General features: G+C 41.3%; 1 protein-coding gene across 1 annotated transcript; it reads right to left on the bottom strand.

Moving 5' to 3' along the window:
• Window positions 1-25493: 25493 nt before the first annotated feature.
• Window positions 25494-125890, bottom strand: CCDC102B (coiled-coil domain containing 102B). The gene is made up of 8 exons (XM_016211996.2): window positions 125754-125890; window positions 100622-101234; window positions 97923-98116; window positions 92463-92571; window positions 82555-82764; window positions 56393-56563; window positions 44400-44503; window positions 25494-27589 (listed from the first exon to the last, which is right to left on the bottom strand). Exons 1-8 carry the CDS (start codon window positions 125822-125824, stop codon window positions 27586-27588), a joined length of 1476 nt encoding a protein of 491 aa, XP_016067482.2. The 5' UTR covers window positions 125825-125890; the 3' UTR covers window positions 25494-27585.
• Between the last annotated feature and the right edge of the window lie 18289 nt (window positions 125891-144179).

The following is a 144179-nucleotide window of genomic DNA, read 5'->3' as shown; positions in this document are numbered from 1 at the left end:
TGATGATGGTAATGATGATGATGATGGTGATGATGGTGATGGTGATGATGGTGATGATGATGATGATGGTGATGATGGTGGTGATGGTGGTGATGATGATGATGGTGATGATGGTGGTGATGGTGGTGATGATGATTATGATGGTGATGATGGTGATGATGATGGTGATGATGATGATGATGGTGATGATGGTGATGATGATGATGATGATGATGATGGTGATGGTGATGATGGTGATGATGGTGGTGATGGTGGTGATGATGGTGATGATGGTGATGATGGTGGTGATGATGATGATGGTGATGATGGTGGTGATGGTGGTGATGATGGTGATGATGATGATGGTGATGATGGTGATGATGGTGATGATGGTGATGATGATGATGATGGTGATGATGGTGATGATGATGATGATGGTGATGATGGTGGTGATGATGATGATGGTGATGATGGTGGTGATGGTGGTGATGATGGTGATGATGATGATGATGGTGATGATGGTGATGATGGTGGTGATGATGATGATGGTGATGATGGTGGTGATGGTGGTGATGATGGTGATGATGATGATGGTGATGATGGTGATGATGGTGATGATGGTGATGATGATGATGATGGTGATGATGGTGATGGTGGTGATGGTGATGATGATGATGATGGTGATGATGGTGGTGATGGTGGTGATGATGATGATGGTGATGATGGTGGTGATGGTGGTGATGATGATTATGATGGTGATGATGGTGATGATGATGGTGATGATGATGATGATGGTGATGATGGTGATGATGGTGATGATGATGATGATGATGATGATGGTGATGGTGATGATGGTGATGATGCCCATGCTGCTGACTTCTGGGCTGGCGAGGCTGCTTGTTCCTCTGGCAGTTTGATCCTGGGGTACAACCTGCGCGAAGCACCTCCAGCCACGAATAATGCACGGCACTAAAGAGGTGTAAAATATTAATTTTTCCATCAGTTTCTCATTTGATGACGTGAGCATGTGCAATTGCTACCTGGTCTGTATGGAAAAGATCTTTATTTCCTAGTCACCAACCGCCAGGCTTAGTTTAAACTGGATACGCACAGGTTGTCGTCAGTCACGAGAACAGTGTTCCCTCCCCTGGAGGGCCACCTCTCCGCAGAGAAGGGCTGAGGCCGCACGAGGCTGTGGTGTCTCTGGGCCCCCGTGCGGTGTCTCTGGGCCCCCGTGCGGTGTCTCTGGGCCCCTGTGCGCGGGCCTGAGACTCACACTTTTCCAAACCCGCCCTGCGGCGCCTCAGCAGGAATTTCACCCCAGGAACAGACTTGAGCCCCTGCTTTGGGCTCTTTCCGAGTGAGGCGTAGTTATCTTCCAGTGTCTCTTTTGTAAATTAAAAATAGTTTCAGCTCATCTATAAAACTCCAGAAATTTCCACTTAGTGGTAAGGGTGAGTGAGACAACTGAGGGAGAAGTACTTACAATAAAAACAAAAACCTCTCTCATGGAGGCAAATAATCCAAACTTTCTGAGATGCCAACGGTTGCAGAAAAGACTCTATTTGGAAAAAGAAAAAAGAAAAAAGAAAATCTGCATCATTTTAATTCTCACGTGGTGCATTATATTATTGAGTCTTTTACAAAGTGTTTCGCCGAGGTTACTTTAATCTGTAGTCTAGATTTCAGCAGTATTTCCATAGTTCTTGGATGTGGGGTCCCTTTCTTCCTTCTTAGCCCTAAAAATGGAGTTGTCAGAACAGCCAGGAGCAGAGCATCCTTCAAAGATAAAACCACGCCTTCGAATCCCCTTGATTACAACTCTCTTCGTGTTTGACAAGAAGGGAATTTGGGGGGCTCCCTTGCTCTTTGAGATACGATTGATATTCAGATGTCCATTTGAAACAAAATAAGAGACTTTCTTTAAGACTCCCTCAAAGTTTAAAGATCATGGCTACCTTTTTCGGTGTTTGGACTACAAAATGTGTTCTCTCTACAGATACACAAATAGCTTTTGTTTTAAGTGCTCCAAGAACTGGACATAATGATGTAAATCAGGCACCTCCCAGACTCTTCACTGTAGAAATCAGCCGTGTTCTCCATTGGGCTAAATCAGGATTCAGAGTCATCATCCAATTCAACTCTCCAGCCGCACAGCTACACAACTCTCATAGCACAACCACTTCCAGAAACCCCAGGCTGGGGACAAATGGAACAGTATCAACTGTAGAAAACGTAAACAAATGGCGATACAGTCATTTACAGGAACGCTATGCAGCAAAATCAGTGAAGGAAGTACAGCTACATCCAGCACTGATCAATCTCAAAGGAATAAGTACAGTTTTGTTCACGCTTATATGAAGCTCAGAGCACACAAATGAGTGGTTAGGGAAACATACTTAAGTGATAAAAATACAAGCACAAGCGAGCGAGTGATCTGTAAAGATGTGGGAGAGCGATAGTACCCAGGAGCTGTATTGGGGGGGGGGGGGGGCAGGCTATGATTTGGAATGGAAACTATATCAAATGCTTTGCTTGGGTCATGTGATAACTGTGTTCTCTGTACTAATTCATTAAGCTGCACCTTTTCTAATTTCTTTTCATCTACTTACGGTATTTGCCCAATTAAAAATTTAATAGTGACAAAAGGTTACCTTCACATAAAAATTCTATTACATGCGAAGCAAAAGAAAGATAAGAATGTTGATCGAAATTTATAGTATTTTTATTAAAAAGCTCATAGATTCAGAAAACAGATTGATGGTTACAAGAGGTAGGCAGTGAAGGGTGGGAGAAATTGATGAACTTTTTTTTAGTTAAAATAAATTGAATAAAAATTAAAGTCTAGGCCCTGCCCTAGATAGATGATGGATGGGTGGGTGGATGGATGATGGATGATGGATGGATAAATGATGGATGATGGATGGGTGATGGGTAGATGATGGATGATGGCTGGATGAATGGAAGGATAGATAGATAGGTAGACAGATAAGATAGCATAGCAATACTGAGATAAAATTTTCAGCTATACTTAATTTTAAAAAACAGAAAAGCAATCTAATGCTCTTTCTCCAACTCTGGCTGACCCCGAAAATGGATTTGAAGAGACAAAATTATAGATAAAGAATTGACAGAAAACAGAATCACTATCATGTACATATGAAATTCATGTTCAGACTGGAATCATGGGCACTAGTAGAAATGGTTTTTATAAGATAAGCATCTCTTATTATAGTTTAAACCCCAAGTCAAAGAAGCTTAAATTTAGACAAATTTTGACCAATATTTGTAAAAGCTTATTGATTTCACACCAGGTTTCTAGGTGCTAAGCTGGAATTCCTCAAGCATTTTTTATATTTGTTTTCAAATGCTTTTTTCATAACTATAACTTTTAGCAGGCAATATTACTTAGAGATCATATGATTGGTGAATGAAGAACACTGTAGTGCCTGGCTGGCATGGTTCAGTGGTTGAGCATTGCCCTAGGATCCAGGAGATTGCAGTTCGATTCCTGGTCAGGGAACAGGCCTGGGTTGTGGGCTTGATCCCCAGTAGGGGGCGTGCAGGAGGCAGCCGATCAACGACTCTCTCTCATCATTGATGTTTCTCTCTCTCCCTCTCCCTTCCTCTCTCTGAAACCAATAAAGACATAAAAAAAAGGAACACTGTAGCAAACATTTCCAAATAGACAAGTACTTTATAGATCAAATTTATTGTGGGGGTTCTTGGTTCATTTGAATTAGGTCTCTTTTTGGATTGGTATTTATATAGCATATGTTATGAGATATTATTGATACCAAAATAGCACACCATTTTAAAGGGGAAATGTAGCATCAGTGATTTGTGACAATGTAGACATTGAATATTTTAAAAGTTAAGGATTACGTTCTGTGTAGTTAAGCAGTAGGACGCATTTTTCCTGGCTGTGTCTGGTTCGTGTCACCGCCATTTGATTGAAAGCCACTTGAATGGCAGGATTTGTGAGAGACAGTGACGCAAACGCAGTCTTGATGCTTAGGCATTTTGCGTTGTCCTCTGGCTTGTATATTTTACTCATGATTCTTTTAGGTAGGAGTTTTGAGTAAGAAGCTAAGTGAATTAAAGAATCTAAATTCAAAATATTAATTCATTTTGAAGGTATATAATTATATCGTTGGTATAGAAAAAAAAATGTTAATGACTAAAGAAGCCAATTTGGTCTGTTTGCCTATGGACACACTGTCAAGAGAAAAAGGAACCCTGCAAACATTCTGAGAAAGGTTCTTATGGGACACCCGCCTTTCCAGTGTCCTTCACAAACGTAAGAAGCAAGAAATGATCAGGAATAAATGATCATGTTTTCCCCTATATTTAAGGAAGATTTTTCCAAAAATGAAAGTGGCATTTCTATTTTCCCTCGAAAAAGCGATCCCCATGTCTTTATTAGCACAAAAATTAAGAGATTAAAAACACAGAGGGAGACATTTCATGTATCATGTTGACTGCCTAACAGAACAGCAGATCCTGAAAGTTAATCGTATTAGGGGAGAAAGAGACTCTGTCGAGAGCCATTCTGAGGTGTTTCAGCGGAGAGGAAAGGCTTCCTTACCTGGGACAGCACCCTGAGGATGGAGCCGCCTCACCATCTGCTCAGCAGCCCAGGAGCAGAAAGACTGTCGCTATGAGGGGTGCTTACCTCAGTCTAGAGAAGGTGAGTAGTGGCTGACTAGAAAAATCGGCAACAACAACCCAGCAAAGAAACAAGCAAACCCAAGGCATGAAAGGGGTTCCCTGTTTTTCCCATTCTTCCACATTTCAATCATGACAACTGGTGCTGAGTAGATAATAAATGTGTAAAGCTTGTACCTAAGAGAAGAGTTGAACACAGCGGAGAGGAGCTGAGATGGTGTTCATATTTATCCTACTGTGTTCTATCAATTCTTCCATAGTTTCCTACAGCCCTTCACTCTTAATCCATGATGGGTGTCCCTATGAGAAGAGGAGACAGGCTCTCTTAATAAAGAATTAAAAAAAAATCATTCGAAAATAACCACAGCACCCTTAAACCTATGGCCATGGGAGCGCCACCAGCGCAAGTCAAAGCCACACTGGTGTGCATTGTCCTCGGCGGCAGCTGGCCCCCGCCCGTGGCTTGTCCAGACGCACAGACATAAGCGCGAATGTGCGTCTCTATTAAATACCAGCTGGTGCGCCTTCCCATTTCTTTGCATCTTTTCTGTTTGAGATTCACCATGTGCTCCCTCTTGCTACATTCATCTCTGATGAAAGATCTTCAACTGAAGCAAAAAAAGAGAACCTTGTTTGCGTGTGGGTTCGGGTGGAAGAATGTGTCTGTGTTTATATAATAAAGGTCAGGTGGCCTTTGTTACAGGCTTTCCCCTGGAGGCTTACTTTAGGCTTGAGTTGCGGTCCCCCCCGGTGAACCTGTGCTTGAATGCCACTTGCTCTCGTGGTCGGCCCGGCCTCGCCTCGCACAGTCTACTCCACTCTCAGCTTATGCGTTTTGACACCCCATCCGCTGTTAAAAGCCTTCCCAGAGCTCGAGTGAGAACCAGCCTGTCTGGTAGCCGGAAGTTTTGAATCATGTGTCTCCCCTTCAACCTTTTGAATATTTGTCCCCCGTTCTCACAAGGGCAGTCAGCCCTCGGCAGCCAGGCGTGAGAAAGGACCCTTGGGACCCGCACACCCTGCCCATCTCGCTGGTTAACAGCAGTTACCAGCCCTCCTTGGATTTTGTGTAGAAGCATAAAACCCGGAGGTCTGGAAGGAGACAGGCGGCTGGTTACACAGGGTTACATTTACCCTGATATTTCATATTTATGGCATAATGGAAGTTTTTTCTCAACAATGTTAGATATTTATTAGCTACCAAAAAAGCATTCATTTCATAATTTACTTCTGAGCTTGGATTGTAGATCTTTGTTTAGGTTGTTGATGCATCTGAATGGCAAGCTGAAGTCTTTGATTTTTTCTTTTTTTGGGGCTATTTCCTTTTATTGTATCAAAATATAAGGGATGCTTAATGTTTTCAATATTCACAAATTTTATTTATTTCTTTGTTTACTTTTAAATTGTAAGGCACAGTAATCAGCTGTTCAATTTCATAATAAGTTGTGCTTTGAGATTTTTTTTATAGTATACATTAAAATTTAATTTTTTCTTATTACTCTTTTATCTTTGTCCATTGACTTGATTATTGCATCGAGCACTGAGCCATTATTGCAATATTTTTTTTTTTTTGCAAAAACTTGGATAAGATTTCAATAAGTTGATTATAAAAATGATGCATGTTAACTTATTTCTCATTTAAATTTTTTTAAATGCTGAAGATACCCTTATTCAATTTTCGATGAATAAAATCAGAGTTTATCTCTTTATGAATTTTATGTTTTAACCAAATAAAAGGTTACATGAGCTTTCTCAGATTTTAGATATTTCATTATATGGACATTAATAAAAATAAATCAAGAATCAAATGTACCTTTCAAAAGATAAAGTACTTTTATTATTTTATTTATTTACAGTGCGTTTTTTTTTTTCTGATTACAGAATGTAACTTCAGAAATGCAAATGGCATAAGTAAAAATCATCCTGACTAGTACCCCTCACTGTTAACCTCTATCAATCTTCTGGGATACTGTTTAATTGTATACAACACGTGTGTATCTCTGTCTCTCTCTATATTATGTAATTCAGAACCCTTCTGATTGTTCTAGAAATTCTTAATGTTTACAGTATTCACAAGTTTTCTTTATTTCTTTGTTTACTTTTAAATTTTAAGACACATTAATCAGCTATTCAGTATAATTATGGGGGTAAGAGCAGAATTTAATCAAGAAAACCTAAGACTAGAGATTTTGGACTCATCAACCATCAATCATGTGTCTACAGAAGATCATTTATTTTCTTTCAATTTCATTCTTGGCATATTCATTTTTATTTAAAAAATTGATTTTTGTTGTCTGTATATTTAGTGGCTCGATGAACACAAACATATACACACACAGTGATGCTGGCCATCAGTAGTTGAAACCACCTGAATGCGTCCCTTGATGATGTCCGTTGAATGGTGGGTTTGAAGGGACACTGGCACCTCTAGCATCGCAGAAGTCGGGAGGAGAGACCTGGCATGAAACTGCAGCAGGTACTGGAACCTCTCTTCCTCAGTTCAGGAATCATGGCGATTTCATCAGAGCGCAGACCTTGTCTCAGTGGGTCTGGGGTGGAATTGTTCTTCTAAGGAGCTCTCATGTACTACAGATGCTGCTGATCTGAGGACCGCATGTTAGGACTGGTGCTGGAGCAGGAGGCCCTTTTGGGTGGACCCAGGCTGGCCTGCATGCTCCACTCTTCTTCAGCTCACAGATAATCGAAGGGAAGGATCCACAGCCATAGTTTTCTAGATGCACCATGAAAACACAGGTAGATGTAAAAGTACAGTGATATTTCCTCATTTTATTACAAACCATATACAATGTAGTAAGTTGATACAGGTGACATAGTATAAAACATGAAAGTTAGATCTAGGCTTTATGGCTTACAAGCTAATTCTGCTGAATTTTCAGAAAGATGCTGTTGAGCTCACAGTAGGTCTAGCAAACACCCCCTAGGTAGTTTTCCTTTATCTGGGAGTACTTTATGGTGCATAGAGAGAACACGGCTGACATCACCAGCCTTTCTCCTGGGAGTAACTAGGGATACTTTGCACCCTCCATCCTAATGGCACTTGTAGGCACTTGAGCTTATCAGAATGTAACCTTTGAGCGTATCACAGTCCAGTATAACTTCCGTGGATTTATATGGCAGACGCTCAGTTTTGGCAAGACTTAAATCCAGTTATTCATGGCACTTTTCATCTGAAAACCAAAAACGATCTCTTGAGTTAAGCACTAAGAGGCCAATTATAGGGAAGTGGCCTCCTAATTTTCGGAATAGACATCGGTCGGGGGACTCCTGTTAGCTCAAGATCTTAGGGTGTTCTTGTTACCATCCAGTGTGGAACAAAGTGTGTACAGGTCATTCTGCTGGAGGTTCTGTGTGGCGCCTTTTCACATGGATGACCCCACTTAATATCCACAGCAGACACATGGATTTGGCTTTTTCTTTCTTTCTTTTTTATAGGAGCCCAGAGTCAGTGAGATTGTTACTTGTCCAAACAGCATGCCAGGAACTGAGAGCTCAAGCTTGATTCTCTGACTAAATGTTTCATATCACACATGCTGCTGCTTCCGTAAATGCAGAGTTCATTCATTCATTCATTCATTCATTCATTCATTCATTTGCTTGCTTGCTGTATATTTGCTTATTTATTTGTTGGCGTGTATTAAGCTTTGCTGGCTTTCCCCGTGATACAACTGAATAGCCTTTGATGATATGGAGTTTTACTAGGGTAATAGTGTGGTAATTGGGCTCATTTAGAGGGAAATTGAAGTCTGTGGATCCCAAAAGGAAGCCCATCCCCAAATATGCACATATTACAGATATATTGTGTCTAATTAGCATTGCAGGCTGCTTGGTTAAAAGTTTTCAAATGATCCTGTTGAGAGATTCCACCCAGGACTAAGCCACCCAGAATGGGTACGTGGGGAGACGTCATCGGGCAGCTTGTCAGGGTTCTCTGGGCACCCAGCTGTCAGGCAATGTGGCGAGAAGACCGGGGAGCTGTCCTCAGAAGGGCACAGCTGTGTCCCGTCCGCCGCGTCCTGGGCAGCACGGTGGGACCAGCCGTGCCCGTTCCTGCCAGTTTCCTCCGTGGCGTCCAGTGCAGCCGGGCGGAGAGGGCCCGTGAGGCCTTCACCAAGGGGCGCTGTGCCCGGCGCAGAATCGACGGTGGCAAAGTGCCTCCGGCGAAGTGTAGGAGCGGAGCTTAGGCTGGGTGCTCGGAAACGGCCCCGCAATCCGTAAGGGGCAGGGTCCCTTCCGATGCGGCCACCAGCTGCCTCCACAAGGCAACGTGCGGGACCTTGGAAGACGATGGGGAATGCTTGAGGGCAGGAAGTTTTCAAGTCGATTTTGGAGGAACAGAAATACTTATATTTATTAGCTGCACAATAATGACACAGGATAACAATCTTAAAGGAATGGCCATCTCGGTGTCCTAATGAAATTGTAGGAGCAAATAATATAAGACAAAATTCCAAGGTAAAGTTCTTAATCAAGAAAATGTTACCAAGCAAACAAAATTATCCCTATGCGTAGGTTACTTCAAGCTTTTTATGTGTAATTAATTTTGTGTCAGGAGTAGTTAAAACCTTAATTACTGGGAGGCTAATTATCTGCTTTGCCAGTGTTCCAAGACCCTTGTTCTCATAGATTTCCTCCTTTCAGCCACTTTCTGCTGCTTCCCATAGTCATTGTGGGGGTGCGGGAGCCTGGGGAGCACAGTACAGGAGCAAAAACACAGAAGCAAAAGCAGGTAAAACTCAGATTCTTCCACTTTGATATCTACTGCGACCTTTCACGCAATCTCTAGCAATGAAGATGACTGACAGACTGAATTTTAGATATTTTGTGACTATTACTTTGAAATGAGTTGAAGAGATAATTCCTTTAGACCAATTTAGAAAAGAACGTTGTATAATAAAATATGCAAAATATATTCCACATTCTTCGTCAGTGGAGCTAGGGATCCAGCTCAAACGCTGCTACCTGCGGTCTGTGTCTGCAGCAGGAATCCAGGCATCTGTTGTTTACAGCCGAGATATTTTTACTCAGTATTAACAAAGTTGGTACTTCTTAAAAAATAAGTTGGTGCATGTTGTGAGCATTTTATTTTATATTTGCCATATAGTTTTTCTGCTTCTCAATAGCAAAACCCAGCAGCAACAACAAAAAAACCCTGTCAAAATGATTTCCAAAAAAATCTTCATTCCTTTTTCTTACTGCAAAGAAGCACTTGCCTAGGCAATAAAAACTTTCCATTTTTAGAATTAATTCCAATGAGCAAGTAAACACATTTGGGCACAGAAGTTAAAAAAGTAATAGTATGTCAGTAAGTAAGCCCTGTGTTTAAATGAAGGACTACAGGATCCTCTAAGGTAATAATCAATGGTATCTGTCCGTACAGGATACAGAACTCTCCTTCGTGATGCTAGCAGTGCTAAGAGGCCTGCAGAGGGCCATGTGGTTGATAGCGACTCCTGGCATGTGACAACCTTTCCTCCTCGAAAGAATAGTTTTACTTATCTAAAAATATGCTTTTGACCCAGTGATCCCACTTCTAGGGTTATATCCTAAGAATCCTGAGACACTAATTGGAAAGAATATACACACCTCTATGTTCATAGCAGCTCAATTGACAATAGCTAAGATCTGGAAACAGCCCAAGTGCCCATCAGTAGCTGAGTGGATAAAAAAGCTGTGGGACATTCACACCATGGATACTACGCAGCTGTAAAGAAGGATCTCGTACCCTTTGGGACAGTATGGATGGACCTGGAGAAAATTATGCTAAGCGAAATAAGCCAGGCAGAGAAAGACAAACATCACATGATCTCACTTATATGTGGAATCTAAAGAACTTAATAAACTGATGAACAAAATAGATTCAGTGACATGGAAGCATGAATCAGACAGATGAATCTCAGAGGGAAGGTCAGGGTGGATGGGTGGGTGGGGAGAGATTAACCAAAGAATCTATATGCATATATGCATAACCCGTGGACACAGACACTAGTGTGGTGAAGGCCTGGGGAGGGGTGTGGGTACGGGGTGGAAGTGGTCACTGGGGATAAAAGGGGACATCTGTAATATTTTGAACAATAAAAAAATGCACAAAACCAACAAACAAAAAATATGCTATCTGCTTTATTGAGATATAGTTGACATATAACATTGTGTGTGTTTAAGGTGTACAACGTGATGATTTGGTACATGTATATACTGTGAAGTGATCAGCACAATGACATTGGTTACCACATCCTGATGGACTTATTGGCTGTCACGAAGCCATGGCACTATGGCTCGAGCCGTCCATTGTGTTCCAGTGGCTGTAAAACAAGTCACTCCCAAATTTATGCCATAAAACCACCTTTCATTTTGCTCAGCTTCCATTGGTTGGAAATTCCAGGAGGGCATAGAAGGGTGGATCGTCTCTGCCTCACGATGTCCCTGCCTGGTCTTATTGGAAGCCATGGAGGCTATGGTGTGGCCTCTTCTGAAAGCTCCTCCTTCACATATTTTGTATTGGGCAGTTGATGCTGGGGAGACACACAGCTGGAAGCTGGCCTGTTTGGGCATCTGTCTTTATTTGGTGTCCTCTCCTGATCTCTTCAACAAGAGGCTTCGGGGGAGCCAGATATCTTGTATAGGGGCTCGAATGCTGCAAAAGAGAGAGTGAATTGAGAGGAAACTATCACATTTTCTAACCTGGCCTTACCCGCCATATGAAATCCCTTCCAATGCTTCCTCTGTAGAAGTGAGGCACCCAGAACAGCCCGCATTCATTCTTATATTCTGTTAATAAATCAGTTCTGTGAATAAATCATTAATAAGGCAATGTTTTCTCAGGAAAGTTATTAGAACCTTGGATGGCTTTGAACTAGCTCTCAAAGTCCTGCTGCCAATGGAAAAAAACTTAATGCCAATCGAAAGTGGACTGATCTGCACCATGAACTTTCTGTTCACGCGTGGGCGAGGTGTGGGGATGCTCTGAGAGTTACGAAATTGTGTTTCTTTGTTCCAGTGCTCCTGAGAAGTACAAATAGTCCATCTCATCCAGTGTTCAATCTGCTTGAGATCCTTCATTTTTTTGTAAAATTGGTCTGTCAAACCTAGGCATACTGTGGCCAAAAGTCACATAGGTGAAAGCAAGGACAGTGCCCAAATTTGACTTCTCCTCAGAGGGAAATGAAGAGCTACTGTGGCAGGGTTTTGAGCAGAGCAGTGACTTCACACAATGTTTTTTTAAAAGTGTGGAATGCATGAATCATTTGCCATTCTATTTTTTCTATTCTGTGTTTTTCAAATACAATTTTAAAAGGCCATCACCTAATTTGATTATTGGTTTATAGCATGTTCTGTGATGTTGGATTTTCTAAGTCTTGAAGAGATGAGCCTTTTGTTTTGTTTTGTGTTACCCAGGATATTGTGTCTCCATCAGAATCGAGCTCTACTGCGTATAGAATAGAGGCAGAATGGGGAAAGGGTCTCTTACACAGTTTTCAGTTTTGTTTCATTTTCAATGAGAAGTGAGATGACTCGTAAGGTCAATTATTAAGAGAGAGAAAAGGCGCTGGAGTCCCATTTAAGTGAAGTTGCCATCCCACAACATGCTTGAAATTTGCACAGGCCATTTAATTTCTCTTGGTCTTTGTTTTCTTATTGATAAACCTTAAATGGTGAGGGACAAATGGTTCCTAAGATTCCTTCCAGCTAGAACAGCCCAAAGTGCCTGACTGTGCTGAAAATGGTCGTCGTTGGTACCCACTGTGACGTGTCTCCCCTAAACCCCAGGTTAAGGTCTGCCCTGAAATTCTCTGGCTTCTTGGCAGTTGTCTTTCCTCGTAATCCTGCTTATCAGGGCCGGGGCACCTCAGCGATGACGCCTGAAGATATCCAGGCCTTTTTTTATTCCTCCCCAGAAGATTGCTTCCTATCGTGGGGAATGGGGCACGGAGTTGTTAGACTGGTATCATCCTCTCTCTGAATTAAGAAAGCGCTGTTCACATGTCTGGACGCGGTTGTTTTTAATACAGATGTTCACACTCGATCGCGTTATTTTGGGGAGATCCACATCCCATGTTATGTGGATGTCACTGACTGGAAAGCACTCATCATTGGCTCGTCTTTTTCAAGGACCTATTGTATGCAAACAAAGGGAGCATACAGCTGACCCTCTGAAAGGGGGTAAATGGAGTTGCATTTTAGATTTTATATATCAATCCAATGTAACTGCAGGTATAACAATCACGAGAAGTACCTTTTTGTTTAATTTCAATGACAAAGAATTTAAGAGCTGACACACCCTTGGAGGGGTGGCCCTGAATCATGCTATCATCTCTTACACTGTGTTGCAGACGTAAACCGGCTTAGTCTGAGTTCATACCTATCTGCAAGGCTCATTTTATAAGCAATTATGGCAGGTTCTTGATTAAAATCCTAGTTTGTACTCAGTCTCTGTTTAGAGGGCTCTCTTAATTAAAACATCATTAATCCAAATCTGAATCAGAAATCACACATTTCCTTGTTTTTGCTTTGTATGTATGCCATTTCTTCATGGTCACAGAATTTAAAAAGAAGACTATTTAGAGGTCATCCAGAATAGGCCAGTGTCTCTCACTTTGCAGCCTGGGAAACTGAGGCTCCAGGATATAACTTAGTAACCACCTTGTTCCTCTGTAACCAGCTTTCTCCTGGAGCACCGGTTAGAGCCCAAACCCTGTCCAGGGACCCTGCTGGAGGCTCCCTTTGCCCCCCCCACCCCCCACACACAAACTTGGACTATCCTACTGGAGTATGTTTTCCATATGTTTCATCTGTTCATATATATTTTATCTATATCTAGTTATAGTTACCTATCTAATATAATATGCATATGCATCTATGAATATATTAAATAAATCTAATTATGCTTACATATATATTTATCTACTTCTAAATATTCACCAACTTACCCATTTTCTAAACGACACGTTTACTTATATGTGTCGTTTTACCACAAAAATATCCTTGGCAGACACATCTAAGCCACCTGTAAATATAAGCTGACATAATATATACTCTTAAGATAATACATTTTAAAAACACATTATAAATAATGCATTTGTGCATGCGTGTATACACATAGACACATGAATGCATTCACAGTTATGAGTCAGCTGTCAAGGAGAGTAATAAAAATGCTTGATTGAGCCCCACAGCTCCATATGGAGGTGCCTGTTCCTCAGTTCAGTCCGCACGTAGTCATAGCAGCATCTCGTGGCTCGGCCGCAGCCGCCTGGCAGAGCCGCCGAGGGAGGCTGCACCGGCTCGCTGGGCCTCGCCCTGCCCGCTGGCCCTTCGCCCCTGGGCTGTGTCGTGTCCCCCCAGTGCGTTCACGGCTTCAGAGCAGAGAGCGAGAAGAAACCAGTGAAACCTGCTCAGCTTTCCCGTTTGTCCTGTGAGAGCCGGGCACAGCACGCAGAGCGCTGCCTGCCCCGTGACTGTCGCCGCACCGGGAACAGCACGGACGCGAAGGGTCAGGGAATCCGCGTCCCGCTCCACCAGCAGATGGGCACGATTCTTCAGAATCCACGAATTTTCAGAGGAAAGGGCAAGAAAATCACAGCTTTTTGGAGCTGAAACGTGTGGGCCTTGGTATTTCCCCAAATAGGCCAGCGCCTCTTGTTGAAGCCCCCACAGAGAGACCTAGAGGAGCCCGCAGGCCTCGTGATCATTGAATTTTAATTTTAAATAGGCCACAATGGGAAAAATCCCTTTGGGGTTTGGTAAAGATTAACACTCTGTAATAAAAGGGGACACACATTGGGTTGTGCCAGAGACCGCCTGCCCTTGCCCCTCAGCAGCCAATTTCTTCTTAGTAGTAACATCTCAGTTTTTATTTCTATACCTTGCCACCTGTAACGAAGGCTAGAATTTCCAGGCTGCCTGGATGCTACCTGCAGCCCGGTGACTAAAATCTGACCCAGATCGGTCTGCAATTTTGTCAGGTTTTGTTAGCATCACTTCTGGGATTGTCACCTTAGGACACCTTCCTCTTGCGCTCCCAACATCCCTCTCTGTGAAGCAGACACATGACAGACAGCTCTGTGCTTAGTTATTAAAGATTTTAAAGATGAAGAAATTCAGAAGCCTGGGCTCCTGCCAACAGCAGGAAACTACTTTACAGGGACCAGACTGCCTCTGCAGATTCCTTTTTCACTGTAAAACAAATTTCACTTCTTTCTTGTTTCAGGAGCTTTCTTATTTTTTCCCTTGTAAGCAAACCTATCCTAATTGTTATTGTTTATTTCTCAAAAGATAAAACAACACTTACTCTTATGATAGTGATTCTCTAACAACTTCATAGAAGCATAAGGGAACCCTATTTTTATGGAACTTCAGAGTTTTAGAGTTAGAATATGCCTCCTATCTTCCAATTCCACCTTTAGTCACTGTGGGGAATTGTTGAATGCATACATTTATAAAAACATAATGAAAATTTACAGACTGTTTCCTTGGCAATAACATGTAGAAAGGAATTCAACTCAACTCTGAATTTATAGGGTTAAGTGGGTTCAACTCGAGCAGATAAACCCCAGAGTTATCACAACCAGGACTTCTTGCAAGTGCTAAAAATCCCCAGTCTCCATACCAACGACAATACCATTTAATTGTCCATATAATGCAAATTCGTATAGGGAGAGGGAATTGTTATTGCCTCTCCCTATAGGAAGTCGATTGAGTCTTTTGGGTCATCACTTAGAACCAAATATTATTTGTTTACATAATGGAGATTAACAAAACAGATGATGAAGCTTGTTACAAACCTGTAGGCACTATGAGATTTATAGCTACAGTCAATATAATCGAGAAGTATAGGATATAATGTAAAAATAGAGCTTTGAAACACATAGGATTGGCAGAGGGCTCTGTGTAGTTATTGTACATGCGATTTGCCTGCTTCTGTTAAAGACATATTTTGCTTGACATTTATTTTAGTTCAAAGCAAAAGATAAAGGGAGACTTTTGTGTTTGATTAATCTTAACACTAACCCTCACCTTTGAGGTTGTTTTAATACCTAGAGCAGAAAATTCCATCTTTGCTGCTTCTACAAAGAATATCAATACAGATGCTCCTTGATTTTCAATGGGACTATGTCCCAATAAACCCATCATAAATTGAGCACATTATATATTGGAGCTGCATCTAATACTACACTGTGAAGTACTGGGGTTTATTTTTTTACCCTCGTGTTGGGAGCCTCTCTCAGCCACTGCCTAGCATCACAAGAGAGCATCGAATCACATATCAGTAGCTAGGGAAAGATGAAAATTCAAAAATTGAAGTACAGTTTCTACCAAATGTGTAACGCTTTCCCACCATCATAAAACTGAAAAATTATAAGTTGAACCATTGTTAAGTCGGGGATCACTGGGACTGTGGGTGCGAATTACCTTTCAGTTGGCACTGTGCTAGTTTCCTTTCTCTAGGAGCTCTCGTCATCCCCTTTCAGCCAACACGGTTCCTGTGCCTTTAGGAAGGTGGTGCGGTGAGCTAATCAGGGCACAGCCCAGGGATGCTGCGGGCCGGCTCCAGGTCACCGCAGGAAAGTGCCGTCACTTTGCTGGTGGAGGGCATTGCTTTCCATTTGTAAAACAACAAAAAAAGGCAACACCTCAGATCCAATAAAATGAGGTGTGCCTATAAGTATTTTAATAAAAAGTAACTTTCTTAAAGGGTAATTATTCAATGGAAAATCATGGCTTAGAAGCAAAATATGAGCTTTTCCTCTTGACATTGATTTCAAAGTCGATTTGTCTCAATAGAAGATGCTTGATTGCTTTTCATGTTCTTAGGTCCTAGGTTCATTGTAACTTCTATTCTAGAATTAAATTAGCTTTTTATCCCTCTCTCACGCCAATTCAGAGGACTTAAAACTACTTAAAGGCATACACACATTCAGCCTCCTGCATCTTTATATTACTGCATGGCTATGTTTACTAGTTGAACTAAAGCAGGCTCTCTGGAAAAACCAATGATGGGTTAGTAGGCATAAAATATTTTCTGTGGCCCTTGAAAAGAATGTTACTTTTTCCTTTTGTGTCATGTAAAAATCACAAATCCTTAACTTGGAAAAACGTATTTCTGGTCATCCTAGTGATTACAGGTACATATCTACATTTAGGAGGAAAAGAGTTGTTTTATGTAATTAAACACCAATGTTCCATAACAGTGGAACATAATATTTAAAGAGAATAAAAAATATCCACTGATGGTATAGCCAACAAAAGTCTGGTTCTTCATTTGTTAAAACTTTACTGAGGTATAAGTTATGTACCATTAACCTACCTATGTGAAGAAAAATAATTATATTTTGTAAATGTATAGAGTCACGCAATCATGTGCACAATCTGGCTTTACCTACCGACCCAAAAGGATGGAAGCAATGAGCCCGCGAGGGAGCCAGATGGTAGAAAAGCAGAAGGCAGAGTACAGCCCTGCGGAGACGGAAAATAATTCTCACTCCATAAGTCCCCACAGCTAAGCAACTCAAGTATTCAATTAGTGAACGATGCCAACTTTTGGAAAGAGTTTTCATTATTAAAAACTCAGGAAACAAGTGCTGTTTAAAGAGAAAAATGAAAAACGGTGGACTTTGGCTTCCCTGTTCCTCTGGAGAGGAGCTCAGAGGCCACCACTGTGTCCTAACAAGTGGAAAGCTGCCCAGACTGAAAATTCAGCCCTTCTAGGGTCTGTCCCCCCAACACTGAAGTCAAGGCTCAGGAGTGGAAACCTGCCTGGCAACCAGTGACGAGAGGGAAACCTGAACCGTGATTGGAGCACTGCTGGAGGCTCGGGCCACAGGGCTGGGCTGTGACAAGTTACCCGGAACCCTGGGCGCAGCAGGGTCTTGACAGTCCTCTGAGATTTACCTCCAGGAGCTTCACCAGAGTCCCAAGGAAATATCTGGGGAGAAAATCCCGGGGGGCTTCCAGCAGGGAGAGGAACAGAGGAACCCCAAGAGCTGGCCGTAGGGGAAAGTAGTTAATCTTAGCCTAAGTGACCTGGGACAGGTCAGGATCTAAAGCAGCCCACTCCAGCTCCCCATCGCCCACCACAGGGGAGGAAAAGCAACGTGAGAAACACGGGGTTCACGGCCCAGAGGCTCAGGCTCAGTCAAGGCTCCCCTCCCCCCAGTTCACCACATTATCTAGAGGCCTAGTCACAGCAGTTCCTTTTACCAGGACATCTAAAAGGCCACTTACTAATAATAACATTTAAAAATATAAAGAAAAAAAACCTATGAAAGAAATGCTAGAGATAAAAAAACCCCACCTGTAACAGAAAAGAAGAATGACTTGGATGAGTTGATGAGCAGACTGGACACTACTGAGGAAGGAATCCGTGAGCTAGAGGGTCTGTCAGATGAATTCTTGAAAACCAAAAAGCGAAGACAACAATGACTAAGAAGAAATACTCACAGGTAGAATCTAAAGAACATAAACTGGTAAAATAGATTCAGGGACATAGAAGCCTGGAATAGACAGAGGAATCTCAGAGGGAAGGCGGGGGGGGGGGGGGGATTAACCAAAGAATTGAGGTGCATAACCCATGGACACAGACTGTAGTGTGGGGAAGGCCTGGGGCGGGGAGTGGGTGGGGGTGGAGGGGTCAGTGGGGAAAAACGGGACATCTGTAATATTTTCAAAAATAAAGATAAATTTAAAAAAAAGAAAAACAGAACAGAATATCTAAGGACTAACTAATAACTACAGAATATGTAATTTACAAATAATGGGAAACCAGAAGAAAGAGAGAAAAAACAGAAGAAATATATGAAACAATAATGACTGAAAATTTCCCCAAATTAATGTCAGACACCAAACCACAGATCCAAGGAGCCCCAGAGAACACCAAGCAGGATAAATAAAAAATTTAAAAAAGAAAATGAAATAAAAACAAAAAATAAAAACAACCAGAAAACTACCCCCAGCTCTTGAAGCATAATGAACTTACATAGATAAAAATAGGAAAATATTGATTTTCTGTTATTTAATATCATGTTCCCACTTCATAAAGGTAAATTTAACTTTATATAAGAGAGCAAAATCCCAAATCTTAAAATACTGAACAGTGGTGTGATTTAATTAAAATGCCGTGTTTTAAATGATCCCATTAAAATGGAGATGAACATGGAACAGTTTCTGTTCTGGTTTCTTCTTAGATGTGGATAAATTAAATGGCATTCATGGACTTTTAACTGATTGTTCTTGAGGGGGTTTTGTGCACCTGTGAAATTCTAAGCAACGTTTAAATGATGTGAATCTTCAAGAATGTAAATTGACAAGCAGCTGCCTCCCAACACTAGTTATTAAACAGGCTGATTCACTGAATTCTGACACCCCCCCCCTTGCCCAGGTTTTCTGCTTGTCACTTATTCTCTTTTTAATAAATAAGATAAAAATAAATTAACACTTCCCCTTCTAAATTCAAATGCATAGATTCTGTCCCTGTGTGTCGTTTACTATTTAGACTACCTCTGTTTTAATATCTTGCATAAAACGTACACTGAGCAGACATATGAAGAACTTAAGTAGCAGGTCATGCACAGCCTCTTTCTTAATTGTACATGAACAATTTTTGCCATAGATGTTAATTTTCAAGCATGGTGGAAGTATCTGTGTTTATTTAAATGTGATTCATAAATGGAGTCGGGAGATATTTATGTGCCCTCGTGGCTAGGTTGAACAGGGCCATCTCAAAAAGAATTAGAATTCAGTAATTATAGGAAAAACAAAATAAACTGCTTTGGTATAGGTTGAGTCACAGAAAAAATCCTAGAAAGCAAGACTGGGTGTAATGGGAAAAACCAGTTTCAGACAATTGGCGTAGGCTCGATGCCCGGAACAGCGATGCCAGGGCCTAGGGGACGGGTGGAAAGAGGAGGCCCTTCTGGGGTTGACTGGTTGCCTGAGTACAAAGTCCTGGCGAACAGCAACCACAGAGGACCGTATGTTCCCAAGAACAGAGGGCAGAGTAACTGGACTGAAAGTCAAAGCAGAGAAAGACTTTCAAAGGAACCGCCTTTACCAGCTGAGCCGAAGCCAGCAGGTTTCTCTGACTAAAATGTATACTTTCTGGTTCGTAGCGTAGTTTGTGCACCAAGAAAATGGTTTCTTAGGCTAAAAGTAATTGCATCAAAGATAAAAACGAGTGGCATGCCTTCTAAGTTTGAATTTTAAGTGCTGTCAGTGTGTATCACAGATTCTTTAGACACCTTCATATGAAAACGTATAAGAAGGGCCGAGGCGAGGCTGGCGTTCTTACAGGTCCCGTGGCCCCCGGGTGAGTGTCGAGAGGAGCGGCCCTGCTGTTTCCACTCGACTGTTGCAAGGCTGCCGTCGTTCCGGGCCTCCCGCCTTCGCCCATTATTAGGTAGACAAACGGGGGAGCAGTCTGTGCATCGCTTGGTGACTCTTACTGGCTGTCCCTACGCACCATTTGGTGAAAGGGTAGGAAAGCAGCTACCTTTCAGGAATGATCTGTTATGACCCCGTGGAAGGAACAGGTGGCAGGTGCCGTGTGGGTCGGTGCTGAAGCTTCCCAAGGTTGACAGCGACTGCTCAGTCCCAGGTTGGGAAGCAAACGGTACCTCTTTAGCAACGGGAGGGTGACACGCGACGGGACGGGGCAGCTCCGTGGGCAGCAACAGCCGCAGGCGCTGATCACACCAATAAGTCTCATTAAACGTGGGAAAGAGCAGCAGCAGCAAAACCGTGCGCTGGGCGACGCTACTCTGACACACGGACTCCGCCCACGAAGAGGTGCCCAGAGGCACCCTCCTCTGCGAGCACGGGGGTGGAGCCACACCGTATGACAACCGGCGACGGGGGAGCAGCAGTCTACAAGTACAAAGTGCTTTTAGAGAGAAAATTATGCTCTTAAAGGAAAATTATATTCATTATAGAAACAACATTGAAGGTTAAAAAACTCGTTTTAATTATGCAATCTGAATTGTCACCATGCGCATATAATACCTACTCCTTAACTAAGATACGTGTAGATCACTAGCCTTTCTTTCAAAATCAGTTACTAAACTAATATGCAAATATGTAACTCATTACATGGTCTCATCCAAACCAGACCTAAGAGTGGTGCCCACAGTTTCCTAAGGAAAATCGGGGTGCGTGGGATAGCTTCTTTGCTCCAGTCCGCTTGCCCAAGGCTCCTTCTTTGCTTAAGTTCTAGTCAAATTATTTATTCTTTATGGATCTTTGTCTGAGTACATCAGTCCTTAACCATTTACTATCTCTTCACACTTCTTATAAATTTTTAAGAATGTTCTAAAAATATTCTACATTTTACTGATCAGACTAGATCGTAAGCTTTTTAAGACTAGGGATAATGTTATATGTCACATCGTCCCCCAAAGACCCGTGCCTATGTCGTTCATATAACCATTATTGAGCTGAGCTTTGGGCAGACTGCATATTATGTGTAATATATACATATATGTTATGAGATGCTGTTAAGTTAGGTATATCTATTACCTATTTTCTTAGTGCCATCAATTTATTTTAATCTCTAAGTTAGAACGAATGATCAACTCTAATAAAATTGACAGTTCATGTATATTTTTAAAAAAGAAGACTTTAGTTGTTGACAGAATTTATATGCATACACACACACTACATATATATGTACACATATATACAGATATATATAGATATACATATATATGTATATCTTACAAATTTAGCTTTATCAATTTGCTTTTTAAAAATCATTCACTCCAGTTGTAAGAATAAACAATATGTACTTGAGACATTATAAAAATATATAGAAAAAGCATTGGCAACATTTTGATTCAAATATCAGGTGATAAAAATAAGAAATAGAGGGAGATTGTACAAGTTTTATCGTACTTGTTCAAAACTTGGATTTCCTATTTGTATCCAGTCCCGACATGTCTTCAGTGAAATTATGATTCTGAACCAAGCAAATACCACAGCAGAAAGGTCATTCTGTAGAAATAATAGTGTTTTAACTTCTTCTCCGGTGACTTCATGCCATGTGCAGGTGCCTCCCCATTTAGATAAGAGAAAAGAGAGTAAATTGTGTTGCAATTCTAATGTTCCCTTTGTCACTCTGAATAAAAGCCATTAACGCGAGGGCTTTTCCAAAGCCGCCCTATGCGCACAGAAAATACAGCCAGGTTATTAACCAAATGTAATTGCCTGGTGATAACAGACTGAGTCTCTATTTGACACATATTTAACTTCAAAAAAGGCTATCCATTAGGACACCGCGCTCAAAGCAAGTGGGGAAATTATGCGTGCACACTTTGAACAAAAAAGGTGACACTATTGTGAAATACTACATATCATTTTAGAAGACCAAACTCCTACTTTAGTATTATTTAAAAATGAAAGAACTGAATACATTTTCTTTTGTTCCCTGATGATGAGGCTGGAGGTACCTGAACAAGCCCCAGCCTTGACTGTCGTGTGGATCCAGATCCAGAGTCATATTACCCGAATCCTTGCGAGTCTGTCCAAATGAGCCAAAAGATGACTGTCAAATACTGTGTGTGTGTGTGTGTGTGTGTTTGGGATGCGTTTGGGTTAGTGTTCCTAGTAATGAAACGGCAACATTGAAAGGTGGAAATATCATTGATTGGCTTCGTACATTCGATAATTGTGAAGTCCTAAACCCAGAGCATTTTGTGTCCAATGAAGTCACGGTGCGCGGATTCCGGGTGGGGCGGGGGATCCTGTGGAGGGGCAGCATGACCTTGGGACGAGCTGGGGCACTGACAGACACTGGAGCCCAGCCTCCCCGCTCTGCAGAAGCATGTTTTTAAGATAATCGTTTTAAGGGCTTCCTCTGTGACAGGCGCCCTTCTCAGCACATAATAGAAATTATCTCATGAACTTAGGCAAGCATTTCATCTTCCCAAGTACGAGTTTCCTCGTTTATAAGCACGCCTATGACCATATAGTCAGGGGAGAACTCCTCAAGTCCTCAGTCAGGTTAACATGGTTCTTCCTCCTCTAGTTTTCCTTTCCTTTTTGAGTGAAAAAGGAAAAGTAATCTGATCATCCTGATGGGCATCTCCCTACTCCCTAGAGACACTATACCCTCAGATGTCAGTCTGAGGCTGTGGCTTCTCTCCCAGTTGGGCTACATCACCCGTTCATGGGTGCTTCTCATTAGAAGTGTGATAGACAGGATGGTGTGGTCCTTGTTCTCGTGTGTTTTGGGGTCTCTCTTTCCCCATTATTACCAGGTTAGTAAAGTGATTCTGAATATTCCTTGGGGACAGGCCTGGAAGTCATCTCTCTTCTCTCTATCCCGTTCAATAAAAAGCTGAAGGCCAAGGCTAAGGCCTCATCAAGTCCTCTCTACTCCCCATGGGCCAGACCATGAAAAACAAACCTGATGATCCTTACCTTTGGCAGGATTAACAAAAATGAAGGAATTTTTTAATGTTTTACACTTGAAATTGGTACCATATTTCTCAAGCTATGACAATTAAATGGACACCTATTTCTAAGTACTAGTTTGAGGTCCATTTTAGTTCAGAATTATTTGAACTTATGCTTTCCTTTGGAAATGTAATTTCACATTGGTACAGTCTTCATTTTCTTTCTGAGGGAGATGCTAGGGGCTGCATCTTTGCAGCTGGACAGCATTCAGTTTGAACACGCAGGAAAGTAGCTCCTCAGAAATCTGTGCTGAAGAGCCCCAAATCTGAAAGGAATTAGTTGCAACTTCCTAATATTTTAGGACTAGGGAGGGCCAGACCGGAAACCATTCTAGCCCGCCTTTTTTTTGGAGGAGGTGACCCTCCTTCCCTCTCCATCTCTGGAGAGATGCCCTGCCCAAACTTAGAAGCAGAGTGACCCATGAGTGACCTCCCCCACCCGCCTTCCTTTCCCTGTCCATCCGAAAGCGTGCCCCACGATTGCCTCAACACCACGCTCAACCTGCCTTTTGTCCCCTTGTCATGCCTTTTGCATTCTCTCCTTACGTCTTTGCCAATGGTCCATCTTTTTATTTATCCACAACTTTTTGATGCTGAAGTGTGTGGCCCGTGCTCACCTCCACCTGTCTTGGAATTCCTGGGACAGTCACTCCGTATCTTTGACACGCAGTCGCCTGTTTCTCTGTGGTATCTCTTCCCGTGCTGTCGGTGGCAGAGCCGCTGCTCTGTGATTGAAACCTATGCGCCGGGGTATCTCCTCTCCCATCAGCAGAACTCCTGGAAGACTTCAAATAAGGGCCTAGAATACGGCCATTCCCGCCAGCATCTTTCCAAGTCTTTTTGATAAACTGACTTCATTAATTATGTCATGCATGTGAGAGCTGGGCGCGAACTCTCACAGTCAACATAGGGCCAGGCCCCCTGCCCGCCGGTTAATTATACACTGACGTAATACACTTCTTTCAATATTAACAGCAAGCGCTCATGTTTATTGAAAAGACAAAATGGGCCAAACCGGTCCCCCCGTTTAAGGCGAAGAATCTGAAGCTTAATACAATTTTAGGTTATTTCTCCAAGTCCCATAAGTAAAGGAGATGTCAGGACTCAAACCTGGGTCAGACTTACTCCCACATACTTGCTTCTTAAAAATGGTTATCTAGGGAATAAATATGTAGATCGGTAGAACATGGGACACCAAGTTTCTGACTAATACTTCAGTCCACTAAATACATCATTAATTCCAAATGATGACATGGCATGAGATGAAAGGCATCTGATAGAGCATCTAAAATTCAAGATATAAGTTTGACAGTCTTTGCATTTACTCAGTGGTAACATTGAAAGCTGTTACTAACCTAATTCTGTAGATGGGGAAACAGTGATCAAGTGATCTAAGAACGTGCCCGCTCGGTGTGCGATCTTGCCATCTTGCCATCTTTCCGTGACCCCGGGCACCCTTTCCAACAAATTCACGCGCTTCCTCTCTCCCTTGTACCGACGCTGCTCACCTGGCAACTGCCTCCTGTCCCCAAACAACTAGCCAGTCGTCACCTTCATTTGCAGGTTTGCCTGACTACTTCCTCGGCAAAAAACAAATGTGTTTTGTTTATTTTTGTATTGTGAGCATATGACAATTTCATAATAATCGCTTTGGGTTAAAAAGAATGACCCTGTAATTTCAAAAGTGTGTGTTTATTTAAAGTTCGCATTTCTCTTTTCTAATTTTTATTCACTTATTTTCATGGCAAAATCTTTCAGCTTTCAGATTTGGATTAGGGCTGTTATTTCCCTTTAAACATTACTGACATTTTATTCAGGGATGTGTTCCCTTCGCGGAAACGGTAGAGGTTGGCATAATACCAAGTCGGCTGATTCAGCAGGAATGCACCTGGCAAACAAGTGACTTTTGTTCTGTACATACTTTTAGGTTTCCTGCTGCGGAAGCTCTACTGGGTCACACGTGGCTGGGGACAGGATGCTCTTACACATTCGGTTTTAATTCCTTCCTGCCTTATATCACTGATGTTGATTCTTTCTTAGATATAGAAGTCTTCCACGTATTTTGCTAATACAAGTCACGTAAGGCTTCTGTTTTCCTTTAATTACCTCCCTGTAGAAGTTTCTCCATTTGTAGAACTAAAAATTAAACCTGAGTCAGTGTTTCGGCCAGATCATTATAGGTGGTTGATTTTAAAAATAGAAGCCCTGTTTTATAAATATAGGATTAAATTCAGTAAGCCACCACGAATGCTTTAAAGCATATTTATATAGGCGTATTCTAAAAGTCAAAACCTTAAAAAACACTATCTATCAGAACTCTGTAAGGTGTTTCAAGTATTTTTACCAGCTCTTGGCTGAGATAGGAGCAGTGCTTGTCCTCCAAATAATTCATAGGAAACTAAAGTGTATTGGGTTTCTTCAGTATCCTGGCAATTATGCCAAATTTTGTATACTTTTAACATATTTTACTGTCAAATAATTCCATGTAGTGGTTATAGTATCCATGTTATAGGTATAGAGCAGAGGTTAAGGTTAACTGTTCAAAATCACACATCTTGTAAGAAAGAGACCAGGCATGCGGGGCTCCCAGATCTATACAGCCATGATCCCCTCAGTGTAGTGGAGATGTGGCTCAGTTATGAGACTATTACAATAACCTTTATTTTTTAATTATTTTAATTTATTACATTTACTTATTTACACTTTAGGTTTTTAAAAATGTGTATAAGGGTGTTGATAACATTAAAAGGGGGTTCATGTTGGTATTGGAAATAGAAGGTCTCTCTTTGCCACAGGGAACAAAGGATTCATATCAACTTGTAATTAAATATAATTTCATAATTTTTTATAAGTTCTAGTTAAAAAAAACCCTCCCTTTATTTAATGTAACTTTCTTTGTTAAAACCCTATTCTTTTAAATAGAACATATATAAAATGGTAAGGAATATGAAATTTTAAAAAGAAAATTAAATTTGGTATAAGTTAATACAGAACACCAAAGATGAACAGTGTATAGGATGGTAAAATGCCATTTATTAAAATTACTAGTCATAAAATGAAGTCTATACTGTTTATATTGAATACTTAAAAATTTGAAGCCAGAAAATCATTATGCAGTTTCAGTGTTGGAAAACCATATGAATTTTGTAGGTTTAAATATTAAATGTAAATTTTATAGGTTTGATAGTGAGACATAGAACAAAATCCTAGGTAAGAACCCACATCTGTTCTAATTGAGGGTGAGTTCTATGACAAGATGTTTGCAATAATTATAAAATATTCTAAATAAAAAGTAGATTTCCTTGATTCAGTGGTTAGACAGTCACAGGGGCACCTCTCATGAAAATAAAATTGAGGTCAGACTTCCCACCACTATCCTTCAAATATGGCAGCATCTTTGTACCGGGGCCCAGAGGGGATGGAAATGGGCTTTGGGGTCTAGGAGACATGGGACGGAAAGTGAGGCCCGGAAGGTTCTACCCAGCTGGGACTGGACAAGTTTCAGAAGAGGTGTGGGCCTTTTCGACATAATATCAATGGTATCCTCTTCCTGTGACTCCTACTGGTCTGGTAGACAGCACACAGAAGGAATTGAATAAGGGTGGCTATTTTTAAAAGTTCATTGCAAAGCGGTATTGTCATGTGATCAGGTCACCTGGCCGCACAGGTCATGCCTGTGGCCACTGCCCAAGGCCCACAGAGGACTAAGTTGGTCTCCAGGCAAATTCTTGGCAAGAAGCCCTGTTCCTAAGCTTTGCCATATAAATAAAATCTTTGTGAGTCTTTCTAATAGAATATTAAAAGCACCCAGTGAGCTTTAGGTTTATATTTGATGTATGTAGATGGAGACAACTTCCAGAAACACCTCTGGGCCAGCTCAGCTCAGCATCAAGTGATCCAGTGAGAATGCAGAGAACTGGAAACCGTGGTTACTCTTTGCCTGACTTCATGTGTATATGATACACACCCACAACCAAACACAGAGTCAACCACGTTCCGCTTTTAAAGCGACACCAGAACAGGTTTAAAGTAATTTAAATAGTTTGTAAATGTGACATGCCACATGAGATAGGACAGAACATCTGCTTTTCCAAGCGGAATGAGATGATTAAAATAACTAAATGTGATAGAATGATGGACCTTACAGAAAATAGGGTGGAAAATGAGATGCAATAATAACAATAAAGTTAATTATTGAGACACTAATATAAATCATGAAACACAAATAGGAAACCCTCAATATGTAAGTAACCATGACTTCACCTAAATGCTCAGGTTGTCTGGAAAGAGGGAAAGCTTTTCATGGAAGGATGACGTTGTTTGACACTCATGATGTGCAAACAGTGAGGCTGGGCAGGTAGCAATTCCATGGGGCAGACAATAACAGCCAGGGTGACAATCACAAAATGCACAGTCTGTAAGCTTTTCTTTTCTGCTTTTAAGCTTTGCAGGATGACAGTCTCATCGCCCGCAGTCATCATCTAAAATAAGAGGAAGAAAAATGATCAGTGGTGCACCTAGGTAGCCAAGATATTAGTAATAACGCAGACGCAAGATCATTTCTTCCCTTTATGGCCTTCATGAGTCAGGCAAAACTGACTCTTGCCGTCGCATATATGTGCTCACGGGAACAGCTGTTACCCCATCTAGACAGTGTTTCCCGACTGGCAATCTCACACAAACAACCTAAGGGACATTGCTGAATATATTAATTCATAATTTGATAGTCTGTAGATAAATCTCGCTTTGGATTTTAGCTCTCTCTAAAATCACGTGTCAGAACAGAATATAATCTTGCCGGTACATACGAGCGGGCTAGTGGGACTGCTTTCTCTGCCGTAAACACAGGAACAAAGCTCGAGGCCTTGGGCGTGGGCCTGGGGTCAGCTCGGAGGACTCGGAGGTGTTGCTGGAACAATGCTACCTGCACAGGCATTGGTGTGGGAACGTGCAGGGCTTTGCTCACACCGGGGGCGTCTGTTTTGAACCTCAGTGATGGTTGTATTTAGCTTAAACCTTAAGTGACACTGTACAGACTTTTAGGTATCTCTCTGTTCAAAACGGGTGCTGCAAGGTGAGAGCGCAGAGCAAGGAAGGCAGAGACTGACAGACGAGGCTGCCGTAGTCTTAGCGTGTCTCTAAAATGTCACATGAGAACCCTGGGCTCAATGTGATAGTGTCAGAAGGTGAGGCCCTTGGGAAGTGATTAGGTCACAAGGGTAGAGCCCCCACGAATGGGATTAGTGCCCTTATAAGTGGCCCCACAGAGTTCCCTAGGCCCTTCCACCACGAAAGGACACAAAGAGAAGGCTGCCACTGAAGGAAGGCCTCACCTGGTCATGCTGGGCCCTGATCTCAGATATCCAGCCTCCAGAACTGTGACAAATAAATGCTTTTGGCTGTTGTTGTTTATAAGCCACCCAGTCTGTGGTAAGAGAAGTGAACTGACTGTATTTTCAGGAATGAAAGGGGAAGGAAAATGAGATGGGACATAATTCTTGCTAGCTTCTACCCCTTTCCCCAGCCGGGATCAAAACACACAAAATCAAAGAAAAGGAAAAATGATATATTTTTAATGATACTAATGTTTTATCATTTTCACCTTTTTGTTTATTAATCCTCCAAAAAAAAAACCTGTTCATATTGCCACTAGAGTTTTTTAACACTCTAAGTAAACAGCATCTTTTGATATAAGAAATGTTAAAGTGTATAAGTATTTCTGATGCTAAGGCTCTATATTTTAGACGAAGAAAATTGAACCGGAAAATTAAACCATAAAGGGGCTCAGTAGTCACATGAATGATTATAAAAGGCCAAGTTTACAAACATTCACGATGAGACCCTGGGTTCTAAGGGACATCTGCAAGCTGGTTTCCCCTGGTTCGAACCAGAAGGCTTCCGCGGTGTTCTCTCTGTGTTACACACACACACACACACACACACACACACACACACACACACACGCACACACACAGCCTCCCTGAAAACAATTTTTGTGGCTTCAGTCATGACACAAAATAATTTCCTTACAGATGGGAGCTTGTCTTCTGAAGAAATTAAAACATGTTGAGCAGATGCCCCCCATAAGAAGAAGCTGTCAGGATGTCTAACTGCAATGATATAGTTAAGGACATAGATAAACATATTTATTCTGCCCAGCTTAGGATATAAGTGTTGGGAATGTTTTCTTGCTTTATAATTCTGAACACAAACACCATATTTCCCTTTAGAGAAGAAGAAGCTGTTAAGTAAAAAAACCTCCTTTTCAAAAAAACAAAAAAAACAAAACGTTTTGTGGTGAACATTTTGCTAGTCCTGCAATGAATGTTGTGCTTCTCTTGAATTATGTAACTGCTTTCAGGGGATTTGAAAAATAATTATTTCAGTTAAAGGATGTTGAGCTCCTGCGCTTGCATAGTTTCCCACAAGAAAAGTTAAATCGGAATTACAGCAGGGTGTCACTGCAAGTCCAGGTGGCCCCGAGGCCAGGCCTGGGAGAAATGCGAACGGGGGAAGTCAACAAAAACCCGGGGTCTGCAGCTCTCCACGTCCGTGGCCATCTCCCTCCAGTGGTCATCTGGGGTGGACACGAGTACGTGAACAGTCCGTGGCGCTGGACAGAATGACAGACGCAAAGCAGTAGACTGTTTTAGCAAGAACCCAAGCAAAGCGTGAGACAACGACGGGGAAGAAATACACTGTATCGAAAGTAAGAGAGGTTGGCTACCTTCCATGTGACTGAAGCGCCTTCTGAGAAGCTAAGTGACTCCTGGAGGAAAACAGACTTGATACAAGTGCCGGGAACGTTTTCTTGCTTCTTAATTCTGAACACAGGCACCAAACTGGGCAGTGAGACTGGGGTGGTCTGAGTGAATGGTCTGCATTTATCAAAGTATTTGTGCATGGAAATTTTCCCGTTTCCAAACCAAGATCCTTGGCAGGGGTGTTTAGAAGTGCTTTGGAATATCTAAGAGCTCTTCAGTATTTTTTGTTTTTTTTTTAATCCTCACCTGAGGATATTTTTTTCATTGCTTTTCAGAGAGAGTGGAAGGGAGAGAAACACCAATGTGACACACATTGATTGGTCACCCCCTGCATGCACCCTGACCAGGGCCGGGGACAAACCTGCAACCGAGGTATGTGCCCTTAGCTGGAATCGAACCCAGGACCCTTCAGTTCATGGGTCGATGCTCTAAACACTGAGCCAGACCAGCCAGGGCTAAGAGCTCTTTAGATGTCCTGGTCAAACTATAGTTCTCAGCCATGACATTCTATGGATCATTACGAAAAGTATAAACCATAAAGTAGCCCCAAACACCCCACTATTGTTTATGCAGTATCCTGACATTTCCTTGTTTTTTTTGAGCACTCAAAATAGTATGTAATTTTAATAACATTTTCATCTGTTTTTACTGCTTTGTCCCTCCACACACACATGCACTCACAATCGCACCCGAACATCAGTGACCGTGTCCATCTGTCTAATCTGTCCCCAGACAGAGTGCAACATCTGCAACAGGGTAGGTGCCAATTATAAATTTGTTTAATTAATGAATACATATGAGAGAACTAGGGTTAATGCCCTAACAGCAGTGGACATTAGGGTATTTTTGTGAGAGACCATTGATAACACATGCTACAAATTATTAGCTTCCTTGCCTTTCAACTCAGCATTTCTATTTTTCAGGAGAGTCTCTTAAGTTAACAATGTTTTTGTTTTTTTTAAGCTAGATTCCCAGAAGTGGAGTGGTTGGGTCCTTGGGTGGTTTTATTTTTAATTGTTTGAAGATCTCCATACTGTTTTCCATAATAACTGTACCAATTAGCAATCCCACCAATAGTGCACGAGGGTCCCCTTTCTCCACATCCTTGCCAACACTTGTTATATGTTGTCTTTTTTATAACATTTTTCTTATTAGATTTCAATAGAATGTCTAAAATACCATTATATCACATTTGGTTTATATTTTTTATTCAGCCAGAATCCTAAAAGGATCAGATATGTAATTACAGCACCAAACACTTCCATTGTCCTAGATTAATGATGCTCGACAGGCCTCCATTTGGAAATACAACTCATTGGGCTGAAACAATAACTCATTTAATGGTATAAGTGACCCATAAAACCTAGTGCAGTTGTAGAGGTGTCTAATATAGTGCCAGAGAAGAGCTAAGAGAAGGTGGGTCACTGTGGAAGCAAACATCTACATCCCAAAGAACAGCGGTGAAAAAAATAAGTCAGAAATAGAGAACAAAGAACCACAATAAAATAATGCAATTTTGCAAATTGTGTCATGCCTATAAAAGCAACTGTCTGCGAGTGGTGTTACATTTTACTTATTTGAAAAACTGCACACCCATTCTTGAAAATCATTCATGATTGCAGTGAGCAATATGAGAACACTTCACTTGAACATTTTTAAAATGCTCTCAAATATATTTTCTCATTTTATGACATTACAATTTTCTGTGAGCTAAAGTACATATATGTTTCTAAACCACACATACGCACAGAGCTAATGTAGGCAACTGGATTTTCCACATTACATATGAATCTTCTCTTTCAAAACAGTTACTACATTTACTCTAATGCACACATATACACCCAAAGATTTTTCTTTATTTTTGATAATAAAAAAACTTATGGGAAAATGAACACTATAAATATTTTTTAGTGTTAGCTAAAATAGAAGACTTTATATAAAATTCTTTTATGTCTATTATTTTCACTTGGTTGAAAATAAAAATTTCTTATTTGTAGTGCAGTCAAACATGGGAACTGTGCCCAGGAATATAGAAATTAATGTAATACCCAGGGTGGGGCAAAAGGAGGGTTACAGGTGTTCATATGGAAAATAATACAGTTAATAAATAATAATCGAAGAATAAATGCTGTGCTCGTATACTCACAACTATAAAGGTTAAAGAATTCCAGCCATAAAACACTTCAAAATGAAATGTCAGTCCTTAACATTCAATGAATGTAAGAGTAATTTTCATTTTCAATTGCATCTTTGAGTGGTTTTGTTTCAGAAGAAATCGCAAAAGGAAAGAAAATGCACGCATCATTTTCAGCATTAGTTTGGAAACGTGAGAGAACTATTGCCATAAGATTATAAATAAAACAATCCAATGTAAAAAGATAGTTTTTTTTCCATGACAGGCAGTGCCTGAAAACAGAAAGAATTCCTTGTGATAGAGTGAATTCCCCGACCTGGGAAGGCCTCACCTGCAGGCAGCGCTATGGGAGGGATTCCTACAAGGACGCGATGATGAGGTTCTTCATCTTGATGGTTTCTTCCAGGTCTAGTTCTCTAAGATTCTTTGAAAAATTTGATGCTCTGTTAAGCCTCCAAATGTTGGTTTTTACAAACTCCTTTATTTCTATATGAATTCAATGAGTATTCGTTCAGCACCTGTACTCGCACATACGATGCAGAAGTGCTGGCATAGGCTGGAGAGTAGAACAGGCGCGCCTGGCCTCGGGAGGCTTACGTGGGGTAGAAACGTGGGTGGTGGACTCGAGCGTGAGCCTCCATGCGTGCAGGTATGTGACACATACTAAGCGATCGGGTGCTGGGGGATTCACGGCCAGGTTCTATGGGATCAGGGGATGCCACCGAGGAAGTAACACGTAAGCTGTCACCTCAAACAAGAGAAAGGCGTTGGGGAAAGCGTGAGCGTGACGTCACGGCCATGGAGACAGATGGTGCCAAAGCAGAGCTACGGGCAGAGCTCTGGGGCCCGGGAATGAAAAGCCAACGGCAGTGTTGCTGCTGCAAGAAGGAACGGAGGGGCCTGGAGGCCCACCTGGCAGGCTTGCCTCATCCGGGCCTTCATAGGTCACTGTCAGCGGTTCAAATGTTTACTCTGAGTTTAATGAGAGGCTGCTAGAAGGTTCCCACTGGAGAGCGACACAACAGAAAGTGCGTTTCTCGGCCCCCCTCTAAGGCAGACGGGTGCTGGCCTGGAGACAGGAGTCGGAAGGAGGGCGGGGGGGGGGGGGGGGCAGTGGTGGATATTTTTAACTTGTGGCTGGGGGGGGATGATCCGGACCAGAGCGGCAGCAGGAAACAAGGTTAGAGAAAGTTGAAGGGAGGCTGAGTTTTCCGATCCACTGGGGAGCGGCTGAAATAACACAGTGTCGGAAAGGTAGGGTTTCCCAGCAAGACAGGAGGGCCGGGGCGGCCCATCGTCAAGGCGGGCGGGACGTCAGGAGGGCGGAGGAACTCGGGAGAAAGCGTGCGCGGGGCTGTGGGGTGTAAGAGGAAAGCACGAGAACTGAGGCCCACGCCAACCCCGGATTTCTCACCCCGGTTTTCAAAATGCTGCCCAGGGAAACAGAGGCAGACAGGGAACTCCCGTCTTCCTGCCTGAGAACAGGCCGCGAAGAAGCAGGTTGGGAGGTTCACGTTGCACAGGGAGGGAAGTGGTCGTGGCTGAGCAGGTGCTCAAGTCTGCTGCACGTATAGAGTTGTATTAATCGGAGCTCTGGATGTTGAAATAACCAAGCTTTCAGTGAAACTATTGAGAGGAGGTGTGATACTCGGGAGGAAATGTGCCTGTCTGGTGAAGAAAGAGGCAATTAAATTATCTGCCAAAGCAGGAAATCAATGAAGAATGTAAACAGTGGGGTGGAAAGCAGATCAGTTAGAGCTTGGACAAAAAGACCAAAGGGAGCAAATGACACTCCAATGATAGGAAATGCTGTTCGTGTCCGCACACCTGTGAGGAATAGTTGATTCGATAAAGCATGTACATATATAGCTTTGATTAAAAATTAGAAAAAAAATTTTGATAGTAACATACTTTCTACAGAGAAGAGTTTTCAGGAGATAACATTTCACAAAGGCCTCGAATGACTCCAAATCTACTGGATGGTGCAGATTTTTAAGAGAGATGTGCCAATAATATTAAGCCACAAAATATTGCATATTTTCTTGCAAATCAGAAGTGTTAAGGTATTTCTAAAACTGATGATTCATAGCATAACTTACTGAATTGGCTTAAGTTTGAGTAACTCCAATTTAAACGGTAATTCTGCATTTCAGATCTGTAAACGGTGCTGTAAAACGCCACGAACGTGCGTAACTTGCTTTTCCACACAATATACTTCTTTATTCAGAAACAGACATTCCTGAAAGTCAGTGGGGATGATAAAATAGAACCCTGTTACGACTGATATTTTCCAACATAAATACAAGCAATCAGAGAATTTGTTTAAATTGTAGAGGGAGGGCACTAAAGACAAAGCAGAGGACAATGGTGGATATTTTTAACTTGTGGCTTGAGGTAAAAAAATGACCCTTGTAAACAGTCCAGACAAAGCCAAAGTAATTATAGTAATCAAGGAACACATATGGTGACAGAAGGCGACTAGACTTGCGTGGTGAGCATGCAGTGCTGTCCAAAGATGATGTCTTATACGATTGTGCACCTAAAAGTTACACGATCTCATTAACCAGTGTCACCCCAAACAGGAATGATCAGACCTTGGGACAGTGGGCCTCCGTCTCTCACTCCCCCAGAGAGTAAGTAACACATTGGACAGTTGAATGGTAGAATAGCTCATCAGGGAAAATACGTGTTCACTTCATATCTCAGCAGAATCCAGTTAGTATTGGTGAAAACGCATTGTCAGCAGGAAAAGGGGACGACCTATAACAGGATATCCAAAATTATATTCCCATACGTTCAGTAATTATTGACCCAGAGACTTCCATTCCACATAAATAAAACATAAAAACAAGGAAGCATAAAGTCTTTGATAAGGAATTTCTAAACAGACGTAAGTCTTTAAAGAGCTATGGTGATTATAAAAGTTAATATATGTGAAGACATTACTTCACTGTCTCAATACTTAGTCAACAGTAAGCAATTTCCATTATTTCCTTTAATACATTTCCCAGAGACTCCCTCATGTCAATAAGCCATTTGTCAAGTTTCATCTTGTTATTGTCTACTCTTAATTTACTAAAGGTGTTGTGATATAAGAGGAACTTCTTATTACATTAATTATAAAGTAAATGCCATGCATTAGGCCAGTTCTTATATTATTCCAACCTCTAAAACATCCATAAAATCGGTAATATTACAGTTTTTTAAAGAAGTGAAGTGATTTGTCCAAGATCAAATAATGGTAACTGCTAGAAATGAGACTGAAATTAAACTGAAATCCTTCCAGAGAGCCTGCTATATATAAAGGATGGTAAAATAGAACTATTTCAAAGGGCCACAATTTTATACATATCTGATTTAAAGGTGTGTGCATTTTCCTGTTACAAATGCCTAGAAGCAATATGACAGAAAACTACGTAGTTCACTGAGTTTACCTAGATTAGACATCAACTTCAATTTTTCTTTTAAAAAAAATTATAATCTATTTAAATAGATACATGTACATAAAAAAATAGAGTTAGTATTAAAATAAATCTTTCTTTTCCTCTAATGTTTAGTACTATTTGCAGAAGGAGGGAATTTAACTACTCTGTGCCTCACAGCTTGCTTCTGAGCTTTCCAGCTTGGCAACCACTAGCCGCAAATGGCTACTGAGCAATGGTCGTGGGGCTGGTACCGACACGGGTGTGCTGCGCTAGTGTGAAAGAAATGCAAGCTTTAAAAAATATTTCTTTTCTGTTCAAGTATAACTGACATGTATAACTAATATAATAAACATTATATTAGTTTCAGGTGTACAACATAATGATTTGATATTTGTAAATATTGCAAGGTGATCACCACAAGAAATCCAGTTCATACTCGTTACCATACACAGTTACAAGAATTTACTTTTTTCTCGTGATGAGAACTTATAAGGTTTTCTCTTTTAGCAACTGTCAGATATACAATTAAGTATTATTAACTATAGTCGCCATGCTGCACATCACCTTTCTAGGGCTTACTCATTTTATAACTGGAAGTTGGTACCGTTTGACCTCCCTTTACTAACCACTAACCACCGCCTCCTTTGGCAGCCAGCAATCTGTTCTCTGTATCCATGAGCTTGTCTGGTTCTTTTTTAGATTCCACGTGTAAGTGATATCATATGGTATTTGTCTTCTCTGACTTATTTCACATAGCAAAATGCCCTTAAAGTTCATCCACGTCATTACAAATGGCGACATTTTTAAATTTATTTTTTTGTGGCTACATGTATTCCTTTGGGTATACACACCCCACACTTTCTTTCATCTATTCATCCATCCGGAGACATTTAGGCTTTCCATGTCCTGGCTGTTGTCAATAACGCTACAGTGAACACAGGGGGGCAGATATCTTTTCAAATTAGTGTTTTGTTCCTTTGGATAAATACTCGGAAGTGGAATTGCTGGATCACATGGTAGTTCTGCTTTAAATTTTTGAGGGTTGTCCATGCTGTTTTCCACAGTGGCTGCACCAGCTTACATTCTCCCCAACAGTGCATAAGGGTTCCCTTTTCTCCACGTCTTCGAGAACATTTGCTGTATCTTGTCCTCTTGAAAATAACCATTCTAACTAGTGGGAGGGGTTAACTCATTGTGGTTTTGATTTGCATTTTCCCCAGTGATTAGCCATGTTCAACCATCTTTATGTCTTTGAAAAATTGTCTATTCAGATCTTCTGCCCATTTTAAAATTGGATTGTTTAGGTTATTTTGGCGATTGAGTTGTACAAGTTTCCTTTTTATATTTTGGCTATTAGCCCCTTATCAGATATGTGGTTTGCAAGCATTTTCTCCCATTCAGAAGGCTGGCTTTTCTTTCGTTGATGATATTCTTTGCTGTGCAGAAAATGATTAGTTTGATGTAGTTTATTTGTGCTATTGTTGCCTTTGCATTAGGAGTCAGATCCAAAAAAAATCATCATCAAGACCAATGTCTAGGAGTTACCACCTATGTTTTCTTCTGGTTTTATGGTTTTAGGAACTGCGTTCAAACCGTTCAGCCATTTCGGGTTCATTTCAGTGGTCCCTTTTCATTTTTGTGCGTTTCCGGTTTCCCCAACACTATTTATTGAAGAGACTGTCTTTTCCTCATTACATAGTCTTGGCTTTTGGTTGTAAATTAATTGACCGTGTATATGTGGGTTTATTTCTGGGCTCTCTATCCTGTTCCATTTATCTGTGTGTTGTTTTCTGTCAATACCATGCTGTTTTGATTACTATAGCTTTGTAATACAGTTTAAAGTCAGAGTGTGTGCAACCTCCAGATTTTTTGGCTATTCAGAGTCTTCTTTTATGATTATTTAAAGATTTTAGGGTGTTTTTTTTTCTATTTTTGTGAAAAATGCAACTGGAATTTTGACAGAAGTTGCACTGAATCTATGGTTTGCTTTGGATCATATGGACATTTTAACAATATTATTTTGTCTAATCCATGAGCATAGAATATCTTGTCATTTATTGGTTTATCTCATTTTTTATATTTATTGCACATTGATAATAGTAATGTGTTGGATATGTTGGGCTATATATACTATATTACAGTTAATTTCATCAACTTTTAAAATTTGTTTACATGGCTTACATCTGGCTCACACTATTTCTGTTACCCAGTGCTGTTTGAAAGTTTAATTTTCAATGCTGGAAACTGAGTAAAAGAGAGTGCAGATCAGCTCCTTTTTAGAGAACCCTAAATATTCCCTAGTAATGCAAATCTGCTGATGTAAGCCACTGCAGAAGGCACAGGGCAAGTCTTAGGAATCACAGATTATTCTGCACATTAAACACATTTTCTGTATTTAATTTTAAGATAATTTATTGCACTGTTTTATTATCAATCATTCTGTATTGGCAATGACTGTATTAAATCCCAAGTAACATTTAAATGACCTAAAGCTACTACAGAACATTCTAGACCATAAACCATCAAAGAAATGTGTTGGCAGCGAACTATCTTTGCATAACTTTATAAATTTGTGGCTAGACGAGACTCCAAGTATCGAACATGGATTATAAGATAGTGTAGAAGTTGTCAGGGCCAAGCAGAAAGCCTTTAAAGCACAGGGTCTGAAGTCAATTCTCTTGGCCATGTATCCTGAAGTAGTTCAGAGTCTTTCCTTCCTCCCGAGAGTCCCTGTTGGAACAAGAGGGGAGAATGTGGCAGAAAATGACAGAGAGCGAAGGTAGAAAGAGGAAACCATTCATTTGGTGATTTAAAAGCTGCCACCAAAATGCACACTTTACTGAAATAAAGGGCGAAGAGAAATTAAATTAGGACAGAAAGCAAGGTCGGGATGAATGTGGGGCAGAACCTAGGGAAGGACGACTGAAGCCCAGGTCCTGCTTGAACGGGGAGGGGTCCTGAGCCCCCTACAGAAGCGCTGGGCTCTCTCCAGACCAAAAAATGACACACGATTTTCCGCCGCTGCTGGAATGTTCTCAGAGTCCGCGATGTGTAATAGGTATTTTAATAGGAAGGTGTCAGAGCGTTTCCAATACGACTAACTGCCAAAGTGCCACGGTTCTCATTGCTTGAAAATCAACAGCTGGAACAAATGTTATTCTTATCCCAGGTCCCTGTGACTCACCGTCTCCATTGTCAAGGCAACTGTCATTCCTGCTGTATGGCTGAGCGGGTCAGGTTTTCTCTCTTCCATTTGGACCACGAGGTACGAATTGCACAAAATTTTAGAAAATGAATGTCTTAAAAGGCACGTAATTTGACCTGAATATATGTCTCTTCATAGAAGAAAATTTAAATAGACAAAACAGTTAACGGAAGAAAATGAACAGCAAGGACATTTGATCAAAGAAAAATATGAGAAAAGGAAAGGAAGTCAGAATAAACATTCCAAGGAGACGTGCATTTTGAAATTGCGCGTTTCATTCTGTAGGCATCTCCCACAAGATAAAACGCGGAAAGGCCTTTACGAGGGGGGCACGGGGCAGTGTGAGGAGAGGCCAGGACCAGACAATGATGGAGATGACTGATGTTAGACATAAGACACAGATAGGCAAAAGCCCGTAAAACAGATTTTAAAGTTGTCCTAAATCAGAGTACTAGCAGCAATAGAAATTTAACAAATTGGAAAAGCTCTCTCCTAACTCAGAGGGAAAAAACCTAAAACCTAAATGTTTAAAATGCTTGGAGAGAACATAAGACAAAAGGGAAATAATGGAGACAGAGAGAGACTGTGTGGGGGCAATGGGCACACGATGGATGAGCAGATGACGTTTTCTATTGTATTCTTGAACCCTGTATGGTTTTGCAAACCAATGTCACCCCAATAGATTCAATCAAAGATATGTATGGGCTAAAAAAATACTAATCTGGGTCTAATCCCCACTATGTCAGTTAATAAATATGAGTTGGGATTATGACCCTTATTAGAAGTTTAACATGATATTGTGAAATTCTGAATATTAAGCTGGGAGGAAAGGATAAGAAAGTATTGAGGAGCTGTCCCCTACACACATGCACCTACAAATGGACTTCAGTCACCTGAACAGTGACATCAACTTAGGGATTCAAGACTATGGAAACTGTGGTATGGGCTGACCACTTACGAACATCGAAAATGACTAATCATTGCTTTAAACCTAAAGCATTAACAATCATCCACAAAATTGGGGTAAAATAAAATTTACTTAAAACTATGCATTTTTACCTCCAGCTTATATATTTTTACTTGTGTGCTTCTGGAGGCCAGGAGGGATAAATGCAAGTACAAAGGTGAACAGTTCTTCATCTGGAGATATTTAAGGTGTAACTGTGTTCCTAAGCTGAATTACAGAGATAATTAAGCAATTCAACATTTTAAAAATAACTGAAATGGCCCTTAGGAGAAACTAAGTCCGTCTAAAGCTCCCAAGCAGGTGGAGGGGACGCTGGTTCCCTGTAGCAGGCCCTAGCTCAGCCACCTGTGGATGCCTTAGTGGAAACTGTGTGCCTCGCTGTGGCGTTTAGTCCACACAGGCCCTATGACCCTGAGGATCTGGTGAATTTAAGGGCATGGCGCTGGTTGTCTGCCTGTGTCAGAGTCTCCATGGACGGGAGAGAGACAGAACTTGAGTAGACGGGGTGAGAGCAGCGAGTTTTCTCCCTGCCACTCACCAGCGTAAGAAATCTCCAGTGTTGCCCAGTGGACGTGGCTCAGCAGTTGGGCATCGACCCAGGATCCAGGAGGTCACGGTTCGATTCCTGGTCAGGGCACATGCCCGGTCGGGGATGGGGGCAGGAGGCAGCCGATCAATGACTCTCTCATCATTGACATTTCTCTCTCTTTCCCTCTTCCTTCCTCTCTCTGAAATCAATAAAGATATATTAAAAAAAAAAAAAAAAAAAAGAAATTTCCAGTGTCTCCAACTTAACACAGTGTTACAGCAGAAACGGTCAAGTGTTACATAACCATCTGGTTTTCTACAGCCCAGGGACTCTGATATCTTCAAATGAGTAGCTACTGAGGGGACCAAAGAATCATATCCAAAATGATGGCCCACAGTCCTACTTGGATCAGTAGACAGAATAATCCCATGAGGATGACATCAGAATGTGAAAACTACATTTTATAACTAAAAAAAGTGGCATCATATAATTTTAAATTCAATTGATGGGACCTCTGCTTCAAAATAAGAGAAGATAGATCACTCCAGGCCAAGGCGACTGCAAACAACTGGAACACAAATGGCCGAGCTGCGAAATCATATATTTTTGAAATGTGTAGGTGCAACAGCACTAGCAGGACTAAAACTGCAGAGATGAGAGAACCATTTGGAAGTGAGCTGATGACTGCCAGTCATCTCCTGCGATTTTCCTGCAGATGATGCCAGTTCTGTGATGGCCCGACCCAGGCGCAGGCCGCTGTTGGGGTGGGGCCGGGGGGGAAATGAGCTCCAGGGCCCACAGGGAACTGAAGGACCAACTCAGGACCTGAAGCCAGCTTGCCCACAACACCGATGAGTTCCCAGGCTGTTTGGGAGCCAAAGCTTCGGCAAACAAGAAGAGAGTTTCCCACAATCCCACTAGAAATCATGGCCTAGGAATGAACCCGAGATGGCAGCCTCAGAACGCTGAGATCCCCCAGGACGTTGGCCGATCCTGGGTGAAGCCAGAAGGGCCAGAATAGTAAAGGTCGAAGCCAGCAAACAAGAAAACTGGAACTGGGAAGAAAGAAGAAGAAAACCCACAACAGAATAAAAGTAGATATTTACCTAATATCTTCAAAGAGGTCCAAAAAAGCATGGCAGCTATAAAACATAAAGATGATTCTTAAATAAAACAAGAAAAAGCTTGAGTTCAAATTAAAAGACTAGAATTTTTACCATGAATAATGTTATTTTTTATTAAATTATGAGTAATAGTCTATTAAAAACAGGTAATTAAGCACAAAAGATAAAGACAAGGAATCTAGGAATATTGGAAAATGGAAATTCCAAGATGACGGAGCTGTGCCTAAATAGGAATTCACTTCCAGTTGGTTTATCACGTGATTGTTCATTTGGAATTAATTTACTGAGTAAAAGAAGAAAAAAATGAGCAGTGAAAATTATAGAAGTAAATAAAGATAGGCAATGATTTAGAAATGGATCATGTTAGCAAATAATCATTCCCGAGCTTTGCACTGCATCTGGTGTGATGAACAGAAAGTTGATCCACAGTGTGGGGAGCGGTGCACCCACCAAGGCAAGAATGCCTGGGAGGTTGTCCCCTTCCCCATGCCAATCCCATCTTTGTTCCCAGAAATAAGCTAGGGCCAGGCCAGGACACCGAAGACCTTTGCATTTTGGTATGAAATGTGCACAATATCTCAACCGCCTGATTTAAAATCAGCTAACAGATTTTCTCCCATATACTTTTATTAACCTCTGTCGGGGTCATGTCATGAGACAGGCATTATTAAAAACATGGGAAGAACCAAAGGCAAACTATTTTCTGTATATATTGCTTCACATTTTCCATAAATCTGAGGCACTCTGCAATAAAATATTAAATTTCCCTATTGTAATATCTTTTTTTAGGTTGTTCAATATAAACTATGCTTAAGGTCCCTGATGACTGGTGATGTTGAGCATCTTTTCATGTGTCCATCGGGCATGGGTGTGTCCACTTTGAAGAAATGTCTGTTCAGGTCCTCTGCCCAATTTTCAATCAGAGTGTTTGGTTTTTGTCGGTGTTAAGCTGTATAAGTTCCTTAAGTATTTTGAATATGAGCGCCGTGTCCGACGTATCACTGCGAATATCTTCTTCCAGTCAGCAGTTCATCTTTTCCTTTCGTTGGTTTCCTTCACTGCGCGCAAACATTTGAGTGACGTAGTCCCATTTATTTTTCCTTTTGTTTCCCTTGCTTATGGAGACAGATCCAAAGAGTACTGGCGAAAGGGACGTCAAAGAGTTGACTGCCTGTGTGTTCTAGGAGTTTTATGGTTTCAGGTTTTTCATTTTAGTCTTTAATCAATTTTGAGTTTATACTTTTTTATGATTAAGAAAGTGGTGGTTTCATTTTTTTGCCATGTATCTGTCCGGTTATCCCAACACCATTTAGTGAAGAGACTGTCTTTACCCAATTGTGTATTCTTGCCTCCTTTGTCATAGGTTAATTGACCATATAGATGAGAGTTTATCTGTGGGCTCTCTATTCTGATCCATTGACTTGTCTGTTTTTATGACAGTGCCATGCTGTTTTGATTACTGTAGCCTTATAGTATAGTTTGATATCAGGTAGTGATACTTCCAACCCTGCTCTTTTTTTCTCAATCGCTTTGACTATTCAGGGTCTTTTGTGGTTCCCCTTAATGAGCTTTGGTCTGGAGATGGGTTGTGTGCAAGGAATTGCTACAGAAGGCAAGTCACGTGTTGAGGGTGGATACAGGGGGACTCTTCACCTGTATCTGGGATCTTGGGAGAAAGGTGTCTTTTGTGGCCCCCCACCAACATGCAGCATAGCCACAGAAAAGCAGAGAAACACAGTCAGGCAGGGGGAGCTGCATTTAGCTTCTCAAAGCTGCACTCAGTTCTCAGTTGTGTCCAGCAATAGTAAGCAAATTCACGTTTCATCATCAGAACATAGACTAGGCATTGCCACAGAGAGTTGCAAACACGCTCAGCAGTGCACACCCAGGGGCCAGTGGGAGGCCAGCACTGACCCCTCTCCCCTAGGCCTCCGGTTCCTGTTGGTCAGGCCGGCCTTCAAGTTAGAGAAAGAAACAGAGCCAGTAAGAGAGGCTCAGGGAATGATGACCCTTCTAGAGAGAGATATGCTAATTTCCCATATAAAAGTAAGCTTTATTCACAAATCAGTTAGTAAGTTTTCAGTTTTCCCATTAATTAATGGGGCAGTGTTGAGGAAGATCAGGCATATTTATAGCTGAATTAAATTTTACAAGTTGGCTTCATTTGGAAATAGCTATGTAAGTTTATATAGCGTCTTTTTAAAGTAAATTTCTTTATCTGGAAAACTAAACTTAAATATGAAGCAGTATTAGTATTCTGCACTGTATCAAAAGGTCTTAAGGACATATCCCACTAAGTACAATTTTACACTTGGCTTTGTTCATGCAACTCTAGAGTGAAACCACAGCTTTATTTCAGCCTGATTTACACCTGCTTCTACTGTCCGATGCTGTAGGCTCTCCTGTGGTTTTACTGCAAAATGTCCACCCAGATAAATGTCAAAAGCCCCATTAGTTTCCTAGAGGTGCTTGTTGATTTTCCTAAGCTTCAATCACAGGCAATCACTCACTTCTCTGAGAATATCTGTATAAATTACCTTGTCCTTTCAGCCTCCTTATAATACAGAGCATACTGTTAGACACCGCTGCCCAGGTTTGCTTTGTGTCGAGAATCATACCACGGTCATTGCTACCTCTCCAGGGTGAAGACGTTTCCCCACAACATGTCACCCCCGCCACGTACATAAAAACACATGTGCACGAGTCTGTCAATTACTTAAACCATTACTTTTACTTAATACACTGCTTGTTTTATCAACTTGCATGGTTTACAACTTATTTTTTTCTTGTAGATATTAACATTATTTCTGCTTCTTGTGAAATATATTCTGGAAGCTCCTTCTACCTTTCAGAAATCCTACACCTTTTAGAACTGACGTTGTTTTTGAATATTCAAATTGTCTTTGTCATAACATCCAACATCTATTAGGAAAAATAGAATAAGTGCTAGACACCCATTGATTCAAGTATGGAATGTAAGCTTTTTTCATTAATATTTCTAGTTAATGAAGATAATGTTACTGATATTTAAGAAAAATATGAAAAAAAAAAGATACCAAGATTTTCTTTTCAAAGAAAGATATCAAGAGTTTGTTTTCTAAGGTCCCAATCTTGAGTTGAAAACATTTTGGTGAAATAATTACCGGTTCTGTAAGTGCCTGAGTTCAGCCTCCAAGTTCTCATTGGCTTCTTTCTGTTCATCTAGAGATCTCTGGAGCTTACGGATCTGATTCAGGACATCATCAAGCTGAAAGCAAAGTAGAAAATGCTTGACTCAAAATGATTGATAAAATCCTTTTAAAACAAGCTCTATATTTTTGCATGGCAATTCTTATCATGCATACATTTTTTTGTGTGTTTGCATGAGTATGTGAGAATATGCATTTATTTTTCTATTTTTCAATAATAGAATTAATGCATACATTCAATAATAGAATGAACATCTGCCGGTACCATAGGATATCTTGGAGATGTATACCAGAAGTCTTAACATTCATGTTTTCTTTACTCATTATGTAGTGAAATATCTGAAACATTATATCAGGAACACATATAATCACTTCCTATACATTTTTTTTTAGTATGATCATGAAAAAGTCGAATTGACCGGAATGGTTACTAAAAGTATTATTTAATTATAGTCCATTATGCTGATAGACGAATCTGCAGATATTAAAATGTTTATTTAGCTTTCATAATACAACTTTGTAATTTAAGAAAAAAATCCTTACAACATTGTGAGTAGTGCATAACATTTCTTATGTACAATTATTTTTAAAAATTCTGGTGGTGCCTTCTAGATGTTGATATTTTCTAAATCTGTGCCCAGATTTTATAAAATTTACAATAAGAAATAAATATACTTTTAATCTAATTTTGAGCATGGTTTAAGTGCACTAAAAAGTGCTCAGGGTGTAAATAATGCTTCAGTTGGTCTCAGGCAGGGCTCGGGACTTTTGCGTTTCGCCAGGTTCCCAGCTGCTGCTGCTGGTCCTTGTAACGCACTGTGAGGAGAGGTCAACACAGGCGCCCGGGCCTGAAGATGAAGCTTCCCTTAGGTCCTCCAGTAGGCCTGCTGCTTACCTTTCCCAATCATCACACTAAATTTTAGTAGCCGTTTGATTTCTGTCTCTAGCTCTCACCAGATATCTAAATGATTAATTTTCTAACAGTTACATGATTTCTACATGAACTGTCTTAGTCTTTCTGCACTGGAATGCAAGTCCCATGCTTAAGCGATCTACATTTTATTCATGTATGGATGTCACGTGCTTGGAATAGTGTTTGCATTTTATTGTTGTTGTTGTTTTTAATAAGTGGATGTTGGATAGGCTGAAGCAACAGATGTCTTTCCACTTTTGTTAAAAGATTTTGCCAAGAAAATAGGGCATACTTTTTAAAGTTCTGTATCAGTAGTATCCTAAAACATTTTTTATGTCAGATAAATCCAGTTCAATATTTACTGTGAGTACAAAATAATTGCTCTGTTCCTATTGCTACTCTGGGAAGAGCCCAGGCAGTCTGGCTAAAATCTGAGTGGATTCCCAAAAATTTATGATTCAAAAAAAATATATTGAACCCATATCTATCATCTGACCAAGCTGGCAATATGACAAGTTCCCGGCTACAATTTTATGCCCTGGTAATATGGAGACGATGACCTCAGCTAAAAAGGAGCAGCAATTCCTGGAAAATACTAACTTCTATCATTGGAAAAATAAGGGAAACGACGCCCTGCCGGATGGCCTAGCTGGTTAGAGCGCTGTCCTGCGGCGCCAAGGTTGCGGGTTTGACCCCGGGCAGGGCCCAAACAAGAAGCGGCCAGTGCTGCCTACATGACTGGGACAACAGATCGTGCTTTGTCGCTCCCTTCCTCTTTCTCTAAAATCAATCAATAAACATTTTTTTAAAAAAGAAATATAAAACAAAATGAAATGAAACAAACAAGGCTAGAAAAAGCCTGTTAGATGCTGCAAATAACAGCACGTAAATCCCATTTGGATGTGTGTTACGAATCTGTATCGAAACCTAACGGGAGGCCGTGGAGAATCGGTTTCCAGAGCAGGACCGATTTCCGTCGCGGGCATCGGAGTGGCATTGGAGTGGCATCGGAGTGACATGCTGCGCGCCCGGGGTCCTGGCGAGGCCTCCTGGCCGGCGGGCTGCCATCCTGCTCCAGGGCACCTGGGCGGCGGCCGGAGTGTCCCCTGGGATGTGGCGCAGCGAGTGAGGGGCCGTGGCCCAGGGTCAGGTCCGTGTCCCCTCCCCGGGTCCCCTGGGCCCCGCTCACACTCACGGGCGCAGAGCCTCCACAAGAAGCGAGCGGGCAGACACTTGTAACTGGAGCTGAAACATCCTAAACAGTCCGCTCTTCCCCGGGAAAAGCAGCCAGGCCAACAGGAGCGTGTGACTGAGGCTCCTTGCTCATGGAAGGCGCTGCCTTCTGAGAAACTTGCTAAATGCATAGTTTATGTTATGTGATTCTACTTATTTTTCAGTGTCATAATAATTATGCCTTTAATTATAATATCTTAGACAACTGCATCACTTCAGTCTAGAATATTTCATTGCTTTATCTCTATATAGTGAACTTATTGAAGAATTGGGTGGATAAATGGACACAGGTCCCTTAATAAGTCTAAAAAGTATCGGCACTGCTTTAGAATGTATTAACGCAGACGGTCTTCTACGACTGATATTTATATACACAGCATTCTATTAAAACATCTACTCCAGCTCACGAGCTGCTTTTCTTTTTAAGAACTTAAACCAGCTTCCATCCCTTCAGGGTGGAAGCGAAGCGCTTGACATTCGCCATTGCTGGGGACTCTTAATTTGCGCCCTGAGGGACTAATACTGAGAATTTGTTCCGGGTGCCATGGCAACCGCAGAATCAAAGCACTGATATGTGGCAAATTTGTAGCTGAGCGAATTCTCCAGGGTTCCACTGGATCACGTGGGGCAGCAATATTCCAAGTGTTTATGGAGTGACAACTTGATGAGGAACCTTAAGTGGTGTTAATTTTACCCAAAGTAAAGACAACTATAGAGCATCTCTTCCCATAGAGGAGAACATTTGCTTCGAGAGGTGTGACAAAAAGTTAAGGGTGTTTAATTTGTAACCAGTGTCTCCCAAGGGTTTGGATATGGGTCCTTGTTAAGACTGACTTCAAGTTGCATTAACCCAAGTAACAGGCTGAAGTGTTTGTGCAGAGAATACAATAGCTTGTCTAACATCAAAAGAAGAAAAAAACGTTGTCAAATAATATTAATTTTCATGACAATGACACTTGAATTTGAGCAGATGATATGCACACTTCCCACTCTCCTCTCCGAGAAACTGGAGCGCTAATAAAGACCCAGGAACAAACAATCCTCCCGCCTCTGTTTTATTTTCTGTTAACACACAACAGATGTCTGCTTTTGGAAGGAAGCTTTGGGAGAGCACTGGGCTGTGTGCCTCTTTGCCTTTGGATACTGGAATGAATTCCAGCATCATGAAACTCAATGAAAGAGATGAAATTGCCACTTGTGTCCCAGATTTCAATCTGTTATCACATGTCATGAACCTCCAGGCTTATTTTCCAGCTACTGTTGAATATAGGTATAAAAATCCAGTTATTCCTCATTGTTTCAATCCCCCACCCCCAGAAAAAAGAAAAGAAATTGCAGAAAACCCAGCAAGGATGAAATAAGATTACAAATATAAAATTTTCTTAAAGGAATTTAAACATGAAGGAAAGGGGAGTCAGTACAAATCTACCCTGTTTGACTGATAATGACATGAGCTGGAAATTCTCCCTCAGTGCTCTGTATTCTAGCCACTCAGCCCAGTTGTCAGGACCGTGCCTGTCACACCACAGGCCATCTACCGAGGCAACAGTCTTGTGAGTCAGAGAATTTGCTTCCACAAAACACAGGAAATGGCACTTTTATTAAGAGCCACATGCCTGGCATCCAAAAAACAAACAAACCAAAAACACAAAAAAAACAAATTAGGAACAAATGGAATATTTAAAAAAACAGTAAATACTCTTGGTTAATGGATTACAACTAAGGCTCAAGCTGTTATTAAAACAACAGTTAGATATCCCACATGAGAAAGAAGAATTTTTAAAACTTTTTAAATTTTCTTTCAAAATGAAATTCGCATAAAGGATACGTAGAAAAGAAACAGAAAAGGGTGTTTTATAATTAAGCAGAATCCAAGAAGTAATACAGTAAGAAATACAAGTTATGTGAAAAGAAAAACAGGGATAATTTTGACTGAGTTCTAAATTAAAGAACCAAAGCTTAATTTTTTATAGAGGAAAGGAAGGGCATTATAATCTAATATTCTGGTGGGTTTTTTTTAATTTAGAAGAGAACCCCTAAGTCTCTAAAAAGGACTATAAGAGGGACAATATATGATAAAGAGAAGAAATGTTTTCCTCTACAATACAAATATCTTTCTGGAAGTTAGTTTCCCATGATGACAAACATACGCAGGGACGTTGCCTCCCCTGCACCTTTCCTTCATGGACGAAGACTTCGGTTCATGGCACCTCGAAGCCTTCTGTGGGTTTCTTTCCTGAGACAGAATATAAGTCAAAACAAACCAAATACTTCTTCTGCTTAATAAGATTCAAACAGAAAACCTCATAATAAAATACATAGTCTCCCATTTAAAGAGAAGATGCACCCCCGTCAGTGTATGGGCTTTTGCCTACATAACCTGCAGGTGGTTTGGGGCCATGTTCTCATGGGAGAGTCAAAGAAACAAAGGATTCCATTCAGTGTTTCTAAAACTGGGTCCCTCATTATTTGTTGAGTTATACTTAACTTCCTAAGTTCCAAACTTCTTGCATTTGTCTGCTAGTTAGTTCGTAGCTGGTCCAATTAGCCATATATTTCCAGCTCTCTCTCCACCAAGAAACTCTGATTAATTTCCTCTGAATAATTTTGATTGCTATTATCAGAAATAACCAGCATGTACAGCAGTAGCTGAATTGCTTAATATAAGAGAAAAAAAGGGGTATGTTAAGATAAGTGTTTAAAATATAATAAAAATATTTACATTTTATTTTACATATTTCCTAGTAAAAAATAAGTTTATGAACAGAGAAAAGATAATGTCTTGAGCAAGGCTGGCAGTCATGAGGGTTGGCAATAGGGGTCATATTTGTGAGATAGCAGGACAATAGGACTTAAAGAATGTGAGGACCGATTTTCTATGGAGTGGGGAAGGAAGAGAGGAGTCAAAAGTCACTCGCCTATTTTGCCTGAGCAGTGGAATAACTAGAGGAGCAGGTTTAAGATATGAATTTGAGAGTTATCACTATAGAGATGTCATCTAAAGCCATGAGGTTAAAGAGATGACCTTGGGGTGAGTGTGGCACAGATAAGTGAAGGGGCAGCTTTAGAGACTCACACATGTAGAATTGGAGACATGAAGAGAGATCAACAAGCTTGAGATCGAGAGTACAGCAGAGGGTGAAATCCAAGAAACGCTGTTTTCTAGAGGCCTGGTGAGCAAACTACTTTAAGAATGGAACATACAGGCTGTGTCAACTTACTGTCATATGCTGAGAAAGGTGAAGGTGGAGAGCAGGCCACGCGTTTTAAAAGTATGGAGAACACTGGTGACGTTGACAGTTTTTCTTGTGGGGTAGAGGCGGTGGTCAGAATATCACTGGCGTGGTTAGAGAGTGAAGGTTATGAAACCAAGAACCAGATACATCCCTTTCAAGGTGGTTTGTTGCAAAGGAGGGAGTAGAATTTTGTAGTAGCAGCGATGGAACGTGTGGTTAAAGGAGGGTGGTTTACTTTAAACATGTATAAAATCTTTAAATATGCACGTGTGTGTGCACGCAGATGTACAGGTTTCCCCGCTATGGGAAAGTGGATCTTTCCTGTGAAACCTTTCGTAATCAGAAATGGCATGAGGCGGAGCAGCCCTGCGCCCTAGGGAAGGCCCACAGGAGCCCTGCAGTGCCTTCGCTTTCCAGGGGAGTCCTCCCACGAAAGACCTGCCTTAGTGCCTGTTCTCGCCCCCCAAAGGAAATCCAAGAAGGCAAAGCTGAATGTGAGCAGAGGAGAAGCTGACAAGACAGTGGCCTAAACCTTTCCAGAGGCCTTCAAGCTTCTTGGTTTCCCTTGGCTCCTACCTCGGGCACGTTTGCCACACACACACAGCTCACACGAATCTCAGCTGGGAGCGTGGCACGGGTGATGGGCTCGGCCTGGTACCGAGTCCTGAGGCAGTGCAGACATGCTGGACCATGGAGGGGCTGGTGACGTGCAGAGAGCGAGACTGTGACGAACGACTGCAGGAGGGTAACCTTCAAATCATGCACGGAAAGGGGAGTGAAAGTCCTAGAATGACTTCCATTAGAAATATATCAAAACCGGGTTGCTGGACTGCTGTTCCTGCTGTGGTCCTATGGTGTCTTCACGGTAGAGACACTGAGACGGCCCTAAGGAACGCTGTCGCCGCTAGAGGCGCAGACAGAGCAGGCCCCTGCCCATCTACTCCAGGTGGGGTGTCAGACGGTAAATAATGGGAACAAACACATGACTGCAAACACCCTGAAGCACTGGAAGGAAAAGAAACATGGCAAACTGTGGCTGGACACCCTGGGAATACCACTATCTTGACATTTAGTTACATTTAACTACATATGCTTACCTTTGAAAATCCCCTGCTACGCTAAAAACCTCCTCTTGGGAGGAACCCAAGAATATTTTGACATCTCACATCGAGGTTAGGAACTGATAAATATTAAATGAACCGGGCTGCTCTTTACAGTTCAGTTCAGATCCCGGGTCTGGGAGAATGCCTGTGTCCCCGTGTGAACCTGCAGCTGGCCTCTTTCCTTGCTATTTCTTTTTAATCTTACCTGAAACACCACATCTTTTTCATAGATAAATGTGAATTTTGGTCTGTCACCATCCTCACAATCTTAAAATTAGCAGGATGTAAATTAATGAGATTTTACCAAAATACATTTTAGGTCTAGGAAAGGATTTCTGTGTCCTTCCAAAGAACGAGTTGTTTAGAAATCAGCTGTTAATTTAGAGAATTAATGTTCTGTGGGTTTAAACAAAATGTCTCTCACATTCATCATTGCCAGTGACATCAGACTTTTGAAAAGATTCACCTTTTTGACACCAGACTGTATTAAAATGTGAGGCCAGGATGAGCTAAACTGCAGTAATAAGGTGATAATTGCTGACGGTAAAGCCACACTGACAATGTATTTAGCAAAACACTAACAGTTTGGCTGTGAACTTACAACGCCCAATAGTACCATATTCTTTCCATGGGCTTAAGTGGTTTTTCACCTCTTGAATTTCTATCAAATGTAGAAGACTTATTAATTTTGTGTGTTACAATTCTAACAGGTACTAATGACAATGGAATAGGAGCCTTTTTTCAACAGCTAGCCATTTTATTTATGCTCTCCTGGTAAAACCTGTTATCACAAATATGTGTGTTCGGTGGGCACCAACGTCATGAATTAGACTCAGTGGTGGCTGCCGCCTTTTCTCATTAGACCAGTGGTTCTGACATTTGACTAGACTTTAGAATCATTTGAAAAACTTTTAAAAACCACTCATGCATGGGCCCCACCCATAACAATGGACTCAGACTCTAGGTGAGACTAGAATGTGTTTTTTAAATCTTCCGAAGTGTTTGTTTCTAGGGTGCAGGCAGGTTAGAAAATCATTGCATTAGACTTTAACCCTTACACTGGGGATATATTTTGCCTATCTCTAAAAACTTATATCTAGAATTGCACTGAGCACCTAGATCAATAAATGTTAGTTTGAGGAAGAAATCTATGAACTACTCAAAGCATGAACATCCTCTTAAAAGTTCTAAGGCAAGGAGAAGAGTCACCTACCTTTATTTTGCAATTACTACAAGCTAACTCTCATCCGCTGCAGCATGAATTGTGAATTAGAGGCAGCTCCAGGCTGGGCCCTCCTTTACCCCAGACTTACATTTCTTTTCACACAAAATGCTCACTGACTATTTGAAAGCCCTTTCCTTTATGGAAGCTATTACTGAAAAATAGAGAAAAGTCAAGAGTAAGTACTGAGTTATACTAAGGGGAAAGAGTTTAGCTAAAGGGAACATTTGAAATTAAAAGTAAATCCAATCAGTAACTTAGCAAATTGAGTGATTTTATAAATAAGTATTTTGAGGATTAACATACTTTTGCATCAGTTAAGATGAAGTTGAGAGTTTGCATTTGATAGCATCAACATTTCTGCAACCTGACCTATCACTGAGGAGCATAGGGAATTGGTAAGACTCCCTGTAAGAATAGCCAAATTATTTCCTATCTTTTAGCCAAAGAATTCCACTTACAAAACTTTTTTTTTTTCCGATGGGAAAAAATAGTCTATACATAAAAGTAGTCATAGTAGAGTTATGTTGGGAAAAGAAAATCCAAATGATTTTCAATAAGGGAAGATTGATTAAATAAACTTATATCTAAGGAAACAAATATTATACCAACTATGAAACCACATAGCAACATAAAAACTGCTTATGGTAATTGGTAAAATGGAGCGTATGATTTGCAAGCAATGACTGCAAACATGCATAAAATGGCCTGGTGTTTGAAGTCATATACTGAAGTAATATGACACTGTGGGGGGTGATCGTTAAATTTTCCCTTCACTTTTCCTTCTTATGTGATATCGCTTTACGAAATTGAAAAGCTTCTTTAGCAGACCTTATCTCATGTTGTCTTTTAGCCGTCCGGCTACTAGTTCCGCAGCGCAGAGCCCGTGTCTTAGTAACCGGTTATATTATACACCTTGCTCCTTACATGCAAGAGGCATAAAGTTGTGAGTTCAGTTTGCAGCCGTTCAGTCTCTAATAGCTTTGCTTACTGTGTTATCTTTTCATTCATTAGCCTGTTCCGTCCACCATATTTATTGAAGTGGTCAGTTATTTTGGTATTTTAATGTGGATATGTCCATGATGGGTCCTGCTCTATGGGAATTAAGTTCCAGTTAAATTCTGCCATTATGTAATGTAATACAGATTCCCAGAAGGACTTCAATGAAATGGTGAGAAAATAATTTGTTCTAACAAATGTACATAAAATTAAGTTTTAAAACATAATTTGCTTAAAGAAAAGCAACTCATCTAAATAAGAATTTAAAAAATTTGCTTCTTTAATCAAAACCTCAGTTTTCTCTTCTGGCCCCCAAATATCTATTTTTTCTACAGTATAGAGGATTAGTATCTCATTTTCATGTATTTAAAATCTGTCGACTTGAGGGAGTTAGAAACTTTGTATTTGCAAGTTGTAATTAAACATTAATTGTAATTAATTGCAATTTGAAGAATTTGCTACTATGCAATTAAAAAGCTCAGCAGAATTTTCTTTGCTTCTCAAGGATGAGTCAAATTGCAGAAATGCTGATTGCTATCTAATCCAAAATCTTATTTCCTTGAAGAATATTTCATTCCCAGCCACTCAAAACAGGGATGGCCTTTATCAGAGAAAATCTGAAGATCTGACAACTACAATCAAGTAATCCAGATTTCAAAACCTATACGAGTTAATAGTGCTTTGGCTCAGTCCTTTCTAGTGATCAACTGATTGGATGTAAAGGTGAAGAGCATTGAAATATTTTGTGTTGAATGAACATTTCTATGCATCTATTTCTAGGCATCAAATATGAAATCTATCCAAATACTTCTCCATATAGGACTATGGTTCTAAACAATTCTCCTGGAAAGCAGCACAGATTTTATTTGCCAAATAAATCACAGGACCATGCCCACCATTCATTCTTGGGACTAGATTCCTCCCACAGAGAAGGGCTGTGAATTTTAAAACACATACATGCACACACACATACTCACTCACATACACTATAATGTAGCACATCCTCTTGGTTACAAATTATGTGTTTTCCTCCTACTTCATTAAATAATTTTTACCCTTTCCACAAGAAAAATTACCCAAGCAATCTTCCAATCACAGCATTGGCCTCAAAGTCAAAGATCGAATGATAATATTTATATCAGATCTCAATATGTCCTCTCTTATTCCAATATGTACTTCTCTTACACCCACATAGAAGGGATTAAAAAATCAAAATAACAATGACATTTTCCACAGAACTAGAAAAAATAATCCCAAAACTTACATGGAACCACAAAAGACCCCAAGTAGCCACAGCAATCTTTAAAAAGAAGAAAAAGTTGGAGGTATCATGCTACTTGATATCAAACTATATTACAAGACCATAGTAATCAAAACTGCATGGCGCTGCTATAAAAACAGACACGTAGATCAATGGAACAATATAGAGAGCCCAGAAATAAACCCATGACTCTATTGTCAATTAATCTATGACAAAGGAGGCAAGAATATACAATGGAGTAAAGACAGTCTCTTCAATAAATGGTGCTGGGAAAACAGGACTGATACCACAGCCATTTTTTAAAATTACATGATTAGACTGCTGACTCAGCTCTTTGGGAACCAATGCTTCATTAGCCCTTGAACCCTAGATAATTTTATCATTTCCTGGCCAATGGTTCAGTCCTAAGCAATTTTTAAAACCTATATTGACAAACACAGGTTTATTTATCACCGTGTCCAACAACTACTTGCATATTAAAACCATTCACAGGAATAATGGTCGTGATAATATAAAAACCTAAAATCATTCTCTTGATCCATACTTGTCTTCTGACTTGCTGGTCCGCAGTCCAGCCCACTACACATGCACACAATTAAAAAGTACCTCTATATCTCCATAAAAGAACCACCAAAAAGTTAGTGCCAGTAAGAGCAGGGGACAATGTAGGAGCCTCGCGGGCAAATCGTTCTGTTTTCATATCATGTTCTTAAGGAAGAAAATCGAGTTTGCTTGACTGGAATGCTTTTTGTTAAAAATGAACCCTCCAAATGTGGAATGTGTCTGTTATTTAATTATCCCGTGGAATAGTAATTCAGGTTTATATTTTAAATTTCCAGCTGGTTGGCATTATCTTGAGACAGTCTTTCTAACCGGGGAACTAATGGGTTGGCTTGTTTGCCTCAGGAGCAGGTGCAGGGACTCAAACACCTGAAGCGACTGCTGCTGTGCGGTGACGGTCTCACAGTCACACTGACAGTCAGGACTGTGTTTCACTCAAACACATCTTTCTTTGCTGTTTGTAATCGCAGCTGAAATCACCTACCTATTGCAGGTGGGCTTTGCGGACATCACGCTGAGGCCTCTTAAATGTTCCATCAACCATTAGTGAGTTGACCTTACACAAGACGGCATGTTCTTTTACACACCAGAGAGCACTGGACAGAATATGTGTCCTAATATGTCTCTAATATATAATCATGAAAAATACAGCATTTCTCTGGTATATAGGCTGAAAGCTTAAAACTTAAAACACAAGGCCTTGGGGATACTGTGCCCATAAACACACACACACACACACACACACACACACACACACACACACACACGACCATGCTGAAACATATTTGAATTGTTAAAATCAAACCAAAGGAACACAAACCTTGAAGGTTCCCCGAGCAGACGGAACCAGTGTCATCATATAGGCTCAGCCTGATTTAGCTCATTCTGCGAGACCAGCTTAGCCTTGGGCACGTCTTGCTTATGCCTCCGGAAATCCTGGGCAGAACTCAACCGCTTCCCAAGGTCAATGGGAGGTGACCACTGAAAACTCCCACAGTGTCCCTGGTCCCCAGAGAACACAGCCCCTGCCTGCTCCCTCCCTCTGCCAGGGGCTTGAGGACAATTCGCACCCGAGCCTCACCCGCGCTTGGGTTCGCAGGCTCCTGCTGTGCAAACTGTCTCCTTGGCGTGAGCAGTGAGCATGCCTGGGCCCTGCCTCGGGGGCTCACTGCTTCCCCCCGGTTCTTTGTGAGACTCACAGAGAGGGCCTGGCACATGCATGCGAACCCCGAGAGCACCAGAGACCAGCTCGCGGGCCAGGAAATGTTTCCTTTCCTCGCAGTTGCCTCTTTCAGTTGATTCTGGTGTTAAGCATAAAGATTTTTATCCCGATTAAGGCCCCCTGTTAGTGCGGGAGAAGCCTTTCTCTGTGCTCGGAAGAGCCCCTGCGAGCCCTCGGGCCCGCGTGGACTCAGGGTACCTGGCCTTCCTTCTGGACGAGCCTCTGCTTCAGGTCCCCCACGCGGAGTCGCAGGCGCGTCACCTCGGCCGCGCTCTGGGCCGCGCGGTGGGTGGCCAGGGTCAGCTCGGCGCTTTTCGCCTGGTGGTGGCCGCGGAGCCGACGGTAGGCCTGCTGAAGGTCCAACAGCTCCTTCCAAAAGAAAACAGGGAGCCCGCTGTTTATAATTGGACAAGGGGAGCGGCATTTCAGGGAGAATCCACCTCTCCCTCTGGCCTCTGCGGCCCTGCCATTAAACGCTGTGATTAACACAACCGTCAACGGAGATGGGTGTGCGGGTGACTCAAGTGGCCGCGAGGACGCAGCTCTTTATGTGCCTGAGTGAATGACCCGTTTCCCAGGTGACGCAAATTTAAGTTTTAAGTATGCTTTCCAAAGGAGGAAATCACATATCTGTAAGGGCAGAATAAAATATAATAAAAGTAGGTGCAAGGAGAGATGTTCATCTGCTAATTCAGCAGAAGTATTCAAAGTTAGCAGATGCTCTGCGTTTAATGATTTTTCTAAGAAATGGGACTTGTGCTGCTGTGGTCATGCTATTCCAGGCACCATCCTGGAAGGACGTGCTTGTGGCTCAGAGACCTGAGCAAGAGGCCGGGTTGGGAAGAAACAGTGAGTTTATCAGGAAGCGATCGGACCTCTGATCCACCTTGTTATAATTTAACACCACACAAGGCGTGAATTAACAAGTTACATTAATTGGCCTCAGTTTAATGCTGCCTCTCATTTTTAGTTTTAAAATTTTCTGTGCAAATTAACTATAGTGTCATTGTAGAAAACCTCTAGTTCCTCATAATGTTAAAATACTTAAGAAAATCCAAGGATATTTCTTTAAATTCCTAAAATATGCAAATCAAAACCACAATGAGATATCACTTCACATCTGTTAGAATGACTATTATCAAAAAGACCAGAAATAAGTGTTGTCAAGGGTATGGAGAAAAGGGAACCCTTGGGCACTGTTGGTGGGAATGTAAATTGGTGCAGCCACTGTGGGAAACAGTGTGGGCATGCCTCAAAAAATTAAAATTAGAACTACCAATTGACCCAGCAATCCCACTTCTGGGTATTTACCCTAAGGAAATTAATACACGATCTCAAAAAGATATCTGCAGCCCGTGTTCACTGCAGCATTATTTACAATAACCAAGACATGGAAACAGCCTGAGTGTTCACTGGTGGATGAATGAATAAGGCAAATTTGGAATATATAAAATGGAAAATTATTTAGCCATAAAAGGAAGGGCATCCTACCATTTGCGACGACATGGATGGACTTTGAGGGCCTTGCGCTAAGCGAGATAACTGACCGAGAGGAAGACGAATACTGTGTGATCTCACGTATATGTGGAATCTAAAAACAAAAAACACCTCATATGTTCAGAGGACAGACTGGTGATTGCGGTGGGGGAAAGAGAGGTAAAATGGGTCAACATGGTCAAAGCTACAAACTTCCAGCTATAAAATCAGTAAGTCCTGAGGGAATGAAGTACAGCATGGTAACTATCATCAATCATACTCCACTGCATGTTGAAAATTGCCAAGACAGTAGATCTTAAAACTTTCCATCACAAGAAAATGAATTTTAACTGTGTGCCGATGGATGTTAACTAGATTTATTGTGGTGATCATCTTGCAAAAGATATAAATATGGAATCATTATGTTGTACACCTGAAACTAATATAATGTTATATGTCAATTACATCTCAATTAAAAAGAAGGCTGAGTGTAGAGGGTTGATGGCCTGGTCCACAGGGAAATAAGATTAGACCAGTTAGGAGGCAACTGCAATGAGTCAGGTCAAAGACAACGAAACCAGCAGTGGGGATGAGAGAGGGACAGGCACAGCTATTAAGGGGTAGGAACCCACAGAATGCCCTCGTTCGTGGGGTGAGGGGGGTGGGAAAAGGCATGTAGCTGAGGGCAAGTCCCTTATTTTTGCTCCCGCACTGACGGGGGTGCCCTCCACCACCTGAGGACACAGAGGAGCAGGTGGGAAGGGAGGAGAGACATTCAGTTTTGGGAAAACAGATTAGACACCAGGGATGTGCCCAGTAAGAAGCTGAATGTACTCGTCTATACTGGGGGGGGCAGAATGAGAAACGTGTAAGGACTCTGATTAGAGGTGAAGTCTGTAGTTTATGGTGTAAAAGGGGGAAAAATTCCACTGAGAAGTAAAAAGAGCTGAAGTCACAGTCCCAAGATTACCAACCTTAGAGGAAGCGGAGGCGAGAAAAGAACCCGCACTGTGTAAAGGGAGGGCTGCTCCAGAGACACGAGAAAGGATCAGTCGAGTATTGGAATGAAACGTAAGGAATTCAAGGAGCTGGAAAATAATAAACTCAAGAAAGAGAGAATGATTGACAGTATGAAATGTGTAAGGGAAGTAAAATGGATTGAAATATATTTATTACATTGAACACTTAGATCACTGTTGACCTCAGCAAAACATTTCAGTGGTTGCGCAGGTACCGTGGCCGGCTTATTTTAATACATTTTAGTGGTAGAAACACAGCAAACAGTGGTGTGAAGTATTTGTGTTTTATTTTAGCAAAGTCTGAATGGAAATTGAACATATGTAAAAAGTATACAGTCCTTCAGCTTATGCGTCAGTGTGTACCCCTCTGAATTTAAAGATCTAAAGCTATGCAGCTGAATTACATAAATATAATTCACAAGCCTTCATAAGTGTGTGTGAATATTAATAGTGGAGCTTCTTATAAAATAATCACAGACAACGTGCTTGTATACAGATATTTTTGATAGGAGAATATTCGTCTCTCAAATAGATTGACTCCCTAATGATGTGAAGAATGGGAGGCGGGCTTTAAATTTCGCGTGTGGCTCATGAATTCATGCATCAGTGTGCGCTCCTGTGGGTAAGGATATTGCTTTCCGCCTAGAATTAATCTGTGGCTGGTCCATCATGTACTGAGACTTAAATGGTTTTGATGTTGGCAAGCTGACAGAACTAAAACACATTTTCTTATAACTGAAAGTGACATCATGAGAGGCTGGTAAAAATGAACCCAGTAAGTTTATATGCATCTCTTTGAAGGAAAAACAAAATGGCCTATAGGGGATTGTAAAATATTATATGTCGTTTCTATAAGTTCAGTTTTTCCTAATTATAATTCAGGTGCTAGTTTAAACATGATTCCTTCGGAGATGCTTTCTTGATTACCCAAATGTAAACAGTGACTCACAGTATTATTTTTAAGTTATTTTTCATACAACCTATTCATTTCTTTGTGTAAATTAACCTAACAAGTTGTCAGGCCAATAGGAAATTAGAGCTCTTATTGTAGAATTTTGGAAATAATAATGAAAATACTATAAAGACTTTAGAGACTGTCAAAATTGTTACTAGCAGAAAAGATATGACCTCAATTTAACCACAAAAGGATATATACAAATATATATACATATATACATATACATATATATATGTTTTATTTTCAAGCTCCAAATTCATCAAACATTTTTTCTAAGGATGATTACCTTTCTCATTTGCTAATTCATTATTTAATAATATTTTCTAAAACATTGATTATTTTGGATTTTTAAACTAAACTAAACTAACCTCTTCTTAAATGTTTGTTCTATCAATTCTCAATTGTCTTAATCATAGAATTACTTAAAAAGGCGTTTTGGAATTCGTGAATGTCCACAACCATCTGAAATAATTATTCTTTGCCAGTGTTCAAAATATAAATAACAATTTAAATATATTTTGGGGGGTAGAAAACAGAATTACAATTTTTCAACTAATAAATAAAAAGAGCAATCATGTGTAAAATAAGTCCTTTGTTCACACATCATTTCAATCGTTATAAATTGTTGAATTACTACTAAATTATGAGACTATAATATTCATTTATTGTTGTATATCAACTGCTATCTATTTTTGTCATGTTCTGAAGTTAACCTGATAGATCTAAAATACTATCTTTGTGAAAAAATTATGTTGAGACAGATGTTGGGGGGGATATTACTCTTATACTTTTTAGGGGGCAGGCTTTCATCAGACATTGAAAGGAGAATTAAACCAACCACAAGATGACATGAAGCTGACGTGTTGGAGGGAGGAAGTATTACAGACATGTGGGGGAGCTTTTAAAGGAGCAAAAAATAGAGCATTAGGTGTTAGAAAAAGAGGAGACAAAGTGCTGTTGTTGTGGGCAGACTGGGTAAAGATCTTAACATCCTGGCAAAAAGAGATTGAAATTCTAATTTTTGTTTTAGGTGGGAGAGGGACATGGAAAGTGAAGGAAAACATTGATCAGGAGAATGAAACATACGGTTTCTGAAGGAAAAATAGCTTCTGTTCCCCTTGACTAGGTAACGACAGGAGTAGAGAAACCAGTGAGATCATCACAATAAGGTCGAAACAGTTCATAGATTTCAGTCTGTGACTGAGAGGAAAACATCAAAACTGAGCAACGAAACAAGGGCATGTTTCATCTCACTTAAAAACCCAGAGGCCTCGGGAGTGGCCTCCTTAGTTGGTTAATTTGGCAGTTCGAGGACCGATCAAGGCCTGGGTCCTGCTCGTGTGTCTGTGTCGCTACCTTGGGTAGCTTGTGATAATTTCCACAAAGGTCTCCTGCTCCCCTCTCAAAGGTGCTTATTCACCCCTTCCTGTTGAGCTCAGGCATGGCCATGGGGCTGACTTTGGGAATGGAATTAAGTAGAAGGGATGTAGGTTCACCGTCAGCACTGTTCCTCATGCCCCTTCTTTCTGCCTCTGCAGCGGTGTTGAAATGGCCCCTCAGTACTGCTGGGTCCCTCAGTCACTTTGGGTCATAGGAAGGACACGTAGGTGAACTTAATTGAACTTTGGTCTTGGAACCCGTTGTGATTTTTCAGGTTTATTGTTAGTGTAGCATGACCCAGTATTTCAACTGATTTACTCTTCTTAGTGTGGGGGTTTTTCTTGAGCTAGAAATCACATGTAGTTATGGCAACATCAAGAAGAAAAAGGGAGGCTTGGAGAGTCACTAACCATAAAACTACCCAAGAACTTTGCATCAAAAACCCCTCAAACAGGAACCTCTTTTGATTCAGTTCAAGATGTAGCCCATATCTCTACTCCCCCTGACAGGAAAACTTTCTAAAAGAATTTTCTGTAGTCGTTTTATCTTCTTTATGAGCAATTTCTTTCTAACCCTCTTTATTACTTATTCACGTAATTCCAGAAGAGCTGTGCTTGTCAGATCGGCTTTTAGACAACCAAATATATCGCTCACCTGCCATGTCTTTATCTAACGTTAAACAATGTTCTCTATTTAATGAGGAATATGTATTATAATTGGATACTGAGGTCCAGACTTGCATACCCAATTATCTACTTGATATCCGTATTTGATGTCTAACAGATATTTAAAATGTAACAAGATTTATTGTACTAATAATTCCAATGATATAGGAAACTTAGCCAACACCCTTTCTGCTATAAACACACAGAAATGTCATTAGAACCTGAGGAAGAAAGAGAGCAGACAAAGAAATCAGCCCTGACATTGAGGGGTTGAGTTCGTGTTAGGTCAGGAGATGCGATATTAAGCCCAAGTGAAAAAGCACTTACTTTTCTGCCCAACAGAGTATAGACAAATTACTCTCATTAAAAAAAGTCAAAAGTCAAACACCTGGGTAAGCTCTGCTGTGGAGGAGCTAAAGGGATCGCCAAGGGGAAGCTTTGGGACACACGGAACAAACAAACTCGAGGTGACTCAGGAGCCCGGCGTGTGGGCCGCAGGAAAATCCATCTCGGGAAAAGAGCTCGAAACGAAGCTCCAAACCCGAGAAGCGAGGCTCAGGGGGGGAGGCCCGACGGACACGCAGGAAAACCGGCGTCTCGAGAAGTAGCTACCGCACCCCGAAAATGCCAGAAAACTACCGAAATATCATTATCAGATCAGAGGAATATAAGTTATAATAAAATAACATTGGGCTGTGAGAGCAGGAAGAGCAGATTTGAAAAAGAACCGAGTAGAACCTCCTGAAAACCCAAATGAAGTTCTAGAAATGAATGAAGTGGGCGTTTAGGGGCCATCGAGGAGGAAGCTCATTCACCAGCAGGGCAGAATTAGATGAGACGGCCTCCAGCAAAGGACTGTGAAAAGCTGTGGCCGTGATAAAGGGTAAGGCAGGCCCGGGGGCCCAGACTTGCTCACCCCACTGCCTGCTTGGTGTACACGCTAGAAAAGCACTTTACAAGCCCACAGGGCCAGCCCTGAGTGCAGCCGTCACTGTCACCCCATTCCTTTGGCCACAACTTAGGAACATGGTCACCTGTAAGTGGCAGGTGACCGGGAAATTCACTCTACCTATGTGCCCAGGAAGAGGGAAAATGGGTTCTGTGTTTACGTGCCGTCTCTACCAAGAGAACAACCAAGTGAAAGGTGTGTGTGTGCATGTGTGTATGTATGCATGCACATACACATATATACATACCATATATATAGAGGTAGACATGTATGTATGTGTCGTATTCACACACACGAGATTTGAATGGCAAAACTGTAAAGTTTGATCTACTATAAAATATATGTGTGGGGGGTGGGGAGTGACCATATAGCTCCCAGAAAAGAACCAATAAAAATGGTGCTTATTATTTTTTAAGTATATTTTAGATAATTGAATATATACAAAATTGTTGATACACATGCTCACAGAGGAAGTCTCAACACATTCCAACAAACTTTCGTCTCAACTATCAGTGAATTATAGCTGACATTTTGCTGTCACAAAGCAATTAAAGTAGAAATCAATTTTTGAAAACGGGTTAAAAATTCTTGAAAATTGATGTGAGTTAGAGAATCACAATGAAAATCACAAATAAAATTTCTGCATATACACTGTGTGATATTCGGCTAGATCAATGCTTAGAGGTCAATTTATAGTATTAGAAAAATTAGAAAATTAGAATGAATGAACAATCATTACAAAGTTGAACAAATTAGGCTCAGAAAACATTTGAGGTAGTTTTACCAAACCTTAGAGGAGCAGATAATCCTGCCCCTATATAAAATATTTTGGAGAATGCCCAGCTGTCTAGACAATTCTAGTTAGAATGAGCAGCAGGGATGTCCACTGTGGGAATGGGAATTGGCATGACCTGGGAGGGCAGTTTGGCAAGTCCACCAAATCTGTCCATGCAAACAGCAGTTTCCAGGCCCAAGTGAAAGGGAATGGACGAAGCAGGGCTTCTGGGTTCATCTAAGAGGTGACTCTGACCTTCTCCCGGACCTCACTGTCAATACTTTTTTTAATTATAATTGGCATAAGGACAGTGACTGATAACCATTCATTAACTATGTGAATGAAACAGTGAATGAGCAGAATGGAAGTATTGGGGTTCTTACTCTATATAATGGCATCCAAATGGAAGGTCCAAACCCCTTTCCCAATAAATTGCATGGACCATGTAGATGTTGGTACATAGTGATGGCTGGTTATTTCTATTTAGTCAGAAATAGAAAAAAGGGGAAGTAAAGAGAAGAAGAACAGGGTCAAAGTACCCTAACTGGCAGAAATAAGGCCTCTAGGTTGGTGTTCACATGAACCTGGAAACACTGAAGAAAAACAATTAGAGGCTAATCAGGGAGATTATATTTATTTTTACATCTCATTTGTACATGTGTTTATATATGTACATACTGAGTATCTCATATGTATCCTATGCACAGATATACATTAATCCTATGGCACAAGCTAAATAAAAATAATCTTTCTGTACACTCATTTTCTTTTCATAGCAGACATAAGTCACCAATTAAATCTACAAATAATAAAGTTCTACCACAGCGGGCAATACATTTCATCTCTTATAAAACATGTCCTGACTCTGCATGATACTTTGAGATTCCTAAAGCATCGCAAATATGGCTATTACCCCTACGGCTAAGCATAACTATAAGTTACAAATATAATTTAGTATTCATACGGCATTCGGAGTCTCTAGAGAACATGCAGGTACGAAGCTAAACACTTAATGGTTAGTCACCAAACTGTCGATGGAATCACAAGTCCTTTTGTGTCTCGCAGGCCCCCGGGGACAGTGATGGCTGATTCATTCCCAGTGGGGGACGCGATGCATTACGCCTACACGGTTTCCTTAAAGCCACACAGGCCCAGCTCAGTAATGCTTTATAACTAAAGTTCCCAACCTTGCTCCTACCCACACGCAGGGCCCTGTAATTGCACGCAGCTACGAATGTCCAGAGCAAATGCTTTTTGGTTGAAATTGCTTAATTTCACTTGATAAGTGAAGGCCTTTCCCAGTCCTGCACGCAGCCCTTTACGTGAAAGTGGCTCTGCGCAGAGCAAACTCTCGGGATAGATAAGGCTATTGCTTTTGCTCATAATTCAAACAAATAAATAATTTAAATGAAATGAATAGGCTTGTGCACTGAGTTTACAGGCCCAGTACCCTAACAATTCCTGCTTTCATTTATGAAAGGGCAAGAGCAGAAAGCCCGGTAAAAGGAAAGAAGGAAGCAGTCAGAAAGGCAAAGAGAAGTAAAACCATAGCGAGTGTCCACAAAAATGAACAGGGAGTGATCCACAGGTTAAGATAAAGATACAGGAAGAAAGAGAGCTCACAGAAGAGGGAATACAGCAATAAAAAAATTAAAAATCCTAACAATATCGATAAAGAAATGCTCAAAAGGACACACACTGCTGAGGGGAAACATATATTTTCGTGACTTTTTTGGAGAGGGGATAATTTACCAAAATGTCTCAACAGTTCTTAAAATCCATCCTATATTTCCTAACAAGAAAATTATTCCAGGAAAATACCAAGATACATATGAAAGTATATTGCTGTTCAAAGTATTCATTCTGCGTTACTGCTAATAACAATAATAAATATTGAAAACAATCTATATAATGTGGCCCTTTCTGAGTAAATTATAGATAATCCTTACAGTGTAATCTTTTAAGCCTTTAAATTATATGGGAAGAATTTTTATGACACAAAATAAGGAGGCTAATATACTGGAATTTGCTAATATAACGACAGCTTGGTGTACATGAGGATTCCAATTTTGTATGTATATGTCACACAAACACAGGGTAACAAGACGTCCAGCAAATAGGGTTTTCTTTCTGTCCAGTTTTACCTAAGGCGTCTTCACTGAGAACAAAGGATTTTTAGGCTCCTCTCATCCTAAAACAAACAGGTAAAATGAAGACCAGGAAGAAAAATATGAAAGAGTGTGAGGCAGAGAACCTGGCCCTGCACCATAAGGGAGCCCCCCAGGAGGGTGTGTGATGGGGGATCACACCCTGTCAGGGAGCCCTGGAAAGGCCTGTGATTTGAGCCCTTGGGGAGTTTCCCTCTTTCCTGGAAATGGGGGAGGTTACCCCCCCATGGAGCCAAATCAAGGGCCTTTGTAGAACCCCTATCATGTGCGTCATCTGGAGCTGGAGGGCAGATTGGTGCCTCACAAACCAGCAAAAGCAGAAGCATCCTGTTGCTGCAGGGCAGGGACTTCATGGCTCACTGGTAGTTGCCTGGGCTTTCAGAAAGGGGGGATGAGTGGGAGAACTGGGCGAGTGAGTCACGAGTGGGCCTGCAGAGAGGAGCTGAATTTCACCAGTGAAATCATCCCCCACCTGAGGGGCCAGTTGGATGGGGGAGACGGTGCCTGGAGAAGGGCCCCCTAGGGAAGGGCTGGAGGCTAAAGGGAAGGGCAAGTGACGCAGACAGAGCGGCACCTGCGCATCCAACGGCAGGGGCACCCGTGGCCTGGGGCCGTTCCCCTCGGTCCCTTCCAGCCACCCACTCCAGCCCCGGGGAAGGGAGCGGGGACACGGCGGCCTCGCTGCCACCCCCGCGGCGCCCCCCGAGGCCAGCGTGCAGAGGCCCTGAGCTCTGGCCTCGCCCAGACCGAAGCCCCTTCCCCACGGGCTGGGCTTCCTGGCCCGCAGCTCAGAGCCCCCTTCACGCCCGGGCGGATGCAGGCCAGCCCCGCTGCTCCTCCCTTCGGCTCCGAGGAAAGGGCGAGGCTGGCCCCTGGGCGTCAGCGCCCTGCCTGCAGGTGCCTGGGAGAGGCCGGGAGCACGGAAACTGAGCGGCGGGGTGCCCGTCGCACGCAGGTGTCCCTCAGGGAACGTGAGGATGCCGGGGCGAGCGGAACAAGCGAGGCCGTGGATTCCCAGGAGTGAAAACAGGTGCGAGAGGCAAGGGGGCAGCGGGAAGCAAGAGCAGCAGCCGGACCGGGGGAGGTGGCGAAGCTGCGCGCTGCAGGCCGCAGGGCATAGCTCGAACACAGCCTCTTAGACCCCTCATCAGGTGCGCTGCCCACGGGCTCCACAGTTACATTTCGTGGGCTGAGGTTGGAATAAACATATTCATTCCGTAATTTTAATGGAATCTTGTCCATGCTTTCTTAAAATAATCCTAGATAGTCTCAGTGATTTATTTTTTTGGTGGAAAATATTTGAAGCCAAGTGAAAGGGAAATGCTTACTTTTCAGTGTGTGGTTTCTAGATGCTTCTGGTCTGTATCCCACAGTGAAAACTACTTCGCACACACTCCCCAGGAAAAATTTCACGTCGTGATACCTAACTTACTGTTGACATCTATGCTTCATATAACATCATTTTTAAGCAGGTGAAATGCACTGTGGTTATTTGTCTGTGTAAGCCCAATGTTACCCACTCACGTGTCTCACATGGTCTAACGTAATGACAAGAAAAAGTCCCTTCCAGCGTGGACACTGCATATTTTCGCCAAAAGCACAAATGCCCTTACAGATGCAAGAGCAAGGCGGTGATAAATGCAATTCCGTTAAACTGGAAGGCAATTTCCTTCCTTTCCATGGAGATCTTTCTTGAAATTGCTATAAAAATCAGTATCATTGGAATTTATTTCATTATTTTGAAGTTATAATTTTTTCATTCCTTAAAAACATAAGCTATAATCATTCCCCAGTCAATAATTGCACAAGATCAGTTTCGCACCATCTAAAATTTAGATGACTAATTATCTAACATTTTATTAAATTTACGTCAACCTAAATAAATTTACTTCAGTGGAAACGCTTCCTCTGGGTTTATTCATCAACAATAAATGTTAGCTCCTGGTAAACACATTGTAATGTGCATTTTAGTGGATACCTCCATAAATAAAATTATTTTCCAGAATTTCCACTTCACATCATGAAAGTAGACTTGCAGAGGAAATGCTGGAAAAAAATGGAATTTAATCTGTTACTTACTAGGAAGCCACTTCAGCAAATGCATAACATTTAATTTCTTAAATTTTAGATGAGCAATAGGTAACTGTGAAATAAACATAGAGCAAGAAAGTTAAGAGATCCACCACAAAATAGAGACGTGTGACCATCTCTTTCCCTCCATTCGCTTACTTTTTAGATGAAGGGTTACCTGGAAGCTCCCTGAGGTCATAACAATGCATGTGCAGACTTTATATGTTGGGCTCTGTGAGTAAGTTACTGGGGATCCTGCAAATATGGACTTAGGTTCTAGTCCAAGGCCATCACTTTAAACTTCTTCACTTACTCTGATTATCTTCTCTATGACTTGGTGGGTAACTAGATGAGACGGCTATTCTGGAAACTCTAGGCCACTCACGCTCCTCTTTTTCCAGGGTGATGCAAACAAAAACAGAGTGCCCCAAATTCATGGAGATGCTGCTCTCCACATAAAAATGTCACACCCAGACCCACTGCTTGTCTCAAACTGACTTGGAAATTAATGTTAAGGCATTTCCATACTATGGTTACATAAGACTGATTCTATCCTGACATGTAAATTATATATCTAATTCCCATTCCCATAAAGATACTTGTACATTGTAAGACCCCCGCTGGTCCATGCTGCTTCCATTGGGAATTTTCTATCATTGTAATAATACACAGAAACACAGTTACTGGAGCATGGTTCCAGTCCCAGAGTATCACAGTTGTCATGGGAATGGTTATGATTACACAGTCCAATCTGAAATGGAAATCTTTAATCTAGTAGTTCAATTAAACTTGAGAAACCACATTAAAATATAATTTAACAACTATTTTACTTTCAGAGATCCTAAGTTTGGCTAAATAACAGCTCATCAAATGGGAACCAGGGCATCTACACTGTAACTTTGCCATGCTTCAGATAATCAGAAATATCTGTTTTTGATCAAGTATATGAAAAAATGGAGAAATCCTCCTAAGGAACTTAGCTATGCATGATCTGTAATTTACAGATTGAGATGACAGAAAGTTATTTCAAGTGATATTAAAATAAAAATGTAAGATCAGCTGATGTGTGTGTGTGTGAACCAAGCACAATGCTGTAGATGCACAGACATGAAGATGGAGATGTGTTGCTGAGTAGAGAACAAGGTTACACCCTGCAGATCCGCGAGCATGTGCACATGAAGGTGGAAGTAATTCACAGGCATGAGACAGACAGGCCTGAAAGCACCCAGAACAGGGTCTGCAGTGGTTTCATCTAGATGGTAGAGCTGCGGATGAGCTTCAGTTCCACTTCAGTATATTCTGATTTTTCTTTTGCTATGATTTTGGAAAACAAAAATTAATAATGCCACAGGAAAGCTACAAAGTGCTTAGCAGCAAAGGATATTTCAACAAACCAAGTTGTTAAACGCAAAATTCAAAGAAATGTATTGGAAAAGAACGGACTATGAAAATGAGCACACGCGATGCATGTTACAGAAGCTGGAAAATAAAGTGATCGCTTGAGAGGAGCCTGTCTTTCCAGTGCTTTCCCCTGAGCCAGCAGTGTGCATGGTCCATTGTTCTGATGACACCAGATCAACAGAACGAAGTGGTATCAGCAACAACAAGCCACACTTACAACATCAACTTTCAAAAGCACAATTCGAAAAGGACCCTGTCATCAGAATGAAGGTTGCAGGTCGTGCTCTCCTGGGAGTTGCCAAGGACAAGCTGCTCTACTACTGCTCTACAGGGATCTTCCTCGGCCTTTCTGAGGGCTCCCTCGAGGTGGCATGGCCACGGCATGCTTCTGTAACCAACACCATTAAGCTTCAACCCATCATCTACTGGAAATCCACAAACCGTAAAATATTCTGCCAACCAGCAAAACAAAGTCAGGTCAGGTAAACTAGGTGGCTCACTTTTCTATGAGCAGTAGTTAATTTGGGAATCTAAATTGTTAGTAAGAAATTATTTGCTCTCTATCACAGACGTGGGTGGGTAAATGAAGATGGCTTTTAAAATTTTGCTTTGCTCAGGATAAGCTTGGTGACTCTAGACAATTTTCCTAACCTTGCTAGTACTCCCATTTTCCATCTGTGAGATGTGATACTAATACTGATCTCGTGGTCGTTATTAATATAATTAATATCAGATGAATGGATCTATATGATGTGCTAATACAATGACTGGTGCCGAGTACACTGTTGGGTGAATGGTTACTTTCATTACTGTGCATAATTCAAAATGTCTATCTGTTTTGTTCAAATTTTTTAATGAATCCATATCATGATTTTACAAAAAAGAAAAAAACATTTCCCCCCAAAACTATAATTTGTAGTAGTTATATAGTAAACAGGAAAGTGTGCTCTGATAGCATTGAAATAGTCTAGAGCCAAGAAAAGTTCCAAATTAGGCATTCAGTAAAACTTTGAGCTGTGACGATAAAATTGTTTGCACAAAGATGTGGATATTATTTCCCTATCAATACAATAGTTATGATAGTCCATTAAAAATCAACTTGGTAATATGTATTTTGATTCCATCGGAAACTTGTAAGTCAATAAGAAGTACAGACTTTTAACGTTGAAATACTACTGACTTTTAAATTATTTAGTACAAAAAAAACCCTGTTCCCACAAAATCAAGACATCACCAATGGAAATGGAAATTGCTTTCTGGCTTTTAAACTTTATGTCTACAGAATCATTTCATGTCTACGTAGTTCACGCCATTATGACTGTGTAGTTATTTTAACAAATAGTAAGAAACCTTTTTCAGAATGAGCTGGCAGGTTTAGGGGTCTGTTTTATGGGGAGAGGCATGATTAATAACATTAAATTCACAACTGAAAGCATCTCTCGGATTATTTCCCACTACTCTAAAACATTTAGTTAAATTCTCTACTCCAAGGATAAAGGCTGGCCAAGTGTTTGGTTAAGCGCTGATGAAGACTGGGCACAGCAGAAATCAGTTGTTTCGGTGACATAATCCTTCATTAGCAATAACTAACCATAGGTGAAGGGACATGCAAAAAATATTACTGCATCCCCTGAAAAGCAGCCTGATTCCAGTTATTATAATACATAAATAACTCTCTCTGGCTGTCAAATGTGCCTTTAGAGTGCCCCGGCAGTAGATAGGAATCACATTCTTATGAATTTTGGTTGTTTGCTGCTTTTGTTATTTAGATAATTTTTAAATTCAAAATTAAAGGGTTATAAGAGTTTCAACTAACTACAATTATCCTAATTCCTTTTACGTTACAATATTGTAGGAATCACAACACACGAACTTCTGCTACAATTTGACTGATTAGATTGAAATGAAGCCTGACACTGTATAATACAACAATAAATTTTCAAACTGATCCTCACTTCCACTTATTTATCACAGAATATTCTTGAACCCTCTAAGGAAATCAGAGCTCCACAAGTAACAATTATATACATATTCATGGAGTATTGTGCCCAAATTCATGAATGACTGCCCCCAAATCAAGGCCCTGTTGATTTGGTTACAGACTCCCTCAAGATTATCTACTTTCCCAAGAAAGTCAAGTGTTACCAATTAAAATGATGTTAAAATATCTGGAAATATTTATGGAGAAACTAAAAATTATACGTTATTTCATTTAAAATTATGAATATTTGGTCTTCAAAAGCTTCGGGAAAATATATAAATAATAGGTAAAAATAAATGTATCTCCTTAAAATTCAATTTCAAATTGTAAAGCAATTAGCAAGACAAAAAGTGAGAGCTTCCTTTGTTTGGAGATTACAGCCAGGTATGGAGTAAAAGCTGAGTTGTGGTGGAGTGATCTTTGGAATCAGCCAGCTCCAGATCCTCCTACTACCTCAATTTTCTCCTTTGTAAAATGAAAATGGTAAAAGGACAATCTCATCATAAGATTCATGTGAGGAGTCAATAAAATAATGTTTTTAAAGTACTTAACATAGAGTTGAGGAAATCATAATTACTCAACACACATTGGGCAGAAATACAAAATAAAAAGCGAATGTGCACTATATTTTCAGCAGAAAATACTGAAATGAGTACCCAGTGCAACAAGTAAGACTTGGTGTCTTGTGTGTTCTCCAGATGCCTGGTGGACATGAAATGTGTTAGCGTTGTCATCCAAGAGCAGAAAGGAGATTTAGAAAAAGAGGAACCTTTCTGTGTCTTTGTCCATAACGTGGGAGGGATTATAAGAGTCACCTAAGGAAGGCCCTTATTCAGTTGGGAGGAAAGATGACTGAGTGGTCTAATGATCTGTATGTTTAATGGTGAAGGCGAGTCAAGAACCAAGGTCTTTTGCTTCTTATAACAGTTATTTTTTCTCTCTCCAAACCCTATTACATCAAATCTAATCCTGAACTAAATTTTTTTTTTTTAAAGAATAGCATTCGTGTCTAGAATTTTTTTCAGAAGACTGTGTTACATAAAGTGAAAGAAAAAGGAAATATGAATCCAATGTATACACTAAAATTAATTGAATTTTTGGATTGTATATTAAGGTAGCCCTAGTGTCTTCATCTATGATCTTCTCCAAATAAATGATCCAAAACTACATTGCAGTATAAAAATTTTTGTTATTTGGGTATTGTAAAGAAAACTACGGCTACTCCATTCAAAATGAATTACATGTCTACCCAAATAGTTGTTCAAAAAGCAATTTTTAAAAATTTAAGATGTTTATGGGTTAGTAACAAAGCCATTTTGTATAAGTTCATATTTAAATGTCAAAATATCATACAAAAAGAAGAGACTCAGCGAAAGCCTAGAATAGACTCACGGAAATACTGGTGGATTATGGAGTGTCAACACTGAATAAAGAGAGTCCCATAAAAGTGAAATGGACTCAGTTCTCCATAATTGGTCAGAAATCCACCAACAGGATCTACAGAGCTGGGATGTGAGTTAGCTTAAAAGGAGACCCATACATCAGCTCAGCAAAGCGTTCAGGCAAGATTCACTGAGCATGCGCTCTGTGACAGGTACGCACCTATGAACTGGAATTTAAAGATCACTAGCCATTCACCAAAACGTCTTTGTCTTGTTCCCAGACACACAGCTAAGCTACATTTCCGAGCTTCCCTTGCTGTTAGTGACAGTCATGTGGCTGCATTTCGGTAAATGGTTATGGATGGGAATGTTTCAGGTCACTTTCATGCTTGGTCATGAAGCCTTTCTACACATAGTGTTCTCCTCTCTAACATCTGCTGTCAGATAGAAGCAAAAAACCAATAGCAAGGCCCTAGGATAGTGTTTATCAAGCTCCCTGCCCCATTAATACCTTCCCCAAGGGCCCTTTTTAGATATCTTTATATTTTCCTAACTCTCTTTCCCCATGAAATTTTAATACCATGGATATACTGTAGATCGGCTTACATACTGTGGCCCTTTGGAGGACCAACTGTTGTAATATGTAAAATTGTTCCCACCCCCAGCCCCCTATAGAAACTATTACACCCATTGGATGACATGGCCACGTTGAGGACGCATGCCCAGGGGAACCAAGACACAGCAGAAGGGACGGTTTCAGGGCCCCGGCTGGGTGACTGTGTGAGCACAGTATAAATTCCAAGATGTTGAGCCACTGTACATTTTGGCTCCCATGTGTCATAGCAGTTTAGACTGCCCTAGGTGATATGAATGTCTTAAAATGCGTTTATATAAAATTTAATGATGTTTTACCTGCCTAGCTAAAGAATTCAATAGTTGGCAAAGTCAATAGCAAATAAAGTCCCTACTATACAAAAGGAAGAAAAATGTCTCCAGATAATGCAATAGTGACTCACAGATGATATTTCCCTTTAAAAGATAAAGTCTGACCACAATCAGGCTATTAGTTTCTCCATTTAATCACGGAACTCTCTCCGAAAGGAATGTGAGGGTGGGGTAATGAGGGGCTTCGTGACTACCCAATAACCTCATTGATCTCTCTGTCCTCAGAGCTGTCTCTAGAAAACTATTCATAGGCTATCTGAAGGCCAGATACTTCTTAGTTTATATAGCAGTAAAAATATTCTGCAGCCCAAATAGTCCACTTTCGTGTTTCCACAAAAATACAGAAGCTTATTAAAATGAAATAAACTTAGGCTCCTCCAAGTTCACATTTGCATTAATTAGTTTTGAAATGTCAAATAAATGTAACATTTTATGTAATTACATAATGCAAAAGAACATAATTATTTTAAAATTTTAAATTAAATTGTATGATATAAACACAGTGGATGCTGCCTGAATACAAATTGCCCTCTGATATATTTAATTAGGTAATATAAATTCTTATTACTTTCAACAATTAAATTTCATTGTTATTTTCCTCCAATCGTTCTAATTTTTCATAGGCAACTGAAGGTTCAGTTGAAATTCTATCAATGATGATGATTTATGTCTATTTTTAATTGGAAGAGGGGGTGGCAGATTTGCCAATCCATCTCTCATGGCTTTGTGACTGAAAAACATACTCAGTTCAATAGCATGTGTCCCATAAGGAACCAAACAATTTTAAAAGCAATTTAAAATTGCTTTTAAACAATAATAAAACTGCTTTAAAAACAATAATAAATGCAATTTTTTTATTTTCCAAGTATACAAAAATGGTGTCAGATTAAATTCAGCATAAGACAAATCTCCAACTAAGAATTTGTACTATGACTAAGAAACTGCTACTCTCAAAAACAAACTGTAAAACCTGCTTTAAATTTTAAGGTGTCTCAACTATTGACATGCAAATAACTAAACTTACCGATCAGGCCTTTAAATGAGAGATGTGTAAGTAGAATCAGAGTAACTGGAGGGTTCTCTAGCAGTTGAAATGAAATAAACTTTTCAAAGAAATCGCTTGTTCATTGGAAATAAATGTGTGTGTCTGTGCATACAACTGCTATGATGATCTTATATGTCCCATAGATTTCTTTATAGTGCACCTTGATAATATTTGCTGTAGAACTAGGCTTTACTAACACAATATCCCTAAATTTAACCACAAAGCCATTTTCGAAGCATAGAAAATTAAGATAACCATCCAAAACAAGGATTCCTGGTGACTTTCAAAGGCAATGCCTCTGTTGGTGCAAAGATTTTCAATCCTTTCATTTATACAATTTGCCAGTTATGGCAGGCAGCTCCCATGAGGCCTTCGCACAGATTTAAAAAGTGATTCCCAGCAGACACGGAGCAGAAGACAGAGCCCGTGACAGCAGGAACACAGCAGGTCCTTACTTCAGCCCTGGTCCAGGTGGCCTCCGATCAACTTGCATGACCACATGCGACAGACGGGGCTGCCTGTCACTCATCCGTCACTGTCTGCAGGGCTGCCACTCACCGATTCTTTCCCTCGTGATATTTGCTAGTCATGGTTTATCGTATATCAAACTAGTAGGGGAGCAAGTCAGGGAGATTGGCCTTAACTAGTGGCCCGAGAGCCCCTGTGACAGAGAACAGCCTGTGGACACGCGCTCTTCACCCTGCAAGCCACGGATCACATGAGCGCTGCTCAAAGTGTCTGGGTCCCTTACAGGGTGTTTTGCCCTCTGTTTGCCTGTCGACCTTTCCAGCAAGGTCTGTAATTATCAAAACCCATTCCTATGAAACTTCTGATTTACAGGAAAAACGAAAAAACAACCAAGTAGAAGATATAAACCAAACCCATAGGAAACTGATGCTGGTGTGTGTGGAAGGGAACAGAACTACTGTTTAGATTTGTCGGATTGTGTGGTGATTATAGTAGTAAATCTCATCATAAAATATTAAAGGAAGGGTAGAGCTGGTGATCCTGGATACATTACACGCACACACACGCACTTTGTTCATCTTTAGTGGCCAAATTACGTTCCATCAACACCTCCATGTGGTCTAAAAAAGATAGGCCCCAGGAAAATTTTATCAAATTATCAGAAGCTCATTCCTTCAAATACTAGGAGACTCTGGAGATGGTTGATGTTTGAAAATTTAAAATCCTGAAAAATCAGGATGTAAGGAAAGAAAGCCAAGGTGGATATATGATGTTTTTTGCTAACATTTAGTGAGAAAGGCAGTACAGGAATATTTCATGATCTTTCCTTAAATATTGGATATTATAACAATAGCTGTATAACAATACTAATTGCTGTTAAATATGTAAGGGCAGAAAAGTTTCAGAATCTAAACTGGAGAGGTAACTAAGAGAAAATCCATATATATTTAAAAATTTTTAAGTTGTTTAAACAAGTATCGTTCCACATTTAAATTTTTGTGTGCTTCTGCTTTTAAAAATGTCTTTTACACCTTTAGACCAGCATTGCTGAAAGAGATTTTGAGATCAAATACCTATAATTATTTATAAAACATGTATTAGGGAAAAACAGATTTTAAATTCTCTATTTTTTTCTTTGACTTGCTCTTGGTATCTAACAATGTATTTTTAAAAAAATAACAGTATCATTTTAAAGGAGCCAGGAGTTAAATTGAATATAATTCTCTGTTTAGAACAAGCACAATAGACATAATTGTTGAATTGAGTTAAAGATAGTAAATGTCTGAGTGTCATTTCACGTGCAAGATAAAAGTGATGAATCCAGAACGTAGTATGAAAGTATTTCCATAATGACTTATTAACTCTCATTATGTGATGACTATCCTGTGGCACCCCTGTTTTTCGATCTCTGTTTTAACAGTGAATGACTTGCCATTGATGGTGGTCTTTGGTTAGTGCTTTTCAGAGAGGTGACAGGGGGCAGAAGCCAGACTGGAGAGGGACAGGAATAGTTCGGAGAGGAAGGTGCGGAAACAGGAGGGACTAGTCCAGATGACTCTGTCTTTCAACTCAGGGTGGATAAAAGCAGATGAGAAAGCTACGTTTATCTCTCTGAGGTTTTGCCCTAGAGAAGGCTGGATTTCCATAAATAAGAATGTGCTCAATATAAGAAAACTTTCAATCCCTCTTGTCCTATGTGTATTTCCTGCAAATATTTATATACATGCTGAATGAACTAGTTTCTTTACCACTTTAAACATATTAAGTGTTGGGAGCTAATGCTTGAAGAATTTATTTAATATTATAATATTTATAAGCATTATCTATCATGAATGTCTCTACAAATAGAGATAAAGCTATAAATCACATCAGGGAATAGTTTTCTCCAACCCAGATTTGAAAAAATTCTACCCATAATCCGCAGGTACTGTTCACACACCTGTGCAGGGACATCACATGCCTGTCCCTTTTCTATTTTATATGCAACATACTTGTTAGCTGAAAGCCAAGTGCCACTTGCCTGTCCTAATAACGACTAACAGACTTAGAGATCAATTCCATTTTTTTCTTGAAACAAAGTTTATTTTTCACTTACTTAAACTATATTTTCCTTTAAAAACTGCTTTTCGTAAAGAATATATTTGCTATTAATATCACAACTGTTTTGATTTATTAAAAAATAAATTGTGATTTATTGGAATTTATTGGAAACTCTATTCTTTCTTAAATGAAGAAGACAGTTCCTAAACACGAATAACTGAAAACCCCTGGGGTGCCTTACCCAGGCCGTGCTTAACCGGAGGCCCATAATGTCCCTGGTCTGGCCCCTCTGTGGACTTCAGCTCCCTCCCATCTTATCATGTGATGGGAAGATGCCTTTTTCTGCTCTCAATCTGTATTTTTCTCAGGGTTAATTTTAACAGACAAGAAAATGTATCTCTCTGAGAAGTCTAAACACCGTTCCACTTAATTGTCTCCCGTGGGTTACTTGCCCTTACTGGTGTGTGTAGCCAGAAAACTGAAATGTTTTGATTAGTTAAACATGAATCACTGACCCAACCTACATGGGGAGGTGGTGCCAACCCGAACCATGAGATACAGCCTGAAATGTGGGCATGGAGCTGACCCTACAGGAAAACCACACATGTTGAGCGGAAGCCAGGTGAACAGGTGTTAGGGGACAACCACCCACTAGGCTTGATAAGTCAAAATGTGTGTTGAATCACCAAAGTATTTAATTTTATAAGCTTTGTCATGATAAAATAGAGATGTGTAGATTTTATATCTTCTCATCTCAGATGATCAGATCATTATTCTAATAAAAATTAGGAACTTCCTAATTGTCTTTATCATCTTGGGTTTATTGCTATAGATAGCTTGTGTATATGTAGCTCTACATAGCTGTGTGTGTAAAAAAATGGGAAAAATGTAAAATATGTGTATACATATGCATTTCTGTAGTGTGCACATGGCAAGTAAAACGATTGGACATAGTCTTACAGAAATAGTGTCACCCTGTCCATTTCCTGCTTGAAGGTGAGATTTATTTTCAGGTTATGGCCCAATAAAAATAACTGTGTTTCTATGGTGAGGCAAACGCTGATTACAGTGTAGACATTTTGGAATAAAAACAGATAAAGATGCAGAGAAAAATGTAGCCAGCCTTAGGTAGGTAAGTAATCAAAAGGACTTTGGGGAGGACGCTAACAGAAAACTTCCAAAATAATAATTTGACAGAGGCTTGATAATTAAAGCGATTAAGCCATATCATTAGCGTACACCAAGAATAATCTAAATTGATGGATAAAGTCCCTAAAACAACAAAAATGGCACTCTAATCTCAGTTTAAATAGATTTGCTGAGAGGAACAACAGGAACTTAGGAGACAGCAACTGGAAAGGTCATAACATGACAATTCCTGTAGCTCACCGACTAGGTGCAAACGCCAGATCCTCCAAGGGGGGTAGCCGGTAGGTCAGTGGAGGTGCCGGGCCCCCTTCCCCGCCTTCCCCCACCGTGTCCACAGCACAGGAACTTTGGCTGAGGCGTGTCCCCCGGCTCCTCGATTCTGTCACCAACCCAGGCACGCGGGAGGGAGCAGACGCCGACTGCAGTCTCGGAACCTCAGCTTTCTTCCAAGTACCTGTACCCCAGAGCCACTGCTCTCCCCGACCCCTGCGACACTCAAAATGACCACAAAGAAAAGAAAGTGCGTGGCTTTCAAGAAGCTCACTTTCCTGAAAACGATAGAAACCTCACAAGGAGCTGTGAGCCCTGCCCTCACTTGCCCTGGATGCTCTTAGATTACTCTTTTCCAGGTGCCTGTTTCTTTTCATCTTTCTGATCTCAGTCTGAATTTTCATTTCTCAGGACAAAGTAGTGACATGAGCCCACTAATTTTCAACATTTAACAGAGCCGCCGTCGTGGAATCTTTGTCGATGATTCTATGTGACTGCAGGCTTGGCGAGGACAGCTGTTCCACCGTGTGTCTTGCCACCTAATGTCCCCCAGCTACACTGTGCGTGTCTGAAACATACAGTAGGTCGTCTATCAACATTTGTCCCAGGTTTCTTCTATTTTTCTAGAACTCTTGGAAGGATACACACCTTCATTTTCCTTAATCTCTAGAGCTCCAGGTAAGACTCAGATGCTGGAAACGAGATGCACTCAAGCAAGGCCTGGGTTTGGAGTTGGCTTCAGGGGGAGGAGAGGCAACAGGGAGTTATGGAGCCAGCAGCCCTGCTCTGTGGGGGCCTCCCTTGTCCCCAGCTGGTAGCAAAGAAAGAGTGGTCGTGGAGGCGGTGGGTGGAACAGGAGCATCGGCCCCCGTAGCCTCCTGACACCTGCCCGCCGGGGACCCATTCTTTAGTTAGGCCCGTTCCGTGGTGACCTAGCAGGAGTCATTTCTGTGAGGCCCCGTATGTACCGTCTGCCCCCAGCCCTTTCAGGCCATCGGATTCCTTGTATTACATACCTTTCTGTTATTTATCTATTTTCCAATACCTACAACCCAACTCTGACTGGCAGAGGGTTCAGAAAATATTTGTTGAATTAATCAGTAGACAAACAAAAAAGTAGATGCTGCCTGACTTTAAATAAATTTTCTTATGCCTGTAATCGGCGAGATAACTTGCACCCCCTATAAAATCGTGCCCCAACATTCTTCTTCTGATCTTTGTGAATTACGTGTGACAAGCACGCGTGAAGTAAGCGATGAGATGGGCGCTGCGGCACCCGAGACCCGCACCGCCCACACCGCGGGAGAAACTCGAAGTCCTTTCACCTCCTTTCCGAAATAATGCTCCGCTTAGGCTTCCTTTACAGCGATTAAGGCTAAAGACGGACTGAAGTGGGTTTTTTCATTAAATGGGTTACATGCTAGTAAACAAAAAGTGAAGCACATTTAATAAGAAGCATGGGAGAGGCCTTGCTCAGCCGGTACCAGTTAGGAATTCAGTGTTTGTCATTGGCTGACACAAAGCAAATTCATTAGGAACCGACTGTGGTGGCCTTTCCACTTTCAGATTAATTCATCATCTTCCCGAGATGCATCAGTGACCACTCTGTCGCAGTAACTTTCCGAAAATGACCCCCTATGTGACCTGAATGAAGGGAGTCGGCTGCCAGAATGATTTAAGAAAACAAGTTTCCAGAGCATTTCATGAGAGACACGTCAACTGGTTCACAGGGCTTTCCCCCCATAGAATACTGACAACTTTTTCCAATAACTTTTCACTTGGAAAAGGGAATCTGTGTCTTTCAATTCACAGTGCAATATAGAATTGAAAGGCATTTTCTTTAAAATTGTATCTTCTATCACACTAAAGCGAAAAAAAAGCAAAAAAAAACCCACCAACAATGTGTGAACGCCCTCCCCTCTTGTACAGCTAAGGATCTATAAAAATCCTATTGAACAATGAGAGTCTCAAAATTAAGGAAATTAACAAAATTGGCATGTTGACGTGGAGATTTCTAAGGTTTGGAGGTTTCTACGTGGATTTGTGCCTGCCGCAAACATTCATCAAATGCGATCAGATATAAATAAATATTAAGTGGTAAGATATCTTACGATGGTCTTTCAGACATGTCAGGCCCTATTCCCACTGTCTTACTAAAAATATATGCAAACAGAGGCGCGTTCTTCTAGTGTACGTGTTACTCCCGATGATACTTCTGTATGTAATTCATGGACGGAGAGGCGAGCTTTCACTGCAATAACGTGGGAGCTACGTTTGGCTTTGTGCTGTGGCGTCTCCCCTGTCCCCTGGCTGGGGCCTGCCCTCCGCAGCTTTGAGTCACTCGGCAGTCGGGGACAGCTGAACCTTAACGTCTGGCTCTTCGGTGGGGATCTCTGTGTCTCTGTGGCGCGAGGACTCTGACCTGCGGCTACTCCGTAATTAAGTCATTCTTTTAGTTCAAGGGGTGAGTCTGAATTTTTAATGAAGAGTGTAAAAATCACTCATACCCCTTCCCTCTCTGCCATCAAAAAGACATACACTTGAGGAACAGTCTTCTATTTGATGAGCCCACCCAATGGTTTTCTCAGAACTTCTGGAATCTTCCAGAGTCCAAGTTCCATCCAGTTCCAGGCCGAAGAACTACACTGGTCCCGAAGAGCTTGGGTCTGAACCCAGAGCACCCTGTTGATGGGCCAGGCCGGCGGCATGTATGCCAGCTCCAGACAGGCTCCTAACGGACACGCTTCATTGTTATAACGTTTTGGTCTCACTAGCAAGGCATCCACTGAAATGGGATAAATTGCTCCACCCGTGTTCCCACTCCACCCTTCCCTCAGCAGGTCACCACGCACTGCTGATAACGCCTTACGGCCGCACCTTCCTGCGCGGACCCGGAGCACACGCTGGGCAGGGAAAGCGACTCGCTAACCTCCCAGCGCCACGTCTGCGGCCCGGACCGACGCAGAGCCTAATGTAAATCAATGCTTGTTCTGCTCAAGTCAGTCAAAGGGAAACAGATATTTGGTGATCAAAACTCGTTCCCTAGCTGAAAGAATTCTGTGCTTTCACAAGTAGAAGTCTGCAAAAAATTATCTATATATTTACTATACATATATGTCAGAACCAAACACAAAACTATGGATGGCTAACGAGTCCACATACTGCAAAATTCTGATCACTTACTATAACATTTAACTTTAGATATTTGCATTGTCACATCATAAAACACTAATGCACTTTAGTTTGCATTTGCAATAAACTCCTAGAATCACAAAGAATAAGGAAAAGTGATAAGAAATTTAATTTTTCTGGCCATTTAGCTTTTAAGAGCTCATATGAGCATGAACTACTTATATGACTCAAAAACATGAACTTATCAGACTCACTTTTTACTCACCGTTAAAAGCATTGAGTGAAAGATATAATTGTGCCTTAAGATGCTGTAGATACTTTAAGGGAACAAATAGAAACAGGATCTATGTTTTGCAGCAAACTAACACTAAAACATGAATCACAACTGCCACTAAAAGAATATTTTTAAAAATCTAAAAACTACTTCTCAAAAAATCCCATCTATGGAAGTAACGTGCACTGGCTTTAGGATAAAACAATTCCAAAAATCCTAAGTTTTCTGAAGCCAAATTTTGGATTTAATTCTAGTTTTAACATTTATGTCATAACCTATAAAAACTATTTGCACCACAAAACATTTAATGGACTCAAAAATAATTTTTCTGGGGCTAACTAAAAAGCAAGCAGAGAAGAGTAAATTTCAGCTAAATCTAAATGTTTCCTCAGATGAGTGCTCAACCACAGCTACTGAGAAATGCTTATTGTATAGTGACTCAAACACATGGAGAAATATACTTATTGAAAATAAGACCAACAGCTTAGAAAACACTGAGACGAAGCTATAGCAAGAAACCAAATTCGCCAAACCCACCCCGGCTTTCGCTCTTGCTGCTTACGGAAAAGCCTGAAGCTCTCAGATTCGTCATGTTCTGACATCATCATATGAAATTTGTCCCACTGTTGCACAGGCACGAACAGCATTATTTTACATCACAATAGGAAAAAGAGCGAGCTATCCACACAAAAGGAAATACTCAGGTTGGAGGTGAATAAAAATTAAGGCAGCTCCCACCTGGCCGCCCGGGAAGGAGACAGAGGGAAAGCACCTGTCCCCAGGAGCCAGCACCTGTCCCCGGGAGCTCCATACCTTGCTTTTCTCCTGCAGTTCATCCTGCGACGTCTTGAAACCAGGGCCTTGGGGGCTTGCACTTAACGCCTCTCTCCTCTTGAGGAGATCGTCCGTCTCTCTCCCCTGGCCCTGGAGCCTTCTGTTTTCTCTCTCCAGTCCTTGCTTCTCTGTGTCAAGCATGGCCCTCTGGTCCCACTCCACCGCACCCTCCGCCTGCAGTCGCTCCAGCTGCACATGGAAAACAAAGAAGCAGCGTGTAGCACTTGCAGTTGATCAGAGGCCAGTTTCCACTAAGAAAGGTTCATGGACGACATGTCCATTTCTACAAATTTTCAAAGGAAAGCTCCATTGGTCTGAAAAGTTATGAACAATAAAAATGTCCAAAAACCTGTCCATGTCCAAGGCAAAGTATTTTTCCTCTTGGTCCCCTTGCCTGTCTCTACCCACACTAGCCATACCTGTCAAATTAACATGGCAAGTGAAACACTGATGATATTTTGCCAACGATCTCCGCTCAGCGGATGGACGCTGGTCCGTTGGGAAGGCACACGCACACTCACTGCTTGGGCGGTTCTGATTGGATGGACATGGCTCATGTATTCATTCACTCATTCATTAATTGATTCATTTATTTACTATACCTTTCAATTTTGGGGCACTGCAATTAAAGACACTCAAGTGCAATCAAATAGTATAGATTCTGTGACTGGAGTACTATAAAATATAGTCAAGCTCATGTGAGTGAGTCGCCAATTTGATTTTCAGGGAATAGAGGTTGACAAGCCATGGCCAGAAAGCCAGATCTGGCCCATGGCGAACTTCTTTTTTAATAGTTGAAAAAATAGAAAGAAGAATACTGTCTTGGACATTAACATTATATAAAATTCGAATTTCAGTGACATCTGTGTTTCCCAACTTGAGGGAGACACTCTACAGAGGTGGGACACTGTCTCCAATTTGTGGCTGACACAATAGACCAATGGCCCATGTATGGGGCTGTGTCCCAGCACGTCCAGGGACCACTGGATGAGTCGGCTTGGTCTTCCTCACCACCTCTCCCAGTGTCTCACCATCATTCCCAGGGCCTGCAGAATTTTGTTTATACTCTGGCTGAGCCCATTTAAACACCCAGGTAAACCAAGCTTTTCCCCTGGGCGCTATAAATGTGCCATGATTCCCAGGTGTTCCAGTGTTTGTAGTCAGCTGGTGAGGTTACATTTTTAAGATGCCCGACAGATGTGTTGTTTTGAGTTTCTACCACAGCATCAGAGGTGCCCTCGGGTGGGGCTGCACCTCTGTGGTTTCTGTCTTCTGGTCTAGAAGAGAAAGGATATTTCTTGAGTGTGCGGCGGTTGAAAGGATCGATTGCTCAAATATCCCAGTGAGTCAAAGTCCAGTGTGAACATTTGTCCAAATTCAAAAACAAATGTCAATGCCTATGGATCGATTCCGCGAGGATCTTCAATTCACCTGACCTTCTCACGGAAGGATTATTAGACATTTATGGCAGAGGAAAGAATTTCCCAAAAGATTTGATAAAGGTCAAAGTATAGTCTTCAGTATTATTTGAAATTTAGTTTCCAATAATTTTTATGACCAGACTTCAAAATCACTTGCAAGGAAAATTTTAGGTTCCTCTTATCTAGAACCAGGAAAATTTCCTGCGTTTCTTATTATACTTGTGTCTTCCCCAGTTCTCCACCTCCCCAGCTCCCCAAAATAAAACAGAAGGGAGAAAGCAGAACCTCCTTCCCTCTCTCTTCAGGGGTGGTCAAATTAAGGAGGCGTTTCAAATGACGGTTGTTTCTACTAACCTTGGATTAAATACAGGCTGGAGATGAAGGGACATCTTGGTGAAGGCCAGGGTTTGACTCAGAAGAAGAGAGAAAGTAGAGCAAGGATGGAAAATTTAAAGACCAAGAGGCATGAAGAAAAATACCAACCAGTGTTCAAGATTGTGGAAAAATCTTGCAAAAGTCACTGGTACCAAACAAACAAAAGGCTTGGAGCCTGCCTGTCGGGACCCTGCCAGCTTCTGAGAGATTACTGAGGACGGACCCAGTTCAGAGACTTGCTTAGAAACAGTCACCGAGTCGTGGCAAACAAAGACATTGGACGCTCTGACGCCCATCATTTCCCATTTTATTCCTCTGTCTGCGGGGCATGAATCGACAGTGTCTGAACCATAATAATTGTCTTATTTATTTACATTCTTACCCAGGAAGCTCAGTTTCAAATTTCCTGCCAGGCAGTGATGAGAAACTGCTCTTGTAATGCTAATGATCGCTGCCTTTTTAAGGATGTTGGATGGCTTTTAAATTGTCGGGATAACATTCATGCGTAAGATATCTTTTCTTATATGAAAACCTGAAGCGCTTCTATCATCATTTATAGTGTCGTTATTTAGCCACATCATGTAGAAGATTTTTACATTTTTATATTTGATGGATTTTTATATTTTTGCTTAGTATTCTAGCACAGAGAGTTGTGTTCCCAAAACTACACACACACACAAATTAAATTCAAAACAACAGACCAACAAATACTGGAACTAGTCAGTTGATTCTGATGGTGCCAGGCGCCGGGTGTGGGTTTTCATTCTAACGCTGCCGTTGAGTTGTGAAGCCTTTGGCACGTCCCTTAGACTTCCCGAGGCTGCCCACTAGCCGGGACTAAGACTGTTTCCCGCAGAGGCCTCGTATGCGGATGAACCGAAATCAAATGCGTTGCGGGTGTGAGGCACAGGGAGCCACGGGGCCCCCAAGCCATCGCGGGCGGTAGCTGTAGGTGCCCAGGACCCTCTGTCAGAGGGAAAGCAGAGACGCTACTTTAATGGGGGGGGGTGTGTGTGCGCCCTACTTGTTCATATTTAAGTCAAGGGTTATACTTTAAATGACTTTTCTTTTTCGTTTCTCTTTTGGCCTATTTTCTTTCCCTTCTGTCCTTGATTACCTCCAAGTGACACCCTCCACCTGTTGTAAGACATGCTCTCATGGGCTGATAAAATAATTTGGAAGAAGAGTCGTCTTGATTTATCACCTGTCGTAGGGATTTCTGTAGTAAAGCAGTTTGCTGGCGTGGTGATTAGAGAAAGCCTAAAGTCAGAGACTCAAATGTGAACTAAAGAGGATTCTTTTCTAGTCTAAGGTACTTGAATCCTTGTTAAATACACCGAAAAGTAACCCTCGGCTATAGGACTCATATAATTCCAGACAACTGTTTTGAACTTGAACAGATCAATACTGAAAAATAAAAGTAAATGTGGTCCATTACTGTTAAAAATAATTTTTCCTATAACCAGGATTAAACATAGGTATGAGCAAAGTTTCACTAATTCATAAATTTACAGAAGTTACCTAATTAACAGCGTTACCGCTGCTTAAGTATTTAAAATACAGATTCATTTCTAATAATATTCCAGAGAAACATCTTACTCTGTTAAAAAAAACAAAACTGAATTCAATGTGAAGTTCAGAGGGAACTAAACGTCTTCGATGAACAACTCCTGAAAGAGTAATTATGTGACAACTGGGCTTATCCTAAAACCTAAGTGACCGGCCACTAGTTTCTTGATATTTTAGTTCCTTAAAGCACGACCCTCACCATCTGTCTTCGTGGGCACATAGGAAACATAAGCTTGGAAAATATAAAATACAGTCAAATACAGGCCACACCAAATCACGTTCCAAGTGAGTACAAACAGTTACGCCCCCTTCCCATTTTGATTTTATTTCCTCTCTCAGCCTCGTAGAAGGTTGAGCTAGAAGGCTGCTCTCCGTTTGATACGTACTTTATCTTTCCCCCTTCCATTGGAGCCCCTGTCATTTACTGGGCACCTGCTATGAGGCTAAGAACTCTGCCCTCGGAGGGGACAGGCTTCTTCTTTACGTTTATGTCGCGTTCCTATTAACCCGGGTTCTTGGCCTAAGAATAGACGTGTAACAGCGTATGCGTGCAGGTCTCTGTTCCTGTGAAAACATGCTTTCTATGGGAAACATTTTGAGGATGATAATAGGAAATTTCTAAGTCAAATGCCTCTACTGTAAAGCAACACAGTTCCCTTTATTGGCCATTTTAATCCTGGTTCAATGCAACTAGACTCGACCAGTTTGAGGGAAGCGGTTCTGAATTGGAAGCACTGAGAGTAATAGTTGAGATGGCACCGTGAGCGTGTAAATAGCACATTAATATGAATTTGCTAAGTTTGCTTGTGGCCCCGTGGGAAGCAGTGAACAGGATCTTGAGGGAACTGGACAGAACTTAGGGGCCAAAGGGCCAGGGAAGGTCCTGGTGTACCTGTGTGCGCCCTGGAGAGGCTAAGAGCTGGGGGACATCACAGGGAGGCCTTAGGTAGCCTGAGGGCATCAAGGAACGTGTTTTAGATTTTTACTTTTAGGTAAACAGAGTTTTAAAAGGATTAGCATAGTTTAATCTTTAATTAAATATTTCCTGAAGCTGCACATAATTACTATAGTGTAAAACTAAGAAAAATCACGTTGGAATATATTTGATTAGAGCTAAAATATGTTATTTAACTTCACCAAGTAACAAATTACTGCCAACATTGGTATTAAGGAAAGAAGACCTTACCTTCATGCAAATCCTCAGAAATTTACATGCCTTTCTCTGTTTTCTGATTTACTCCCTCTCTATTAAACGTGAGATGGTGGCCTGCACTTCTGTCAAAGCCAAAGTGTTCATTTAAGGAAAGTAATATTTGAAAATATTACTCTTGTTTCAAGCATGCCTAAAACAGCTCGAGGCTCATGTTTTCTTGTGGCAAAGAGAAAATTACACCTGTTCTTTTTTTCTAAATGAGGCTTTCATAAAAAATCAGCATAAATTTATGTTCTTTATTGAATAGCGACAGGAGTAGTTGATAGAATAGGAGATTATAAAAATGTTATTCAAAAACCTATGTAAAGCCTGGCTGGTTGTGGCTCAGTAGTTGAGCATTGGCCTAGGATCCAGGCGATTGGGGTTCGATTCCCTGTCAGGGCCCCTGCCTGGGTTGCAGGTTCGATCCCCAGTCGGGGGCGTGCAGGAGGCAGCCGATCAGTGACTCTCTCATCATTGATGTTTCTCTCTCTCCCTCTCCCCCTCCCTTCCTCTCTCTGAAATCAATTAAGATATTTTTTTTTTAAAAAACCTATGTAAAGTGAAAGAAGCCACTTACAAAATTCCATTTATATGCAATGTCCAGAATAGGCAAATCTATAGTTCAATTAGGTTAGTGATTACATCAAGCTGTGGGGGTGGGAGGGACAGGGGAAGTGACTGCTAATGGATCCAGGGTTTCCTTGGTGACTGATGAAATGTCCTAAAGTTGATATTGGTGATGGTTGCACAACTGTGCGTGTATTAAAAACCACTGAACTGTACCCTTTCAGTGGGTTCATTGTTCAGTATGTGAAATGAACCTCAGTAAAGAAGTTAAATATATGAAAAGAGCAAAGACTATTCTAATCAAAAGAATTCCAGCAATTATGCCTTCTAATTTAATTTTAAATCTCAGAGAGCTCCTGTTAGGAGCATTCTTAAACGATGCGGAGCCCAGATGAGCTTGTGCCTCTTAATGTGTCTCACTGGTCCCCCTATGTTAGGAAAAATAAAAAAGCCCACTCACTCACTTCTCTCTGTATTTTGTCACTTAACATGGAGATTGGGATTCACAGTGAATTGGAGAATGTCACAGCTCCCAAACTCTTTCTATGGCACTTAAACCTATGATTTAAGTTTAATTAAATGCATATGATGCTGTTTACTTTTTGTGTAAACAGGTTATTTTTGGAAACACTCCATCTTACATAACTTTTCAGTGGTTTGGTGACAGAGTTTGTGACTGAGTCCCTGCTCTCCCCTAGCATATGGCCTTCTTGAAATCTTTGGAGATTGGAGCCTGCATTGTGCAAATCTTTTCCACAACCAAATAGCTGACAAAACCACTTTTCTTCTTTGGGACTTTACACCTTTTTGTGTAAATAATGCAATATCTTAGAACCAGCAAAAGCCATCTCTATACTGGGCAGGGGGCGGGGGGAAGATGACGCAGAACAATGGGAAATAGGCCAAAGTAGAGTCTAATCCTCCCCCAGCTCTCCTTCCCTTGCCCTAAGACGTTCATTACCACCTTCATTAAGTCCATGCTCAAGTATCTAGCGACCCCTCCTCACTAAGTCAGACCCTGGACCATTGGAGGAGACCCCCAGGGGTCTCGGTCCTCAAGGGAGGAGGCAAACAGCAAACAACCCCTTGTAATAAGTGAGTGATGCTGTACCTGTGGATGGGGACTGGGCAGGGACATGCAGAGCAGGGCCACCTGGGGAAATTTCTGAGGCCCAGCGAAGGGAAGCTGAGGAACATGAGTAAATTCAGGATTTCTGGAGCTTGAATTTTCTATAATTTAGGAACTATGCAAATTAGGACTAGAGGTGAATATTTATTTAAAATGAGAAAACAACAATTCACTAATTTTAGAAAGCTGTCAAATACCATCAAATATCACAAAATCCTAAAAAATGATATAAATGAATAGCACTAACTACTAAATAACTAAAAATTAACATTTTTTTCTAGATTTTTACGGTGCATCAACTTTTACTATGACAGTAATTTTATAATATTATTTTTATAGAGAGGGTCTAGTCTTCCTTCCAGAATAGTTGCTATCTTTCTTTGAATGAAAGGGGTAAACAAACCCATGCCATCACTTGCTCTCTGGAATAGTTGCTCTTTGAAGTTTGTAACCCACAAATATAGGCTTTCTAAGAAATTATCTTTCATGTGGTTTTATTTGAAAGTATGGCACATTATCAAATATATTTCTGAGAGGAAAGAACTTTGACTAGGTATACATAATAAACAAATCCATAAGTATGTTCCGCTGTATACAAACTGTACGTATACTTGGCAAGACCCAAAATATTCCCACAGCTGCTCGGTGGCCAACAGAAAAGGGGGCCGGGAAGGAAGGAAAAGACAGAGGTTTAAACAAGTGTGTCTCAAGTATCTTACTTTCAAACGACACCAAAGCATAGGGTCATATTTACATCCCCCTCGGACTTCTGCTGAGGTCCAGGGAGGGGCCATGGAGAAGGGCCTGGGCCTTAAACATCAGCTGCTCTGTAGACCCGCGTCTGCCGAGGAGGCATCGCGCTCCTCCTCCTCTTTACCCTCACATGGTTTACTTCCAAAACTGAAATCACCCCACATCAAGGACCTTTCTTTTAGCACAACCTTTTTTCTATAAGACGTAACAAAATCACTTTTAAGGCAATCGCCTAATCGATATAAAAAACAAGTTAAATAAAGTATAGATGTCATGCCGTAGTTGATGTTACTAACTAGGAGTGCACATAGCTATTTCCCTGACAATAACACAACCGACAAAGGAAGAAAAAATTGTTGAGAAAAAAACAAGGACTTGCAGTGACAAGATCTGGTTTGGGTCATAGATGATAGGTAGATGACAGATGATAGATAGATAGATAGATAGATAGATAGATAGATAGATAGATAGATAGATAGATAGATAGATTAGATAGGTAGATGATAGATGATATAGATAGATATAGATGATAGATGATAGATAGGTGATAGATAGATGATAGATGATAGATAGATAGATAGATAGATAGATGATAGATAGATAGATAGATAGATAGATAGATAGATAGATAGATAGATTAGATAGATTAGGTAGATAGATAGACATTCACTGAAAGGAACAGGATCTGTGGGCCTGTCGTCGGCAAGCTGGGGAACGAGGGAAGCTGGTGGTGGCCCTCAGTCCAAGTCTGGGGGCCTGAGAACCAGGAGGAGGGAGGGAGGAGGTGGAGAGAAATCCTGCATCTTCCAGGACCTTCGTGACCCATGCAGAATAGCTCCCATATGACGTAATTTTTTTAAAGTGGAGGTGTCCGTGTAGGGTTTTAGCTACGTATAACTTGTGACTCTAGCCTTCTATTTCCCCCCAAATCAGAAAGGTTCATGAGGTGCTTGAGTTAAGGCTTTTATATGTTATTATCACATATAAAAAGATATCTCAATAAAATCCTTTAAAAGATACCAGGTAAAAGCACAACATTTTCAGAGAAGATTAATAAGTTACATTTCATTTTCCGGCTCCATGTGAGTTTTTAAATGTTTGCAGTATGGTAGCAGACAAATCTTCCGTTATGGGAAGAATCAGTCACTTATCCCCAAAGCAAGGTACAAACATTACTTGTAATCCTTGTCACTCACATGAACATCTGATTTTCTAGACGATGAGATTTCATAGAAACGCTCATTTCAGACACTTGGAACTAACTCACCATCTAACCCCAACTCAGCATTTATGGGCTTGCCAGGGAAAAGCAGACTGAGCGTTAAATTCAGCATGGGAATATCATTTCCAATGTAATCGTCTTCGCCGCTCATTGTCTGGGCTGCATTTTAAATACTTAGTTGATTTTACAATTAAATTCTTATATTCGCTCTCCTCTAAATGTCGGTGACCTAAGAATGATTTCCCTCTGAAGCTCACCAGACTTTCAAACACAGTTTTAAAAATCTTGGTCTGTTAAGCACATTTCCCCCCAACTCTGGCAATTCCCCGTCTTCCCACCAGCAGTTCCTAGCCAGGTGTGTTTTTGCTTCTAACAGTTTCAGCATCTAAAAGGGAACCACACTGTATTCAAACTTTTTGTACAGGAGACAAAGAGCTACAATGAAAGCAAAGTTGTTTTCAGGATTTTTGAAAAAGTAGAGTAAGGAGCATTCGTATGAAGTATGATACAAAGGATGTATCATGACACCACTTTTATGATAAGTCAACTGCACAGAAAGTTTGAATATTTTACACTTATATTTATGCTAAAAGGCCATTTCTAAATGTACCATAAAAATCTTGTTCTGTGACTACCTGTTGTGAAACAGTTAAACAAAGTGTATATAAATAATAAGCTGTGACTAAGTCTTTTTATTTATTCAGTTTCTAACTTTTAAAAGAATTTATAATATTTTACAAAAATAACTTAAATATATGTGCACACCACATCTCTTTAAAAAGGCCCCAAGGAAAGCACAGGTTCATTTTTAGGAAGTGTAAAGGGACATATGTATTTTAACAATAACACCCATGTAAATAATTCAAACAGTGTTTTCCTTCATCTCTGTTTAAATTAAGGTTTCATCATCTACAATAAAAACTTTTTTCATTCGTCGTCGCTTTCACTCATTTCTCAGATTCCCAGCTCATCTATCTCAAACCCCCACTCAAAGGGGCAAACAGTTGAACAAAATTTCCAGAGCAACTTTGAGGGTTTTTTTTTTTTTTACTATTGCAACAACCCTGTCCCAATTTTGCCTAGTCAAAATATCACATATGCATTAATACATATTTCTGTCTGGGCATCAAAATATAAACCCAATTTATCAGTAAAATACTGCATTGGTCTTTGTTTTTTTGACTCACCTCTAAAGCTTTGGTAAGCAATTCAAGACGCACGTTTGCCCGCTCGACACCCAAAATACCATCTTTGACTAGAAGAACATTAAACGTTTTAAAATAGACGTATCACTTTGTGAGCCAGCTCCAAACCGAGAGGTTTTTTTAAAAGAAACCGTTGCTGCGGAAGCGTTGGATTCCTTGTCTAGGAAGAAGCGGGTCTGCACCGCCCACTAGCGGCCGCGCGGGGCAGCGCATGCCCTTGGACCGGCCGGGCGGTTCCCGAGACCAGGAGCCTGCAGCCCCTGCGGGTGGTGCCTGTGGGGAAGGAGCCGAGGCGAGGCCAGCAAGAGCTTGGGGCCAGCGAGAGCTTGGGGCCAGCGCATCTGACCCTAAAAGGACGAGGCGGTGGCTCAGCAGGGACGCAGCTGAGCGATGGCCCCTCGGCAGCACCCTGGGCGCCCGGGGCCAGCGGTTCAGGGCCCTGTCCCCATACCTCTGTCCTGCCTGCGGCCGGCCAGTCTCTCAGTTCTTCGTACTTCTGTTTCCACGAAGACACAGCTGCCTCCAGCCGCTCAATTTCTTTTTCCAGAGACGAGCGCGTTCTAAGCAGAGAATGAAAAGCACAACAGGCTTACGATTTAAAAACCACTTTAGGGGGCATTCAAGGTCAGATGTGCTCTTTCCCTAATTTTTTGTGTTTATAGATGATCGTAGTAATGACAGAAATCCTTTTTCGATTTATTAAAAATTATAGATAGTGGCTAAAGCTTGGTTTAATGGGTTATTCTGTCAATTAGCTTTATGGTAGGTTAAATATATTTCATTTAGCTTTGCCAGTACCCAAATAATTGACTTTCTGCCTGCTTTCTCCTGTATTTTAATTTACTGGAGCCACATGGGAATGTTTTTTCTATAATAAAAATACAAAATTTTGGAACATATGGGAAAAAAAACATATGGGAATGTTTTTTTCCAAGGAATTAAAAAAATTTTTGTAAAGGAAAAGGTATATATAGAACAGTAACAATTTTATTAAAGAATATTAATTACATTTGTGCACTGAAGCATACATTAATAAATTTTCTCCTTAAAAATAATTTTGAGAATTATTTTACTCATAAATAGAATAACTTAAAAATTAGACTTGAAAATTGGAGGAAAGTCTACATTTTTAAATATACAAGTTCAAAATCATACATGTTGAAACATCAGTGCCAGCTTTTAACATTATACTTTAATGAATCAAATTATAATGTTAGCCAAAAGAGCTCACAGTAACATAAAAATGGTTTATTATAACTGTACAATAAATGCCAGTCCACAAAAAGGTCATCATAATTACTGGAGTATCTATCCTTCCAAGATGCTATAAGAAGTTCAAGAAGAACGTTTTGAACAATTTATTGAACTTTAAATCTTAGCTCCATATAAATATAGACACATTCTAAACATATAATTATATCTAGATTGTACCTAGACTTAGCATACATATTCTAAGTCAGTTTGTAAGATAAAAATAAGGTAATTTTGTCAAAGCATATAAAATGAATAACTATTTGTATTCCTTATTTAAGGCAAATTAGTAATACTTAAATATAGTACATTTATTCCTCAGTATATATCAAATGAAGTAAGTAGTAATAAGAAAATTTTGTATTTTTATTATGGAAAAAGTAAAATTTAGTCAGAGACGTGAGAGGACAGGTAATTCATAAAAATTAATGGTGACGTGATTCTTGAATATTTTTAGTATGGCCTCATGAAAAGGCTTGTGACTCTTTCTGCAAGCAAGCGTCAAGGACACTGCACACTTAAATTTCCTCAGCAGAGGGAGCTCTTTAAATCCTTCACGTTCTGGCCAAATCAATGTATTCTATATTTTAGAAAGATTTTCATAACTGATTACTTGTACAGTTAAACTTAAACTATCATACTATTTGAACTACAAGGAGGCAAAGAAAAAAACCCATAATTTTACGCTAAAAATTCTGCATATTTTATGGACAAATTCTTTAAAAAACTAAATTAAGATAAACTCAGCAAAAATATAGTATTTAATATGATGATATAAACTTTAAAAAATCAGATTGCTAAATTACATAAAATTTGCAGAATATAAAAGTTAAAGAGTGAACCAAAACAACTTTTATGAAAAGCATGATTATATTTCTATGCAATCTTTTGGTACATTGTAAAACTATCACGATGCCATAATAATTAGGCATAAAATTCAGACATCTAAATGGGAAGATTAAATAAAATATTTCTCAGGGATAAAAATTCCTGAAACATTAATATCTGGGAATAAATATTAACCATTTATAAACAGCGTGAAAATTCATTGTAAAATATCCAATTGGTATTTTCTTAAAGGCCTATTCGTGTCAAATGTTTGTACCAGACAGAAGTAATTAACTTGCAATGACATTTAGATATCCATTTCTCCTATTAGCACCAAAGTTAAGCTAAGTATTAAACAATGAGTAATAAAAATTTTTATAAATACACTTTCAATGATCTACACATTTCCCATTTTCTGATTGCATTCCCAACTATTTATAGTTACACCTTTCAGCATCTTTCATTTTCAACACATTTCAGCCAATAGCCAAAGCCATATAGAGCTCCTTTAATTAGAAAAGAGATTTAAAGAGTATTGTTAAGCTTGGTGACAGCCGGGAGGACCAGAGACCAAGGCCGAAGCTGAGGCCTCCGCAAACGAAGTCCACTCTCATGCCCGGAACTGGTATCGATTAAGTGTCTGATGAACAGATATATTCATATTAGCCAGTTTAAGCAGGACGGGGGTATTAATAGTTCAAAGATTCTCTGGGGAGCCAGAGAAGGAAATGGGGAGCCCAGGAAGCCAGAAGTAACAAACAGAAAGCCGTTGAAACCTCCCCGTCAGCACCCACGGAGGCCCCCAGCAGGGCACAGAGAGCACAGCAGGGCTTCGATGCCAACGCTGGGCACCCAGGGCGGTGTCCATGGGGACCGGAGGCCACTACTCCTGGGCAATGAGGCTCAGCCACCACCCTGCCTTCCTCCCACCAGGAGGGCCTCGGGGTGCCCTGGTCCTCGGGGCACTAGCTTCTGTGACGATCAGGTGGCTACGTCTGACCTGCTCCCAGGCCCAAGGTCTGCACCCTGCTGGGAGCGGAGGCCGAGGGGGACACTTACTAGCATGTTTTGTGGCCTGTGCGGAAAAACGGACCCTGTCTCGTTGGGTGGACAACCGGCGAAACACCAAATAGATACTGGGGAGTGAAAATGGCCAAAGCACACAAAACGGAACTCCAGCGAACTGAAGGCTTAGGCGTAAGACCCGAGGCTGTCAAGTTCCTGGTAGAAGACACAGGGGAAAGCTCCTGGGACGGGTCTTGGCGCTGATTTTCTTCATTCAACACCGAAAGCGCAGGCTTTTGGCAAATTCTCAGATAATTACACAGAAAACTGAACCGAGCTGCGAGTGCAATAATGTAATAAAGCTGAGCTGTGCGACGAGCTCCGCGGCGATATCGGTGGGAATGGGCCCTCGGGTCTCCCACTGACTCCGTGCTCCCGGCCGAGCATTTTCCCACCAGCTGGGAACACGGACGAGTCCATGTTCACATCCCCCCAACGCCAGCCCCCGCTGGAGGAGGAATTTGAAAGACCAGGCAGATTTATGGCAGCAATATATGCTGTATCCTTGGGAAACATTCCCGTGGCAGAAACAGGCTTTGCGAGGGCCTCCCGTGGACCGCACGTGGTGATGATTCACGCACAGCCTCCGTGGGACGGCTCCGGAAAGAGGGCCTCGGGAAGACAGGGCCCCTTCCCCCGGTCCTGTGCGAGAACTGGAGAATTTACCTGCAGAGAGGCTGTTCATTTATTCCAAGGAAGCCAAATATGTATGGACGTGTACTTGTGTGTGAGCGAGGGAGTAAAGACACACACGCGTGTCGTGGAAACTGCCCCTTGGGGAGTTTAGCTCTAGGACGTGCAGTTTCAGGTTGCTCCGGTTATGGCAGTGAAGTAACGTGTGTGGGTCTGAGAGAAGCCTAAAGCCACCGAAAAGTTAGATCCTTCGAGAAATAAAACAGAGTGTAGACCTTGACCGAGACCTACAGTTCCAGATAAAATTGTTAATATGGGTACAGGCCTAAAAATTACTCCAGTTTTACCCCCTTTTCCACTCGTGTTGATTGCCTCTGTTACAGATGAGTAGTTGGTGTTAGAATAGCGAGTACTTATTCTATACACAGATGCTTGTATTATCACAATCCATTCGTGTCGTGAGGTAGAGACCAGGAATCTAAAGAAGCTAGTAGAATGAATAAGTGTCAGAGGGACTAAGAAGAAACTTCTAGTAGACAGAAAAGGAATGGAGGATAAAATATATAGTATTTGTGAAAGGTTTGTGCATATATTTATCCCTATTTCAATCCATTTAACCCATGGAAACTGAAATCACTCTATCATAGTTGGGGACCACAATTTAAAGGGCTTCATATGTATTCCCTCAAATAGGAACAACAGAAGCACCCAGAGTAATTCGTATCAGCGGCCCTTTCCCAGGCACTATTTGTGACCCGTGTAAGAAGCAGCGAGACAGGCAGTGGCTGGTTGCACTTTCCGAGGGTGGCAGCCACTGTGCTCGCATCTAGGTGCTCTTATTGTAATTCGACTTCGACCTTCCTCCCGTCGAGGGCGCCCCCTCTCACCTGAACTCTTCAGCCTGCAGACTGTCTTCCTAGTAGGTATGACAGAAGTGATGCTAAGTGACTTTATTTTTTTAATTTTTATTTATTTATTTATTTATTTATTTATTTATTTATTTATTTTTAATTTTATTATTGTTTGAAATATTACAGATGTCCCTTTTTCTCCCCAATGACCCGTTCCACCCCATTCCTTCCCCCTCCCCAGTCCCTCTCCCCACCATTGTCCGTGTCCTTGGGTTGTATATATATGCATATAAATTCTTTTGTTACTCTCCCCCCTCCACCCACCCGCCCTCCTCCATCCCCCTGACATTCGTCAGTCTCATCTATGCTTCCATGTCATTGAGTCTATTCTGTTCATCAGTTTATTAAGTTCTTTAGATTCCACGTATAAGCGAGATCATGTGATATTTGTCTTTCGCTGCCTGGCTTATTTCGATGCTAAGTGACTTCAGAGGCAAGGTCACTAACACACCGTATAGTTCTCTCGGCGCCTTTTAGATGTTCCCTGGAAACCTAGCCCCACGTCGTGAGGAAGCCCAGAAGCTGTGGGTACAGTAGGGTGGGCCACATGCAGGTGTTACCACTGAGGCCCGAGGTGACACTACGATCCACACCCCATTCAGAGTGAGTGTGGGATCCGATGACGTCAGCCCCCCGCCTTTGAGCTGCCACACCCAGGAAAGAAGGCTCCAGATCCCTGAACAGACCCAGAGTGGCTGTTGTTTCAATTGCCCTTGTTTGAGAAGTTCTGTTACTAAACAATAGAAAACTGGAACATCAGCATCGTTAGCCTTAGTTTTACCGAGAACAAAATAGCATCTGTTAGCTGAGCAAATATAATAGAGCGAAATATGTCAGGACCAAGATGAGTCCCCGGGTCATTGAATCTCAGGACTAGTGCTCTTCCCTCTGCACCAAGAACGGTCACGGCCGCACAGAACCGTGACTTGTCTGCTACCAGTATTAGTGCAGTTTCATTCGATTGACTCCATGCACTGTTTCAGCCACATACCTCATGAGAACAACGTTGTGATGAAAGAGTGAAAACTAATAAATTATAACTGGTTCTTCAAAATTTTTAAAATGACTATAGTATAGCAAACACATTTTTAAAGATTAGAACATAATCACCCGCCGCGGGTAAAATCCATTATCAAATGGGCAGCCTGCTGGACTTGACATTTGAGAAGTTTGAAAGTGAGGCCGGGGTGGGGCCGGGGTCGCCCGAGGACCGTCCTACTCACCGCCTCTCCCTCCGCAAGACTGTCTGGAGCGCGTGCAAACGGCCCCGCAGAGCTGCAGCCTCAGGTCCCGCCTGCCCGAGCCCAGGTTCCCCCGGGCAGCTTTCGGAGCCACCATTCTCCAACGCATCGGGACAGCCCAGGGGGGGGCTCTCCTCCTCATTTAACCTTAATGGGTCAAGAACCAAACCTCCTTCCTGGAAGGAAGAACATAAAACAATTATTACTGTTAAAATTTGACATCTCTCAGAAGAAAAATCATGCAGACTATTTCCATATTTTTGGAAGGAAATAAACAGTATGATTCAAGATCAAATCCATCGTTTCCCTTTCTAAATTTGGATTTATTGGGGTGACATTGGTTCACAAGACCGTACAGGTTACAACTCAACCAAACATCCCTCCTCGCACGCTCATCGTGGCCCATCGCCCCAAGCGAAGTCTCTTCCCCCCCCCGTTTCCCCCCCTTTGCCCACCTCCCCCCACCCCCTTTCCCTCTGGCCGCCACCACACCGTTGTCTTTCTAGGGCTTATGCATATTTTCAGTTTTTTACCATGCTCTAATAGTGTAATACGGCCAAACTTTAACTTGCATTCTACAAGCACCTTTTTTTCTATGTTCTTTCTACCTTATTATAATCAAATACATTTCTCAAAAGTCTGCTTTAACTTTTGGTTTAACTTCTATTTTTTTAATCACAGCTAAAAATAGCCCTGCATGGACTTTAACAGCTGCAGAGAGCTATTTAATGAGTTTATGAATTTCTCTTTAAAGTTTATTTTGTCACAAGGCACTTGAGAGTTTCAAAGGGAAGCCAGCTGATTACTCTTTAACATCTTTGCAGGGCAGAGGAGAAGGGATTTTCAAGGAACTCTCCGATGTTTTAATAGGCTTGTTTATGCAACTATTTTTTAGATCACTAGTTAAATCTCAAATAGAATTTAATGGGACATTTTAATATACCTGAGCATCATTTATCAGAGCAGCACACTGCTTTGAAATCTTACATCATAATTCCAAAACTTGGCCAGACCCATGCTATAGATATTTGTCTGTAATTTAAATTTGCCCTGATTTGTGGGTTTAAAGTGAGATAAAGCCAAGTTCAAATAAAATCTTAATGATACTTCATTTTTAGTATTTATTTTGAAAACAGTACATAAATGTTAGGTTACTAGTATGACTCATCTCTTCATTCTCTCAACAATTAATGGGTATTATGTATGTCGTTCTGAAAAAACAATAAAATAAGACATGTTGTTCTCATGGAAAATACCATATAAGACAATCCATTCATACATAAGTATCTTCAGAGTTGTTAGGAAAACTGATTGAAACAGAAACAGCTAATTGAAACTTCCAGCAGTCAATACTTATTTCACTACCATCACATGGAACTGTAACTATCTTTCTTCCTAAACATATAGACATTTAATCAGTACCCACTATGAACAATGTTCTTGACACCAACAATACAAAAATATTCCAAGTGGAGTCCCAAGATATTGAAAATTTCTCAGCAAAATATATGTGAAGAGAATCTATCACATTCTCACAAGTGTCGATTACTTGTAATAATTTGTACATTCAGAGCAACTTCTTTGAGCTGTTCCCTCATCCCCATCACTACATTCAAATACATACGTTAATACAGTTGAATTTTGAGATTATATACCATTTTCCCAAAGATGTACACAACAGGACTAATAGCTCAGATTATCACGTTAAAAATATATTTAAAACAAACCTGGAAGGCTGAATAAACATAAGTAATTAGAATGTTGCAATCTTTGAAATTTTTTCATTTACAATGAAATTTACATCTACTGTAAGTTACATACATCATGGAAAAGCTTAAAATTTTATTTAATTTTTTTATTATTTTTTAAACCACCCTAATAAAAGGGTGCGGGAGGAATAACTTGTAGGTAAATACGTGTGTGAACTACTAGATTAAATAAAGGTTTTTAAAAGTTTATTGCATGCAGAACTTTTAAGAACTTCAAGAGCGTAAGACTACTGAGAAATTCCAAGAGTGGGTAGTGTGAGGCATTCCCTGAAGGTATCGGCCTATGGTACCCATTTTACAGGAATTAATTGTGAGGGCTCCAAACCTTGGGTAAAGTTCAAACTGCTCTATGGATAATTTATAATATTATTGACGGAGCAAGGGTAAATGGAGAGAAATCTCTCCAAATATTTTTTGACATAAAAAAATGCTGGATACATTTCTGCAAAAAAAAAAAAAAAAGTAAGACCACTAATACGGGCTGAATTGTGTCCCCTCCAATTTCATAGGCTGAAGTCCTAAACCCTAGTACCTCAGAATGTGGCTGTATTTGGGGACAGGGTCTTTAAAGAGGTGATTTAGTGTAAAAAAAAAAGTGATTCGGGTGGGCCTAGCGATGACACTATAGGAAGAGGAACCTTGGACACAGACAGGTACAGAGAAGAGCGTGTAAAAGCGCTCAGAGAAGACGGCCGTCTGTACCCCAAAGAGAGAGGCCTCGCCACACACCAACCCTGCTCGCACCCTGACCTCAGGCCCCTGGCCTCTAGAGCTCTCTGTCTGAAGCCACCCGCCTGCGTTACCAGTTGTGGCAAAGGAACACAGTCCCCCTGGGCTCGTGATTCCTTCTCCCGCCACCGCACCCGGCTTTCTATGTCCCCAGGCCCTGGGTCCCCGCGTTTGTTCCCTTACCGAGCTGTCTGAGGTCTCTGCGGGAAAGTCTCTGTCTCCCAGATGCTCTCTGCTGGACTCGCGTGGGTGTGAGCCGGCGGGAAAGCGGTCCCCTGGTGCACAGGGCGTGTCTGTGACCCGCGGACAAGCCTGGGCCCGGGCCCCCCCAGCTTCCAGCGCCGCCCTGTGCTGGGGGGCCCTCGGCTGCTTCCTCAGAGCGCTCAGCTCTTTCACCGCCATCTCCAGCTTCATCCTGAGCTGCCTCCCCTCCTCCCTGGCGCTGTTCCTCTCGGCGCGGACTTGGCCCCACTTCTCCCTCCAGGTGGCCGTGCAGTCCGACCACCAGCGCATGGTCTTCTCCATCTGCGCCGCTCTGGCCTTCACCTCCTCAAGCTCCCGCAGGCGAAGCTCCTCGCAGATGTCCCACTCGCTGGTGTCGCTGCAGCGAGCCCAGGAGCTGTGCGCCGCATGACACTGTGGCCCATGAAGTGGCCAACGGGAGTCACAGGTGTCCCGGGGGCCCGAGGCAGGCGCTACAGCGTCCCCCGGTGGCTTAACCGATGGCTGCTGCAACCCGAAGATTTGTGTTTCCTCAATTAACCGATAAATGGCATCTAAATTCATCTTCTCAGGCCTAAGAAAAGACCAAAAAAAAACCACACCCATAATTAACTTTTGAATTTCCATTGCAGTTACTAAAGCAAGACTTACATTTATAAAATTTGAAGAAGGAAAAAATGCATCTTTTCAATATCGAATACTTTCTTTTCCAGCATAACTAAAAATATAGAGGAATTTACACATTTGTAATTATCCTCAAAGAAACAGAAGTCGCTCATATTGAATCTTGCCAAAAACTTACAAATAAAAAATATGAAGATGCAATTGTGGACAGCGTAGGACCTGAGAAATTCATTTTAACAACTCTAATTCTATTCATGCAACATTTATTATAACACAGAGTCCGTTTACTACCTGACGGTCCCCTTCCCCCTGCTAGTGACTGAAGCTCAGTTTGTTCGGGTGAAATGCAGAATTTGTTCATCTCTGCCCCCCTGTCCCAGTCTCGGAGGCTGACTCATGATTGGCCTCAATCCTCCGTGGTGACCTCATTTCGTTGACCCTTCCATGGTCTCAAGGGAGCCCATGGCCTACTTCTACCCGTGAGATGTGAGGGGGAGTCTGCTGGGAAATTTCCCGTCTACAAAAATGTGAAAACGGAGAATGAGAAACCTTTTTTCCTCTGCTCTCTTCCTGCCTGAGCAAAGGCGTGCTTCTGGAGGAAGGTGAGGGTAGCTGCCACCTGTGGCACTGAAAGTGGCGGAGCAGAGCAGCGAAGAGCTCACTGAGGTCCCCCTGAAACGAGGGGTGCGCCGCTGGCTTCCTGCTCCCTGAGCAAGATTCCTGCCCCTACGTAAGCTAAGAGCATCGAGCTGCCTGGTGCGTGCAGTCGGAAGGCTGCCTGCTACATGAATTAACCTGCGATGCTTAATGTGTCATGATAAGTTCCAAAAAGAGACTATTTGGACTAACACATGGTCTTTGTCCTTAAAGATTTTATAGTGCAGAGAATGAGATAAGCATATATAATAAAAATACATAATTAACAGTGTAAGACTGTATTTATTTATTCAATCAATCTTTTTAGTACATATTATGCGTCAGGCCAGGGTTAGCCTCGTAGGCCATGGACCTGGTGCTCTCAGAGCACAGCCAAAGGAGGGATCCACTGTCTCCCACAACTGAAGTCTTCTCTCTCAGCTCAGACAACACCAGAGAGTCTTAGCACTTTCAAAGCTTTATCAAGAAATTAAACAGGGAGCTCTGGCCGAGTAGCTCAGTTGGTTAGAGAACTGTCCCAATACCCCAAGGTTGTGGGTTCGATTCCTGGTCAGCGCACATACAGGAAGCAACCCATGAATGCATGAATGTGTAAAACAAATGGATGTCTCTCTCTCTTCCTCTCTCTCTCTTTCTCCCTTCCTCCTCTTTCTAAAAATCAATCAATTAAATAAATAGTAACAGCTTTCCATACAAAATAGCAAAAGAAAATTTAATTTTGTAAATGAAAATGCTTCTTATCAATTACGCAGATCCATTACTTATTTACCACAGCATTATCGCTATATTGAGGGTATAGCAATTGAAATTTTTTAAATAAATGCTTAAAATATGCAGGTTAATCTCCAAGTTAATAAAGCTCTGTGTTTGTGTAAGATTACCCCTTTTTATTATCAAATAAGATATTATGGTGTAAATAACAATTTATGTACCTGAAATTAATTCTAAAGAGTTTATGATCTATAACTATTTAAGAGGAAATGAAAAATCCTCTCCTTTTTTCATTTCATTTTATATAGTTAAAATCATAAACTGTTTTTTTAAAAAAATCAACTGAAGGGATTTCATTATATCAACAACTTACAAAGTAAGTCTCTATTCTGTAAAAAATGACTATATAATATTAAATGCATATCACTTTCAGTTGTAGGAAAACAAACACACACACATTTTAACAAGTGTTCTGTAGAGGTGCCAAAGCAATTCACTCCTTATTACACTACTTATGACAATAGTATGGATTCATGGTTGCAATTATTTTTGTTAGGATTGGTGTGTGTCCAAGTTTATTTTAATTAATGCTGATTGGGAGCAATTGTTCCCTTTATTTACTATAATTCAGAGGTAAATGAGCATATAATTGACCGAATTTCTTTGACAATTAGTAAACCAAGACCAATATTAAAATAGAAGAGCACAAAAGGAACTGTTAATTAAAGGCACACCAAATATTATATATAAGATCTATTCATGTATATGTTTATATATATATATTCATTATTTACTACCCAATGGATTATTCCTTTTAGTTGAAATTCCAAAGTGAAGACAGAGAATTTATTTCAGCATATTAAACTTAAATTTATCCTTGCCATTTTTCAAAATAGATCAGGACCTTGAAACTGTGATGTCTTTAAAAATGTCTCATTAACTCTTACTTCGTTGGTGTTTTGAAGGCTCTGTAACTGGATTCTGGTACAGGGAGCTCTTACCTCCAATTAACTATGTATATTTTACACCTGACTAAGCAAGACTGAGCGGGGTTTAATCACTCAGTCCTTGAACTAGAATAGTATTTCCTGTTCTGAAGTGTTTCATCAACAAGCATAAATGGGGATGTTGGATCCTCATGTGTATTTATTAAATCGTTTGTTTTCCCTTTACGTATGTGTGCACACTCATGTTTTATTTCAGATGACAATGAAAGTATTTGTCAGTGATTATAGCACAAGCCTTTGATGTATTTGGTCTCTTCTTCTGATTTTTGCATTGGGGGCAGGGCAAAAGGAAGCTCTAGGAGGTGATGGGTATGTTTATTACCTTGATTAGGGTGCTGGTTTCATGGGTGTATGCATGCATATGTCCAAACTCATCAAATTGTACACATTAAATATGGGCAGTATTCGGTATCAATTACATCTAGATAAAGCTATTAAAAATGTTCATACAATCAGGCTACCATGATTACTGCCAAGGATATTTGAATGCAGTACAGAACCAAATAAATACAATTTGATGGGCATATGATGTATAGATAATATTACTGAACATACTATTTCTCACTAAAGAGGAGCTTAATGTGTAAGAGGCTGGGCTCCAGGCTCTATTTGTTCAAGTTCTGACTCTGTCACTTCCTAAACAGATGACCTTAGACAAATTCATAAACTGTCTTTGACTCAGATCCTCACTTGTAAAAGGAGACAGAGATATCATACATCATGCTCAGTCCTTGTGGCCATTAAATGGAAGAGTGCCTGTGGATTGTCTGGCCAGGCTGTCTCTCAGGCAAGGGTACAGTTTTCCTCAGTGCTCTATAAGTCACTAATATGTCACCTTGGAATTGTAGTAATTAATATTTTCCGTTTCTTTCTCTCTTTTGAGAGAGAAACGGTGTACTTAAAAAAGAATAGAAATAGATAAATAAGATTTATTTAAAAGTTTTGAATTTAATTTAATAAAAGTACAATCTCAATTTTATATCATATTAATATTATTCACTGAAATATTTAGTACTACTATCTCCATCCAAGAGATGAGAAACTAGGACTTAGTGTCCTAATGTAAGCAGTCCAAGTCATACACTTACAAGGGGTCAACCCAGTTTGGAGATTAAGGAAGCTTGAATAAGGAACCATTGCCTCACCATATCAAAAAACCTACAGCTTCAAAATATTTATTTTTACTCCACTTACATCATCTTAGATTATTTCAGGAGTATATTTAGCAGACTTCCATTTTAGATATTTTTATATTCAAATATATCCCACTAAATCACACCACAATTAGTCAACTTATCCTGACACTGTGCATTTTTTCCAATTACAGTTAACATTCAATATTATTTTATACTAGTTTCAGGTGTACAGAATAGTGGTTAGGCAATAAGGTACTTTATAGAGTGGTCCCCACAATATTTCAAGTACCCACCTGGTCCCATACATAGTTATTACAATATTATTGACTATATTCCCTATGCCGTAATTTATATCTCTGTGACTATTCTGTAACTACCAATTTGTGCTTCTTAATCCCTTCACGTTTTTCACCCAGCCCCTAAGCGCCTCGCCTCAGCCAGCCCTCAGCCTGTTCTCTGCATCTATGAGTCTGTTTCTATTGTATTCATTTGTTTATTTTGATCTTTAGATTCCACATAGAAGTGAATTCATATGGTATTTGCCGTTCTCTGTCTGACTTATTTCACTTAGCACAGTATCCTCTAGGTCCGTCCATGTTGTCACAAGAGGCAAGATTCCATTCTTTCCTATGGCCGAGCTGACATTGTGGTTTAAGTGAATTCCGTCTCCTCATCATAGATTAAGGAAATGCTGGGGCTGGGCTTGTCCATTCTTCACCTCCTCTGTCATTGTTTCCCTGCCCCATGCTTCAGCCACCCTGTCGTGTGTGTTCCTCCTACCAACTCGGCCTGAACAATATTCTTGCGTGATCTGAGGGCATGCAGGAGCACGGTCCCTTCTCTCACACATCCCCTCCACCTTGGCTTCTCATGCTTTGGTTGGGGCTAGGGGACCTACGCCTGACTCTCCTCCATCCCTTAGAGGCCCTGCACCTCGGTGGAAAGTCTACCTTTGGCCTCCTCTGTGACAGGGAAGGAAACAGATATGGCTCCTGCCATCCTGGGACCTTGCTAATAACCAACAGCAATAAATCAAGTTAACAATCATGCATTTCCACCGTCTATAAAGGAAATAAACAGTATGTTGTGATTTAACACATACCACCATACTCAGTTAGAGAAGACCCCCTGACGCAACGTCCTGCATCATTTGAAGGGTGAAGCCAACCAGAAATAAAAGCATTTTTGGCAGAAGTTACACTCTCAAGGAAGAATAAAAGAGTCCGAAGGGATTTTTGCTTTATTGTTTATACTTATTGCTTTCCATTAACCTATAGGAAATGAATTCTAAGTGAAATTCTTTTTAGATTTTTTTTTGTCCAAAGCAGCTTAGGTCCTCTAATACATACACAATGATGTTAATAAAAGCCATAAGTATGGAGAAAATAGATTAACACTGGTTCAAAACATCATGCTAAGGAATAGTTGTTACTATAGATATGATTCCACAAACTCTGATAAGAAGAGAAAAAGAGGATCTATTTTTAATATTCAGGAAAGTGAAATACCATATATTTTAAATGTCAAGCAAGCACACAGGATTAGTTTAAAAATGTTTGCATTTGTATGGATCTAGAGCAGGAAAAAATAATGTATTTTTAAGAATGCTTTGCAAAAAAACACTAAATACTAAATGTGGAAAATGCAGTTGTAACAGTGACAAATGAAACAATGGCAGTGATTAATTAAAGGACAGGGAATGGTTATATGACATTGCGTTGACATAGTTCCCGTGTTGCCCATGGGTGAATATTACATTTAAAATGCGTACAATGTGGTGAGTTATACGAACAATTATAGTCTGTGTTTCCTGTGAACTGGAGATTTTAGAATCCTACAGAGACAGGAAGGACTTGCACAGAGACGACAGCTAATTAATATAAAATAAATTTGTACATATTGCCAATTATTTAACACTTAGATACGTATTTCCCCAAAGCATTGCGGCATAAGACAATCATTAATTAAACATTTGAAGACAAGCATATTTAGGTTTGCCAAGAGTCATTACTAAATTACAAGTTGCATCACCTGATCAAATATAGAAATTATCTTTATTTGAAAGAATTGGAATTCAGGTGATAAGCCCTGCCTGTTTCTGACTCTCCCTTGCTTCCTGTCTCTTTAATCTCTTACGTTTACCTAATATTGCCGAAGCCGTCGATCACTGCTCCAAATCAGTGTGGTGTCTTTTCTTTAGTCTAGGTTTTCAGCGAAACATTATTTGAGAAAAACATTTTTCATAGGCAATGACCAGTGATAAAAATCAACTCCATTCCTTTTAAAATGAACTGTTTCAGAATAATAGCTCCAAATCATATGTTGATGCTATTTCCACCCTCTCAGACAAGAGCAACGTTTCCATGCTTTTAAGAGGGAAAAAGCAGCTACCTTATAGGTCAGAGGTGCAAAGTGATCAGTCGTGCTTCTTTGGAATATGAATAAAAGAATAAAGAAAGGTTCCAAATTCACAATCCACCGTCCATTTTATAAAGTGCCATTATGTAATTAGTAATGAGCCTTGGAAAAATAATATTTCTCTCTCTGGCAGGCTGATCATCTCGAAGCTTTTGTAGTGTTTTGCTTGCCAAACACAAATTTAGATTCAGATACTCTAGAATTTCTTGGAGAATATAACATAATTTACTCTTGTGTGTAGTTCCTGGAGATGCAAATCAGGTGCAAGAAAATTCTATTTAAACATATTCCTCAAATGTCTTAATAGTGAACAACTATTAAGGCATAAGGATATTTTATCTAAGGTCTGTGTTCACAGCTTAAGTATATTTCTTCTAACAATATATACATTTCTTCTAACAATCTATGCTACTTATTACCTATTTGGAATCCTGACACTTGTTGAATTCCTCAGCATTTCTTAATATTTGTGTTTATTTCAGGGTTTCAGTGAACAAACTATCCCCATTTTCTTATGCAACCTAATCCAACTTAATAATGCCAAATAAATAAGCTAAAAGCATTCATTGAGACCTTAAGCTAAAACGAAATTAATGTTAGCTGTGGTGGAACTACAGGGTCCAGTTAAATCTTATTTTCATATGAAATGATCTTTCTACTATTTCCAGGTGGGTATCAGTCAAGAGTGCACTTTTTTTTTTTTTTTTTAAGAACACAGCAAAAAACCTGATCATGTCAAAGATCCTACCACTCTCCAAAGTTGGACAGGTGACCAGGAATCTGGAATTTATGTGGCTATCTCACTTTGTATAATTTCACAGAGATTAAGTAAGATGGAGGCCAATGTAACTTTGCCCATAGATAATAGCTAAAAGAAATTAAAATAAAATACAGAAGAGTACTAGGCAACTATTCAAAATAATAGTTATTGTTAGTGAGAGCAAATTGCCCTATGAAATAATCCCTGAGTTCCACTACAAACCAGGTGATGCTAAGAGAGAAGGCTTATGCTTTCATTTTTTTAGTTTGAAAGCTATTTATTTGTTAAAATTATAGATTTTCTTTAATATCAAATTCACTGACATTTTCCAACATTTACATTCAGTTCAGGGTTTCAGTGAACAAAGCCGCAGACCATCTCAATTTTCCTGTGCATTTCCTCAGCAAAATTCCTGTGCCATGTACCCCGTCCACACGTGCTCGTAAAGAATGCATGAGGCTAAGTCAGAAATTCTTCACAGCTCTGGTTACAATTTGCACTGAGCGAGAGAAAGTCCTTTTATGTCAGAAAGATTCAGTAATATTTCCTCACACCCATTCGATGGAATGCACTTGGCGGCTCTGTGTTAGCCCATTGGAACATTTTCACAGGCTCAGTAATGAAGTTTGGGGGATACAGCCCAAATGATTGTCATAGTTACTTTTGAAAAGTAGTCATAAAAATTTTTAACAAAAAAATTTATTCTTAAAGTCTGTTTTATTTTCCAATATTATGTTCTTTACATAATTGGCTACAATGGATCCACATCAAAAAGCTAAGAGCAGCAATGTTACCGTGCGTTCAGACTTTTGTGAGCTACACCCGTGCAGAACATTTCCACAGACGTTGCGTCAAGCACCCTCCTTACAAAAGCAAAGCAATACTCATATAAAGGCGTGTTTGATGCTGTTTGGTCAGCTTTATTTTTTATCTATGATCTGGAATTTATCAGTGTAGAGACTGATGACCATATTGGTGGCAGAGATTAAAATTCATCCTTTTGAATTATAAATCAGATAAAAGAAAAAATCTTTAAAAGGCCCAAATCACAAAATTATTGGTTCATTAAATGCTATAGAGCACGTCTAGAAATGATGCGACAAGATAGGTATTTTTGGACAAGGGAAAGACCAGATTTAAGAAACCTACACTCCCCCCCCTCTACACCCCCAAGTTCAAGAGGCAACTTGGCAGCCCTTGGATTTGCAGCTACTCTTTGTCAAGGGCTACCTACAGAGGGCCTAGTACCCCAAATATTTGCCATAGTAATATTCAGAAGTTTCAAAAATACCCCCCAAGAAGTTGTGTAAGATTGTCATCCTTGTCTTGATGGTCAGGTAAAGCAATATTTTAAATATAGAAGTTGGTATTTCTTCATTCAGGAAGTGTCTTCATCAGACACTTCCATGATAAAACACATTTAACTGGAGCTAAGGCGCCATAGACAATCCTGCAAATAACTAGCATGGTGAAGATGGCGTGCATTTCCTCTTGCTGCTATAGCAGATTTCCACAACTTAATGGCTAAAACAATGCAAATCTATTATCTTACACCCATGAAGTTCAGAAGGCTCCCTAAACTCGCAATGGGCCGAGACCAAGGTGTAGGCTTCTTCCCTGTTAACATCACATAAGTGCATACCCACCCATCCAACATCTCAGGTCACAAACCTGGTTTCTCTGATCACACCTAGTCAGCAAGTTCCACTACCTCACTCCTTCAAATTACTTCTGAGACCCATGAAAACTCTTCCCGTGTTCACTGCCCCTATCCTGTAGAAACAAACCACACCTCTCAACGTTGCTACTGTTCAAACACCTACTAATACCTCTCTCTCGTCTTGGTATGCAAGCCAAAGGATCTTTTTAAAATATTTAAATACAATTACATAGCATTAAAACTTATCAATGCCTCCCTATCACCATTAGAATAAAAAGTCTCAGTGTCCCATGGTGTGGCCCCAGCCTCCCTCCCTGACCTTGACTCCTGCCAGCCCCCCCTTCTTTACCTTTCTTTCTTGCTCCAGTCACGCTGGCCTTCCTCCTGTCCTCTGAAGAGGCTGTTCATTCCTGTCTTCCCAAGGCACCCCAAAATACATATAGCACACATGTATATTATGTGTGTGCATGCACAATGCACATGTACACATATACGCACAGTGCACTCATGTTCTTTTTAGCCTGGTTGTATATGATTTTAATATTATTATTTAGCAGACTGAGCTAGCTAAACATCAGTATGTATGTATAGGAATGTCCACAGTACCGGGAGAAGTAATCCTTCCATGTCCGGTCACTTTCCTCTTTGACCCATTTACACTACATTATACAGGAGCAAACAAAGACGTAAGGGAAAATCAGAGTTACTTTCAATGTATTTGGGATGTGCATGTCTATGTGTCACTATTGTTTCCAAGGCTCAAGTCACATGCTTACAGAGTATTTTTTAGATTCAAAAAATATAAAGTGTCTGCAAAGATTATCAAGTTCTCAATAAATGGTCATTTCATTGCAGACCATAAATTAATAATCACTAAGATACATTAAGATTATATTCTCACATCAAGCTGTGCATGTTTGCTAAGCACGGCTTGTGCTATGATAGAAAAGAGGGGGGCTGGAAATGAAAGACCAGGCATTTAGAAATTGTTTGGCAGATCCCGTGGAGTAAATGAAAATGTGCGGTTGAACTAGTTCATTGAACAGTTACTCTCATGAAATAGTAAATGGTAAGATGAAGAAATTTTACAGAATTACTAAGAATGCTTGTAAATTTCCAAAATAAAGTACAATTTAAGAATAAGAAAATTTATTGACTCTGAGTTAACATGATGCAGAATTATTTTTAATGTCCTTCAAGGCCACTGAGTAATCTCCAACTCCGTATTTATGGCATTAGTTTCAAAATAAGGAAACTTCTCGGTACTGTTCAGAACCTACACGTCATCGATGCGTGTTGAGTTCCACGCTGAGATTTTTGGATTGTGACTTAGTACCTCTCCGGAAGGTCCCCGAAAGAAGCCGCTCAAGAGAGTCCTTAGACATCAAATATGAAAAAGAAAAGGAAAAGCCAGTCTAACATATTAAATTATAAACATATGGATGGAATTTCCTTTAAATTACTCTTGAGCCTAAACCTTAAGGGTAAAGAATTTAACAAAACACATTTGCAGTTTCCTTAACACAAAACATTTGACAGGGAACCCAGCCACCCCAAGGACAAATGAGATTTCCCCTCTAACGCTGAGTCAGCGGGGCCTTCTTCCAGTCTACTTGGAAATATCTGTACCCGGCAATTAAAACGTCGATCTTTACAACATAACTGTAATAAATAATAATGAAGCTACATATGAGATAGTCGAGAGGCTTTTATTTGTTTTTAAATTCTGGAGCCCAAAACACCTGAGAAGCCAAGAGAAAACACAAAATAGGAACGGTTAATGTATTTGAAAACAGTAACTCTCCCGTATGTTGACCTTGCCTTTCTCACCTAGATCATAGCCGCCTTTTACAAATGGTTATGCTTTTGACTAGTAAGTACTTTATACCATATGTGTACCTAGAAGCAGGGGAGATGAAATATTATGCAGCAAAGTAGGGCATTTTTATGCTCAAGTCCATTCCTTCTCAATGATGAATTCTTTTTTTTTCTTTCTTTTTTTTGGTATCATCCTCAAAACTATCAGCTTACAAAAGGGACTGAAATTAGGGGATGAAAGAATGAGACTCCCATCCTAATGCAGCCAAGGGCTGTGACCCAGCTTTCCTGCGGAGAGGCCCCCGTGGCCGGGAACTGAGGGGCCCCCGCAGTCAGTACTTGTGAGAGGCTAAGTTCCTTGCAGGGAACTTGGAAGCACACGCGCCCCCGTGCAGCCTAAAGACCCTGCAGCCCTGGCTGAGACTTCAACCGCAGCGCTTGAGAGGCCGGGAGCCGGGGGACCCCTCTAAGCCACACCTGGCTCCTGCCCTACTGGGAGACAACTGCTGTTTTAAGCCATTGGAGTTTGGCGTTACAGAAAGACAAAGCATGGCTATCAGAAGCACTTTCTCAGTTCTCAGTTATCATTGTCATCCATCACGATTCAGCCTAACCTCACACAGAAGTAAGTATTTAAGAAATAAAATGTTGCCGTGGCTGGTGGTGTTCAGTGGTTAGAGCACCGGCCCAAGCACAGAAGGGTCAAAGGGCAAGGGCACAATTCGGGCCAAGGGCAAGTACCTGGGCTGATCCCAAGCTCCGGTTAGGGTGCGTACAGGAGGCAACTAATCGGCGTGCCTCTCATCTCTCTCTCATCTCAAACGATATGTAAAGCCCTTAGCAAGTCTTGTAAAAAGTAGTCAACTGTCCTGTTTGTCCCCTACACGCACACACACACGATCATGTGCTTGAAAACATACAGTTATCTTTCTTGCATTTATAAAAATGTTTAATTTAAATAACCAAAATATTCCCTAAGCATGCTTCAAAGTAATGAACATTGGCAACATGAAGATCATTGAACTTGAGGGGAAAAAACCCAACCATTTCCCCCACCTTCTTTCAACATTTTTCCATTTTCAAAAAAAATGGGACACATAAGAACAGAATGAAGATAATTACTTTGTTATTCAATTGCTAAAATTAAAATGGAAAATGTGGGAAAGCAAGTAAGTAATATTTTGGAAGAAGACTGAATTTAAATGTTGAGTTCCGCCTGTTCATTGTGCTTATGAAAGCCAGAACTACTTTTCCATTTCAAACAATCTTTGGCAGCACAAAAGATCTGACCTCAGAGTCCCAAGTCTCCCACCGAGTTCTGGTGCATAAAATCCAGAAAACAAACCCATATTCACATTTCTTTTCTGCTTTAAGATCATTTGTACCATTACAAGTCAAAAGAATTCTCAGACTAAGATAATCATGTCAATTAAGCGTTTCATAAAAGTGAAATAAAGAACAGGAAAACACATGTAATGTTTCACAATAGCAGACTGAACCTACCAGTGAAAGAAATTGAAAATAACAGATTATTTTTCTTAAGCAGCAAAGGAGTAAGTGTTCTGATTACCTTGGGACGTCTCTGGCTTGAATACAACTCTCGGCTTTTTCCCCTTGCGATGTAAAACAACAGAGCCGGCGAGCGCGTCTCCTTAATCATGCTGGAAGTTAATGTGAACGCAAAAACATTTTCTTTCCCATTTTGTTACACATTAGCGTCAGACAAACTGATTTTTTTCTCTATTTACTGCTGCTTTTAGCTGTTATTACTGATCTTAAAATAGCTAATAGCTCTTCCAAGAAAATCTCTGCAATTTCTTTTGTTACTCTAAAAAGTGAGAAGCCGACAGAAAGAGGGTAATAGTGAAAGGGACTTGATTTACCTTCTGGCCAGGTGTGAGGCCTTGGGGAAGTTAACTTTTCCCAGACTCGGGTTTAACAATGAACCCGGAGTGATAATGCCTACCTCATGAGTTAGCTTTGAGAATGCAATGCTAATATATATATATATATATGTAAAAATCCAGGCACCATTCAGACGCTCAATACATGGTAGCTATTATTTTATGATTCCTTTTACTATATAAAATTTCCTTTCTGTACATCATGAATTTGTGGTTGAAACTAAAATACACATTATAAAACCACTGTTCACACGTTTCTCATGACTAAGTACCAAGTCTTCAGTGAAGGTGGAAGATTTTATCCTGAGAATCAGCTCTTTGAACAACTCATTCTATTTTCTGTCCTTCCATCGGGCAATGAAATATCTGCTTGAATGAAATCGAGGGAAAAGGGGATTAATGAAATTTAGAAGGCAAAGCACTTAAAGATAAAATAAAGAACAAGATACAGGAATATAAGCCATCCGACTTTGAAGTTATCTGGAGCCCTGGGAAAATGAAATGAGAGCTTGAAGTAAGCAACTGAAGCCGATTTTCCATGGTCCCTGTCCAAAGAGGAGGCACACCTTGGGGACTGTGTCCCCAGAAGCGAGTCCCTCTGTTATTCTGCTCCAGTCTTGTCATCAACTCTCAGCTTGCATGTGCAGTAGATGAGGTTCCCCAGTATATGAGGTTCCCAGGCCAGATAAAAAGACACAGATCTTGTACCTATAAAAAGATGTTGGTGCAGAAAATAGTGTTTTACAACTTTCGGGAATTCTTTTTTTTTTTTTAGAGTGCAATGGACTTTGTTTTGGTGCAGAAACTATTTAAAACCACAGTGGAGCTCCTTGTGGGTGTGTGTGCGTGCGTGTGCGTGTGCGTGTGTAACGGGCTGGAGGGCGCAGCGCACTGAGAGACGATGGACCGACCCAGCGGCCCCGGCAGCGCGCTCCCCCCTGCCCCAGGCCCGCGCCCTGGTCCGTTGCTTTTCCCGGATCTGTGACGCGTCAGAGTCCTAATGTATCTGCTTCTACCGCCAGGCTGTGCGCTTCTGGGGGCACCCTGCGTGGTATTTGTCTTTGTCCCCGCGGGGACTAGAACGTGGCCGACACTCAGTTCAGGGACCTGCGAACGAAAGTTACCGCTCAACTGAAACAGCCGCCAGAGCGCCCCGCGTGCCGCTGGTTTATGTGTCCGTCGGGCCGCAACAAATTCACGTTATGAACGCCGGCTCCTCGGGCTTGTCGGGAATGAGACCTGTGTTTGTGCACGTGTGTGCGTTTGTGTGCTAATGCAGAGCGTGAATTTTGCTGCTGCGGGGAGATTGGGGGGCTCTTCACGTTTCTCGCCCTACAGGGGATTAGCTCTGGCCTCCCTGCGTTTCTCCTACTGTTCAAGTCAACACCATCCTTCCAGCTTGTGTCAGCAGAAACCCCCTGGCCCTCGCTAACCGTCTGCCACCATCCCCCACGTACAGCCGGTCACCAAGCCCTGCTCCGCTCACTGTCCCGGTGCCTACCCACCTCAGCCCCTCCGTCCAAGCGGGGCCAGCTCCCCTCGGGCTCCTGAATAGATTCCCAGCTGGCCTCCCTGCCCCTACTGTTTGCCTCGACAACTGGAGACCTACATTCTTACATTTTTGCTTTGACTTGGTCTTTGCTGAAACCCTGCTGATTGCTTTCGGGCCAGTTACCCTTCGGCCTACGCTCCAAGTCCTTCCTGCATCTCCCCGGTCCTCCCGCTGGCCTCCGCTCCTTCCCTGGCCTTTCGGCTTCTCCAGGTTTCCTCTGCTCGGGCACCTGAACACCTCACTTCTGAGATTTTAGTCCTGAATCACCAAAATGATTCAACTTGCTTTGGGTGACAGTGGTCCTACGTGGTAATTCTTCAGAAGAAACACTTATTCCACACAAAAAATATAGAAGTACCAGCTTGAACTAACATATGCATGTTTCATATTTTAAAAATAGAAAATTCTTGAATATTCATTAGTCAATTTCTTTTTTTCTCTTGATTTAGTCAAAACATCAACCTACTCAATTAATACTTAACATCTGAAAGACATAACTTATGTTCTGAAGATATTTAATGCGAACATATAGAGAGGCTATTCAAATTCATTATTATGTTCTTTAAAATATGTCTCTATTATTTAAACTGAACGACCGCATGAAAGCCGTTTTCCACTGCTTTATAACTTCCACAATCCAGTGACTGCAAAGAACCACAGTTTCCAATGATTATAAACCTCAAAGCACCTAAAAAGAAAATTTCTTCTCAAATAAATGCTTTGGTTAACATTTACATTTTTGCCACAAAATACAGTTTTTAAATTTAACACTCTTCCTAAAGTAGAACAAAAACCATTTGACACACTGATGCCATGTGCATTTTTAATATGTTTTTAAACAAAACTATTAAAACAGATTTTCCCATTAAAATACTACAACTTTCCAAATGAAAATATGAGAAGCTGATTTCCTTTCTGTAAACCCAGCCGTGACCTGCAGCTTTACAGTCTCCTTATTTTCAGTAGGAGAGGGTTTAACAAGAAAAGATTCAGCACTGATCACGGAATGATGAAAATCTAACACCGTGAGTGCAGTTACGCTTAGACCTCAGGGAGGCTGGGCCTCATCAGCGTGAGTAGGGGAATCGTACATTTATTATCAATACGGGTCCCTTAAAAGGCGCTGCCTTTGGTGACAGAATCATTTTCCCACTTAGGGGCACACGCTCGGTCAGCAACCCAACCGTCCAGCCTCCGTATCCCCCCCTCGGCCACTCGCGGCCCAGCTCGGCCTCTCCCCGCCTGTGACAGCGCCGTTGCTGTCCTTCGTGTTTCCTAAACCCTAAGGTCACGATCGCCTGTCATCCCCGCCATCCCGCCACGCTTCTGCCTGCCTGTCAACCACTCGCTCGCCCTGGCCCCCCCTTTCCAAACGCCCTGGCTCTCAACCTCCTGCCTGCCTAAAGCACCCCTTCTCCCCGAGTTTGCTTTGTAGCTACACAACAAGGACACTGTTTTCTCGAAAGTTTCCCTGGAAGCTCTACATGGCTTTATATTTAGTCTTCCTAATTAAGAAAATTCATCAAGCTCTAGCCGGTGTGTCTCAGTGGTTAGAGTGTCAGCCCACAGACTGAAGGGTCCCGGGTTCGATTCCGGCCAAGGGCATGTGCCTCTGTTGCAGGCTCCATCCCAGTGCTGGAGGCAACTAGCTAATCAGTGTGTCTGTCTCACATGGATGTTTCTCTCTCTCTTTCTCTCTCCCTTCCACTCTCTTGAAAAGCAATGGAAAAACTATCCTCAGGTGAGGAGTTAAAGAAAGGAAATTCATCTAAATAGAGTCTCTCTTTAAAAAATCACTAAATTTACAAATACCCAGAGAGTATCCTGCATTCAGGAAGCATTCAAAAGTAATACAGATTAAGACACACTATCAATAGAGATTTTGTTTTCTAGATGAAAGCAGATTGGGGGAAATTTTTCCTAATGACATTGTACAATTGCAAAGCAAGCTACTTTGGTTTTTTGCTGTTGTTGAATTTTCATTTTAATCACATAGAAGGCATCTGTGTGGTGCATAGCTGCCCCTGAACAGGGCCTCACCACCTGCTGAGCATGTTTACGCAGATGATTGTCCATTCATGAAAGTTCTCAGTGAGGTTTACAAATAACTTCCTTGGTTTAAAAACAAACAAAACAAAACAGAGATATAGATATAATCAAATCCATCTGAAAAACACTGCTCACTATCTCTTTCCAAATTTTTGGTCCTATTAGGTTTCTGCTTTTTTGTATTTTTTTAAACCAGCGTTCCCTGTACACAATGCGCCCCATTCAAAGATGAACACTCTCTTTGCAATCTCCCGTAGCTCTTAAATTGGCTGAAGAATTATTATACAAACCAAAATACACATAATCAAAAGCAAGTAGTGGTAAACATTCAGTGTTAAAAGATAAACAGACATATTAAAATATTTCAGAGTTTATTTGAGCAAAAATTGATTCAGATCTGGCAGTGGCAAACCAGAAGTGGGGAAGGGGACTCCACCCCCAGGGTCAAGAAAGACTTTCAGAGAGAAAAGGCAGAAGCAAAGCAGGGAGGTGACTGACCGGCTGTAGCTTAAAGCCTTGGTGGCTGTTTGGGGTTGGTGGTCCGTAGGTTTCCGATTTTGTAACCTTGAGCCATTTACGTGCTTAGCTTCGGGGTTGCTTACTTAGGCTGCTAGCATTAGAGCCGCCTCAGCCTAAGGGCCGCCTTGTTTAATTAATATAACAACAGTAATGTAAACACTTTTAAGGTACCATAGGTATTTCCCTTTGTCTTTACTTCTATTTTCATCCAATTTAGGGTTTTAAAATCATTGCAGCAAGTCATGTGAAACAAAGGCAAAAGCAAGACACACAAACCAGCAAATGCATGTAAAACCATGCATTTTGATCACCATTTTATTAAAAACATGCACATGCATATACGATCGGGTCTGCTAATTTCCTTATGTTGCTAAAGTCAAGAAAGGATAAGCATTCCTTGGCTTTTGAGCCTGGAATATACATTAACAAATATTTACTGAATTTCTACTGTGTGCCTGAAACACTTGCAGGGGTTGAAGGTGTGTCCGTGAATAGAGATTTATAGGCCTGTCCTCTTGGAGCTTATATACTGATGACAAGTGAAGTCCGACACAGGAACGCGAACGCATACTAATTTCTTCCTCTCCAAAGATCCACTTGTAGCAAATAATCGAAATGTCTTCACATTGTTAAATGGAAGGAAAATTTTGTTATAAAAGAACGAAGATGAATTATTTTGAACATGTTGGAAGCACTGGAAATAACAACTGCAAAACCTACAACACAAACAAACTAACCCAATGTTTGGAGTCAAATCACGTATTCCTGACTCATCTCCCAAATATAAATATTTACACGTGTTCAGCTCTTCAGGCTTTATGAGAAAGCCCTGGGCCGAGAGCGAAATGAACTTTAGAAAAGCTCTCAAAAATATTTTAAACAGGAAACGGGCTGCCTCCACCCAGCCATGGCAATGGGCTCAGAGCGCAACACTCAGGAGTTCACCGAAGTCGTTGGACTCCGAAAACGACTGCAGGTCGGACCGAGTCCTTGAATTACGTGCCTTTAAACATGCATTGCAGAAGACGTTGAGAAAATAAAATTATTAGTGAACATGGACCTACCCAAGTTTCATAATTATGGTGGGGTTTTTTCTTAAAGCAACATGATTAATTTACTTTGAAATCACAAGGCTGCCAACCTCAGAGTAGAAACAGCGTAACTTTCAAAAGTGTATTGTACCTCTACGACATCAATGAAAAAATATAAAAGAAATATGCAAATTTGATTTGTGCGTAATTAAAAGTATACTCATTTATAATACTGCATTCATTTAAAATACCATAAGGATATTAAATCAATTGTTTTCTCTTGCTAAGGAACATTTTAATATTCAGAAAAACAAATAAAATACTGTAGAAAAAGCAAAAGAGAAAAAATGGAATTGTTCAAAACTGAACATTCTTAGACTTTGTAATATTAGGAGAAACATTAATCTATACATACATGTCACCACAAATGATCAGAACAGCAGCTGATCGGGATTACGGTGATGCTTAGACAGAAGGATGGCTTCTTATCTCAGTCACTGGCATTAGATTTATAGCCATTATATTTCTATGGACTCTTCTAAGATTAAAATAATATCAATCCTATATTTCATTCTAATTATTTTAATCTGGATGCAAAATAAGACAAGTAATCAGTTCTCAGATATATTATTTGGAGAAAAGTACCTTCCCCAGAAAAACAATTACGGTGGTTGTGCAATACTTAAGCTACTTCATATAATAATAAGATCCAAAATCGTGATTTCACTGGGAAAATTTCCAAAGATCCAAAATCTTGATTTCACTGGGAAAATTTCATTTATAAGAAATAAGACATGAAATATTTAAAACTGTAAATGTTAGATTTGATTTGACCATCAGTTACTCTACAAAATTCTCTAGTGAGAATTTTGTCCTGTCGACACTTTGTCATCTTAGACAAAATGTTTAGTAATTTGTTTAAACGCAGTCTCCCAGCTTCTCCAATCATCTTTTTAAGTGTTGTTATTTCTAGGTGTTGTCCTTTGGCATTAGAGGAAAAAAACACTAAAAAGAAAAGCAATTTAACTAAAGCAGAGATCTTAACCCAATTGCTAATTGATGTGGAATCAGTTTTCATCTGTTTGTTTTTATTGTAAGCATGGGGTCGTATTTCCTTAGTAGAGGCAAGTAAAGGAATTGGATTAAAAATTTCAAACTAACAGGAAGTGAATAGATAGTGTTTATATTTCTCAAAAGAGCTGGCTTTCCAGTCCCTAAAAATAGAAAATGTAAGACACACAAGGAAAACTGCAGAGTTGAAGACCAGATTAAACTCACCACCCTCCCAGATTTGTATCTTTCATTTAATTTATTTTTTAAAAAATACTACGAAATGTGTGGATTCCTAGAATCGGGTTTCATCATTGCCTGTTTGACACCAATTAGGTTTTCTTACATTACATCAAGGAGAGAGCATGCTGGTTATCAGTGATTTCCACAGGTCATCATATTTTTCGTACTTCTCAGTAACAAGATAAAGTAAATATGTCAAGAGAACATCAGAATGGTGCAGTGAAACCCAGACCACTCTGGGTCAGAATCAGAAAACCTGGGGTAATCCTGTTCCTTGGGAAGTCACTCAGACACAAACCTTCATTTACTACAAGGAGATAAATCTAAGCCGTAAAGATGACCTATGGTGGCTCTGAGAATACTTGGTAATTATTTACGTCCCGGAGTATTGCTCCCTGTGCTGTACAATATGCTTGTCACCAGCCAGGTGGAGCTCTTGAGCTCTTGAAATGAGAGTAGCCTGAATTGAGATGCACCATATGTGAAAATTAGGGGCAGTAAGGAAAAGAAAAGTGAAAATAGCTCATTGATCATTTTATATTGATGATACTGGAATTATCATATCTTCAATAAACTGGGTTAAGTAAAATATATTATTAAAATTAATTTCACAAGTTTTTAAACTTTTCAATGTAACTTTAAATTGTGAATGTTGCTTGAATGATATTTCTATTGAACAGCTCTACTCTAGAGCATCCAAAAGCATTTACGTTGTCTCCTTCATAGAGATTTTTACAGAAATAGAAAACTAGGTTTTGAGTTTTTAAAAATATGCTCAGTGTGTTTGGGGCAATGATAGGCTCAGTCATCTGCTCGGCTTCTGAGAGGCCCCTGGCCCCGGGCCCCTCCTGCCCTGCTGCCGGCCTCTCAGTCTGCCCCCAGCCCTGCTCGGCTCACCTCCCCTCTTCCCGGGGGTGACACCTCTGAACCACCCAGGCCTTTGCCTCCAAAGCCGCCTGGGTGCTGATTTTTCCTCCAGTCTGAGATCTTCCTTTAGCCTGGACTCGTGTGTCCAGCTGCCAGCTTAATCACCGCGTCAGTATTTAATCGGCGCCTTAAATTTCAAAGGTGCAAAAACCAATCCTTGAGCACTGCCCGCCCCGTCTGAACTGCTCCTCTCGCTGCCTTCCCTGTCAGTTCAGTAAGTGGCTGTTCCATCTTTCCAGGCTCTCAGGTCGCGCCTAGAGGTCATCCTTGAGTCCTTCTTTCCCGCTGCCCATCAGTGTGGTGGGGGATTCTGTCGGGGGGGGGGGGGGGGGGCAGGGAGCATGTTCACAGTCTCAGCGGCTTCATCTCTAGTATCTACTTGGAACCGCCTTATCTTTTGCCTGGGTTATTGTACTTTAATGGGCCTCCCAGCTTCTACCTTTCTCTACTTCAGTGTGTTCTTTACAACATAGCCTGAGTAACCCTTGTAAAACTCAACTTATTATGCCACTTCCAGGATCAAAACGCTTAAATGACTTTCTATCAGATTCAGAATGAAAGAGAAAGTGATGACTGTCCTACGAGGGTCTCATGACCTGGACACGGGCTCCTTCTCCAAACCTTCCTCCAGGATCTAGGATCCCTAAACCTGGGGTTCACACAGTTGGGGTGTGGGAATCTCTTAAGTAAAAGATGATCCTGAAACTGCAGCTGGATTAGCTGCAGAGCAGACCTGCCTCTGCCTGGCTCGTTCCTTGCAGCTGCCGGCCTCTGGCCATTCCTTGAAGGGACAGCACTGTCCTCACTGGAGACCTTAGCGTGTATTCCCTGTGCCTCTAACTTTCTCCCCTAAGATTCCTCATGGCAGATTCCTTCCTTCCATCCAACTGACAGGGGGAGTCTCTGATTATAGCAGAGGGATGTCAGTCTCCATTCCCTCCTAGCCTACCTTTCTCCGAGCGCTTACCATTGCTCCATATGCACCGCTGTAGAATTGGTGGGATCTATCGCTTCACCAGCTAGAGGGTATGCCTGATGGAGGCAGGAACTTTCGTTTGTTCGTGTCTCTGTTCCCGTGGCTAGTCCAGTGGCTGAGACACAGCAGACGCTCACTGCTGAAGGAGCACCCCTGCAGGAGCCAGTGACCTAGAGCCATTCCCTTCTCCCATGGGGCAAGTGTGACAAGTTCTACTAAACGGGCCAGATTCTGTTAAAGAAGGTGACTTTTAAAAACTGGATGGTGATAAGCTTTTAAAATGACCCTAGCAAAAGTTTTCAGCGAGGTTAACTTCCATCTGAATCGTGATCAGGAGCCTCGCTCTTCCATGTACCTACATCAGGCGCGCGTGACCACACACACACACGGGGTGAACATCTCTAGCTACAAAAGACAAATATTTACACGTACTTGGCCACAAATGTTTTTGAAACACTGTGGGAAATGGATGCGGGTTAGAGAGCAAAGACCATGTGTACCCACTCCACAAGAGAACCCGGGGTTTCCCGAGGCTGAGAAGTTAGGATAGGAAGTTGGCCTCTGCATTGTTTATACTTCTGATAAACATCTAGCTTTCTGGAATGTGTCATTTTCATTAATTTATGAAATGCACACCCTACCCAATAATACACCTTAGAGCAAGGAGTGGACAAGAGTGCCCACCTGCAGTGAGGATGCTGATGTGAGATCTAGAAGCAGAGCTCTGCTGTCAGCTAGGGGCCGGCCCTGGCTTTCTGTAAGAAGCCTGCCTCTAAGGTAGTGTCCCTGCTCTAACTCCATTAATACTGAAATTTCTCCCATCTGTCTGCACTATTAGGTCAAATTTATTTTAGTCTCACATCAAAAATTTAGAAGACAGCCCTGGCCTGTGTGGCTCAGGTGGTTGGGCTTCATCCTGTGCAACTAAAGGTCGTCAGTTCCATTCCTGGTCAGGGCACCTGCCCAGGTTGCAGGCTCCATCCCCGTTAGGGGGCGTGCAAGAGGCAGCCAATTGGCCTTTGCTTCTTGCACCAATGTTTCTCTCTCTCCCTCCCTCCCCTTCCTCTCTTTCCAAAAATCAATTTAAAAAACAGTTTACAAGACAGCTTGTATTTTTTCCCATTGATTTTTTTTTTTTTTTTTTTTTTTTAGAGAGAGTGGAAAGGAGGAGAGAGAGAAACATCGATGTGAAACAGACACATCAATTGGTTGCCAGTAAGTTCTGTTCTTTTTACTGTGGAGATACCATACTAGACACTGTCTATTAGCAGCATAAACGTTATATATGCTCTTCACCCACTGGAATAAAAATTGAGATGATACTTTTCTTTGATAATCATGGAGTCTTTCCATAGTATTAAGAAGCTGCGGTCACTAAGCATTCAGGCATATCACACATCAAAAAGAAACAAAAGAAGCCAATGTGTTCCCAGTATAATTTCCAGTCCCCTCATGCAATTTATCTGTGAGTAACTAATACTCGATGAAAATCAGTGATGACATTTCTTCTGAGAAATCTCAAGATACCTTTTTTGAATACAATATTCATGAAAATAAAAGAGGAAAGCATAAGAACTGATTATGGGAGCAGCCAATTTAAATGCAAACACTGCTTATTTTCAGTATCAGTTTCTTGTTTCTTTTCCCAAAGGGGAGTGGACCACCTAAGAGAATTGTGATTAGCATGGATTTGCAGATGTTGGGGTTGATCTTTGGCCTGTGTTTTCGCCGCCTCCTCCCTGCACTTTCTTACCCTACGCCCATTCCAAACCCTCTCGCTTAGCTTCTGCCAGACTGACATTCCTAAGATACCAGTGCAGCGTAGCAGACATAGCTTTGGAGCCAGAAAGACATGGCTTGGAATCCTGGCTCCAGCACTTACTCTATCTGCAGCTTTAAATAAATCATCTCACATGTCTGAACCTCAGACTCCTTCATGTGTAAAATGAAGATAATATGTAAAACGAAGTTCATTTTACTACACAGCTTTCAAACTCGCAGATATGTATGTAAGTTATCCTGCATGTAGGAAACATCACTCTGTTGGCAGGATAGTGATGATGATGATGGTGGTGGTGATGGTAATGATGGTGTTGATGGTGATGATGGTGTTGATGGTGTTGATGGTGATGATGGTGATGATAGTGATGATGATGGTGTTAATTGTGATGATTGTGATAATGGTGATGGTGATGGTGATGATGATGGTGATGATGATGGTGATGATGGTGATGATGAAGGAAGAGGAGGAGGAGGAAGAGGGACAGGAGAAAAGGGAAACAAAGACTCTATGTCTTCAAAATTCCTCTGTGAATTTTAGATGCCCCACAACTTAGTCCACTCTATCTATTGGGCACGAGGTCTGCTACTCACAAAGCTGTATGTTTCCTGCTCCAATGGGGCAGATGGCCCACCCCTGCCCTGCTTCATATTAATTCACTCCTCAAACCCTTTGCTCCAACTACTTCTACCAAGCAAAAGAGTCTTTGTGCTATTCAGCAACTATCAGGTTCCACCGATTCCTCATGACTCAGCGCAGAAACTGGACTTTCCCTTCAAGGCTTCTCTAAAATCTTCCTACAGAGGGAACTTGGGAAGGTGTTGGCACTACGGGAGAACTCAACTGACCTTGTAATACCAGCATAAGAGACAGGGGCTTCTTCAACCAGAAGTGGCCTGAGATCGTTTTCAATTTTAAGGAGTTATTATTGTTACATTTGCAGCTCTAATAATTAGACGAAACCATCATAAATATCAGGGCTGCACCCACCGTGAGGCACCAAGGGGCTCTGTTCCAGTGATCAAGCAAAGACTGAACCCAGTGAAAACAAGGGTAGAATGGAAAAGGGAGACCATTATATGATCTGCTATTTCACGAGAAAACTATATTTTAAGGTTTTGAAAAAGAAAATAATTCACATAAAGCATTTTATAAATATCATTCTAATAGATGCATCGATTTTTAAATCAAATTTCAAAATCACAAAACATATACATATTGTATCACTAGCTTTTCAATATTTCTTTCTAATCAAATTCTTAGGTAAAAATATAGATAAAAGTCAGAATTCAAAAACATTTCATGTATACGTGAGGATATTTGACGATACAATGATTAATAGCAAAACATTCAATCAAAGTCAAAAAAATCCCCCATCCCACAAAAATATTAGCAAAAGTGTATTCCCATGATTTTAGAAAACAGAAAAACTGGTGTTGACATAAATGAGATTATCAAGAAACACCATGTGTATCTCAGTGCCATATGCTACTTGCACATGTTTCTAGTTATATTTTTAAATATATATTCCTTATATTTCTATGTAATAGACTTACCGAGTCAACATTCATTTCATAATTTATTTTTGCAGGAAACACGAACACTTCCCAGTGGCTCTGTAATTACTTTCTCTATAGTTAAGCGCACACTTCCTTTTTTATCATGTACAGGATTTCATTCTTTTCTGCTATGTCCCTATTTCCTCCACACACCCCCAGGCAACTTACATAAAGAAATCAGAATCGGTGCTAAGTCTGAAGTATACTTTTCTGCTAACAATGACTGGCGCTCAGCAGGAGGACCAGCAAAATGAAAATTACTCCAAATGCATGGAGCACAAAACAAGAAGGCTTACATAACAATTTTACTTTTATTTTTTTTACTCTCAGAATATAGGTTACGTCAAACACAGCAACTCGCCCCCCCTGGGAACTGCAAAACAAGGTTTTACATCAACATGTCCTAGTCCTGTCTGAACCTAGAGCTGAAACCCTTCCCTGAGTTTTGTTTGGTACACAGTTATTTTTTACAGACAGGAAACGTATGACAAGCTGTCAGGATAAATAACACCGACAGTGGGAAAGCGGGAGAGGGAGGCAAGAAGTCAAGTCCGTCTTAAGAAGAAACTCCTCTCTTCCCAGACCTGCAGTGGTTTTGTTCTGCATCTTACAAGCCACTGGCCTCCCCTTTGCTCTGAGAACAACACACGCTCTGCCCGGCAGGAAAATATAAGAATTGAACAGAAAACCACAAGGTTACTAAGCATCTTACCCTCTGGGCTCTCGGGGCTGCGTCAGCGGCTCAGCGTTACAGACACGTGTAAACAACAGAGTTTCCTGCATCGCTTTCTCATCTGTGTGGCTCCGGGGGCCTGGCCAACAGGATTATTTCCAGCCTCAAGGCCACTCCGCACTGACTGGAAGAAGATTCCCATTGGCTGTAAGGTTGTATCAGAAGCAAAGCCCCAGCGCCCTGTGCGACCGGCGGTGCCCGAGGGAGGCACTTGGGGTGCCCTAAAGCTGCTCAGCCCCGCCTGGCCTACGCCCTGCGGACCTGCACCCGAGCGCCAAGGGGGACAGCCCGGCCCCTCGCCGCAAGTCAGCTCAGCGTTTAATAGCAATAGTCATAGCTTGTAAAGCAATAGAAAGAATAAAATAAAATGACAAAAGAAGGTGTCTCTGTGCCAAGATTCCAGAAACAAAAGGGAATGTCATTGGCCCGATCTGACTTTTATTAGATTCCCCCTGCAAAAAAAGAAAACAAACATGTAATAGAATATTTGAGAATACAAATCATGATGTAGAAACTGTCTGTCAAAAGCTTTGGTTTCGGTCGTGCTGGCAGGACGGTCAGCGGCAGTCTCCGGGCCCTGGCAAGAGCTCCCTGGCCCCTTCCCCCGGGGAAAGAAGGCCGAGTGGCTTCCGGTGAGGTGACAGCTGTCAGGGAGCGTCCCGAGGGAGGGATGGGGAGCAGCAGAAAAGAAAGCTCCTCGGGGTGACACCGACAGCACAGGACGTCCAAAGACAAGGCGGGGGCCGAGGAAACAGGCACTGAGTTCCCTGTAAGCCAGGCGCGTGCAAGCAGCAGGCCGGGCAGGGGGCTAATGCCCCCCGTAGGGGCCTTCCCTGCCGCCCTATGTGGGGGCTGTTCTCAGGGCCTCCCTGCTCTCTGCTCAACACCGTCCTCCCTCCCTCCTTCCGTCCTGTAGAGAGGGGACTAGCCCGCCCTCGGAGGGCTCCTCTCCCCCCACCGCCCCGTCTTCTCAGGGAACAGGCTTAACCACCTTCGCTCCCCTCTCCCTGAGTCCCCCCTTCGTCGGGATCCCCCGTGATATTCTAAAGGCACGAGTTCCTGGGTACCTTGCACTTATGCCAATGAATTGCACTTTCCACTCAGTCATTTCCCTTGTGCCACTCTCCTCTCCTCCGAGGTCAAATGACTGAAGAGGTCTCTGCGGCCAAGAGCCCCACTTAATCTGCCCCCTGCTCCCCTTAACGCGCCAACGCGACCCTGGAAACGCACGCATGCTTCGTGTTTTTCTAAGTTTATGGGCTCCTCTCTCAGTCCTCACTCCACTTGTTCTCTGCTCAGCCTCTGACGCCGTTCACAACCCCGCTGACGTGAAGCCTCCCTCTCCTCCCTCAGCACACGCTTTTCTGGCCTGCCTCTTGGTCACTCAGGTCTCTGCCCCCTCGCCTTGGGGTGGTCTCTTCTCCCTCCAATCCCTCCGTGACATTGGCTATGGTCTCCTGTAAGTCTGCTATCTCTCTGGAAAATGTCACCCGTTCTCATGGTTTCAATTATCATCTGTCTCTTCAGAGGACTCCCCTTATCTGCGTTTGGATCCAGTCCTCTTCTGAGTCTCCAACACTTACTCGCACCAGCACGCTAGAAAATACCACACGCATGTCATCAACATATTTGAGGCTGAAATCACCAGCTCCCCGTGGACTCGCTGTGCTGTTTATCTCAGTGATGCCAACCGGTCTCATGGTTTACTGAAGAAAAACCCTGGAAGCCATCCTTGACTCCTTGTCCTGTCTCCATCCAATCCAGCATCGCTTCCTTTGCATTTTATTTTCATAACAGACCCAGTTCCCTCCCTCCCAACTGCCACTGTCCTGGTTCAGGCGACCATCGTAATATAGATCCCCGCAGTGTCCTCCTAAATTATCCACTTGTCCCCACACTAGCTTCTCCGCATCGTTAGCAAGGGTGACTGCAGTCTATCTCCAGTCCTCCTGCTTCTTGAAATCTCCGAAGGTTTTTAACCCTCTGATCAAATCTCTTTTACACAACGATTTTTCCAGAAAGCAACTCTTCGGGATTATTTTCTCTGTCTTGTTGGCCATGCCATGTCCTTTTCCTTCCTCTCCTTTCAAGGTATAATGCCTCCGAAGGGCTCTCGCCAGTCCCAGCCTCTGTCGGGGTGATCACATCTGTTCTTGTGCCTGCTTTGGCCATACATATTGTTGGGGGTTGAACTGCGTCATCCAAAAATATTTGTGGTCTTAGCCCCTGGTACCTGTGGGTGTGACCTTCTTTGGAGATAAGGTTTTTGCAGATGTAGTCAAGTAAAAATGAAGTGATACTGGATTAGGGTGGGCCTTAACCCAATGACTGGGGTCCTTACAAGAAGAAAGATTTAGACACAGACACACGGGGAGGACACCATGAGAAGGCAGACGCACGCGGAGGCCGGGGCGGTGCAGCTCCACCCCGAGGCCTGCGGGCAGCCACCAGAACCCAGGGAGCGGCCAGGAAGGGTGCGCCCCCCCCCCCAGAGAGTATGGCCCTGTTGATGCCTTCGTTTGGGGCACTTAGCTTCCAACACTGTCAGACAATATGTGTCTATTGCTCTAAGCCACCAAGTGGCAGGGAGGACCACACTGAGCATCTGCCTAAGCGGCTTGTAAAGAGGGTGACATGTTCTTGCCTGGAGCTATGATGTATCAGTTATGGTGATTCTAGTTCCTCGGGGCTGACTGAATAGGTGCCGACGACACTGAAACCTACTACTATCTCGCCATATGACAGTTTTTTAAAAAAACAGGATATACTCAAAGGTCACTCCACTCCCACCCCACCCCACCCATGCCTTCTTCCAAGGGAGCTCCCCCATTGGTCCTGGGCCAGTAGGAGTCATGGATTACAGATTTTAGGATGGAGTGGGTCAGGGTGTGACAGCGTGTGGCCGAGGGGATGCGGCTACCAAGAATTCCATTACAAATACATGGCCTGCGTGGCCCAGTGTAGCGGGCGACACGAGCGGAAGCCTGATGGGCAGTTCTGGAAAGCTCTGTCTTCCCACATGCCATTCCATTCCGCTTCTTCCTTGCTTGAACAGACACAGGGAGGTGGGGATGGAGAAGGCGTCTTGAACTAACAGTGAGGCCACAATCCAGGGGGAAGCCAGCGGAGAGCGGGGGGAGCCGGGGCCACACTTGGCCTCGAGCGGGCTCTTGGCCGTGTGAGGGAAGGAGGGCTTGACCGGGCTACACCACCGTCATCGCATTTCCCCTGTGGCCCCACGTGTTAGACTGGGCGCCACAGGCCCACGGAGAGCTGTGACAGTGTCTAACTGCAGGGACGATGGGGAATAACTACCAACCAGAACTGATTTTCCTCCAGATCTTCATCGCCTAACCAGGGAGGCCCAAAGGAACCATGAAATTGAAACCTCCCTTGTCCAGGTTTACAGAGACTTGTCCAGGTTTATGGCCACTCTCACTGTCCCCAGGGGCTTTTCCTCTGTCCCGCAGAGAGCTCATGGTCAGAGGCTGGGTCTGAGCACTTACTTACATGTCTGTTTCCCAGCAAACTGCGAATTTCCTAAGGAGGTGACATTGCATTTGCCTTTGAATCCTTTGCAAATAAACAAATCAGTGGATAAGTCGATGAGGTGTAAATGGATGTCCTGTGAAAGCTTTGAAGGAAACGAAAATAACGAGAGTATCTTGGAACTGGACAAGCAGGAGAGAAGCTAAATTAGAAATATATACCAACTATTACCTTTTAAAACAATCAGATCTATTTTACATAACTAGGATTAAAGACTTAGGCCTTGGTTTTTGATCAAGCTCACAGCAGAGTAAATGGTTAGCTGTTCTTTCCTTGGTTAGTAACAGTGTGATGCACTTCTTGTTTGGGAAGGATTTCTCAAACGCAACATAGCTGACATTTGGCCCAAATAACTCTGTCACAGGAGTTTGTATCGTGCACTGTAGAAGGTTCAGCAGCCTCCCTGGCCTCTGTCCACCACTTACCAGCAGCACACGCACCTTGTGTCAGTCAGAAATGTGTCCAGACATTGCCAAATGTCCTGAGAGGCAAAACTGCTATTGGTTGAGAGCCATTGCTTAGAGTGACGGAGTAGTGGAGAGATGAGGCTGAGACGCGGCTTAGCTCTGCTGGTAGCCAGCATTAGCTTGGTTGTCCAGCTGTGGCCATGGAAAAAGTGACTCCCTCGTTCCACAGTTAGTTCCCCTTGCACTGTACACACAGGAAATTAGGCCATCCCCTAGGCTATCTCACTAAAACATGAAATGCCTTAATCTCTCCCTCCCCCTCTCTCTCAAACACACACACACACAGCACCACTCTGCTCACACCTACTCACACCTTTCAAACACAGCCACTCGTGTAGCCTGTATGTATTAAGGCATCAAATAAATAGCAAGTGAAAACAAAAATGTTACAGAATCCATTCTAATGCAGGGACCCTATTTACAATTCAGTTTTTCAGTGCTCTAATTTTTCTTAGTAACCTCAACTCCAGGATTACCCCGTACACAGAAACAAAAATGTTTCTCCTTGGTACATCTAAATTGATAAGGCCAAGCATTGTTTTATTTTGTGTGGGGGTTTTTTATTTTTCTAAAAAACCACAACTCAGCATCCACTACATTGATGAAAAGTACTTCTCCCACTCAGGAAGTATATTAAATTCCAATTTAACTTGTTGACCAAACAGAGGAAAAACAGTCCACATAGAGAAAAATTAATTTCCCTGAGATGATTTGGAAAACATATCTCATTCTTGAATCCTTAAACTGAGATCGCTGGACAGCCTTGCAAAATAGTCTTGCTCAAGGCGGACTGGTCCTCCTCAACGCATCATTGCTCTGATTCACGTGGATAAGTATTCTTGGCAGCAGTGGGTAAGTACTGCTTGCTAAGGCTTACAAGTAAATTTTTCCACATAAAACGAGTTTCCCCATCTTGAAAATTTGTTATTTTTTGCTAATCTATCCTTTGGAGTTCTGGCAAAAAAGAATTACCTACACCATTGTGAAAAAAAAAAAAGATGCCATTTGCTTATATTGTAAAGGGTTGCTATATTTTGGAAATAAATCCCAGCTATGAATAAAATGAAATGAAAATTACTAAAACAATGATGCTTTATAGCATAATCTACTGTTTTAGAGAAAACCTGAATCAAGTTCTAGGAGTTCTGGGTGTGCCCTTGACCCCAGCCCATTGCCTATATTAGACCATGGAAATCTATTTTAGACTTTCCTGAAGGAAAATTGGGGAAATAAAAATGTATACATACAGGAAATCATTATTTTTCTCATGTCATAAGATACAGATGTTAAAACATACTCTCTAATAAAAACACTAGCAAGTCTATCATAATTACAAATCATGAATTCTTAAAGTGTTGTATTCTGTTAGTCTTTAGAATTTTTTTTGCAACATTCACTATTATCACAGTATTAACCAGACTTGAAATCTCTTAATATTTAAAATTCAGAGTAAATTTGAGGTTAAACCAATGAAGTTCAATAATTTTTAAAACTCCTATGAGACAGCAGAAATCATGATATTGATGAATTCAAATCCCTTTTATTTCAAACTCCTGGAAGTTAGGGTTAGAAGGGCACCTGTGAGCTGTGGGAGTGGGACACACCTCTTGTCCGAGCTGAGCATGGCCGAGAGCATCAAACTCTAGAGCAAAAGCAAAAGACAAAAAAACCCCATTTAATTTAAATAAAAATGAAATAAGTAGTACCACTGCTAATTAAATAAAGGCATTAATTATCTCCCATTACCAAGGCATAATTTCTATTGACTTTGACAAAATATAGGAAAAGAGGAAAGCAAAGGAGTAGAGGTTCATAGTTTTTAAAATACGTTTTTGAAGGGTGACTTTATCTTGGTTAATTCCTACATAATGAGGTCATAACAATGAATATGTTGGTCTTTAAAATGAACTTTAAAATGTCCTAAATCAATAAAAATAGAAACTTTGCTGATGAGCCAAATAAAAAATGTGCAATTTCATCTAAATGCTAGAAATACAGAAATAAAAATGTGCAAAAAATTAGGCCTATAAATATTAGTAAACATCTTTCCAAAAGAATTTAGTGATGATAATATGTTTGGTAGGTTAGTATAAAAATAGAACTACAATTTTCTTCTTCCAATAGAAGTACAAACTAGTGAAAATTTACCTTTCTGGTTAAGCGATAGAAATTAACACAAAGTAGCTATAAGAAAGGCAGCTTCTGTAGCTACAGTGTTCTTTATCTGTTGATTTCTAGAAACCCTCAAAAATACCCAATGACTATTATCCTACTTATAATATCTCTGAGATCTTAAAAATTGAAATTACTGCATATTGCCACTTAACTAAAATAACCTACAAGGACTCGGCAGTATGTTATTATTAAAAGTTTTAGAGTACTCACAACCCAGTACTTTGGTCTCCTGTTTATTTTCCAACCATTACACAGGCCAAGATCAGATAATGTTCTTGGCAATTTGAAAAATAACAAAGTAATAATCGTGTTTTAATATTTTGACAGCAGATAGTCAGAATTATCCTAAGAAAATATTTTCACACTGACTTTCAAAATGTTTTTAAAGTAACAGAGTCCTTTCTTTTATGAAATATATGTGTATATGTATATATATGTGTATATATATGTGTATATATACATATATATATATATATATATATATATTTACACAGAAGTCACGTACATCTAAAGTGGAACTTCTCCCAGCAATGCTTGGAGGGAGGATTGGAAATCTGCCCACTTGGAAACTCTCCTCACATCTCATTTCCTCCAACAAAGGCCCTTGGAGGTCATCCATTGACTCCCCAGACTCCAAGGAGCACTTTGGAAAGCAACTAATATAATAAAACTATTATTTTACAGATAAAGAATCTTCAGAAAGAAAAAATTGTATGTCCACATTTTTCTGCCTACCCACTCATTCTTCTTTGTTGATTTTCTAAGAATTTAAATAAGTTTTGGTTTCCAAATATTTATTACATAATTAGTAGATGTTTATTTTAAAGCTACCAGGAAACATAAATAAGCACAATCCCCACGAACAGATACGTAATGAAGACACCTTGTTATGTTTTTCTGTTCATTTTATTGTTAGCTAATTACTACGGATGACAGATATATAATTTATGCTTCCTTTACCATGGTGGGAGATGCAAGATACACTAATCTGAATGTGTTACCCTGCACACCTACAACTCGTACTGATGTGGTAGAGTTTTCCTTCACCCTGGGAAGGGCATGTGTCTTAACAAGGCCATCAGCATACTGGCCACTTTCTCCTCACCTGGTGTGATTAGCATATGTCATTGTCCTGACATTGGTCCAGGTCTCTTATAACAGGGAATGGAAGGGTTAACATAGATTTGTGGCAAGACTGTCCGTTCCAAGTGAATGCAAGATGTTTCTGATCTAAATGGCGTCAGCAAAAATAGTGGAGTGGGCAACTCTGAAGCTCAGGAAACACTGAAAACTTAGAACTCTCAGAATCCACCTACAGGGAATCTGTAGAATACGCAAACACTTGCAGCAATCAAGCAAATGCTTAATTAACCAGGAGAAAGTCCACTGGAGCAGAGTAGATCTTTGTGGCTCAAATCAATAAACTAACTCTACTCCTCAAAGAACTATATAAAGAAAACCAAACTTAAAGCTAGCAGAAAGAAAATAAGAAAAAAATAGAGCAGAGATAAACAGTGGAGATAATATAAAAACAATACAAAGCATCAACAAAACCAAAAGTTTGTTCTTTAAAAGATGAACACAGTTGACAGCCTTGAGGTAGATAAGGGGGCAGGGGTGGGTAAGAAGCAAGAATAGTATTGACTGAATAGAAATGAAAGTGGAGACATTCTCAAAACCTTACAGAATTTTTTAAAAGATTGTAAAAGAAAACTATGAGCAACTGTGCACCTAGAAATTGGATAACCTAAGTGAAACGGACAGATGCCTAGAAATGTACAAGCTACCAAAACTGACTCAGGAAGAAATAGAAAATCTCACAGACCTGTAACAAGTAACGGAAAAAAGTAAAATGTATTGCAGCTAATTAAGTGACTGGTAAAAGTTTCTCAACTCACTATAACTTGATCTTTTTTATTTATTTAAAAAACACACATGATCTGGCCTGTGATATTCAAAATCCTGTTCGTCTCTAATTTGGCCACACATTGTGATACAGCAAAGTAAAATTGGGTACATCTCAAACCAAATGGTGGCAGCTACTACACAATTATAAATACAAGATAGTCAGGTAAAAATAGAGTCTTCTTGGCAATAAGAATCATTTTTATATACAGCATATATCGATATGTTAATCGAGAAAATGTGTTTGCTGGAAAATAAAGACTTTGGACCCAGCATCCAGTAACTTTTGTCATTAATTAAAAGAAATTTGCTAGGGCAGTTAAGCAGACGGGGAGGGCAATGCCGATTATTTCAAGATCCCAAAGTACATCCAACTACCAAAAAGTTGTTTTTCTACTTTAAGATCATAGGTGCAGATATCTTGAGTTATGTCTCTCATCTCCTTGCCAGAAAATGCTACCTCACTTGTTAAACTTACTGGTCAGTGGTTTAATTAATACCCTCATGGAATCCATGTATATATACATCTATTTTCCTAAATATAACATAATATACATATAACATAAAAGATTTTATATCTGATATATTATAATCAAAGGATAAACTATAATATTTAAGTGACATCTATGAGTGGTCTTGATTATATAGTCAACATATATTAAAAATTATAGAATAAAGTATACTATTTCTTTAAGCTACCATTTTGGTGTGGTTGGATGGAGGGAACAAAACAGAAGCTAAACTTTTTTGAGTGTGCCTTGTCTAGTGGATTCAACTTTGGGACCCCCTAAAGTTAAATAAAAAAGCAGTCAACCTCTAAAACCCCCAAATAAAATAAAACAAATGAGCTTCCATGCATATCCAGCGAGTGCCATCACCACACAGTGATGAGCAATATTCCAAGTTATTTGAATCACCATCTGACAAAACAAGAAACGCAAAAACTTAAAACGATTTTCAACAGCCATGCTCTGGGCGGTAGCATTGCTGATGTTACCCTGGGACGGCTGTGTGTGTATTGTCGCTAAAGCAAATGAGATATGTGATCTGTGATATGTTAACGTTACCACTGCCAGTGTCTCCAAGCAGCCGGGTTTGTAACATAAGAGAAAAGGCATGCAGATGGGAGGCGTTGGTGGAAATTGTAGTCCTGGATGCTAATAGAAGCATCAGTGAGAATTCATTCTATATTTTATATAAATAGATAATAATTATATGAACGTATTTATAAAGCTATATAGTTTATAAGAGATATATATCCTGGCTTTGCGAAATAAGGGGGCTAAATAACAACCATGGTAACCCTGCTATGCAAAGACTACCCTGAACAAACAAAAAGTGGCCTTAAAATACAATTTCCTTTTCAAAGAAACCGGAATTAGAAAGCAGCAACTTAAGCATGAATCAAAATAATAACTTCAGTTTTGCCTATTGGAGGATGCTGGTGAACTGCCTGCCTAAATTTACATTTTGTTATGTTTTAATCTTTCCTGTTTTAAACATTTTTAAACTACTAATATTATGGTCACTTTTGCTTGACCCCTTTACAAAGAATAACTGCCATTGGAAGAAAAGGCGGGCATTCTTCCTAACGTTGTTTTTTCCCCTCTCTCTTAAGCACAAGCAAAATTTCACTCATGAGCAAACTTCGTGACTGAGTTGATATTGTTTGTGTCTGACCAGAATAATGATGGTTTATTGTCGTTGTAATTGTTCAAAAGAAGGGATGGGTGTTTGAAGAAGAGATTGTTCTCTTCTCTGGTCAAAGCTAAGAATGTGCTCTGTGAAAAGCAGTTATGCCATCTTAGTGTTTTTCCACTCAGATATTTTAATCCCAGTCAGCATCAAACACCCCTATTTTTCAGACAATTATCTTTAAAATGAAAGAATGTTTTTACATCTCCCCCAATCTTCACCCATAATGACAGCCAATAAATATGTTTTATGCTTTATAAACTTAAAGAATATCGGTTTTTTTAGGAAAAATTGTACTCAATTCCAAGACATAAAATTATTTTAAGCAAAACTGCTAAAAAAAGCAACAGTCATACTTTGGTATTGATTGAGGATTAAGATAAATTTATAGGAGGATGTTATGTAGCAAGGGTTTTTAGTCAATTTAAATTCTCATAAATTCCAGTAGATGCATGTATATAAAAAATTTACGGAAGAGATTAGGATATAGAAGATTAACTTTAAAAACATTTATCTGGGGTAAGTTTTATCTGCTCTTTACCATGTATGAAGTAAACTGACTTCTTGGATATCAGATTAGCCTCCGCTCTCTCCTGGCTCCTGCCCAGGGTCGCCAGGGCTCCACTCTGCCTCATAGTGACAACTCTGGGGTGCAAGTCATTTACAGCTGCAGGCCCCCTCCAACACCGAAAACAATGGCCGGGGTGACAATGTGAGGGAGAAACCCAACCCGAGGCCTCCGTCTAGGCCTCTTTTTTTTTCTAGTTATGAAGAGTTACGTCCAAGAATGAAACATATTTATCACTTTGGGAGAAGCTCTTACAGCCAATGATACGGTTTGGGGGCATGTTGCTATCGATGTGGCCCTTTTCTCTGCTCTGTAATTTTTCTTTTAAATGCCCCCCTTTCCATAGTCCATGTCCCAGGGATCAAAACTCTGTAAGATTTACTTGCCCGCCTTCCCCTTACCAGAAATCTTTAACCCCCGTTTCCAGACTCAGCCCAGTTTGTTCTCTCTCTCCCCTCTCTTTTTTAAATATATTTTTAAATCTCCTTTATATTCTTTCTTCCACAAAGTCTCCTGTTAAACCCGAGAGCTCTCTGGGAATGTGCACTCACTAGCTCTCCCAAATAAATTGTTAAACCTATTCTTTTAATTAGTCTGTTTGCAATAATCAAGACAAATGGGGCTAAACTCCGTTGTTAACATTACTTCTTTCCTTGAACTAGACAAATTATTTCCAAATAAACATAAAACCAATATTTTGATTATTTAAATCATTTATCAAGAGATAGTATATCTTAAAGAATAATAAACAACTTATTAAATAGTTCAGCTTCATTTGACAAAATTAAAAACAAATTATCCAGTGACTCAGCTGTCCAGATTTTGCCCCACGCCTGTAAAACACAAAGCAAATGGAAAGTTGGCCATAAAGACGGCAGGAGAGAGCCAAGCCAGACAGTTTGGGTCAGAAAGTACAATTTTTACCTAGGGCTTAAATATTAGAAGTTATTCACAGCTGCAGATCATTTGTACTCTATGAGTTCTAAGAATACGGTGCTGCGTTTAGCTTTGTCCTAATTATCTCGTTTGGCAGCCCCTGCTGACCAGCTTTTTAGGCTGATTTCCAGTTTTCCATTTCACCTTGTGCTGGCAACTAAAGAGATTTCAGTAAATGAATCCATTTGAGGGGATAAATCTTCATTCTGTTGAATGGGACTAGACTGTGTTCGAGGCTCCGTTGGGCTGTGACTTTGATGGTCCGGCCAAGGGGTGTGCGTTGGGGGTCGAGAACTCTTGGATCCTTGGCTGACATCAGGGGGGAAGAATCTGGTTACATTGGATTGTGTACCTTGTTACATTAATCTCCAACCTTGGAAATGTGCAGAACTGAGACAATAAAAATCCCAACAACCACATGGTAAAACAATAATTCTGAAGTGTTTCGAAACAAGAGGGACCTATTTACCTCAAGAAACCCTGACCAGGCATCTAAGAACAGAATCCTTAAGAATTTAGCATCTTGAGAATTCTTATTTCCAAATGTGTACTGTGTTTATGTTTCATAGTAACAACTCATATGTGCGGAGATGTACATTTCCCTATTTTCTCATAAACAAACTCAACTTCCAGTTGAACTCAATTTTGACTCCTACTTCCATTGGTGGCAGAAAGCTCTATTTCCCCCCCAAATCAAGGTTAGTTAGTCACTTCCAGGTTGAAAACAGATTCTGTTGGTAGGTATCCAAATGTACTCATGGCCACAGGTCTGCATTGTTCCAAAGCTCTTGCTCCCCCGGGACCACCCTCCCCATTCTGTAGAGCAGGTGATCCCATCACCCTGGTATACAAGCCCACCCATGTGAAACAAGCATGAAAACAATGTACCTGAGATCCCTCCAAGCCTCCTCTCCTTTCCTTTTTCATAGTTACCGAAGCCCCAGGGAGCAAGAGGTCAGGGAGCTGTAGGATTGTCATTCATCCTGAGCTGGAGATGTGGGCACCTGATTTCTGCGCCATCTTCAGTCATTGCTATGTGGTGACATACGACATCCTGGTGATTTTAGGTGTTCAGAAGTCTATCAGCCATGGGTGTCACTAGTCCCTTATGGCTGCTCGAATCGACTTGTCACACATTCGACATTTTCTCATCCTGATGCAGGTCCCTTCTAAGGACTTCCTCTCCCGGTTACAAGCTTGGGGACTCTGGGTTGCTATGACGACACCACCCTGGAGCATATCGAATTCTAAAAGGCTGCCTTCAAGGCCCATTTGCCTAAACGCTATCCATTGGTCATTATTTAAACAGATTTTCTGTGAATCTCCCAAGTCTACCATTTCCCTACTCAGAGGCTCAATCTACACCATTGATTCCAATCTGGGTCCCCTCAGAACCACCTCTTCCAGCCTACAGACTAAAACTTTTCTTTCTTTCATGGTAAAGCAATAAGTTTTTTACAGCATCAAAGATTATCCTTTTGGTGGGGTGAACCTCTACACTCAGCACTCTAAGATTGGCTCTCAATTTTTCAAGCTTAGCTTTTAAAATCACAGATAATCCTTTCTATTTTCTACAAAGCCTGGATCTTATCAATCAAAATATATTTGGTTTTTCAAAGTCATTAAAACTTTGCATTTGAGAAAAACCTTACAAAACTATGTAGGCTTCTTTATAAAAAATTTATTAACCATCCCTTTAAGAATAGCCTACACGGAAAGGAACCACTTTTGGCTAAATAGTGGGGGAGGAATTGGAGTAAAAGGAATTGTCAAAAAATCTTCCAGGTTTTGTTGGGCAGATTACGATCCAGCTTAGTTCTTGTGACAGGCGGCGTTATCTACTAAACATTTTTGAGTTTGGCTTTTTATGTGCCTATCTGTCATCTACCCAGAATTTTTTTAAGATGTGAGGTAGGAGTCCAGTTTCATTTCCCCCCAGATGGGTATGACCCCCCACCAATGAATTTGCATACTCCTCCTCAGCAATCTAGTTATAACATAGGCCTCAACAGGTGGTTTTCTTGCTTAAAAACCTTGAATGGTTCCCATTATTTATCAAATTCAGTCCAAGGGCCTTGGCGTTTCATGGAAAGTTGATTATAGTGACATCTCCCCCTATGTTTTTCCAATTCCTTATGCTCTCAGCACGCTAAATTACTTAATTTCCCAAATATGACATATTCTTTTCTTTGTGAATTTACCCTTGACTTATAATAGTCACCGAGTAATGATATAGATTCCATGCAGCTGAATAGAAAAAATAAGCAGCTCATTTAAGGGCTAATATTTGTAGGACTGAAGTATAAAACCAAAAGCTCAGACAGACAATTTCAGAAGTAAGCTTTTGCCTGTAGAGATAAAAGTTTCAAGATAGTATTTTTCTTCAGATCAAAGCGGATGCTGGGCTACCGCCAGTTCTGAAGCTCCGCGTCGCCCTCAGAACCCGGGACCAGGGCTGTGTGCCCCTGGGCGCAGTCTCCGTGTGGTTTGGATTAGGAGAGAAACACCACTGTGGGTATGTCTTTTTATTAGAGTAGGATTCCCAGCTGAAAACGCTTAAAAGTGTGTTTTTTAGTAATCTCCAAATGTTTCATCTCCTCTTCAGGTGATGAATTGCATTCAGAAATAGTTAAAGTGAGGGTAACTCTAAGGATCCAGAAATTACACAGAGTTTGCTACTCTCGAAAGCAGCCCTGAACGTGGTAGGAATATGTTGTGTGGCTGGTTTCCAAGCGTTCATCTGGAGTCTATTTCTAGGGATTACGACAAGATGTCATACATTATATGTAATATTTTTAATTTGCTGTAAGTTAGTAAAAGCATTAAAGATCTACTCTCCTATGTTAGATAATTCACATGACTTTAAATAACATGATTGGGCGAATGATAGAAATACAGAAGGGCTGTTTTGGCGTCTTAAGGAAGCCCAATAAATGGCACCCTTCATCTCTACCTGAGTTCTGAACAGAATAAAAAGTAGGTTAGGAATTAGGCCCTTAGAGGCAAAACATCATCTTTATTTTTCATAAAAGTAAGTTGTAGGAGGCAGCACCCAGGAGGTGAAAGAAGCTGTAGTCCTGGTCACAGAAAAGGCTAGATCACATGTTTGCCCTACAAGAGCTGGGCCCCCTAAGGGTATGAGGCGGTCAAAGGAGCACAGAATGTGTGTTGCCTGCGGTCCGGTTAGGTCCCAAGGAGGGAAGCAGAGGATCTGGGCCAAACCATGCAAACCCGTTTCTTCTCAAATTTCCCACAGCTACATCACTCCCGCTCCCACCTCTGGGGGAGTGACTAAGAAGGTAGAGAGACCAGGAGCACTGAAAGAAAGTCTCTCCTCCTGACTCAGAAAGTGGGGAAGGAGAGGTCTTCCCCAACATTGCTCAGCTTTTCACTCTCTTAGCTTATGGGCCCACTAGGAACAAATGTCCATAAGGACGTCCTGCTTCAGCCTTAACTGGGTTGCACCCCCAATGCCACCTACTGCTCTGAGACCAGGTGCCAGTGACAACTGTTGTATCACTAATCACTCCAAATGTTGTTGTGCTATACAACAGTGATATTTTAAGGCTTGCGCAATGACACAGTGTGATCTTGTCTCTGCTTCACCTTCTCCGGGGCCTTGACCGGGGCAGCTTGACAGCTGGGGGCAACTGGACAGGTGGGGAATCCTCTGGAGGCATCTTCGCACACGTCTGTCTGGTGAATGACACTAAGCGGCTAAAGCTGTTGGCCAGGACATCAGCTGGTGCCATTGGCTGGAGCCCTGCACATTGTCATTCCACGGGGCCTGACCTGAGCTTCCTCCCAGCCTGGAGACCTTCATGCGGTGCGAGGGCTTCCACAGCAGCTCGAGGCCCCCAGGCAAGTGTCCTGACAGAGCCACACGGTGCTGCACGGTTTTTCCTGACCTGGTCCAAGAATTTAGACACTTCCTTCCACTGCATTCTGCTGTTTACAAGCAGGTCACCAAAAAGGTCCAGATTAAGGGGAGGGTCCTAAACCCCCCCATTCTCATGAGAAGAATATAGAAATATTTTCAGAAATGTTGTAGAACCTCCACTTACCTCCAATCACTGTTAGTGTTGATTTAGTCTCATAAGGATCTGAAATCAGTCGGAAGAATGTATAAACTACAAGATAAATCTGCCACCAAGACCAAAAATCACCTCTGTTCTATCTCCTACCCAAGGTGTGTTCAGTTAAGTAATTCAACGGAGCACCTCAGAAGCCCTCCGATGAGATGAATGACAATAAGGTGCCCCAATAACAAGTTGCATAAAGATACTCCAATAATAAAATCCCAACAACATAGGAAGGTTTCTTACCTTGACTATAGTTTCTCTTTAATAAAACTCCCAGTAAAAAACCAAATGCCAATACTAAAAGTTTTCAAGTTGAAAGCCTTCAAAATCCAAAGGGATTAAATTCCAAAATAAAAATTTCTTGTGCTTGTAAGTTAAAAGTTCAAAAAAGTTCATTCCTCCCCGATTTCTTTTTCTGCTAAAAAAAAAAATATTCTTAATAACCGGATAGATCTGAGGGTTTTTTTGTTTCTTTCAGCAGCAGCAGGACAGGGTATTTCTTCCTGAAATGATGAAAGTCCCCGCAGGCCTCAAAAGTTGTGTTCATTTGATCTCAAGTCTCCCATCAGCCTCTGCAAAGACCTCCAAAGTCCAGATATCTGAAAGGACACGGCTCCGCGGAGCTTGCTCATGCAAGGCTCTTATTAAAGGCAAAACATATGATCCACTAGAAAAAGAATGGAGTAAAGGCAAGCCATGGGCTTTGGGAGGCCTCCAGGTACTAACCGGGGGACTGATCTGCACGCACACTGACGTGCATCTGCGTGGAGCCTTCGGGACGTGTGCCACGGGCCCCCGCTTCCCTGGAGCTCGAGGCAGGAGCTCCAAGGGCAATTTTTAATGCACCTCTGCTCACGTGCTCAGGCCGGGTTGTCTCACCCATTAGGCCAGTTGAAAATCATAAGAAAACAAGCTAGTCCTAAGGTTCAGAATTTCCACGGCACATTATAAATTCCATTACCCTTATCTTGGTCGGGAGTCAAAGCCAGACATCCAGGCATCCCCATAAATAAAGGCAGAGCTATTATTACAGACCAGCTGTGCGCTCCCTTAACCCTACACAGCCTCTAAACAGTTCAGAGACGATCGCCGCGGGGTCATACCCAGCAAACAGAAAACCAAGCCAAGGTCAGCCTGCAGCAGTGAAGGAGGACAGATGTCCCTGCTGCTAACACTTAGTGATGCCCAAGAGCGGGGCAGAGGCTCCCGGGCAGGGGGAGGGGGCAGAGGGCGGAAATGGCTGTTTCCGCCCCAGGGACCCCCCGCCGTCTGCAGTGGTCCCCGAGGAATCAACTGGATGTGTCAGCCGCCAAGGAGTTCATTCTGCCCTATGACCATCTTACAGCCAGACGCAAATCCCTCTGTCCGAGGGAGTTATGTGGGATCTAATGGCCTATGTGGGATCTAACGGACTATGTGGGATCTAACAGCCTATGTGGGATCTAATGGCCTATGTGGGATCTAACGGCCTATGTGGGATCTAATGGCCTATGTGGGATCTAACGGCCTATGTGGGATCTAATGGCCTATGTGGGATCTAACGGCCTATGTGGGATCTAACAGCCTATGTGGGATCTAATGGCCTATGTGGGATCTAACGGCCTATGTGGGATCTAACAGCCTATGTGGGATCTAATGGCCTATGTGGGATCTAACGGCCTATGTGGGATCTAATGGCCTATGTGGGATCTAACGGCCTATGTGGGATCTAACAGCCTATGTGGGATCTAACGGCCTATGTGGGATCTAATGGCTTGTGGTGGGGTGAATTGTGTCTCCAGCAAGAGCTCCTGGAGCCTGAACCCCTGGTCCCTGTGACTGTAACTTAGCCAGAAATAGTCTTTACGGCAGAACTTGCGATGCGAGTCCAGGTGAGGTTGGTTGTGCCGGAGCAGGGTGGGCCTTTAATCCAACATGACAGGTGACCCCCTACGAAGAGGAGGGGGCCGGGTTAAGACAGAGGCAGAGCTCTGAGGGGGGCACCTACAAGCCAAGGAAGGCCACGGGCTGAAGCGTAAGGCACGTCTTGCCCTCAGCGCCTCCGGACGGAGCCAGCTCTGCTGACACCCTGACCACCCTGACGTTGCAGTCTCAGCCTCCGGAACTGGGGGACATCGATGGCTGTCATTTTGAGACCTCAGCTCGCAGCCATTTGTTCACGCAGCCCCAGATGCGGGTACACCTCCTTTCACTGCACTCGGCTTTCCTGAGCTTCACAGATGTTGCTTTTTTTTTTTAATCCGAGGCCAGTCCCTCCACCAGCAGAGAGATCCTGACGCCCTTTGTTGTGATTCAGGGACCCAACCCGAGGCATCTCCCAGGATGACCCCGCAGCATCTCTGAGGTCTGCTGCAGAGCCTCGCTCAGGCCGCACCAACCCCCGACCCCACGCCGGTCTCCGTCTCCTGCTCAGGAGCAGTGTCTGGATTTGCTGAGAGTCATGACGAATCCTCATCACGTGAGTGATAAACGTTGTTATACCTTCTAGTGTGTCTATGGTGTCATCATTGACATCTGGGCCACATTTTGGACAGGAGTTCTTTCTCTTTCCCTGGGATGGCCAAGCATGGAACACACTCCCCTGGCTGCAAAGCTGAGGCTTGTTATTGGCCATCCTGTCCCCGAGGCTTATGTGCAGCACAATTCTGTCCCATTCAACACATTCCAGCCTCTCCCGTGCATTTCCATTTCCCCTTGAGCCCTGTCCCTGCTGTCCCGGGGTGGCACTGACATTAGTTCTGTTCAGTAGCAGAGGCATCGAGTTCGGTCCTGATGAAGAATTCAGGTCTGGCTCGTCCTGCCTGCTGAGGAAGGGGGCAGGTCACTGGTGCAGTCACGAATGGTCCCTAAACTGGCTGGGCCCCTGGGTACAAATCACAGCGCCGGGGCCGGCCCCCAGCGGCGCGGCTTCTGGAGTCACGGAACCAGCTAGAACCCTGGGGAACCACAGCCCGCACTGAACATCTTAATGTACGAAGCACGTGGGTGTGAGCAGTGGGGGAGCTGCAGGGAACCCTTGCTGGGTGCC

The sequence above is a fragment of the Miniopterus natalensis genome, chromosome 7 (genome assembly GCF_054644295.1).
Source record: "Miniopterus natalensis isolate mMinNat1 chromosome 7, mMinNat1.hap1, whole genome shotgun sequence".
In the NCBI taxonomy this organism is placed as follows: domain Eukaryota; kingdom Metazoa; phylum Chordata; class Mammalia; order Chiroptera; family Miniopteridae; genus Miniopterus; species Miniopterus natalensis.
Note: the sequence above shows the minus strand (reverse complement) of the source record. Positions and strands in the feature narration are given on the sequence as shown.

Coding starts and splice junctions, on each gene's coding strand:
- CCDC102B (XM_016211996.2), bottom strand. CDS start 125,824: ATGCAGGAAACTCTGTTGTTTACACGTGTCTGTAACGCTGAGCCGCTG. Junction 92,572..97,922: donor GTCTTGCGGAGGGAGAGGCG/GTGAGTAGGACG, acceptor TTCTCTGCTTAG/AACGCGCTCGTCTCTGGAAA. Junction 44,504..56,392: donor TCGTCCAGAAGGAAGGCCAG/GTACCCTGAGTC, acceptor CTTTGCTTTCAG/CTTGATGATGTCCTGAATCA.